This window comes from Oncorhynchus tshawytscha, linkage group LG14 (genome assembly GCF_018296145.1).
Source record: "Oncorhynchus tshawytscha isolate Ot180627B linkage group LG14, Otsh_v2.0, whole genome shotgun sequence".
NCBI lineage: Eukaryota > Metazoa > Chordata > Actinopteri > Salmoniformes > Salmonidae > Oncorhynchus > Oncorhynchus tshawytscha.
This window is the reverse complement of record NC_056442.1, coordinates 22,829,740-22,953,998: the sequence shown is the minus strand read 5'-3', so window position 1 is coordinate 22,953,998 and position 124,259 is coordinate 22,829,740. Positions and strand designations below refer to the sequence as shown.

The window sequence follows — 124,259 nt, the reverse complement described above, 5'->3', positions numbered from 1 at the left end:
CATCCAGGGAGAAGTCAATGATACATATCCCTCAAATTTGTCAAAACTATTAAATTAAATCACACTAAATAGTGGTCTAGTGCTTCTGTGGTAATAAAACTGTGGCAGAACAAACGTTTTGGTCAGTGTTTCACAAGTGACCTTAATTAGTGGTGGGCATGCAGAAATTACATGTATAAACACATAGAAAATGTCTAAATGGAATCCTTAGGATGTCTCAACTCTGACCATCACCCCACTGAAGTTGAAATGTAAATCTGTTAAAGGTCCAATGCAGCTGTTTGTGTATCAATATCAAATCCTTTCTGGGTAACAATTAAATATATTACTGTGATTTCTTTCTATTAAAATGATAAAAAATAAACAAAAACGTGTCAGAATGGGTTTCACTTAGGAGCTTCATTCCTGTTGATCCTTTATTATTGTGCGGAAAATGAAGATGAAGAAGCCAGCTGTTTGAAGCTGGTGTACAAAACCTAAAGTAAAAGAACCAAAAACTAAACTTATAAATGGATGCATTGAAATAGCGCAAGTAGAACATATCTACCGCTTGTTAGACTTGCTTTTTAATAGCAAAGAGCAATTTCTCAATAAATAATTTTGCTAGGACTGGGAGTGGTCTAAGTGAGGAGGGGAAACTGAAAACTAGCTGTTATTAGCATAAAGATTTGGAACTCTCTTTATTGGTCTATTAACTAACTTACTGACGGGTGATGTCAATAGGCAGGAGGCAGGCCACAACCCCATCCCACCAAAACAGCAGAAATTGCAGGCGTTTTTTTCAAACATCTCTTACACTATAAGGGCATTGTCATAATTTTCACAATTTTACAGTGTTATTCCAACCTCATAGTGGTATATATTAAACACTGGAAAATTCAGTTTGTGACTGCACTATGCCTTTACAGCTGAAATATGTCACTTTTTTTGGCAACCCGACCAAATTCACATAGAAATATAAGTTATAGATCTGCCATTCTCATAGAAAGCAAGTCTAACAAGCGGTAGATATGTTCTACTTGCGCTATTTCAATGCATCCATTTATAAGTTTAGTTTTTGGTTCTTTTACTTTAGGTTTTGTACACCAGCTTCAAACAGCTGAAAATACAATATTTAGACGGTACAATGAGTATCTACATAATTACTGCTTGCTCGGTCACGTAAACTGAAGTTAGGTGAACTATTAGACTTTTAGCAACCAAGAAATGGCGGGGCGATTTCTGTATACTGCACCTTTAAGTAACTGTATACTGCACCTTTAAGTAACGCTAATGTTATGGTTAAGGTTATGGTTAGGGTAAGGGTAGGGACGTCCCAGGATCCAGGATAACACTAACCGTAAAAGCACCTCTTAGATATCTTCAGGTGCAACACTCAGGTGAGCAATTGTTTGGGGTGTGGTCAAATCTGTTTAGGAGGTATGTTTGTTTCTCTATATCAGTGTTATTGACCATTTGACAAATCACAATTTTTCCTTTTCAGATACTGGCTGAGAGTTTCCGTTGAGACGGGGGAGACGTCACTATTCTTGTTTGTACATTTTCTAACATGTCTCAGAACTTAATCAAGCATCTTAATCAAGTGTCCAAGATTAATAGTCTGTGAGCACTGCAACATTTTGAAAGTGATAGAGCCATACAGTGAAAGGAACTGAGATATTTGCGTACTTGTGTCAATGTGTTTTACTGTAGCCTTAACCTGGTTCAAACAAGCAAACCTAAACGTCTAACCTTTAATAAACTAAGCTTGTTTTTTTTTCAAATATCTGAATGTTCCCTATACATGGGCCTAGAACCTGTACTTTGAATAGATCTTATAAAAAGGTAGCAGTAGTTTTAGTAGCCTAAAAGATTTAACATTAGCCAGGGGCCATGTTTGTCAGGGACTGCAACTAGATGCTGCTACATACTGTATCTAGAGTAGTTTAGCTGTAGAATAAACTGTGTCAGTTTAACCACTAGGTGGTGACATTTTATAATAATCCTAGTTCCACCTCTCTCATAGCCTACTTTTACTTTCACCAATCACAATGTGGATAGGCCTATAATGCAAAATGATGAGGGTTTGTAGATTCTAACAGTTATTTTTTGGATCAAGGATCCAAAAAAAAAATTAAATATATCTACAAAACATAACAGTAAATAACAATGCGGTTTAATAATAAAACTCTTGCATACAACTTGGACCTAATTTTCATGTAGTTGAATAATACAATTATTATTAATAATAATAATTATGATAATAAATCATAAAAGTACATAATGGAGACTTGAATAACTTAAATAACATAAATATGATCACACCAGATGTGGATATTTGACCGGCTCCTTTCATGCTGCAGGTCAGGAGGGAACAGTAGTCCCAACACCATGTAGGAGGGGGCAGATGGGGACCCCTCCAAACAATGGGATGGGGGTTATGCATGGAGAATCATCCGCTGCTGGTCTACATCAAGCTTGGCTTTAGCCTTTTACTTCTAGCACAGAAGGAGAGCCACATGGGTTTATGTGAAAGCTCATAAACCCATATTGCTGGAATGGAGGGGTTTACCCCGGGCCATCTGTCCAAAATTACCAGATGAATCCAATGCTTTGATGGGAAAATTCTGAGATTGGTGGCTTTACCTACACATACTACGTGCCAAATCGCTCTGAAAAAAATAGTTATTTTAATGGTGGCATTGGGTCTAGTTGCCATTGTTACATGAACGATCTCTATCAACCTCCTGATAGTTTACTATCGTTCTAATTGCCTTGTCCAATGTTTGCACTTGTTTTGGTATTTATGTTGTCCTCCTTGTACACAGCATTTTGCTTTTCCTTATTGTATATTTCTTATCTCTATTATTCTCCCCTTCTCAGAGGAGCCTTTGTACCAGACCATGCTATGTTAAAGATACTTCCAGTCTCATCTGCTCCTCTATTGGACCTGCTGTGCTCTCATGGCATTGTGGCCTGACACTTTTCTTTATAAGGACTTCTATTGTGACCTATGACTTAAAATGTGCGGACACATATACAATGTGATTTATTTGATTGATATTACATTATTGTTTGAAACCTGTGTGTCAAAATCAAAAGTCTACAGCATATCATTTGGATTTATTTTTGTCTAAAAAACTAAATAAAAAATCTACATGTGAAAACAATAATGAGAAAACATAACTGGTGTATATTCACAGACCAATCTTGCTTCCTCACCCTAGTTACCACATGGGGAGCCAATCGGACAGGCTCCATCTGCGATTCAGTAAGGTCATACAGGGCCGGCCCTAGCCTTTTAGGGTCCCTGGTTGGGGGGCCTCCCACCTAGCGGCCAAAATATTTTAGTGCCCTGCCGCTTTAAAGTGGAGAGATTTAATTTTGAAAGTTGATTTCCTGCTGTTCTACACATTTTGCAATGGAGCGTAGAGAAAATGTTGCCGTTTTAAAACAAGTTTCCTGCAATTCTACACATTTTGCATGGGGAGGAGTGACATTTTTGTAATTTAGCAGACGTAAAGTTAGTGCATTCATCTTAAAATAGCTAGATGGGACAACAACATATCACAGGTATAGAAAGTACATTTGCAGTGGATGAGAGCTTCGACGGGGGCCCTAAGTGACCGCTTATGTTGCCTATGCCTAGGGCAGGCCCTGGGCTCAGCTATAGTCCGTCTTACTGCCTGCCTAGACAGTCCAGAGTTTTGAATAATGCCAAAGGGTCACAGTTGTAAAGATTGCTTTTCTTTCTCCATGGTAATCAGAGAGAACTGCAGTTCCTTAGCTTGTGTGTGTGTGTATACCCCAACTCCCTCATTTTCATTGAAGCAAAATTATAATTTTCTGGCTAATAATGGGGGCCTCAAGGAGTTAAATATTCTGGTGTGGGTCCCTCAAGGGGACGAAAATGGGCCATTGTGTGGGCCTCAAGGGGGGGAAATGTTCCAGTGTGTTAGAAATGCCAGAACCGATTTCTGGTGCCAGTCCGCCCCTGCGATGAGGAACCAATTGAAACCTTGTCATATTTCACATCATACATGCATATCATATGTTGTGCTGTGCATCGCCTGAATAATCAGCCTTTCTAGCAACAGGTACAAATAGTATCCTACATTTTTTATTAAGCAATCTAGGAAACTTTACACCCAGATAGCTTCAGAATAATCTAGGCTAAAACAGCTGTTAGCTCCTATACATCCTGCCTTATAAAACCCAAAGAATGTTCTTACTATGCCTCATTGTAAAAATAGTTTATGGGCTAGGCTACTTTATATTTTCGATATTACTGTAGCAGGCAACCACTTAAAAGATAGCTGAACAGTATAGGTCCACAACATGGGCTGAAAAAAGTAGGATACTGCGCAATTGTTTCTTATCTGAACTCTGGCGGTCCAATAAAGTGTTTTTATACATCTGCCTTGGATTTGCCACGTATTTCTACACATCAAGCGGCGTATTCTCGGAGAAAACCGAGATGGCTCAAGGCTGAGAATTTCACAGCAATGTGAAATCGTGTGAGATCCCTGCTTGTGTGTAGGCCACGGTCGACGTAATGTCACCTTGACGAGAATCTAGAGGAGCACGAGGGGCGCTCAGCATCTGTCTAGGACTGGACAGGGACAGGGAGAGAGGGTGTGTGCCGGCAAGTGTGTATGTGTGTGACAGAGGCAGTAAAGCCCGGCTCGGGGTGTTCGCGCGCACGGAGGATCACCTCCATTTGGTTTCTTCCACACGGAGATGGCTGGATTCCACACAGGTAGTAGCCTACTATATACTTCCAAGTTTCCTTTCCTATAGGTAGAGCAGTTTTTGAAAAAGGTTTATTTTAGAATCTGTTAAGGGGTGTAATTATGTATAAATATTTAGTCAAGCCTGTTATGGCAATTATAGGCTGTAGGTTTACACTATAACATAGGCGAATAACATAATAATTATGCCTACCCTATTAGGCTAACGTATTATTAATGATGATAATAATAATAATAGTAATCTCTGACTAAGCCACTTCATCGTGGCTGTTTTTTATTTTCATAAAATGTGCACGATAAGAATTCCAGTGAATGAGGCACTTTGGAGCGCCGTTAGAAGTTACGGCTCCAAATCAGCCTAGATTTACATCTTCCTGTACATCTTCCTGTACATCTTCCTGTACATCTTGCTGTGCATCGACCCTTGGTTAGTTGTCCGATTTTCACTGGATGGGATACAGTTTTTCTCAGATTTGACATTTCATAGCAAGTTAGGAGAACTTACGCAGCAGGTTAGGATAATTAACGTAGCAGGTTAGGATAATTAGGTTAAGTTTAGGAAAAGAGTTAGGGTTAGCTAAAATGCAAAAAAAAAAAAAAAATCAACTTTTGACGTTAATTTGACCAAATCTGTATCCCTTCTAGCATTGACCTAGTTGTCCCCGACACCTCCTCTTTCTTTATCATGTGACATTTATTTTATACTCTGTTTGCCGGAGAAAATCAGTTCATCCAATCGCGTTTCGAGAGGGGCGGCTCGTTTTCTCAACATTTGACAGGGATGATTCTGATCCTCGTGACGTCACCCGATACCCTGCGCTCCTACAGTCAGTCAGCGAAGGGATGCTCTGAACGAACGATTGCAGCATCTTTCCTGAGAGACTACAAACAATTCGCATCTCCCTCTAGCTTTGTATCCATTCTCGGCATTCTCTTCCCTTTGGACCCTCCTGAAAACCCACCTCTTGCCCTCCAACATCGACTGCAGGGTGTCTTCATGCACGAAAGGACGACCGGATAGAACACCATATTTTTATTTCAGCACTTTTCCTTTCCCTTTATTTATTTAACCTCTTTTGTCGTCTGTATATTTTTGTTTTGATCTTTTATTTTGTTGACCATTGCCTAACCGCAATACAGAGAGGAGCGCCATCGTTCTCCATTGCCTGATAGGAATATTGCAGTGGAGTGAAATAACACAAATGAAGAAATTAATGGAAGATTAAATTAGCCTACTTTCTACAACACGTTTATAGTATCTGGAACTGGACATAATTTATCGGTTCATTGGATTTTTGTTGAGGTTACGTTCCATACGCAGCGCAAGCATCGTCTTCCTCCGTTAGAACAAATAACCCATACTCTGCGTAGCATCTCGGTGTTCTCTGAAAAGGCGAGGATAACGCGCAAGATATTTCATTCGCAAGAATATACGCATTTTCGATTTTTGAATCGCTTCGTCTATTTAAATACATTTTTTTCAATAGGCTACGTTGCATAAAGGGATAAACGCATTTTCACCCAACCTACTTTTAAAATGATGGCCGGCGGGGCAGTACAACAAAACGGGATTTTCTTGAATCCTCACCATCACAATCAACAGCCGCACATGGAGTCGGATCCCCCTGATTCGCGTAAAAGGCCACTGGAGACCCCAACCGAGGCTAGCAGCACTAAACGCACAAACACGGGAGGTAAGTAAAAGATGGGGATGCGAGGGATTATCTCGAATGTGTGAATCCATGTTATCCTTATGCGCACACTGGGGTAGCACCGAAAAAGGGAAAGGATGGCAGGTTGATTGTCTGATTATCATCTTGATGTGTAGCATGGCTCAACACAACACTAAAACTAGTGTTATTTAGTCATGTATAAAGCAACATTTGAAATATATTGCATCTTGTTGTAGTCTTTTTTTCATTGCATCTATTTACAAAATAAGGAAAATCCTTTGTGTTGATGGAATGAGTACAATGAAGGGGGTGAGTGAGAGGGTGCTGATTTGGAGGGAACCCTCAGGTCTCATGTACACTCTTAGAAAAAAAGGTGCTATCTTGAACCTAAAAGGGTTATTTCATTCATATTTTATTTCACCCATTTTGAGTTTTACGCAAAGGAAATTGTGGATGTCCAAAATAACTGAACAGTCTCGAAACTACAAATAACTGAAAAACATTCCATTGTTGACCGCGCTCACATCCCTTGCTTTGTGACGGGTAATCGTGTGATAGTCGATAATCTGTCACATAGGCTACGCTACTCTAGTCTCTTTGCGTGCAATTGCTCAAGAAGACAGTAACATTCATGCAGACACCACTATTAGTAGGCCTTAATAAAGGAGCTTACAGTATATGTCGCCATTTCAGTGCAACATTGTCATCTGCTATTATGCAGTCACTGCTTATGCATCATTGTCATTGTAGCATTAAAAATACTGCAACGCTCATTAAAAGAAAGGCTACGTTGCCATTGAATACGTTCCAATCATGATTATGTTCACTGGTTGGAGCAAACATGGATGTCACCGTAGGTAATCACCATTTGTTTTTTGTTTACATGCTATCATGCACCAAGGATTATCATCCTCTACTGGCATTATTACTATACCATTAGTATTTACTTATCCTGTCTTCGTGGACTTTTGATAGGCCTACAAAACATTTTTGAAGGTAAAAAAAAAAGTTTTAGAATAGCTATTTTAGTGTGGCACACTTACCTACCACACACATAACAATATCATGATATTTTTTACAACCAGAAATAAGCCTATAGTGACCAAAAAAGTGATTTCCCATAACCTCTTGCGATGATTAAACACTGTCAAGGAAATTAAGTGAGACAGCTTTGTTAAAAGGAATCGATGCACAGCTGCACATATCTAAAAACCATGCAGCACTCTTGGGAGACATTACCAACACACACATCTCATCCATTTGACCAAATGAAATGTCTGTGATTATGAGAACAGCTAGAGTACAGTAGCCACACTTTCCCATGGAGTATTGTAGTCAACAGACGCCCAGTCAAAATATTTACACACACACACACACATCTACTCAATGAGGTTGTTTTTGTTTACACATTGGAGTTGCTTTCTCTGAAATTATATAAAGAGCAATATCCTGGAAAGATACACGCTTGATAAGAATACATTATAAAGTCTCGTACATGCTTAAAAAGTAGTAAAGAGTTATAGCAGTCGGTTATATCGAGTTCAGTGTTACCGACCACTTCAATAGCTTGATGTTTTAATTTTTGCATCACACACAAACATTTAGAAATGGTTAACTAAAAGCTTTACTGAGACCTTTCTAAACAATACTCTCATGATCATAATACCCCAAAGTGATTGACTGTGTTCTATAGCAGAGCAACCATTGATACTATATGTAGGCTAGCTGGCGGCCTGTCCATATTGGAGCCCAATAGCTTAATCAACAGGCCTCGTGTGCAGGTTGTTTGTGGTTGAACAGAACCAGTACTTCAGGACATTGAAGCTAGTTACAGGGGTGTACAGTACCTCATAATCATTTGTGATAACATTAGTTTTGCCACACACACACAATGTGCTTCCTCTTCCTGTATAGTGGCCTTCCTGCAGCCCCTTTTTGAAACTGAAGGCATTGTATTCCCTCACCAGGAATCACACTCTGAGGCACATGGTAAGAGAGACACTTTGATTTTGTTGTTATTCTACTTTCTTTTGCTATTTGCTTACTAAATTACAACATTACTATAGCAGTTTGACAGTGATATGAATAGTTCCTAAAGAAAGGCAAAAAATAGTCTGCAGACTACAATAACCCAATCTTTTCTGAAACTATTTCTGGGAAACCTTTAAATCAGATTTCACATTTTCGGCCTACATCTTTTATTGAGCTAAAGATATCTCAATTCATAAGCATCTTATGTATATGGACTATCATGGAAGCTTGGATTATAAGCATATCATCTGCAAAACAAATGTAGCCATATGTTTTAAGTTTTATATAATTAAGTCCATAGCATCCATTTTCATGTTAAACTGCCATGCTTATTTTGCCATGCTATTCATATTTGTGGAATTTAACAAGTTATCATATTTATAATATTTGCATATCTATTGCATATATTGTGTATATTCAATTGGTTGTTTATAATTTCATAATTAACATGATCACCTTCAATCCTTTTGCATGAAATTGTTAAAAGGGGGATTGATTGGGAATGATGATAAAGTGGATTAGACATAGTTCAACCTCAATGAATGTTGTGTTCTCTAAATATTGTCTACTTTATTGAATGTTCATCTTTGTCTGATAGTGCTTTGTGCTGTAGCCTGTAGAGGCTGTAAATCATGATTATATGTTACATAAAGGTGACATTCTTATCAGGGTAAAAATCACTGACCTGGTTTGATTTATTTTACAATCCAGATGCTTGACTTGCTCCCACTGCATACCCATGGGACGCATATTAAGATAGGTCTTCAGCCCAACTCCCCTCTTATAAATAAATACATTATATTCCCCTCTGTCCACTATAATAAGATATGTTGAAGTCATTTTGTAAATGGATGGACTGGCACCAAAGTGTCTTTAGTGGATAGTGGTGAGGAAGCCTTCTAATGGCCTTGCCAAATGACGTGAGGAGACTGGGAATAAGTCCGGGGAGGGGGGACAGAGAGGGGTGCAAAGATGATGAGGACCCAGACGAGCTAATGATGGGAGGGGGGTGATGATTCCCCAACCCTCCCCCTCTGGCAGATACCATACACAGCACTGAGCCATCGGTCTATAGGACAGGGCCTTTGATGTTATCGATCGCATCGCTAGTGTTTTGTGTTGCTTTCCCCTCTGGAGCTGAGCGCCTCTCACGCATGCTTAAGTGACTTACCTTCCTGGGATCAAACCGTTGCTGCTGAGGAGAATGCGTCACACTTTCACAGAGTGAAAAACCCCAAAAGGGAGCAGAGCTGCTTTTTATAGAGGCTTTGCATAAACATTTGCAAATTGATCTGTCAATGATGTTGAAGGAGCACCATGAACAAAGAGCAAATATAAGCTTTGCCCATCGCCTACCAATCTCGTAGCCACCCAGTGTGTGTTAGCCCGGGCTGTTGTAGCCGAAACACTTCTCTGCGGCATGGCTGTTTTTCAGCTGAGCGTTTCTAGGCAGCACGGCGCTCTCTTTCTCTCCATCCATGCTAATCATTACTCTCCTTCAGCCCATCACAACTGCTCCCTCTTCTCCACCTCCACCCACCTCCTCATCATTCGCCAGCTGCCATTGACTACCTACCCCCAGCAACCGCATATGCAGCCGTGTCTGCCCATCGATTACCATGAACATGAAGGAGGAGCTGCTTCTTCTTCATCTTCAGTTTTTTTTTTTAAGCACTGCGTCAAAAAAAAAAATCCCGTTGTATAGGGCGGGGTTTGGGTTGGGGCGGGTGAAATGGTGGCTTTACAATTGGGCGCAGGAGTCGCCTGTCTCCTCCAGCGGGTTGCTGAGTGGAGGAGAGGCCTCGCGATGAATATGGATGAGAGTGATGAAAAGAGCGATGCAGAGGGGAAGATCTAGCCCCCTCTCGAAACAGCCATGCTCGACGAACAATGCACAGCGCCTTTCACACACTCACGCGCTGGAGAAGGAGCGCCACTCAGTATGGGCATTAGCATAGTTCAGATAGCCGTGTCCGGAAAGGCTCAAAAGTGGACACTAGAAGGGGTGACATTTTGAAAAAGCTACACACGGGTCAGACCAAACCGAAACACATTAAGCGCCTGGCTACATAAGAAACAGAGGACAGCAACTAGGAGGTTCATACAGATTAACTGGTGACCTTGAAAACACTCCCAGACAACAGAATGGCTACAGATGTGAAATACTTTTTTATTTTGTCTTATTCATGTTCTAGGGTTTACTCAGAGTAGCTCCCATATAGAACCAAGACAGGTGGTTGTCCACTAACTGGTTTGGAGATTTAACTTGAACAAAAGGAGTGGAGGGTGAGACCAAGGCCCGCTCCCCCACACAATCTCCCCAGTTTAAGTGAATTGCATTTTTCCAACACCCCATTGCTTTAGACTAGCCCAGAATCCCACCCAGCCGCCGACACCAGATCTCCAGATTTGAACCATCCAGGCTGATGGAGCCTATTCTGGGCTCCAGGACTCCTGGGAGCCCCTAGCAACGGATTGCTGTGTTTACAAACTAGTTTATTATGTCAGATGCCTATTCATTATTTATTGTAGCTACCCCTTACATACACACATAATGACACACACACACACACACACTTGAACGAATGACACTGATCCAACGCCAAGCATACTAGGAGTAAGACATGTGGGATGCATTCTGACCTAGCTGGCTCACTTTGTTGTTTTCCCAATAGAGCACATTGGGAGTGGTGAGTTGGAAGCATTTCTCTAAAACACACATACGCATGCATACACAAACATGCATAAAAACACACACACAGAGAATAGGTGACTGATTTTCCTCCATTAAAGGGGCACTTCCCCAGTCAGAGGAACTAATGGATACCATTTTCATCTCTCTGTGTCCAATAAGAAGGAAGCCAGAGGTAGTTTCTCAAGCCAATGCTAACTAGCATGCTAGCAGATATCCATAGGCTTCCAGTCATTGCGCTAATGCTAGTTAGCAATTGCGCTAGCACTAGTTAGCAACTTCCTTCAAACTGCTCACAGAGACATAAAAATGGTATCCACAAGTAGATAAAGGGCCTCATTGCCAACATCTTGACGTATCCCTTTGAGTCTTATACAATGACAAGTGAGGGGAAATGACTGTGTTCCGGCAGAAATTGTAACTGCTGGGATGTGTCCCTGTTTTTGTTGTGTGAGGGGAAAGAAAACAAAGACCCTTGGCAACCAGGAACCACAATCCTGATGCCTAATATCTGCTCAGGGCGGATCACATCTCTTTCAGGTCTATGCTCATTTAAATCAATCCATCCACAGTCCTCACTGGGATGCATCAGACAATTATTTAAAACCCACAACAGTTCAGCATGAAGCCTCTTCTCACAAAACATACTAATTCAATCTGAGGATCTTGTGCCCTAGCCTGACTTGGCTATTTTCTGACAGCGCCTGGGAAATATATCTGACAGGGCAAGTGGTTTTATTTTTACCTATCAGAGATCGATGTAGAATGTGTGCTTGTCTAGACAGGAGTAGCCAAGCAACTGCGCAGTCATCATGCTTGATTAGTACGGGCTGCATGCAGGTTTATCATCTGAGCAACTGGGACTAGCCATGATACAGGCAAATCTGTATAACAAATTATTAAAGACAGAGACAATTAGAAATCATTTCTATGTATAAAAGTGACCCACTGTGTATGAAAGGCATGTGTTTACTGTTTATGAGATGTTTATATGGATATACAGTATGTATGTATGTATGTATGTATGTATGTATGTATGTATGTATGTATGTATGTATGTATGTATGTATGTATGTATGTATGTATGTATGTATGTATGTATGTATGTATGTATGTATGTATGTATGTATGTATGTATGTATGTATGTATGTATGTATGTCCACCTGTCTGTGTGTGTGTATTTATTGTATTTGTGTGTGTTGTGTACTTGTATGGTGTAGTTTGTATGAGGGTTCATGTGCAGCAGCAGAACCCGTTTGTGTTTGATATTATTTATTCATTCCATTATTAATTGAGGCTGGTTAAAAGTAGACCCATCCCAATCAAAACGAGGTCAGTCTTGGCTTTATTGGGAATCTGGGTCAATGCAGAACACAGGCAGTTCTGCTGTTTCTTATACTCAGTTCAAACAGGTTTACTGTCAGACATTGCTGTGGGGGAGAAAACAATTCTGTAACTTGCTTTAAAAGGCCATCCCAGCTCTATGCATGATTTCATTGCTATGACCTTACTCCCAGTTAGAACGGAAAGTATCGTATTTCCTCCTTGTGTAAAGCGCTCTCTGTACATCACCCTTGGGTGGGTTCAACAGACCAGGTCCCAGATGGTGCCAATGGTGCAATTTTATGATTTGGAGAATGCTGAGGAGAACAGCAGTGCTGAGAAAATGATATTTCTAACAAACAGACTCTTTGCACACACACAAACACAGACACACACACACACTGCCATCCACAAACAAACAGTCACAGAAAACACAACAAATGGGGGTGCATCGATTAATGAGATTATAGCAGGACCAGTGAGTGTTTTGATGAAAGATAATGAACTCTCTTAATTAGCTGCTGATTCCCCCAGCTAGGCCAAAAACCTCTTATGTCTGCCTGCCTGCACCCCTCTCACCATCTCTCTCAACCAATGCTCTATAAGGTACTCAGTGTTCTCCCCCCCCCACCACCTTCTCCACATCTTGCACAGTGGATTGATTTCTGTTGCGTTAGTATGGAACAGGTATTATGGCATGTTCCATCCATAGCGTAGCTTGCACATCAACAGTGCATGTGTGTCGTGAAGTGACACAAAACCATGCCCTCGTAATAATAATCCTATTTATATCTGCCGCCTTGGGGGAGGCAACCTGGATTACTTGTGGTGGAATATTAAGAGAGGACGAGAGGACTGGTTGAGATACTGGGATACAATGTCACCTTAACCCTTCAAACTACCAACATATTTTATATACGCATATTACCAACTTGGGTCATTTTGACCCCAAGAAGAAACTATTGGAAAAAGCAACATTCATAGAAAAATAACAACTTTATTATTTTCAGATAGGATTTTTTTTTACCAAAACAGACTGTTATTTTAGAAAATGTACAGTTCATTAGCATCTGTAAAACTGAAGTAAAAAATGGCGTTATACACATCCACATGAACACTGAAAAGCAGATTTACCATAATTTGATTGTAGTATCATTCAGTTAAGTAAATATTAATTGTGTCATATTTGTGGTAAAAATGTCTGTCAGTACACCAAAATTTGAAATATGCTACATTTTTGGGATGAAATGGAATTCACCTATTGATCCTGAGAGACATATGGCTTAGTCTTCTTCATTTACATACCCCACAGCCAGCATTAGCATTACTGCTAGTGAAACAATGGGAGTGGTAGGGCCTCTGGCAGGATGCTTCAAAAAGCATACCCAAATCCTCAAGTCACTTCAAAATAAATGTTATAGCAACCAAAAAACCATAACAAGTTGCACAAATATAGAATATTGTAGAGTATTAAAGGAATTCTGGTATTTATATAACATTAAAAAAAAATGTTATATAACTATTTTTCAGAGAATAAACACCAATACAACACTATGTGTACTTTCAGGGGGGAGCTAGCTGGTTTCTGTGTTATAATTCTACCAAGCAGTCATACCACTGACGTACTTTTATGAGCTGTTTTGAATGCAACTAAGCATATGTCTAAGGTCATTTAGATTTTGTACACGGTCATACCTAGTTACATGTTATAACCATAGCCAAGTACATAAGGTGCTCCATTTTTGCAGGTGATCTGTCTATCAGGTTAAGATCACTCCAAAGGTCCCCCTCCACCTTCTGAGGATTTGTCTAGCTTAATATTATGTCTCTGGAGAAACCAAATAAATTGTTTTTTAGATTTGCCCTAGAACAGGGATCTCCGACCCAGTTCCTAGAGAGCTACCCTTCTGTCGGTTTTCCTTTCAATCCCTGTTGTAACTAACCTGCTTCAGTTTATCAACTAGCTCGTTATTAGAGTCAGGTGTGCTAGATTTGAATTGAAGCTAAAACCCGCAGGAGGGTAACTCTCTAGTAACAGGGTTGAAGGGATTCAGAACATATCGGATTTCTGTATTACAGTTCTATCAAGTATTTACACCATTGGCAGACTTTGTATACCATTGGCAGATTTTTATATTCACAAAAATAAGGTAATTTTGGTTTTGTACAGTGTCATACGATACGTGGTATAAAAAAAGTACAATTGTGGGTGAGTACATGGGGAGCTGTATCTCTACAGATGATCTGTCTATCTGGTCAAAATCACTGATACTGCTCCCCCTCCACCCTCTGGTGGCATGGATAACTTTAATTTTTTTAAAGTCCATATTAAACAATTATTTAGATTTATTAAGAAAAAGTTGATTGAAAATTCATAAAATTAAAAATAAGAATAGAATAAACCACATTTGGGATATGGTCAAAAGTATGCCTTTCAGGTCAAATGACCCAAGTCGGTAGTTTGAGGGTTAAAGTCCCAGCCAGGGAAGAGGCTATAGACCTTAAAGTCACAGTCAGGCAAGAGGCTATAGACCTTAAACGTCCCTGTCAGGGAAGAGGCTGTAGACCTTAAAGTCACAGTCAGGCAAGAGGCTATAGACCTTAAAGTCACAGTCGGGGAAGAGTCTATAGACCTTAAACGTCCCTGTCAGGGAAGAGGCTGTAGACCTTAAAGTCACAGTCAGGGAAGAGTCTATAGACCTTAAAGTCACAGTCAGGAAAGAGGCTATAGACCTTAAAGTCACAGTCAGGCAAGAGGGCAAGAGGCTATAGAACTTAAAGTCACAGTCAGGGAAGAGGCTATAGACCTTAAAGTCCCTGTCAGGGAAGAGGCTATAGACCTTAAAGTCCCTGTCAGGGAAGAGGCTATAGACCTTAAAGTCCCTGTCAGGGAAGAGTCTATAGACCTTAAAGTCACAGTCAGGGAAGAGGCTGTAGACCTTAAAGTCACAGTCAGGCAAGAGGCTATAGACCTTAAAGTCACAGTCAGGCAAGAGGCTATAGACCTTAAACGTCCCTGTCAGGGAAGAGGCTATAGATCTTAAAGTCCCTGTCAGGGAAGAGTCCCTGTCAGGGAAGAGGCTATAGACCTTAAAGTCCCTGTCAGGGAAGAGGCTATAGACCTTAAAGTCCCTGTCAGGGAAGAGGCTATAGACCTTAAAGTCCCTGTCAGGGAAGAGGCTATAGACCTTAAAGTCCCTGTCAGGGAAGAGGCTATAGACCTTAAAGTCCCTGTCAGGGAAGAGGCTATAGACCTTAAAGTCCCTGTCAGGGAAGTCCCTGTCAGGGAAGACGCTATAGACCTTAAAGTCCCTGTCAGGGAAGAGGCTATAGACCTTAAAGTCCCTGTCAGGGAAGAGGCTATAGACCTTAAAGTCCCTGTCAGGGAAGAGGCTATAGACCTTAAAGTCACTGTCAGGGAAGAGGCTATAGACCTTAAAGTCCCTGTCAGGGAAGAGGCTATAGACCTTAAAGTCCCTGTCAGGGAAGAGGCTGTAGACCTTAAAGTCCCTGTCAGGGAAGAGGCTGTGGCCGTTTGCTGGCATAAGGCTTCCACATGCTTCGGTTCGGCTGGCGCCTAGGTATGTGAGTGTGCTCGACCACTTGATAAACTAGAAAAAAGCAACAATATAAATGTTTCTCCATCTTGAGATGCCATAGCCAGTATACACTTCCTCAAACTAGTCATTCATTTTGGAGATCTTAGTCGCGCAATTTTACATCTAACTAGGATGTTTGGTGCAGTATTTCTCAAGTGAAAAAATGTTCATGAAGATGAGTCGTCTATCGTTGAATGGCAACAAACACTTAATTGAAGAATCCCTACTGTTGACCAATCACTGAACTGTTTTGGTTAGGAAGCATGTGGACGCTTCAGCAGGCAGGTAGCCATCGCCATACAGAACAAAGGCACTTTTGTTTCCGAAAGGGGGTGGGTAGCTTTGTTTCCTCTCTGGCTGCTAAACCCCCCATTTGCCCACTTTGAAGCAACGCCTTCATGTCTTCAAGCTTTTGATGTTTCAGTTGTGTTCCTACTACAGTAGCCTGTGTGTCTTCTTGTTTTGTCCTATATCCAAGGAGGGTGGGCGGAAGAACAGGAGCTGAGAGCAGTGTACAAGTTTTCCCTGTTATGTGTACAGTAGTTTTGAAACTGGCCAAAGTGTAAAAGGGACATTTATGGAAACCAGACTGTAGGGGGTAGATGGTATAAATATGGGAGTATGGTTATGCAATGTGTGAGTGTGTTTCCAAAAGCATTACATCTATTTGATTAGATTTAACAAATCCCATCCCTTTATTAATAACGGTCTGCCAAGATGATGACAAAGAGCAGATACTTCTGTGAAACGCTAAAATGAGATTAAATCAATTTGTGAAATGATTTACGGCTGTAAATGCATAGAAAGAGGATAGTTGTTGTGGATTGTCGTCATAATCTAATCATGCACTAAGATGATTTTCTGTAGAGTTTAAGGATGCCTGAAAGATGAATGGATAGGTTGAGGGGGAGAAGGGGGGATGGGGGTGGGGGACTGTGCAAAACAGAGATGGATGATAGTGGCTGTGCGATTTTAGTATAGGTAGATTGATCAACTACCTGAGTGTAGTACATTCTCACTTTCTTTTTCCGTTTCCTGCCTGCAGAGGAAGGTGAGTACTTCCTGAAGGTGCTGATCCCCAGCTATGCGGCCGGCTCTATCATTGGCAAGGGAGGGCAGACCATCGTCCAGCTGCAGAAAGAGACCGGCGCCACCATCAAACTGTCCAAATCCAAAGACTTCTACCCTGGTGAGTGCTCGTTGACCACTGCTATATTTCAATCAATGACGTCATATTTTAGAGATCTTTCAATATAAATGAGCTTATTTCAGGAGTCTCCTATATGTATTTATTTATTGACCTCTGCCCCTCAAAGAGGCTTCCCCTTTCCCAGACGTGTTGTGTCTGGAAGAGGATTCCACTGGGTATCAGACATGGCCTCTGTCAGGGCTCATGCAGCCGTGGATCACATAGGGACATGCGCGTGAACACAGAGTCAAGTTCGCCACAGATACAGGATTAAAGGGTTAGTTAAAGGTGAAATTGTATTTGCCTAAACTCTTAATTCCCTCATGACATGACGTTTTTGCACGGCTAGACACATGAGATGCGCCTCAGCTGTCAGTGAAGCAGCTTGTGTGCTCGATGAGAATTTGCTCTGAACTTCACAGGCAGGAAGGGATACATTGAAATTATGAGACGAACCAATCGCTGTACATGTTATATCTCTATCGCACTCAATGGGATTCTTGTCTGGACATGTGAAATGGGAGAAGGTGCAATCTGTTTCAGATGTTGGGCTCCTTGTTAGAAGAGCATTGTAATTCCCTGTACATCCTTCTACTGCTAGCCCTGTCAACAGAACAGGCCATCTCTGTTGTATCTCCTCTCCCTGGGACTGAAGACCCCATACTCCAGCCAGCTAGAGCAGATGCAAGGTGCGAGAGCCCCACCACCCTCGACTCCCCAAAACATCCCAAACCCTCCTCCCTTATTGGAATTGGCAGTAACCAGTGATCTGATGTTGAGAACGGCCTTGTTGAGATAGAGATTGAAAAGGACCACAGAAAGAGGGAGGGAAAGAGTGAAAGGGAAAGAAAATAAAGAAAATGAAAGAGATGGCTGTAAAGGCCCTTGTGGGGGTATAGAGGAACTGTGTAGGGGGGGGTGTCCTTCCTCTGCACTGAAGGAGGCATCTGTATGCAAATGAGCACCGGCACTGCTCTTCCTGGCTGACAAATCAAAAGGTCCACCTGCTGCGATGTCCCGTCTGGGGTTTCACCAGGGGGGCACGGAGGTAGGCGCTGGGCAAGGTGGGTGCCGTGGGGAATGATGGGGGGAAAAGTAGAGTCAAGCCAGAAGGAATGGCTGTGTAGTGCTTGAGACTCTGTCCCACAGCACAAGACGTGCTCCTTCAATTCATCCTGGGATAGTGCCTCACCAGCATTTCATTGCCAACCAATTAGTTGGCCACAGTAGTATTGGGCCAAGACAGGCAACCATTCATTATTATAGGAGCCAAGATTTATTAGATACAGCACCTTGGAAATACAGGCCCCTGCGACATTTACTGGAAAGTAGCGACCATATTTTACTGCGAACTTGCGTCGGCAGAGTGGAGGCCCGCTGCTCTATTTTACAAGGGCTGAAAAAAAGTCTCTGTATGACAGCATCATTGCTCATACCTGCAGGTGTCTGGGCCTATAGGGAGAAAAGGTAAAGGATGCTGCAGCCACTCGTGTCATCCATTACTCTTTCTTTGGGGATCACAAGTGGAGTAAAGATATTAAGACATTAGCTATCGCACCCAGAGTGCAATTGGAAATGATCAGGCTTTTCTTTCTCATGCTCTATGTGATATTGAAGTTTGAGAAATGCCAGAAACGGATTAAGTCAACATCAACATTTCTAATTTCATGCCCTCAGATGGCAATTAGGCTCAAGGCGCTATGTGCTCGTTCACTTTCATATTTTAGCTACTGGCTAAGGAATACAAGAAGATAGCTAGGTGTTTTCCAGTCCAATTATCATCCAGGTGATGAGCTTACTTGTTCTGGGTCACCTCTCCAGTCTTTGGAAGCTGTCTACTGTCTCCAGAGACTGTAAGTAGGTCAAGAGAACGGTGGTGGCGTCTCTTCCCACCTTTAATATGAGGACCATTTTGCTTCAAATTTGGGAGATACAAATGCTTATGAACACATGGTTCATAAAGACCACAGCCTTAACATGTCTTTGACCCTTGAACCCACCTACAGGTTACCACCTACAAATGTTTGCCCCTGTGACACCCCATCCCTTAGGATGCCCTCCCAGTATGACATCACCACAGGGACGGTTTAATGGGGCTCAAAGGTGATGGTGGAAGAATAAAGAACTCTCCTTTTAAGTGAGAGACAGTCTTGTCATTTGTTCCTAAACGTGGACTCCCTCCACGTTTAGTTTGTCCTGACCAACCGCTCACTGATCTTCCCCTGTCCCTCCGTATCGCTGGAGCGTGGCACCATATTGAAGCTTTGTCTTAATCCTCTGTCATGATTGCAGTTTTCAGGATTTAATACCTAGCCAACCCCCTCCCCCTCCCCCTCCACCAAAGCATTATCAACATCACTGATTTTTCCCTTCCGAGCCGCTTAGGCTATAAGCTTTTTGACTGAAAGATGAAAAGCCGCAATATTGCATATCCAACTCGTCTGGCTGAAATGAGTTTCCTGTTTGTTTTCATTTACGGTCTATTTTCTAGATTGAATCATTATTACCGTCTGTGGTTTAATTCAGTTATTCAGTTAATTCAGTATATCATCTAAATACAATTATTATTATGTTGATTCTGACTGAATTTCAGAAATATTGTGATGAATGTATAGTTTGATGTGCTGTGCTGCCTAACCAAGACCTTCACTATTAATATGAAGTTGTGTTGTCATTATCTAGACTGCACTCTCCCTTTTCATTTCCGGTCAGCCATGTTCCAGGAAGTAGTTTTATTCCAGGAAGTGATGCTGTCCAGGGGAGTAGTTAGATATGGGATGGGGCATTTTAAGGCTAATGGTAGAAGGATACCACTATTTTGACTGTCTTTTGAAGTTATTCTCCGTGAACTCACACCTAGAGACAGGCCAGTTTGATTGGGCTGAGATAGCTGCGCCATGAACTTTTAATGATTTCTGTCATTGATTACTTTTAGAAAACATAGAAAATGTTCCCATATCCACCATTCCCAACATTATGCCACTGGCATACATGTACAGCTCACAGGAGGTTGGTGGCACCTTAATTGGGGAGGACGGGCTTGTGGTAATGGCTGGAGCAGAATGGTGGAATGGTATCAAATACATCAAACATATGATTTGATGCCATTCCATTTGCTCCATTCCAGCCATTATTATGAGCCGTCCTCCCCCTCAGCAGCCTCCACAAAAGCAGCAATTCTCATTTTAATACACTCCATCTCCATTTTAAAACAATATCATAAAATCCACAGCACATGGCTGATGCTAGGTCAATGCTATCTAGCTATACTCAGTGCCTGTGTGCATGTCAGCCTAGTATGTAGAGGGTCTTTGTTGAGCACCAGTAGTGACAGTGTCGCCAGCAGTAGAGGATCACAGGCTGGTGACAGGGTGTCCCGCGTCACCGTGGGGACAGATAAGGTCCCCCTGATCCCACTGGCTTTGTTTTTGTTTTCCATCATGTGTGACGTCACCGCCAAGCCAACGAATGGCCGACTGGCTGAATAATTCCTCGGTGCCAGTCAGTGCCTGAGCAATCACTGCGCAGCCTACCATGCCACCATGGGGCTGTCACGTCACAGGCAGGCAGCACACACAGGAGCACACAGGAGCACAGGGAGGATTAGAATGATGATGATTAAACTACTACTTATCAGCCTCATCATCCACATTATCTTCACCATTATTGTTTTGATTTGAATGGTTTTCTGGGATTATCAAGGTGGCCTTTATTGACTGTACGACAGCTATTTTTGTGACGTATTCAGTTTGCTGGACATTTTGTATGCTTCCCTGTCCACTCCATCACCCAGCTGACTTGTGTAACTAACCCCGAGGCTTCACTCACCTCTGCTACAGCCTGCGTCAGGCCACATCAATCACCCTGCCCAGCCAAGAAAGGCATGGCTAATCAATCTAATAGCCACATCCAGAGTGGAGTGCAGGACATTGTAGCTACCTGCAGACATGTATACCCACATGCATTTACCCCAATCTCTCTTCTTCCCTCCTACCCTTTGCAGCTATCCAATTTTGCAGCTCTCTCGCGCGCGCTCTCTCTCTCTCTCTCTTGCTTTCTCTCTCGCTCTCTCTCTCATTAGCTACCTCTCTCTCTTTCGTCTTCCAAGTCTCCTCACTGTTTTGATCTCTCATTCATCTTGTATCCTTTGTTCTCTCTCTCCCTGATCTCTTCAGTCTCTAGGGTGCTGGAGCTTTGCCGGCTCCATGTGCTCCAGCTTTTTAATCAGATAGAATAATAAAAAAGAGTAAACTGGGACCGGCCATAAATATACTTCCACCAATATATCCCACAGATCAATTGTGCCGGGAGTGGGAGCAGGGTCTGCAGTGTACTACACCATAACCGCCTGCTTCCTGCATGGTGAAATATGATTGTCATCAACCCCCTACACTCTGACTATCCCCCCCCCCGACAACCCAATCACTGCATAACCTCCGTTGATTTAACAGGCCTAAGTCTGTGTTTACTTCTGGAAATGAGAACCGTGACTAGGTGTGCAGAGAAAGGCTAAGGGAAGAGAGGCAGTCATCTTTTTCCACCCGGTGAGTTTTATCACACAGTTACTCATATCCCCCCCAGACTCCCCCTGCGCCACCACAGCCAGTTAGTCTGATAACTCACACCTAAGTTAGAGTTAAAAAAGAGCCATGTTTTCATGAAAGTGCTTGAATAAAAACCCAAACATTCCAGCTGAAATGTTATGTCATGAAACAAGTTTTTTTTTTTTTTTTTAAGTCATGCAACAAGACTTGTTTAAACCTCATTTTTCAAATATTCTCTCCGGGAAAAGAATGCAGGGGACAGTGAATCCAGTCATTATCTAATTTCTTTTAAGTATCTTTGAATAGGATCCTTTTCTGTGTCTAAATGGGGGATATCTGACCCTGTGAATCCCACTCCACAAGGCACCTGCCAATCACAACACCATCAGACCTGGCAACCAATCAGAATACACCTCTGTGGTTGCCGGTACTGTAGACAGACCAGAGCTATCTTGGGATTGGCTGTAGCCGGGCTGGCTGGCAGAGAGGGACGGGGGCTTTTGTTACAGGCCGATTATGTACGAGGGGAGTCGAAAATAGCCCGCCTCAATCATTCCTTTGTGCTGGCATGACAAAGCTCTGCCCCAGCTGTGCTGTCTCCTCTCTGGGACTATGCAACAACTGCTACTGCCTGGCCTAAAGAGGCCCAGACCTACATAGGATTAATCTGCACTAGAGTCTGTTTGTTGGAGGGTGTTGATGTAGGTATATTCATATCTATGGTTGAAGGCACAAGGAAAGATATGGCTCTGGGTTTTTTGTTTTTGAGGAAGTAGCTGTATGAATGGATGAGGTTTCTGAGAGAGAAGCTGTATGAATGGATGAGGTTTCTGAGAGAGAAGCTGTATGAATGGATAAGGTTTCTGAGAGAGAAGCTGTATGAATGGATGAGGTTTCTGAGAGAGAAGCTGTATGAATGGATGAGGTTTCTGAGAGAGAAGCTGTAAGGGATGAAGTGAAAGTGGAAGGAGAGAGGTGTGCGTTAATTAGAGGTGGAAATGTATATGTGACAGATTGGGGGAACAGAGAGAATGGGAGGGAGAAAGGGAATGAGAGAGTGAAAGAGAGAGCGATGAAGGAAAGCAATATCCAGTAGATTGAATATGCAGTGATTTGAATATCCAGTGGACTGAATATCCAGTGGTTTGAATGGTCAATGATGGCTATTAATGACAATAGAGTCTTTGACATTGTGACCGCTCAGCCCCTCAAGGGTGGGGGAAGGGGTGAGCGAGTTGGTCTCCCATCTGCCTCAAGAGGGTCATGTCACACCGTGTGTGGTGTGTGTGGTGTGTGTGGTGTGGTGTAGCGTGCGTGGTGTGTGGTGTGTGATGTAGTGTGTGTGGTGTGGTGTAGCGTGCGTGGTGTGTGGTGTGTGATGTAGTGTGTGTGGTGTGGTGTGTGGTGTGTGATGTAGTGTGTGTGGTGTGGTGTGTGGTGTAGCGTGCGTGGTGTGTGTGGTGTGTGTGGTGTGGTGTAGCGTGCGTGCGTGGTGTGTGGTGTGATGTAGCGTGTGTGGTGTGGTGTAGCGTGCGTGGTGTGTGTGGTGTGTGATGTAGTGTGTGTGGTGTGGTGTAGGGTGTGTGGTGTGTGATGTAGTGTGTGTGGTGTGGTGTGTGGTGTAGCGTGCGTGGTGTGTGTGGTGTGTGATGTAGTGTGTGTGGTGTGGTGTGTGGTGTAGCGTGCGTGGTGTGTGTGGTGTGTGATGTAGTGTGTGTGGTGTGGTGTGTGGTGTAGCGTGCGTGGTGTGTGTGGTGTGTGATGTAGTGTGTGTGGTGTGGTGTAGCGTGCGTGGTGTGTGTGCAGGCAGGCCTTTAGAACTGGACTACAGTTGTATCAGTTTTTGAATGTAATGCATTTGTTTGGTTGCTAGCTTGAGCTCATGTTTGGTTGTGTCGTATAAGTTTGATAGCTACAGTAATTCTACCAGTGGAGGCTGGTGGGAGGAGCTATAGGAGGACAGGCTCATTGTAACGGCTGGAATGGAATACATGGAACCGTATCAAACAGATCAAACATATGGAAACCACGTTTGACTCCGTTCCACCGATTCCACTCCAGTCATTACAATGAGCCTGGCCTGCTATTGCTCCTCCCACCAGCCTCCACTGAAATCTATTATCTAAGGAGATACAAATCCAGGCTTTCTAACTCATTGTACTATCCTAGCATTTAATCAAATAATGCAACTCACTCTCCATGTCTTGTCAATGCCATGAGTATGATTTGATATAATCACAATATATGTTGTTGTTGTGTACAACCCTGCTAAAGTCAGCAGAATATAGTTGATGGACAACAGACAACCGCTTGCCTATCTCTTCTCATCTTGTCATCGGCTGCATATTTTCTGTGAGTTTATCAGAAAAGTCAGTGGTCTTTATTTAGGTTTGCTTGGCTAAGCAACAAGGTTTGCCTCTTCAGACAAAAAGAGGGGGGGGGGTGTTACTGTGGAACACGCCATGAGTGACAGTATAGGAGACAACAAACATTCTGGCTTCAATAACAGAGTCAAGTTAGGGAGAGGAGAGAGGACTTGACATGTTCTCTCCTGAAACATGTTGTCACAAAGCTCAGCCCCACCCACTGAGATGTCTGAATCACCACCACAATTGACTTGATTTGTGATCTGAATTGAGCGGATGGGATGATATTGGAAGAATTGTGATATATTAGAGAGCTGAAAGGGAGACAGAGAGCGACTGCCTGTGTTCGATCACAGGAGGTTGGTGGCGCCTTCATTTGGGAGGACAGGCTTCTGGTAATGGCTGGTGCGGAATTAGTCAAATGGTATCAAATACATGGTTTCATGTGTTTGATGCCATTCCATATGCTCCGTTTCAGCCATTATTATGAGCCGTCCTCCCCTCAGAAGCCTCCACTGGTTCGCATGCATGCTTGGGTGTGTATAAGTGTGTACGGTGTTCTCGAGGTACAAAGCAGGAGACAACACGCCCCTCGTACTCCAACTCCCAAAACAAAGCGGGTTTTGTGGGACTGCGCTGCACACCCGGTTGCCTTGGTGATCGGAATGAAAGTGACAGTTCCCCAAGCAACAGAGCCCCCCTCCTCCTCGCCCTCTCCCTCCTCCCCCTCCTCTTCCCTACCCGCCCCAGCAGGTGTAGCAGGAAGAGGAAGATGTCTGTCACTTCTGGCCTTGTGTCTCTGCTAGAGGAGAGGAGAGTGAAGTGGGAATGCGGCTGCGCAGCTCATCTGCAACTCTCCGTTGTTCGACTCACATCGAGGGCCCACAGATTCAGGGAACCAATGGGTAGCGAACAGTCGTTTCTGTGCGCTTGGGAAAGGATGGGAAGTAAAAACACAACACCATTTATTCAAGTACTTCCTTGAGAACAGAACTGGATTGTTTCGATGCCTTTTTGGATTCGACAACATTGGGCCCCGAGCAGAGTCTCCTGTGATTGCACACTCACAACTAGAGGTCGACCGATTAATCAGAATGGCCGATTAATTAGGGCCAATTTCAAGTTTTCATAACAACTGGAAATCGGTATTTTTGGGCGCCGATTTGTCTATTTATTTAGGTAAGTTTAGCTAGCATTAAACTTATCTTATAAAAAACAATCAATCCTAATCACTAGTTGACTACTCATGGTTGATGATATTACTAGATATTATCTAGCGTATCCTGCGTTGCATATAATCTGACTGAGCATACAAGCATACAAGTATCTAAGTATCTGACTGAGCGGTGGTCGGCAGAAGCAGGCGCGTAAACATGAATTCAAACAGCACTTTCGTGTGTTTTGCCAGCAGCTCTTCGTTGTGCGTCAAGCATTGCGCAGTTTATGACTTCAAGCCTATCAACTCCCGAGATGAGGCTGGGGTAACCGAAGTGAAATGGCTAGCTAGTTAGCGCGCGCTAATAGCGTTTCAAATGTCACTTGCTCTGAACCTTCGAGTAGTTGTTCCCCTTGCTCTGCATGGGTAACGCTGCTTCGATGGTGGCTGTTGTCGTTGTGTTGCTGGTTCGAGCCCAGGGAGGAGCGAGGAGAGGGACGGAAGCTATACTGCTACACTGGCAATACTAAAGTGCCTATAAGAACATCTAATAGTCAAAGGTTAATGAAATACAAATGGTATGGAGGGAAATAGTCCTATAATTCCTATAATAACTACAACCTAAAACTTCTTATCTGGGAATATTGAAGACCCATGTTAAAAGGAACCACCAGCTTTCATATGTTCTCATGTTCTGAGCAAGGAACTGAAACGTTAGCTTTCTTACATAGCACAAATTGCACTTTTACTTTCTTCTCCAACACTTTGTTTTTGCATTATTTAAACCAAATTGAACATGTTTCATTATATACGTGAAGCTAAATTGATTTTATTGATGTATTATATTAAGTTAAAATAAGTGTTCATTCAGTATTGTTGTAATTGTCATTATTACAAATAAATAAATACAAATCTGCAGATTAATCGGTATCGCCTTTTTTTGGTCCTCCAATAATCGGTATCGGCGTTGAAAAATCATAATCAGTCGACCTCTACTCACAACAATGACACTTAGCGTTTATGGTTGCCATGGAGATATCCCCTGTTGCAGTATGGGGGATGGTTAGAAGCAAGGGTCTGAATCTCCTAGTGTCCTTGCCGTGGGTGGAGACTCTGTCTGAGAAAAAGAGAATGTATACCGCAACTCTCAGGACGAAGAAGTGGAAGGTCATAAAGGAGCATGCTGCACTTTTACTGCCTGACAATGGAGCGCTGCTTTGTGTGGAGGTTGCATTCCCTTTAAAATGGAAGGTGAGCGCTGACAAAGAAGTTCATTGAAAAAGAGAGCTGGCCCGGTAGAGGATTTTTCCTCCTTCTTTACAGACCTAATCTCTTACATGGGGACAAAGCTCCCCCTGTGCCCCTTCCTACTTGCCCCCCATACCCCCCATCTCCCCCCTAGAAAAAGACGAGGTTCCACAGCTGCCTCTAGCTCCGCCCCCTGGCCCTCCATTATCTCTAATCTCCAGTGAAAAGCTCCCCCTTCACACCCCGGGTCCGCCCCGCCCCAACCCCCTATATCCTCACCCCCTCTCTGTGATTAATTTCCCCTCCTGTTGGTCGGTCCCCAAAGCCATTAGTTGTTGGAACGGCCCCTTCAACACACAATCTGTACTCTCGCTTTAATTGCGGCAGAACGGGGAGCGCTAATTAACTGTGACCCTACAGAGGATTCTCGTTAGGGGGCAACGGGGCAGGGGAGCAGGGCTGTGGGTGTGTTGGCTGGGGTCAGTACAGTTGGTGTCCAGCCACGTCATGAGACAGCCGTAACCATTGTCACATGGCTGCTGGAGCCCTGAGAGGGCTTGTGATGAGAGCTTGATGGGTTTTATAACCCTTGACCTGCGTCTGATGATGGGTGGCGTCTACATTCTGGGGTTCTCTTGACATGACACACTCTAGACACACTCTCATTTTAGACCGTTTTTATCAACTCTAACCAGAAATACACTATATGATGATTTATGATGTTGGGGGAGATATATGGAAACAGTGTTTGCAGTGCATGTTTGCAGTGCATGAATTGGTGAGGCTGTTTATGAAACACCTCATTTTTTTGGAAAGTTGAAATCATAGCCATCCAACGCCATATGGTTTTGATGAATGATAATGACATCATGGATGGATGAGGATGCTTTACTGTGAGTGAGTTTTTCGTGTCACTCCTAGAGCAACAGCCTCAGCTCCACTGCATAAGTAAAGACGTGTGAAACCTTGATCCCGTTAGTCACTAAAGACATTGCTAATTGTTGTTTTGCTGATAGCTAATTGCTATTTTCTCACTCCGCTGTTGGAACCACACAAACATCCCCCAAAAAGACAGACTGAAAGGGGATGCTGCTCCCATAAATCAGACAGGGAGAGAGAGAGAGAGAGAGAGAGAGAGAGAAAAAGAGAGTAAAAGAGATCCGTAGAAAGAGGTAGAGTTGAAAGGAGAGAGAAGGGGAATGAACGAAGTAGGAATGGTGTCCTCCTATGCATTTTGTTAGTTGAGTCAGACGCTCTCCTCTGCATAATTATAGTCCTGCCGATTATGTCTTTAGTCTAAACACAGAGAGACCTACGAGAGGTAGCTCAGGCCAGGGTCGCCCATGGGCCGCACGTGCAATCCCAGCCTTCAGCCCCCCCCCACCCCTCCTCTTCCTGGCAGGTGGGAGAGGAGAGGAGAAGGCTGCTTTTCAGAGCCTCTTTCTAGAGCCGCGCGCTATAGCGCCTTACACCTCTACCCGGGATGTGAGGGGACAGGGAATCGTCTGTCCGTCTGCCAACAGGCAAAGAGAGAGAAAGGGGGGAGAGAGGTAGGAAGGCAGCATTTTAACCATGACAAACCCCCACAGTTCCTGGGAAAAGCCCCTATGACTCTCCTTGAACCATAAACCCAAGTCTTTTATTTTTTTTCCTTTTTTTGGGGGGTGGATCAGCTTAATATTGCGGAAAGAATGTTGCTTCCAATGTAATTGTCTGCATCATATCCAATCCCCCATATTTTTTTGGTAAATATATATATCCATACACGCATGCATATATATACACATATATACATACACATACCTATATAGACATACATACTTTTTTAAAGAATATACCTTTATTATTATTCCCCGCAAACCCATCCGCCGATCCCCCAATTGGAGTAAACTAATAAACACTTCCGCTTCTACCTTCAATTCATACATCTTATACACATTTTACAGACACAGTCTACTTTACAATAGTTCTCTCTTGTTTGTTCTTAGTCCTTCCTCTATTTCTGATGTCCATCCAGTTTGATTTCTATTTCTAACTATGCTATTTCACAAAAGCTCCGAACCTATATACATTCTACAGATCCCTTATGCCCTACATTGTTTATCTTTGTATTAGTCCCAGCCTTCAGCTCCATTCAACCCCTCCCATCTATCTCTCAACATCATCCATTTTGTATTTCTATTTGCCATATATGTTTCAACTGTGCTGTGATGCTTCACAAACGGATTGAACCTTTCTATTCTCATAGCTTCTACAGATTGTAAATTCAAAATAAACATTTTTGCTAAAATAATTATTATATTATTGATTGATTTACCATGGCTTTTCAAATCACCCAGTATTGCTGTCTGTAGTGTTAGTTCTAGGCAAATGTTGCAATTCTTCAGCCATTCCTGGACCTGTGACCAAAAATGAGCTACATATGGACAATACCAAAATAAATGATCTTATGACTGCCTCCTTACAGCAGAATCTGCAGAGCTAGGAAGATTGTATCCCCCATGTATATAACATTCTATTAGTTGCAAGAATTTTGTATAGTAATTTATATTGAAAAATTTGAAGTTTTGAATCCGGCGTTGTTTTGCATATAAATTCATAAACCATGTGCCATGGAATGGGTACATCGAAAATCTCTTCCCAACTATTTTGCAATTTATATGGCAAAGCTGTCAGTTTTTTGGTCCTTAAATGAAATTGGTATATATTTTTTATTTATCACACTTTTCTTTAACTATTTATGTTCTTTAATACAGGGCCGACATACAAGTTCCTTACTTTTTTTAAACTCAAGTCTTTGGCGTTCTCATGCTGAACCACATTTGAAAGGAAACATGTCTGATCCACAGATCCACATACAGCATTCAGCTGTAGAATCTTTACTAGTAGTGTTCTCCACTTGAGAATTCTTTCCATGGTTTCTAACACATGCAGTCCTGCCTGTACCATGAGGTTGTTGAACTATTTCACAACATATTGACTGACACGTAGCTGTCTATTTGACACTCCAGTGAGTGTGACAGTCTGTGTGTTTAGGAGAGAGCGAGAGTGCATTCAAATCAAGGCAACCTTTATTTGTCACATGCGCCGAATACAACAAGTGTAGACCTTACCGTGAAATGCTTACTTACAAGCCCTTAACCAACAGTGCAGTTCAAGAATAGTTTAAGAAAGTATCTACCAAATAAACTAAAGTAAAAAAATTATTACAAAAATAATGACAAGTAACACCGGTACCGAGCCAGTGTGCAGGGGGACAGGTTAGTTGAGGTAATTTGTACATGTAGTTAGGGGTGAAGTGACTATGCATAGATAATAAACAGCGAGTAGCATCAGTGTACAAAACCAATGGAGGGGGGTTAATGTAATAGTCCAGTGGCCATTTGATTAGTTGTTCAGCAGTCTTATAGCTTGGGGGTAGAAGCTGTTACGGAGCCTTTTGGTCCAAGACTTGGCTCTCAGTACCGCTTGCCGTGCGGTAGCAGAGAAAACGGTCTATGACTTGGGTGACAGGAGTCTCTGACAATTTTATGGGCTTTCCTCTGACACCGCCTATTATATAGTTATTATATTATATATATAAATCTTTTCAGTCTCCTGAGGGGGAAAGGTTTTGTAGTGCCCTCTTCACGACTGTATTTGTGTGTTTGGACCAAGATAGTTTGTTGGTGATCGACCCGCTCCACTACAGCCCTGTTGATGTTGATGGGGGCCGGTTCGGCCCACCTTTTCCTATAGTCCACGATCAGCTCCTTTGTCTTGCTCACATTGAGGGAGAGGTTGTTGTCCTGGCACCACACGGCCAGTTCTCTGACCTCCTCCCTATAGGCTGTCTCATCGTTGTCGGTGATCAGGCCTATCACTGTTGTGTCGTCAGCAAACTTACAGTGGCTTGTAAAAGAATTCACCCACCTTAGCATTTTTCCTATTTTGTTGCCTTACAACCTATAATTAAAATTGATTTTTGGGGGGGGTTTGTGTCATTTGATTTACACAACATGCCTACCACTTTGAAGATGCAAAATATTTTTTCTTGTAAAACAAGCAAGAAATAAGACAAAAAAATGACCATTTGAGCATGCATAACTATTCACCCACCCCAAAGTCAATACTTTGTAGAGCCACCTTTTGCAGCAATTACAACTGCAAGTCTCTTGGGGTATGTCTCTGCAAGCTTGGCACATCTAGCCACTAGGATATTTGCCCATTCTTCAAGGCAAAACTGCTCCAGCTCCTTCAAGTTGGATGGGTTCCACTAGTGTACAGCAATCTTTAAGTCATACCACAGATTCTCAATTGGATTGAGGTCTAGGCTTTGACGAGACCATTTTAAGACATTTAAATGTTTTCCCTTAAACCACTCGAGTGTTGCTTTAGCAGTATGCTTAGCGTCATTGTCCTGCTGGAAGGTGAACCTCCGTCCCAGTCTCAAATCTCTGGAAGACTGAAACAGGTTTCCCTCAAGAATTTCCCTGTATTTAGCGCCATCCATCATTCCTTCAATTCTGACCAGTTTCCCAGTCCCTGCTGATGAAAAACATCCCACAGAATGATGCTGCCACCACCATACTTCCCTGTGGGAATGTTGTTCTTGGGGTGATGTGAGGTGTTGGGTTTGCACCAGACATAGCGTTTTCCTTGATGGCCAAAAAGCTCCATTTTAGTCTCATCTGACCAGAGTACCTTCTTCAATATGTTTGGGGTGTCTCCCACATGCTTGGTGTTGCCTCTTGCTTAGTGGTGTTGCAGACTCTGGGGCCTTTCAGAACAGGTGTATATACTGAGATCATGTGACAGATCATGTGACACTTAGATTGCACACAGGTCAACTTTAAATAACTAATTATGTGACTTCTGAAGGTAATTGGTTGCCCAGATCTTATTTAGGGGCTTCATAGCAAAGAGGGTGAATACATATGCACGCATCACTTTTCCATTTTTATTTAGTAGAATTTTTTGAAACAAGTAATTTTTTTCATTTAATTTCACCAATTTTTACTATTTTGTATATGTCCATTACATGAAATCCAAATAAAAATCTATTTATATTACAGATTGTAATGCAACAAAATAGGACAAACGCCAAGGGGATGAATACTTTTGCAAGGCACTGTAATGATAGTGTTGGAGTCGTGTTTGGCCACACAGTCGCGGGTGAACATGGAGTACAGGAGGGGACTAAGTACACACCCCTGAGCGGCCCCAGTTTTGAGGATCAGCGTGGCAGACGTGTTGTTGCCTACCATTTCCACCTGGAGGCGGCCCATCAGGAAGTCTAGGATCCAGTTGCAGAGGGAGGTGTTTAGTCTCAGGGTCCTTAGCTTAGTGATGAGCTTCGTGGGCACTATGGTGTTGAACACTGACATGTAGTCAATTAACAGCATTCTCACATAGGTGTTCCTATTGTCTAGGTTGGAAAGGGCAGTGTGGAGTGAGATTGCGTCATCTGTGGATCTGTTGGGGCAGTATGCGAATTGGAGTGTGACTAGGGTATCCAGGAGGATGCTGTTGATGTGAGCCATGACCAGCCTTTCAAAGCACTTCATTGCTACTGACGTGAGTGCTATGGGGCGTTAATCATTTAGGCAGGTTATATTCACTTCCTTGGGCACAGGTACTTTGGTGTTCTGCTTGGAACATGTGGGTATTACAGACTCAGGGAGAGGTTGAAAATGTCAGTGAAGACACTTGCCAGTTGGTCCGCGCATGCTTTGAGTACATGTCCTGGTAATCTGGCTTTGCGGCTTTGTGAAAGTTTACCTGTTTAAAGGTCTTGCTCACATCGGCTACCGGGAGCATTATCACACAGGCATCCAGAACAACTGGTGCTCTCGTGCATGCTTCAGTGTTGCTTGCCTCGAAGTGAGCATGAAAGGCATTTAGCTCGTCTGGTAGGGTCGCATCACTGGGCAGCTCGCGTCTGGGTTTCCTTTTGTTGTCCGTAATAGTTTTCAATCCATGCCACATCCGACGAGCGTCAGAGTAGGATTCAGTCTTAATCCTGTATTGACGCTTTGCTTGTTTGATGGTTTGTCTGAGGGCATAGCGGGATTTCTTGTAAGCGTCCAGATTAGTGTCCCACTCCTTGAAAGCGGCAGCTCTAGCCTTTAGCTCGATGCGGATGTTGCCTGTAATCCATGGCTTCTGGTTGGGATATGAACATACGGTCACTGTGAGGGACGACGTCGTCGATGCACTTATTGATGAAGCCGATGACTGAGGTGGTATACTCCACAATGCCATTGGATGAATCCCGGAACATATTCCAGTCTGGGCTAGCAAAACAGTCCTGTAGCGTAGCATCCATGTTATCTGACCACTTCCGTATTGAGCGAGTCATTAGTGCTTCTTGCTTTAGTTCCTGCTTGTAAGCAGGAATCAGGAGGATAGAATTATGGTCAGATTTTCCAAATGGAGTGCAGGGAAACTTTGAATGCATCTCTGTGTGTGAAATAAAGGTAGTCCAGCGTGTTTTTTCCTCTGGTTGCACATGTGACATACTGGTACAAATTTGGTAAAACTGATTTAAGTTTGCCTGAATTGCGTCTTCTGGATGAGCATTTTCTTGTTTGGTTATGGCCTTATAAAGTTGGTTGAGTGCAGTCTTAGTGCCAGCATCGGTCTGTGGTGGTAAATAGACGGCTTCGAATAATATAGATCAGAACTCTCTTGGTAGATAGTGTGGTCTACAGCTTATCATAAGGTACTCTACCTCAGGCGAGCAATACCTAGAGACTTATTTAATATTAGACATCACGCACCAGCTGTTATTGACAAAAAGACAAACACCTCCACCCCTCGTCTTACCAGACGTAGCATCTCTGTTCTGCCGGTGCATTGAAAATCCTTCCCAGCTCTATATTATCTGTGTCGTTGTTCAGCCACAACTCTGTGAAACATAAGATGTTACAGTTCTTAATGTCCCGTTGGTAGGATAATCTTAATCATAGGTCATCAATTTAATTTAATTTATTTTATTGTATGTTAGCAAGTAGAACGGAAGGCAGTGGGAGTTTACTCGCTCGCCTATGGATTCTCAGAAGGCAGCCCGATCTGCGTCCTCTTTTCCACCATCTTTTCTTCACGCAAATAACGGGGATCTGGGCCTGTTCCCAGGAGAGCAGTATATCCTTCTCGTCGGACTCGTTAAAGGAAAAAGCTTCTTCCAGTTCGTGGTGAGTAATCCCAGTTCGGATGTCCAGAAGTTATTTTCGGTCATAAGAGACGGTAGCAGCAACATTATGTACAAAATAAGTTTCAAACAACATGTAAAACATTAGCCATACTCTTCAGCGCCATCTTAATTCATATAGATGAGTTTTGTGTCATAGTATTTACATAGTGTAGAGTAAACACGCTTGTGAAAAGAATGTGCCAACATTGGCAAGCTTGTGTTTTATGTGTTTTTTTCCATGTGATTGTGCATTTCAGATAGCAGCCCATGTAGGGCTGAGTGCAGACTGCACAGCCTCTGTTATTTGGCTGAGGCCCGTTCACAGGCTCCATTGCCTCATTGCAGTTTGCAGCTGTATAAAATGAGGAACAGATTGTGTATGATGTAAAATGGCAAGCATCCCCGTCTCCATGGAAAAGGTTGAGTAAACGTTGTGCTGCAGATTAGTACAGTTTAGAAGGAACAACACTACTAACAACACGTGCCCATGGAAACAATGAAAAGAGTTCTGTTTCCAATCTGAGGCTCCCACTAGACTCCATCATCATGGCTGGAGAAGGTGTGGTGGAGAAGAAGTGCTGGAGAAGAAGAGGTAGAGAAAAAGAGCTGGAGAAGAAGAGCTGGAGAAGAAGAGGTGGAGAAGGTGTGGTGGAGAAGAAGAGCTGGAGATGGTGTGGTGGGGAAGAGGAGCTGGAGAAGAAGAACTGGAGAAGAAGAGCTGGAGAAGAAGTGGTGGAGAAGAAGAGCTGGAGAAGAAGAGGTGGAGAAGGTGTGGTGGAGAAGAAGAGGTGGAGACGGTGTGGTGGAAAAGAAGATTTGGAGAAGAAGAGGTAGAGAAGGTGTGGTGGGGAAGAAAAGCTGGAAAAGAAGAGGTGGAGAAGAAGGCTGGAGAAGAAGAGCTGGAGAAGAAGAGGTAGAGGAGAAGAGATGTTGTTGGCAGTCAAGGGAAGGGGCAGTGCAGTCTTGCCAGGGTGTGTGTTTCTGTGTGTGTGCGTGCATGTGTGTGGCAGTATGTGTGGCAGTGATGGGGTTACATTTAGAGGGATGGGGGAGGTGCTAGCAGGGCGATAAGGGGAGAGAAGCGGCGGCAGGATTAGAGCAGTCTATAAAGTCGTGAAAACGGAGGTAAAGTTGAGCAACCGTCCCAATAAACCCTGCAGCTCAGCAGAGGAGCCACACGACCGGGTGGAGGATAGAGGAAGGAGGAAGGAGGGTGGCATGGGAGGGTGAGTAACTGTGGGGAGGGAGGGAGGCAGCTGACATACAGGGGCAGGAGACAGTCAGAGGGACAACGGGTACAGAGATGGATTTGGGGGGTATTTTAGGGTTTAGAGATTGGGCTGGGGCAGGGTGGGGCGGTTGATGCCAGCTGACACAGTCTGGCCATCCTCCAGACCAGACCAGACCAGGGGGATGTTTAGACAACTTTGACGGATGCAGGGTGAGCGGAGACAGGTGTGCGGTAACCAGGCCTCCGCCTGGCAGTTGGGCGATACCCAATACCGTCAAAGGGGAGATGTTCTTAACGGGTGCTCAAAAGAGTTGAGGACAGGGAGCATTTGGGGTGGGAGGGTTAGAGGCTTAGGTCCCTTATCCACCGCCTTCAGCTGCCCCCACCCCATCCCCAGAGTGAAGGCTTCACCAGGCCCCCGTCTTGTTCCACTGACAGGAGCCACCATGGGCTGGTTGACCCTGGAGCCCAGGCCCACTGCAGGGAAGGTCACAGTCAACCTTAATGCTACCTAAAACCCCAGCCACTGCTGCCAGTCTAAACACAGACCTCCATTCCTGCCCTCCTCAAACACACACAGACACAGACACACCCCCCACCCCCCCACACACACACACACACACACACACACACACACACACACACACACACACCCTAGCAGGGTACTAGAGGGATAGTTAGGGTGGGAAGTCAAATAGTCAATTCAACATATTAGAATCCAAGTAGAAAAGCAGGACAGACACTTTGTCATCTATCCTCCTGTTGTGGTTGTAAAGATTCTGAGGTAATCAGCACAGTGGTTTAGCTGACTCAGATGACATGGCAGTACAGCAGGGTCCCCGTACACCTCTCAAGTGTGATCTGTGGTAGAGGAGATTTGAGGGACACCTCTGTAACCTAGCTGTGGTGAGGGGTTGAGGAGAGGGAGGGCTGGGGTGATGTTCAGTGAGGGAGGGCAGCATGCTGCCTGCTCCTTCAGTCAAGAGCCTCTCTTCTCCTCTCTCCCCCCTAACCTCATTCTTCCAAACCTCCCTCCCTCGCTTCCTCCCTCCCTCCTCCTCTCACTTCTCTCCATCACCCACGAGCCAAGAGTAGCTGCTTCATTATTCATAGTGGGGGTTGTGTGTGTGTGAGACGGGGAATGTGGGTGTATCATAATTAGGGCCGTCTGTGCAGTACAGCCCGGCCCAGGGGTTGATGAGACAGGGTTTCAGAGTGCTCCAGCGCCCCCTCCTCCTCTCATCTCATCTCCCCCTCCCTCCATTTGAGCCCAATGCGGATGGCAATCAGTCACCGTTAGACTCATCTGGGCTGACCAGGAATTTACACGAGGTTCAGTTACCACACAAGCCCTGAGACGACAAATCAGCTGCTGAAATGTGTATTTGTAACTGTGTTTCTGTGTGTTTCCAATGTGCACGGTTTAGCTGGAAGAGAGCATCTTTTCTAGCTATGTGTGTGTCAGTGTGTGTGTGTGTGGTGTGTGTGATTCCTTTCTTGCTCTGTGTGTCTGCAGGCTGGTATGTATGTGTTAAGCAGAGTGAATGTCTGGTGATTATGGCTGTATATATAGTCCTCTGTGGGTATGCTTTTGGACGTGTGAGTTTTCTCCGCATGGATAGGCGAGCAGCTTGTGTGTGCATGTGTGTGTGTGCGCTTGTCCTTGTGTCTTTGTGTATTGTGGGTCATATGTTTTAGGATGTTAGTAGTATCAGTCACTTGAAATCATCTCCATAGTAAACACGTTGCTCCTCGTTAACGCAGCCTGCTACACAGCCAAACAAGGCTGGTTCTACACATCTCCCTACTCTGGCTCTGTGGCCATGATAACATGCAGTTAGACCCGTTTGAAATTGAAAAGGAAGAAAGTGTGACAACTGTCCATAGAAACATCAACTTCCAAGAGTCCTTACAGCAACCTGGCAAAATAGATTTTTCTCTGGGTAACACCCCTCATTTCCCGACCCCTCCACGGCCCCCTCTCTCCCTCCCTATCTTCTCTCTCCCCCCTCTCTTCTGTGTACTCTCTACTAGCTGGAAGGTCTCAGAGGGGTGTGATAGAGGGCCTTGGGAGGGTGAAGGAGAGAGTGTGAGAGGAGATGAAGGGCAGACCAGCGGAGGGAGCAAACACGGCATCCTTCAGCTGTTTGCACGGCATGGGCCCCGTAACCATGACAACGCCATTCTTGCTGGCTGAAGTCGAACTGAGGAAAAGGGGGGAGAAAGCCCTGGTCCCACTCAAAAGAGTGACATCACTATAGAGGAAGTTACTGTTTCTTCCAAGTCCTTTAGTTATTCTTTTGAGACTTTCTTATACTTCCTCTGGTGCACTCAATCGTTGCAAGTCTGAGGAGAAGGAGGCTGTGAATCGTTTGCTGATTTGCTGTTACATGTACGTAATTCCTCTAGTAAGCTGCAGGCCCGTTGTCCACACCAACACTCAGTTTTCATATGGTTTCCTAAATGACCTAAATGCGTTCCTTGGCTGTACACCGGCCCAACCTGGCCCTCAGACTCAGTGGTTGCAGACTGCTGCAGATCGTTGTGTTTTTTTTCGATCGTTGTGGGTGTTTTTTTTCTCTCTCTCTCTCTCTCTCTCTCTCTCTCTCTCTCTCTCTCTCTCTCTCTCTCTCTCTCTCTCTCTCTCTAACATGGCTGACATGAGCACATTCTAAAGACCATTTGCCAAGTTTCCTTGACCCCCACCCCCTCCTCCCTTACTGTTCATGATTGCATAAGCACATGCAACGACCACATCCAGTGCAGTCTCCTCACATGCAACGTCCACATCCAGTGCAGTCTCCTCACATGCAACGTCCACATCCAGTGCAGTCTCCTCACATGCAACGTCCACATCCAGTGCAGTCTCCTCACATGCAACGTCCACATCCTGTGCAGTCTCCTCACATGCAACCTCTCCTTTTTAAATAATAACACATTACGTCACCCAACAGGCATTAGCTGCCCTGCAATATTTTCGGGGGACCTGCTGGTTGCCTGGGTGACTATGAGGAATAATCATGGGTCTGGACTGAACCAAACCCCCTTCTCTATAACAAAACACACATAAACACACTGCATAGGGTCCCTGGAGTCCCCTGTCCCTGGTGAGTAGGGCTCCGGCTCCAAGCCTATAGACAATGAGCCCCCGACTCTCAGGGGCCCCATCTGTTTCAAAAGTGCAATCAAGTGAGCCGCGATGGGCGGACAGGAAAATACGAGTCACGGAGGAAGGCTGAAGCCTGTTTTTATATTCTCCCCCCTCTCTCAGTCATCCTCGTTGACTCTCTCTCACACAATCTCTTTCTTTCTCTGTCTCTCTCTCTGATGGTCATAAAGCCAGGAAACATCTGTAACCCCTTCCACGGGTTAGAGTTCATGTTCCAAAACCTAGTCAGAACAGGCAGGCAGGCAGAGTATTCTGCTACAGTGTCCCCCTGTCTGCTGAGACAGATAGCCCTGCGTCCTTTGTCCCCGGTCGTTAACCCATTAAAACCAATTTAATTGGTTATTGAGGCGGCCATGGTCATTTCTATGGGTTCAGTGCCCTGTCAATCAATAAATCTCTCTCTGCTAGGCTGGTATTAGCTTGTGGTCAGCACTTTTCTAAATGACAGTGAGTTCTTCCCTTGGAGACTGTTGTGGTGTGACTCAGAGTTAACCTGTAATCTGTAAATAGTTTACCACCATAGTATGACCATAAGGATACTTGAGAGTATGCATTCTGTTTACCTATGAGAACAACACACTTTCAGTGTCTGAGAGAACTTTAAAAAAAAAATGTTTTAATCAGCATTAGTTTTTGTTCTTAGGCTGCATTTACACAGGCAGGGGAATTCTGGTCTTTTGCTGATTATTGGCAAAGGAGCTGATCTGATTAGTGGAAAATATTAGAATTGGGCTACCTGTGTCAACACAGCATATGTGACATTGCTGAGTGATTCTACCTCATCACATTTCCTATTTGGTGATTTTTAACCCATTGCAACCAAATGGATGAAAGTCTCACCTATCATAGGCAGATAATCCTGCTATTAGATCAAAGGTACACAGTTTACCGGGTTTACCCAGGGCCTAAGGAGCTCCCTTTAATGAGCTTACATTAAACCTACCCACCATATCTCACTGTTTAAGATTGGTATTTATCAGGCTTTCCTCTCTAAGGTTATCCCAGTGTGAATCCAACCATAATAGAATCCTGGATTGTTTTCAAGAAGTCTCCGAATTGGAATAAGGGATTAAACTGGGATGATTTCAGTGAAAGCGGTATAATTAAATACATCTTCAAGTACTTCCTGGTGATCCAGAGATGGGCTCTGCCATTGGACGTCCACCAGAACTATCTGGGAGAAGTGTGTATGTAAGAGCTGTGGAGGAGGACATGGAGGCGGAGGGTTGCCCCCTTCTGCTGCTACTGCATGTAAGGCTTGTCATGCTCTCAGGAGCAGGGGAACAGGGGAGCAGGGGAGGCCAGGGCACACATCATCTCTCAGCAGCTCCCCATCTCTGCCCATTCGTGCAGGGAATGAATGAGTCACACAATGAATGATTCCATAAAAACAACTGCTCTTGAAATGGCCCATCGCTCTCAGCATGGCAGTTGTTGCTGAGCTGAATTCTCCTAGCCAGGCCATCCCATCTACTACATGAAGGGCTTCTCAATGACTTGTGTCAGGCCAAAGGCTCCAACACGTGGTTCATCGGGCCACATTTGAAGAAGATATTTTACCCGTTCCCTATAATGCCTATGAACAGTTCAGTTGTATTCCTATTTTCATTCATTTCAGGTTCAGATTATTGTAGAAGGAAATCCTGGCCACACAGTAAATAAGAAAATACAACTTACTTTTAACCTCTTTGGGATAGGCGGGATGCAAATGTCTCAACTGGCCAATTGCCAGGGAAAATGCAGAGCACCAGATTCAAATAAAATACTATTAAAATTCAAACTTTCATTAAATCACACATGTAAGATACTCAATTAAAGCTACACTCAGTGTGGATCCAGCCAACATGTTAGATTTTTAAAATGCTTTTCGGCGAAAGCATAAGAAGCTATTATCTGATGATAGCACAACAGTAAACAAAGAGGGTAGCATATTTCAACCCTGCAGGTGCTACACAAAACGCTGAAATAAAATATAAAACATGCATTACCTTTGACGAGCTTCTTTTGTTGGCGCTCCAACATGTCCCATAAACATCACAATTGGTCCTTTTGTTCGATTAATTCCGTCCATATATATCCAAAATGTCCATTTATAAAGCCTGTTTGATCCAGAAAAAACAGCTTACAAAACAAACGCAACGTCACTACAAAATATTTCAAAAGTTGCCTATAAACTTTGCCAAAATATTTCAAACTACTTTTGTAATACAACTTTAGGTATTTTTAAACGTTAATTATCGATCAAATTGTAGACGGGTCTTTCTGTGTTCAATACAGGAATGAAAACAAACCAGCGATACCTTTTACGTCTTGCGCAACTCTCAACAATGTACCCAGTTTCTAGTTGGCCTACTTCTTCATTGCACAAAGGAATAACCTCAACCAAATTCCAAAGACTGGTGACATCCAGTGGAAGCGGTAGGAACTGAAAACAGTTTTAGAAACTTCAGAATGTTTTCTATCCAAATCTATGAACAATATGCATACCTTATATTCTTGGCATGAGTAGCAGGAAGTTGAAATTGGGCACGCTATTTATCCAAAAATGAAAATTCTGCCCCCTAGCCCCAAGAGGAAGCAGTCTTTTGTGCTTTTGATTGGGATGAAACAAGGGGATTCCCTACCATAGTAACTGACTATAGCAGTAACCAGGTAGAGGTTAGTCAGAGCAGTGGTGATGGGACTGCCAACTGAGCATGCTCTGTGAGCACTGTGGGAAATGTCAACATAGCAGAGAAAGGCTTTGTCAAACAGTGTCACTTCTCGGCCAGGGTTACCCCATGTACGCCCCCCACCACACACACTCACACACATACAAGAAGACTCAAGGCTGTAATTGCTGCCACAGGTGCTTCAACAGACACACACACACACAAACACTTTTCCCCTTTAACTACATTACAATAGTCATCGCTTTCCTAGGCCTTCATCTAACTAGTAATGTTCAACTGTGCTGCTGAATATCAAACCTCAGACAGACAGTTTATCTATAGAAATGACCTTCTGTGTACAATTGAAATACAGAAAAAGGGTTGCAAAAAAGGGTACAATTTGATAGGATGGCCTTTGCTGCTGCTTAACCAGTCTGCCCTCCCCTCCCCACCCTCCTTACCCACATCCCCATGCCAAGACAATGGCCATATCTGCCCTAATAATACACTGGCTGATTTGTTCGGGCCCAGATTACCCCTGGGATACCAGTTGTCAGAAACTCACAGAGGCTCTTCACCCCAACCCATAGTCTGAAATTCCTAAATGTCCCTGTATTAATAGCTCGCCACAACTGGTACTGCGTAGGGCCAAACTCAAGCCCATTGGCCCAAGAAAACAATGGAGGGAAAGCGTGAAGCAGGAAGCTGCGACTGGTCGGAGGCGATAAGGACAGATTTCAGTCCGGCCCTAACAGAAGAGAGAGGGAGGGAGAAAAAGAGGTAGGAAGGGAGGGAGAGAGAGGGAGACGGCTCGGTTTGGGACTGGCCTAGTTTCTGCCACGTTATGAGGGCTTTTAGGCGGTTTGTTTTCCTTTCATGGTCTAAACACACTCATGTTCAGAGAGAATCGTGATGATATATTTACACAGAGAGAAGTTGTGTTTGTCTTGGATGCGTGGCGCCAATGCACCTGATAACGGCAGTAGAGGAAGATAATTAACCAAGGTCTGTAGCCAGACTGATAGAATCTGGACCTAAAAATTAAGTGCTTACTGTATAGTGCTGGTAATGCAGAGGTCGACATTGTAAATAAACCCTTTTATTGTCCAATTCCCCTCCCGAGGGAGACTCCAATGTCAGACCAGTCAATGACTCGTGTTACTATCGAATTAGTTCCAATACGGAGTCTTTCAGTAGACTCTCTGGTCCACACTAGCCATCATGTACTGTAGCCCACGCTCCGGATAACAAGACACTCCATAGCCGTGTGGCTGTTTTTTCAGCTGCGCTCACAACTTCATCCTGTCATGGGATCACAGTACAGTGTAACACTGAACAGATGTGGCCATGTGGACGTTTTAAACATTTTTTTCTCCCTGCTAATCATGGTTGTAGACATGCAATAGTGATACCAAATGGTTGAGGATGAATGTAGCAGACGGACTCCTAGTATATATATATGAGTTGGGTATACATCACTAACAGATATGGGACTAATTAACATCACCCCCTATATATATATATATATATAGAGGACCAGTGCATATAGCTTCCTTAATCTGCTGTATTTCTGTAAGCATAGTTTGACCTGGGGTGATGTTAATTACTCAGTAGTAATCATGCTGCCTAACAGGCTTCATTAGGTATATCACCACTGTGTACATTTCAAATGACCTGACATTCCTAGCCTAGTCCCATGTCTGTTTGTGATGTATACCCAACTCCTATATGGTCAATGTGACATGACAATGACAATAGGAGTTGGCAAAACAGTACAAAACAGATCTGGGACCAGGCTGTATTCATCCTGCTGACTCTGTATGACGTTACTGATGGAATTTGACCAGGCGTTACTGATATTACTTTCACAGATGGGAGATGTGAAAGTCAGGAAACAGCAAACAATCTGCACAATAGTTTAAATAGCTACATTTAATGCTCATAGAAACAAACTACATTGAGTCATTGCATAGATACTGTAGGGAGCGTCTGCTAAGGGGAACCAACTAGAAGAGGCTGTAGTTAGAACGTACACGGTTGTATTTTATGAGATGGCAAATATTATTAACCAATTCCTATGTTGACCGCCATCTTGGGAAAGACCAGAAGTGAAACTTTTGAAATCTGGGAAAAGAGGGAGTCACTGGACATTAAAGAAATACACATACTGATTTGTATTTGTTTATTTTATTTCACCTTTATTTAACCAGGTAGGCAAGTTGAGAACAAGTTCTCATTTACAATTGTGACCTGGCCAAGATAAAGCAAAGCAGTTCGACACATACAACGACACAGAGTTACACATGGAGTAAAACAAACATACAGTCAATAATACAGTATTGTGTGTTGTGTGTTTTTTAAATGTTTGATTAGGCCTACACATACCCATAAAATGACATTCTCTCGAGATGCTTGATTGGTAATGAGAGTACATTACCATTAATTAAAGTTGCATATGTTCTGTATGTATTTGTCAACAACCTATAAACAACTTTATAGGAACCAAAAGCCTTAAGTTAGTAAGTCATGTTCTGTATGTATGAATGAGACATTGAAGTGTTTCCGTCTGTTCTCCAGGCACGACAGAGCGGGTGTGTCTGATCCAGGGGACAGTGGAGGCTCTGAATGGAGTCCATAACTTCATCGCTGAGAAGGTGCGGGAGATGCCACAAAGCACCCAGAAATCCGAACCGGTCAGCGTAATGCAGCCACAGACCACCGTCAACCCTGACCGCATCAAACAGGTGAAGCCCATTACCATGATCCCAACCCCTGCTTCTTTTCTCTCAAGACCCTCTAGTGTTGAGACCGAGACTACATTCTCTCCCTGGACTAAATGAGAGTTCAACCTGAGAGTGTATAGTGATTGTAAAAGGGATTTTTCCATGTGTTTTTGTACCTATTTTATCCCAACTGAGGCAATGAAAGTGTCTGTGTGCGTGTGCACGTGAGTGTGTGATTGTAGATGTGTGTTGGGGTAGGTAGTTTTGAATATGATTTAGCAAACTGACAATCCTGGACCGAACCGTTATGGAGGAGCATCATTGCGGTAGTTGAGCCAAAATGTTGACCCCTGAGCTAGTCATACCAAAATGGATGATTCTAATCCCAGTCATTAGTTTGTATATAGCCTCACCCCATTGCCTATGTGTTGGCAGCTACCATCCCACAACAAGGGGTGGAAGTCATGATTATTTGTCTTTCGAAGAAGGCCCAATCTAATAAATGTTTTCAGTGTAAGTTTGTGGCCAAGCTCTGATTTTGTGTCTGCACGAGGCTCGAGGGAGTGTTCCCAGCTTCCATGTAAACAGACAGAAAGAGACATCCTCCGGCTGTGATATAATCCACCCAGACAGGATATGGCGTCTGGGGTGTGGGGTTTCTTGCTCTTCCAGATAGGCCCCCTTAAACCCACACATAGGACATTAACAATGGATGGCTAGCCTCACTACCCTCAACCTGTCACCAGCTATCACACAGACCAGGGTCTGGAAGGAAGCTCCCCCAGCACCGCAAAGGAAGTGTGGCTCATAAGTGTTGTCCAGCTAAAACACATAGATGAGGTGTTAGAAGTGAAAAAGGCCATCCGCCAAAATCCACATTGTCCCACATCAGGGCTGAGACTTTCAGCTCATTTGTGCTGCAGCATTCTATCCAGATGATTTGCTCCTTCCATCACCCTCTCTCCCCTTCCACTTCCTTTAAAATCAACCATGGCAGCACTATCAAATGAAAATGACAAGACAAATTGTCACTGTATTTTATCATGTATAACTCTATTGTTTGGCCTTTCAGAGTCCACCAGTTCATACCAACACAGAACAGGCTCAGTTAGCCACGCCATTGATTCCCCCTCCCAATCTCTTTAAGTGATTATCACTTATGGTCACTTGATGATTACACCCCATTGATTGTTCGGGGAGGACCTGCATTGTTTTCATCTGCAACATTGCCCCAACATTCTATTTATCGTCCCGTTAATTCAATTACCTCTTAGGACAAAGAGCACATGTTGGGTATTCATAATTCAGAACTTTAGTTATTTTCTGGTATCTGTGCTGTGCTAATCCCTCACGGCATTGTCCCTTCCGTGCTTACTGAGCAGACTCAGTGATGGCAGGCCATAACCTAAATTCGTGGAACACAATACGAGGGCCTGCCGATGGCGGCTCCTGCTCCTTCTGCCGCGAGGCCAGCCTGATTATTAATGTGTATAATTATAGGAGTTATCAGACAAGTTACACACGTCTGCTAGGCAAAGAATACTCCACTGGGAAAAAGTTACTGCAGAGTGAACACTTTGCGGTTCTGATATAGTCAGGAATTTATGCATAATATACACTTACACGCACATTATACAGGCACGCACACGCACTCACACACGTATCCTAGGAACACACACATATAGTATACAGTTGAAGTCGGGAATTTACAAACACTTATGTTGGAGTCATTAAAACTCATTTTTCAACCACTCCACATATTTTTTTAACAAACTATAGTTTTGGCAAGTCAGTTAGGACATCTACTTTGTGCATGACACAAGTAATTTTTCCAACAATTGTTTACAGACAGATCATTTCACTTATAATTCACTGTATCACAATTCCAGTGGGTCAGAAGTTTACATACACTAATTTGACTGTCCCTTTAAACAGCTTGGAAAATTCCAGAAAATGATATCATGGCTTTAGAAGCTTCTGATAGGCTAATTGACATAATTTGAGTCAATTGGAGGTGTACATGTGGATGTATTTCAAGGCCTACCTTCAAACTCAGTGCCTTTTTGCTTGACATCATGGGAAAATCAAAAGAAATCAGCCAAGAACTCAGAAAAAAATTGTAGATCTCCACAAGTCTGGTTCATCCTTGGGAGCAATTTCCAAATGCCTGAAGGTACGACGTTCATCTGTATAAACAATAGTACACAAGTATAAACACGGAGCTGTCATACCGCTCATGAAGGAGACGTGTTCTGTCTCGTAGCGATGAAAGTACTTTGGTGCGAAAAGTGCAAATCAATCCCAGAACAACAGCAAAGGACCTTGTGAAGATTCTGGAGGAAACAGGTACAAAAGTATCTTTATCCACAGTAAAACAAGTCCTATATCGACATAACCTGAAAGGCCGCTCAGCAAGGAAGAAGCCACTGCTCCAAAACCACCATAAAAAAGCCAGACTACTGTTTGCAACTGCACATGGAGACAAAGATCGCACTTTTTGGAGAAATGTCCTCTGGTCTGATGAAACAAAAATAGAACTGTTTGGCCATAATGACCATGGTTATGTTTGGAGGAAAAAGGGGGAGGCTTGCAAGCCCGAAGAACACCATCCCAACCGTGAAGCACGGGGGTGGCATCATCATGTTGTGTGGGTGCTTTGCTGCAGGAGGGACTGGTGCACTTCACAAACTAGATGGCATCACGAGGGAGGAAAATTAGGTGGATATATTGAAGCAACATCTCCAGACATCAGTCAGGAAGTTAAAGCTTGGTCGCAAATGGGTCTTCCAAATGGGCAATGACTCCTAGCATACTTCCAACGTTGCTGCAAAATGGCTTAAGGACAACAAAGTCAAGGTATTGGAGTGGCCATCACAAAGCCTTGACCTCAAACCAATTGAAAGTTTGTGGGCAGAACTGAAAAAGCGGGTGCGAGCAAAGAGGACTACAAACCTGACTCAGCTGCACCAGCTCTGTCTGGAGGAATGTGCCAAAATTCAGCCCATTTATTGTGGGAAGCTTGTGGAAGGCTACCCAAAATATTTGACCCAAGTTAAACAATTTAAATGCAATGCTGTCAAATACTAATTGAGTGTATGTAAACTTCTGACCCACTGGGAATGTGATGTTTTTGTATTTCTTTGTTTTGTCCGGGTATGGTTCTCAATCAGGGACAACTGTCTATCGTTGTCTCTGATTGGGAACCATACTTGGGTAGCTTTTTCCCACAGGGTTTTTGTGGGTAGTTAATTTCTGTTTAATGTTTTCCACCTTTTTAGGACTGTTTCGGTTATTCCCTTTGTTATTTTGTCATAGTGTTCAGTTTTAATAAAGGAAGCATGAACACTTACCACGCTGCGCTTTGGTCCGATGATTCCTCATCTTCAGACGACGAATACCGTTACAATAAAAAATAAAGTAAATTTTATTTTACAATAGTAAAATAAAGTGGTGATCCTAACTGACCTAAAAGAGGGAAGTAGTAGGATTAAATGTCAGGAAAACTGAGTTTAAATGTATTTGGCTAAGGTGTATGTAAACTTCTGACATCAACTGTATATTGACACTAATGCACTCTTATACACAAACCAGTATTTAAAGGAAAGATTCACTCATTTTGAATGGTATGTGGTTTTTGTGCATCTCGATTCAAAAGTTGACATACCGGCTGTATTTCTGCCTGCTTGAATGGCAATAAGCTCAGATGCACATGAAAACATGAAATTACCTCGGGAATTGATAGAACATTCAAAATGGGTGATTCTTTGCTTTAAGCTTTTGAGTGAACGATGGATTGATGGAGGAGCCGGAAAAAGGAACAGCTCCTATGGCATCAGATAAAGAAAGGGCAGTTATTTTAGACAGAAATAATTCCTGTGTCTCTCTTTAACTGTTAATAATAATGAGTTTGAGAGTGTTTGGAATGATTCTGTGTTTGAGATAAACAGAGACAGACAGTATAGCCTGTTGGTTGCTGGGCTATTAGTAACGTAAGCTATTCTCCAAACTCCAAACTCTGGTCCATACCCTACTCTCTGCAGAGCATGGTCGACATTGCTCAGACAACGGTTGTAACCAAAACAACAAGTGAGAAGGGAGGTCTTCTGATGAATGGACTTCCATACTCCATACTCAACTCAAAGACAAAATGCATGCGCTTTCAGAGCCTATTTTGGTTGTGTGTGTGTGGTTATTTTTTTGTCCTGGTTGTTGTCACGAGCACGGCTGTCGTGGCATGTGTCTCATTATTGGTTTCCCCAGGGAGCAGAGTGAGTGAGAGATGTAAGATAAGATGTGAAGTCATGTTAAGCAACAGCTGCCAGCCTGGCTCTCTATAAGCTACAGCCGCTAATCTCCACCAGCCAAATGGAGATGGGACAAGTAGGAGCACAGGCAGCAAACACCTAACTCAATCAAATCCAAATCTTTCACTCAGGACAGACAGACAGGCAGGCACAAAAAGCATCCACACCCACTGACACTGAATCTCACTTAACATGGAGCAACGTTTAGTATTCAAACTGATACCTAGGCTAATGCATGACTAATTTAGCTGAAATGCTAAATAGCATTGTTGTGCTAGCTAACGTTGATCTGATCTGGCATTGCAAGGCAACAACTGCCCACTATGGCAAGACTGTGACGTCTACAATAACACAATGACAGTGAGTTGTGTCAACTTTGAGCTGTGCCCCACTGCCTTTGGTCTCAAATGTTTTCAGAATCCTCCCTCCAGATTTCCTCTGGCCAACCGCAGTTTCCTGTGACCTTTCACCCCATGCAGGAACACCTGCTTCCTACTTCCTGTTATTGCCCTGGCCACACAGAAAGTAGCTCAAAAATATATAGGAATTCGGGAGTCAGGTTAACTTCGAGTTACATGTGAGTGAGTGGAAATGTGGAATATGGAATTTCTCTCAAATGTGTGTTGTTCCGCCCTACGACACCAAAATGCATTGCAGTTGTGGCTAGCTCACCATGTGTAATTAGAGGGCTATTTGTTGTGGTACAGAAATGGTTTCATAGTTGAGTGAATCTGCACAGTATAAACAATCACTTCCCATACAACATGAACCCTCCCTCACTGCATGACCCAAACAATTCCTGAATAATGTAAAATATTCTCTGGTTTCTGTGATGATCACACCTATTTGGACACACCTACTCATTCAAGGGTTTTCCTTTATTTTGACTATTTTCTACATTGTAGAATAATAGTGAAGACATCAATACTATGAAATAACACATACAGTGCCTTGCGAAAGTATTCAGCCCCCTTGAACTTTGCGACCTTTTGCCACATTTCAGGCTTCAAACATAAAGATATAAAACTGTATTTTTTTGTGAAGAATCAACAACAAGTGGGACACAATCATGAAGTGGAACGACATTTATTGGATATTTCCAACTTTTTTAACAAATCAAAAACTGAAAAATTGGGCGTGCAAAATTATTCAGCCCCTTTACTTTCAGTGCAGCAAACTCTCTCCAGAAGTTCAGTGAGGATCTCTGAATGATCCAATGTTGACCTAAATGACTAATGATGATAAATACAATCCACCTGTGTGTAATCAAGCCTCCGTATAAATGCACCTTCAAGGGGGCCGAATACTTTCGCAAGGCACTGTATGGAATCATGTAGTAACCAAAAAAGTGTTAAACAAATCAAAATATATTTTATATTTAATATTCTGCAAAGCAGCCACCCTTTACCTTGATGACAGCTTTGCAAACTCTTGGCTTTCTCTCAACTAGCTTCATGAGCAATGCTTTTCCAAAAATCTTGAAGGAGTTCCCACATATGCTGAGCACTTGTTGGCTGCTTTTCCTTGGCTCTGCAGTTGATGTTAAGATGTGATTGTTACTTGAACTCTGTGAAGCATTTATTTGGGCTGCAATCTGAGGTGCAGTTAACTCTAATGAACCTGTCCTCTGCAGCAGGGTCTTCCTTTCCTGTGGCAATCCTCATGAGAGCCAGTTTCATCATTGTTCTTGATGGTTTTTGCAACTGCACTTGAAGAAACTTTACAAGTTCTTGGCATTTTCCACATTGACTGACCTTCATGTCAGTAATGATGGACTGTCGTTTCTCATTGCTTATTTGAGCTGTTCTTGCCATAATATGGACTTGGTATTTTACCAAATAGGGCTAACCTCTGTATATCACCCCTACCTTGTCCCAACTCAACTGATTGGCTCACCTGTTAATTGAAATGCATTCCAGGTGACTACCTCATGAAGCTGGTTGAGAGAATGCCAATAGTGTGCAAAGCTGTCATCAAGGCAAAGGGTGGCTACTTTGAAGAATCTCAAATTTCAATTTGTTTAACACTTCTTTGGTTACTACATGATTCCATATGTATTATTTCATAGTTTTGATGTCTTCACTATTATTCTATAATGTATAAAATAGTAAAAATCAACAAAAACCCTTAAATGAGTACGTTTTGACTGGTATTGTAACTGAGAGCTCCTGTGCTACCACCGAAGCATACTCCTGGGCTACAATATCCGGACCCACGACCGGTCTATCGATGTCACCGCATGAAGAGGCATAAACAGACTTAACCCCATCGCGATGTCCCCCAAAGGCTAACTTTCTAGCCCTTGCTATCTGCTTGCTTGCTAATTCGGCCTGCTAACTGCTAGCTTGTTTAGCCCTGGTCTGCTAACTGCTAGCTTGTTTAGCCCCGGCCTACTAACTGTTAGCTTGTTAGCACAGGCCTGCTAACTGTCTGAATCGCCGCGTCCCCAGCCAGCCCAACCACTCACTGGACCCATATTTACTTCCAATCTCTTTTCGACTTTTAATTCAATTATACCTTCCGGTAACCTGCCTCACCCAATGTGATACGGAATCGTATTATTTTTAGAACACATTCAAGAACCTCCAGAAGCTAACCAGCTAACTAGCTACAAGCTATTTAGTCATTGTTAGCCACTGCTAGCAGCTTTTACCTCCTGCACAGCCAGCCAGTTTTTTTAGCCTGGATAATACTCACCAGTCTAGCTTCCCTGTTGTTCAGGTTAGTTATCATTGTTTTAGTTTACAATGGAGCCCCTAGTTCCACTCTTCATACCCCTGATACCTCCTTTGTCCCACCTCCCACACATGCGGTGACCTCACCCATTACAACCAGCATGTCCAGAGATGCAACCTCTCTTATCATCACCCAGTGCCTGGGCTTACCTCCACTGTACCCGCACCCCACCATACCCCTGTCTGCGCATTATGCCCTGAATATATTCTACCATGCCCAGAAACCTGCTCCTTTTATTCTTTGTCCCCAACGCTCTGGCCGACCAGTTTTGATAGCCTTTAGCCGTACCCTCATTCTACTCCTCCTCTGTTCCGCGTGTGATGTGGAGGTAAACCCAGGCACTGCATGTCCCCAGGCACCCTCATTTGTTGACTTCTGTGATCGAAAAAGCCCTGGTTTCATGCATGTCAACATCAGAAGCCTCCTCCCTAAGTTTGTTTTACTCACTGCTTTAGCACACTCTGCTAACTCTGATGTCCTTGCCGTGTCTGAATCCTGGCTCAGGAAGGCCACCAAAAATTCTGAGATTTCCATACCCAACTATAACATTTTCCGTCAATATAGAACTGCCAAAGGGGGAGGAGTTGCAGTCTACTGCAGAGATAGCCTGCAAAGTAATGTCATACTTTCATTTGGTCCATACCCAAACAGTTCAAACTACTAATTTTAAAAATTACTCGCTCCAGAAATAAGTCTCTCACTGTTGCCGCCTGCTACCGACCCCCCTCAGCTCCCAGCTGTGCCCTGCACACCATTTGTGAATTGATCGCCCCCCATCTAGCTTCAGAGTTTGTTCTGTTAGGTGACCTAAACTGGGATATGCTTAACACCCCGGCAGTCCTACAATCTAAGCTAGATGCCCTCAATCTCACACAAATCATCAAGGAACCCACCAGGTACAACCCTAAATCTGTAAACAAGGGCACCCTCATAGACGTCATCCTGACCAACTGGCCCTCCAAATACACCTCCGCTGTCTTCAACCAGGATCTCAGCGATCACTGCCTCATTGCCTGTATCCGCTATGGATCTGCAGTCAAACAACCACCCCTCATCACTGTCAAACACTCCCTCAAACACTTCTGTGAGCAGGCCTTTCTAATCGACCTGGCCCGGGTATCCTGGAAGGATATTGACCTCATCCCGTCAGTTGAGGGTGCCTGGTCATTCTTTAAAAGTAACTTCCTCATCATTTTAGATAAGCATGCTCCGTTCAAAAAATGCAGAACTAAGAACAGATATAGCCCTTGGTTCACTCCAGACCTGACTGCCCAGCACAAAAACATCCTGTGGCGGACTGCAATAGCATCGAATAGTCTACGCGATATGCAACTGTTCAGGGAAGTCAGGAACCAATACACGCAGTCAGTCAGGAAAGCAAAGGCCAGCTTCTTCAGGCAGAAATTCGCATCCTGTAGCTCTAACTCCAAAAAGTTCTGGGACACTGTGAAGTCCATGGAGAACAAGAGCACCTCCTCCCAGCTGCCCACTGCACTGAGGCTAGGTAACACGGTCACCACCGATAAATCCATGATTATCGAAAACTTCAACAAGCATTTCTCAACGGCTGGCCATGCCTTCCTCCTGGCTACTCCAACCTCGGCCAACAGCTCCACCCCCCCCCTGCAAAACCTGGACCCGTACAAATCAGCTGGGCTTGACAATCTGGACCCTCTATTTCTGAAACTACCCGCCGCCATTGTCGCAACCCCTATTACCAGCCTGTTCAACCTCGCTTTCATATCGTCTGAGATCCCCAAGGATTGGAAAGCTGCCGCAGTCATCCCCCTCTTCAAAAGGGGAGACACCCTGGACCCAAACTGTTACAGACCTATATCCATCCTGCCCTGCCTATCTAAGGTCTTCGAAAGCCAAGTCAACAATCAGGTTACTGACCATCTCGAATCCCACCGTACCTTCTCCGCTGTGCAATCTGGTTTCCGAGCCGGTCACTGGTGCACCTCAGCCACGCTCAAGGTACTAAACGATATCATAACCGCCATCGATAAAAGACAGTACTGTGCAGCCATCTTCATCGACCTTGCCAAGGCTTTCGACTCTGTCAATCACCATATTCTTATCGGCAGACTCAGTAGCCTCGGTTTTTCTGATGACTGCCTTGCCTGGTTCACCAACTACTTTGCAGACAGAGTTCAGTGTGTCAAATCGGAGGGCATGCTGTCCGGTCCTCTGGCCGTCTCTATGGGGGTGCCACAGGGTTCAATTCTCGGGCCGACTCTTTTCTCTGTATATATCAATGATGTTGCTCTTGCTGCGGGCGATTCCCTGATCCACCTCTACGCAGACGACACCATTCTGTATACTTCCGGCCCGTCCTTGGACACTGTGCTATCTAACCTCCAAACGAGCTTCAATGCCATACAACACTCCTTCCGTGGCCTCCAACTGCTCTTAAACGCTAGTAAAACCAAATGCATGCTTTTCAACCGTTCGCTGCCTGCACCCACATGCCCGACTAGCATCACCACCCTGGATGGTTCCGACCTAGAATATGTGGACATCTATAAGTACCTAGGTGTCTGGCTAGACTGTAAACTCTCCTTCCAGACTCATATCAAACATCTCCAATCTAAAATCAAATCTAGAATCGGCTTTCTAATCCGCAACAAAGCCTCCTTCACTCACGCCGCCAAACTTACCCTAGTAAAACTGACTATCCTACCGATCCTCGACTTCGGCGATGTCATCTACAAAATAGCTTCCAATACTCTACTCAGCAAACTGGATGCAGTTTATCACAGTGCCATCTGTTTTGTTACTAAAGCACCTTATACCACCCACCACTGCGACCTGTATGCTCTAGTCGGCTGGCCCTCGCTACATATTCGTCGCCAGACCCACTGGCTCCAGGTCATCTACAAGTCCATGCTATGTAAAAGCTCTGCCTTATCTCAGTTCACTGGTCACGATGGCAACACCCACCCGTAGCACGCGCTCCAGCAGGTGTATCTCACTTGATCATCCCTAAAGCCAACACCTCATTTGGCCGCCTTTCGTTCCAGTTCTCTGCTGCCTGTGACTGGAAAGAATTGCAAAAATCGCTGAAGTTGGAGACTTTTATCTCCCTCACCAACTTCAAACATCTGCTATCTGAGCAGCTAACCGATCGCTGCAGCTGTACATAGTCTATCGGTAAATAGCCCACCCAATTTTATCTACCTCATCCTCATACTGTTTATATTTATTTACTTTTCTGCTCTTTTGCACACCAATATCTCTACCTGTACATGACCATCTGATCATTTATCACTCCAGTGTTAATCTGCAAAATTGTAATTATTCGCCTACCTCCTCATGCCTTTTGCACACAATGTATATAGACTCTTTTTTTTCTACTGTGTTATTGACTAATTGTTTACTCCATGTGTAACTCTGTGTTGTCTGTTCACACTGCTATGCTTTATCTTGGCCAGGTCGCAGTTGCAGATGAGAACTTGTTCTCAACTAGCTTACCTGGTTAAATAAAGGTGAAATAAAAAAAAATTTTAAAAAAAGGTTGGGTGGTCAATTACAAGGAATTGTGTTTTAGGGATTTAGTTCTTTAGGGATTGAAAGTTAGATCTTACTCTTGTGGGTCAGAAACAGTAACATTTCTATTCTTAACGGTTCAGAAAATTAACATTTAAGCGACCATGAAGATGCTACGCAGTAAACTATCTTTTCTTTGGCCTAATCTCTCAAAAGCTTTAGTGAGCCATAAACCTCAACTCTTAAAATGCTCCCTCGCTCTGTGGTGACGCAGAGGTTCTCTTTCATTGTAATGACATCACTGTAAGTGATTGCTTCGCCGTTTCAGCCCAACCTCCCCTCCGCAACACCACCAAGCCCAGTCTATTTCATTAACCGTCATCCTGTATCTAATAACTGTTCTCATTGGAACAGCACACAGCGCCGGCTAATCCATACAACCGGGCCTAGCGCAAGCAGAGTGAACCGTTCGTCTCCTAAATTAAAAGCTACATCAGGGAAAATCGCTGTAACGTATGAAAAAAGAAAACAGAGCAGTGCAACCTGTCCAACAACCCTCCACCCTCCCCCCTCTCCAGCCTTGTCTCAGGAGGACCGATGGCCAGCAGAAAAATAGTTTAATGCTGTTTTTTAACCTTCAGATGCATCAGCTGGCTCAGGAAAAGGTCACTTCCTCCGCCAAGTATCGATCCCATTCGTAGGAAAGCCGGCGGAGAGAGGCACTACAATATATTTGTTGTTTGACAAGGATGTGCACCCGTTAATGTTGGGTTAAATCTCTTAGGAAGGAAGGACGCATTTGCCACTGTGTATGGATGTGTGTGTGAAGCGTGCTTCCATGCGTGTGTGTAGTTGGGAGGGAGAGGTCCTTTGAAGGAGAGTGTTTTATGTTTATGAATTACACGTTTATCCATCTGCTGCTTTACAGTATGTGTGGAGAGGAATATTAGATCAGGTTTAGATCAGGCTTTTGTGGAAGCGACACTAACATCTGGTGTTAATTTTGTATTTGTATGTGTGTGTATGTGATATGTCCAGCATTTTAAATGTATAGCCTAAACGTATACTTAAAAACAGGAAATTAACCAATCCTCAATCGTTAACACAATGGAAAGGTCAAATGCTTTATTTATTATCTAAATGTTGAAAGTACGTGGGCGTGGAGAGAAACAAAATGGTGCAGTTTGAGGCCATGTGGTGGAGAGTGATGCGGGTGCTGGGGATGGGGGTGTGAGCAGGTGGGTCTGGGCAGGTGTGATGTCATTGATGTTTGTGTGCGTCTGTATGCTGTTTGTATGTGTATATTTTGTATTGTCATTTTTTAAAAATTAATAAATGTGTAGCCACAATTTAATGTCTGTCTGCAAGGCTTGGACTGGGAATGGGACCAAGATGGAGGATGGAGGTCAGCAGTTGCCATGGATACTAGAACAATTCATTACAAATCCCCTTTTATTAAATATGTGTGAGAAAAGAGCAACTTTCCTTCCCAGTGGCACACCAGGGTTCTGAGTTATTGTAATCCACTGTGAGAAGAGATGTCTGTACAAACAATCTGATAAGATTGTGGTCGCCAACATTTCTGAACGTGTCATCCATCGCCTCCACTGGTTAGCTAGTGTTTGACATGGGCTTCCCAGCCCAGCCTCAAAACACGCTGCCATTCCCTAGTGACTTAAAATTCTCTATCAGCTGTGCTGCAGCTCAGGATTCTTCTGTTAATGAAAGCCTTGAGGGGGCTAAGTGGACAGTGGTGTTGTATTACTTAAGGCTGAATGGTACTTCCAAGGCTAAAAGCCTGAACACAGCATCAGCCCTGTTTCCGTTGGAACTGGAAGGAGAAGGTCTTCCTCTGAGTCCTCTCTCTCTCTCTTAACCGCTCCATGTTGTCACAGCGTGTTAGGGTCTGTGAGTGAACATGTCCTGGTGGAGCAGCCCATCGGCCCGGCTCAGCAGCACACTGAGGCTCCTCTCGGTTGGACGGACGTGGCCCCACCTCAGCCCCACAAGGACAGGCTATTTTTGCCCTCATCAGCACTTGTTAGATGGCAGGGCCTCATGAGGTCACTTAATGCATGATCGAGGGCCCAGGTTTGGGGTCGGAGCCAGCCACGAATCTGAGCAAAGTTGGTGTGCAACACACATGCATATGTTCATGTATTGTACATTAGAGTATATGTGAATATACTGATCCAAATAATGTTATTAAGATCCTATTTTAGATCACAATCCAAATCAAATTCACTGCTTTCTTAATACAGTTAAAGTGGAACTTTTAGCAACATGAAATCTTATTAAAATCTGTTCATATACACCCCCATGAAGAATATATATATTTTTTTTTTACATTTTCTGACACGCGAGCACTTAGATATGGTCATTTCAGCGGTTTTATAAATGCATAGAATGTCTGGGAATGACGTCTAGTATGGCATTTGTGAAATTTCTATAGCAATATAGAGTGGGAGAGCGGTCGTGCGTTTGGACAATTAATAGACACTGCATTAAATAACCCCCCAAAAAAAAAAAAAAACCTCTGTCCTGTTCTGGACCGAAGTCTACGCAGACCAGTGCGCCACAGCCAATCATAGCTACAGTAGGCCTATATGCAAATAAGCCATTTGCCACACGGCCTGCCCTTTTGAACTGAATTGTGTGTTTACAGGCAGTAGCAACAGCGTGACATTAGATCACATTAACACATTCACCAAAAGCCACAAAATACACCTGAATGGATTTCTGCAAATATGTTAATAGCAAGGTAGTCCTCTTACATTTGGGATCTTCAAAGCCCCATTTATCAGATAACCATGAAAAGGTAGGCTATCTATCCCTCAGTCTCTTATGCACATCAACAACAACACGATCAACAACTAATGCTAGCCAGAGCGAGATGAGCAAACAATCTAACAAGGGATCTTTAGATAAACCTTCTCAGACTGTTTCAGCTAGTTAGCTGTCAAAATTGCACTGATAAACGACGGCGAACAGCAGACTGCTCGTCCTTCTGCAGCTTGGCTGCCAATGCATGCTTGTCCTAACCCACGTTTTGACAACTGAATGGGAACTTGCCTGCCTGCCCGTCTATTTGATCAATGCCAAATCTTCTTCTTCTATGATGGGGGTTTAACTGCGGTTGGCATCCAATGTTAATGGTGCACTACCGCCACCGGCTGGACGGGGTATTGAATAAGAAACAAAAAAATAACATTTTGGGAAAGGGGGAAAACGACGTCGTACAAAATAAAACACGTCAACTAACAAAACACATCACACTTCTTCAATCACATATCCACTCCAAAATACATCCCGACATATCCACTCCAAAATATATCCCTACACAGGATCAGGGACTTGTGATGGGGCTACATTCACCGACAGGATTTCTTGCACTTCCTCGGCTGTGAAATCATGAAGACCCAAAGAAATGTTCAGATGCATTCACAATGATTCCAATCTTCTTAGACGTCTTCTCTTCTCAGTTTATGACCATTGCAATAAATAATACAAAGTCGACCTTTTTAACATGTAGCATTTCACTATCCCTCATTTGATAAGAGACCTTCACTGGTTGTGGTGGCTTTACTACCATTGCTTCTTCCCCACCACTCGTTCCTTCCAATTTTCTCACTGCCTTCAGATAGGAGGCACGCTGGACACTCCTTACCCTTGCCACCTCGTTCTCCTTCACCCTAACAGGGCACTCCTTACCCTTGCCACCTCATTCTCCTTCACCCTAACAGGGCACCCTAAGAATTCAGGCACATGTTCACCTCCACAGTTGCAGCATTTCCTTTCATCTGGCATATGATATTCTTCCCTTCTGCACACAATTGACACATGACCAAATATTTTACATTCATGACACTGAAGAGGCTTGTGCACAAAAGCTCTTACAGGGTATTGCATGAATCCTAACTTTATATGAGAAGGGAGAAACTCTTCATCAAAGAACAGTAGCATGGATGAAGTGATTTCTTTTTTCTCCGTCCACCATACAGGTCAGTCGATGTGCATCAACCACTCCATTGATGTCTTCAGTTATATCCTCTGCCTTTATTTCTTGTGCCACCTCAGAAATAACCCCCTTGATAGGCACCATGCTACGACATTCCACTCCGATATCTTTTTGAGTCTTAAAACATGCTTCTTCTGCACCGCAGACACACAAAAAAAGTAAACAAGACCACTTCTTGTGACTCACCGACTCCAGACATTACAGATTTTTTTCCTGGAGACATTAAACGTATTTCCCAAGTAGCATTGACCCAAAACCCTGACTTCGACCGTTTCCTATTTTCCAACACTTGTCTTGTCTCCCTTTCTCTTCTCCGCTGTCACCCACTCATTCTCCCTTTCTGTGCTATTAGCTTCACTCGACTCACTAGCCGTTTCAAACAAAACCTTGGTTTCCGCCATCTTCCGTCCTACCCAGTTCTCAAACCCGGCAAATCCCTTGATGCCAAATCTATTTGACAACTAAGGGATATGCTAACTGTGGATAACAGTCGATCAAGTTCAGCATAGCTAGCTAGCTAGTAAAGCGATTCACATTTCTTTGGTAGCCAACCGAATGACACCTGAATCTTTAGCTGTCGCCACTGACAATAACATGAAGGGGAAAAGTCAGTCACTAACCCACTCCTCCCAGCAGCTAGCTGGCAAACGTTAGGCTCCATGTTTTTAGCTCGCTAAAATAGCTCGCAAAATAAATAGATACGCTAGCCCAGGGGCGCACTGGCCGTTTTGAAAAACAACGAATTCGCGGGCCAATGTTTTATTCGAAAAGATATGGCCCTTTATAATGTCCACATGTATATAGCATTTTAACATATTTAAACAAAAGAGAGAAATAGTATTTGTCCAGCCTTTGCTGCTATGCTTGCAGATGTGCATAATATGCTGCGACCCTAATCGAAAAGTATTTAATAACTCCAAATAACAAAAACGTAGCTATAGGTTGTTGTAACATTTAAACGACATGTTTAAACATGTAACATGTTTTTTTATTTTTTATTTAAATGAGCTGCATGTATCACCGGTGATGTTGAATGCAGCATTGGTGTATGGTGCACTCAAATGTATTGTAGTTGAGTAGCCAGCCGAGGCTACTGCTCAAATGTTGCTGTAATAGGCCAACATGTTTCTCCTTTGCATGGTGTTTTGTTGCATGTTTTGTTTTTTTGGTTATTCATTGTCAAGCGTTAAAAAACGATGCCAGACTGCAACATTTTAGTAGCCTAGCTAGGACTGTGTCTGCACATTTCCCTCTGCTGCATGCTGTAAACAGGACACACGAAACCAGCGCAATTGAAGTCGAATTCACCTATGCGAGCGCACGCACCAGGCTGTAAATACTTCATGACTCAACGGTTGACTCATTTATAATCGCTTGTGTATCATATTTGGCCCGAGGGCCTTGACACATGTGCGCTAGCCTATTAGCCATGTTACGACTGACTTGGGATCATTGCCTTTGCTAGTTTGATTGTATTAATATTCCCAGTCTGTATTTGTTCAAAATATTGACTAGTTGAAACTAAAACAGTGCATCCTGAATGGGTGGAGGCAGCAAACAATGTATCAGGCCAGCTGTGATTTACAACCTGATAGCAATATTTTTTGGACTACCAAGAAATATATTGGTGAATTACAGTGCCTTTGGAAAGTATTCAGACCCCTTGACTTTTTCCACATTTTGTTAGGTTACAGCCTAATTCTAAAATTGATTAAATCCTTTTCCCCCCCTCATCAATCTACACACAATTCCCCATAGTGACAAAGCAAAAACAGGTTTTAGGACATTTTTGCTAATTTATTATAAATTTAAAAAACGGAAATATGACATTTACATAAGTATTCAGGCCCTTTACTCAGTACTTTGTTGAAGCACCTTTGGCAGAATTTACAGTCTCGAGTCTTCTTGGGTATGATAAGACAAACTTGGCAAACCTGTGTTCGGGGAGTTTCTCCGATTCTTCTCTGCAGATCTTCTGAAGCTCTCTCTGGTTGGATGGGGAATATTGCTGCACAGCTATTTTTAGGTCTCTCCAAATATGTTTGAACAGGTTCAAGTCCGGGGCCACTCAAGGACATTCAGAGACTTGTCCAGGAGCCACTCCTGCGTTGTCTTGACTGTGTGCTTAGGGTTGTTGTCCTGTTCAAAGGTGAACCTTCACCCTAGTCTGACATCCTGAGTGTTCTGGAGCAGGTTTTCAACAAGGATCTCTGTACTTTGCTCCATTCATATTTGCCTCGATCCTGACTAGTCTCCCAGTCCCTGCTGCTGAAAACATCCCCACAGCATGATGAGACACCATACTTTACCGTAGGGATGGTACCAGGTTTCCTCCAGACGTGAAGCTGAGCATTCAGGCCAAATTCTCTGGTTTCATCAGACCAGCGAATCTTGTTTTTCATGGCCTGAGGGTCTTTAGGTGCCTTTTGGCAAAATCCACGAGGGCTGTCTTTTGCCTTTTACGAAGGAGTGGCTTCCGTCTGGCCACTCTACCATAAAAGTCTGATTGGTGGAGTGCTGCAGAGATGTTTGTGCTTCTGGAAGGTTCTCCCATCTCCACAGAGGAACAACAGAGCTCTTGATTCTTGGTTACCTCTCTGACCAAGGCCCTTCTTCCCCGATTGCTCAGTTTGGCTGAGCGGCCAGATCTAGGAAGAGTCTTCGTGGTTCCAAACTTCTTCCATTTAAGAAAGATGGAGGCCAGTGTATTCTTGGGGACCTTCAATGATGCAGACATTTTTTGGTGTCCTGTGGGACCTTATATAGACAGGTGTTTGCCTTTCCAAATAATGTCCAATCAATTGAATTTACCACAGGTGGACTCCATCTCAAGGATGATCAATGGAAACAGGATGCATCTGAGCTCAATTTCAAGTCTCATTGCAAAGGGTCTGAATACTTATGTAAATAATGTATTTCTGTTTTTTATTATTAATATATTTGCAAAATTTTCTAAAAACCTGGTTACGCTTTGTCATTGTGGCATATTCTGTGTAGATTGCTGAGATTGATTTTTTTATATATTTAATCCATTTTAGAATAACGCTGTAAGGTAACAAAATGTGGAAAATGTCAAGGGATCTGAATACTGTCTGAAGGCACTAAATCATGCATTGAACTGCATCCATCTATTCTCTTAACCTCCTATGAAGTTGGTTTTGTAGCATAAACTGGGAATTTGATCTTTTTGACTAATATTATGAATGTCTGTTTGTTTCATATCTGCAAAGTAGCTTAAACACTGTCTGTTCCACTTTAAGTCCTCCCCTCAAATACTGTATCTCTCTGTTTAGATATCAGTTCCACCCTATTGTGTTTGTCTATGTCATCAGAAAGAAAGAAAAGTCACACACTCCCTTCATATCACCAGCGTGTCTAAATTCAGCTTTCTTAGTGTGATAGGCAGTGAAATGGAGGGAGAATGAGCGGATTAACATTACTGGCACAGGGATGGGTTGAGATGACCACCAGGGATAATCCTTACGGCCACAAAAAAAAAAAAAAAGACAATTTTTACATCAGGCTAGCAGCCCAGAGTTCATGCCACAGTGCTCGTTCCAGGCACGCATTCTTTTTTAAATTTCAGCATTTGATTTGGATTGTGCGTGAGCGGCGGGCGGAAGAAGGTCCATCACCCGGGACCGTTCTTGTCAACCTTTGGAGCGGAGCGGCCAGTCGGCTGCAGTGTGATGCTTCTGTGTTATTTTTAACCAGGTTTTTTTTTCCAGCCTCGGAGAGAGAGCCACACACTGAAAGGCAGACGAGGCAGAGAAGAGCGGCTAAGCCCGGGGATCAGGAGACAGGCGATTAACCTAAAGTCTGGTGCTTAGAACTTCAAAGTACAAATAGCCCTCTGCTCACGGATCAGGTCCCATCTAAAGGATGGACAGAGGGAGCAGGGGGAAACAGTTGCTCCGTGTCCCCACACGTACGTAGCTGGGGGGCTGGGGAGGGCAGAGGAGGGTGGGGTGTGGTTCTGGCATCCACAGACAATAACACCCTTTGGGCTCCTTGCTGAAACAGTAGTATGGGGGGTTTAGGTTTAGCCGTAGCCCTTGACATAGGGATGACATGAGCTGAGACTCTCAGTATCCCTGAGCATTGCGAGAGAAACCAGGAGAGGGGGGTGATGAACAGTGGGTGTGTAGTACTGCTACAGCAATACATTCTGTCAAGCTATGGACGTGATGGAAACCTGGAACCGAAAAAGAAGTGGTTTCTATATCGGGGACGGCGGCAGCCTAGCAAATGACGCTGTTTTATCTCTTTGATGGCTACGGGCCTTGTTAACTTCTGTGGTTTGTTTGTTTGTTTGTTTTCATGTTTGTTATCTCCGAAAGCTGGTTCAAACATATTTCCATGGCTCAGCACCCTCCATGGCTATTATGGTCCCCATCCCTGGTCCCCATGAGCGCAGCCCCAACCTCCTTCCTCACCCCTATTCCCGTCCCACACCCCAACCCACAGTACCTAATGAACGACTAGCCACGGCTGATGAAACAGCAGCAGGTCTCTCTCATCTTCGCTTTCTCTCTCGCCTCTCCCCATACCCTCTCCCAATCCTCCTTCACAACCCCCCCCCCTCTCTCTCTCTCTCTTGCTCTCTGTCTTTGAAGGAAGAGGTAGGAGGCTTCATTCTCAGTCTGCCTGCATTAAGACACATTCAGCAAAATTAGCCTGGCGTATCCGCCGACGTTGCTCTATTCTTACCACACTCTAAAGAGCCTACATTTTAATCAGCTTGCTCCGACGCACAGGCCAAATGTTCTCCCCTTCATAAAAAAAAACACACACAAAAAATCTGATTGTCAGCTATAACTCTTGGGGATGAGGACGATTACTTTAGATTAAAATGGCCAAACATGACATAGCGAGGGAAACTCAACGGCGACCAGGAACAAAAAAATGAATGCTTTCGAAACAGTGTATGTGGGGTAAAGGACTTATGAGAGAAAGACAATTACAATTTTGAACACCTATTAAATATTAAAGAGCTGAATGTGGTCCTAGAGACTCATCATTAGCTGTAATGGGTTTTATACATCGCACTATTCAGCTATTTATTCCACTGCTTCTAATCTTTAGGAGGCAAGTCCCAACTGAATCATTACACATCCAATCCAACATCATGCAAAAGCTGTGTGTGTGTGTGTGTGTGTGTGTGTGTGTGTGTGTGTGTGTGTGTGTGTGTGTGTGTGTGTGTGTGTGCGTGCGTGCGTGCGTGCGTGCGTGCGTGCGTGCGTGCGTGTGTGCGTGTGTGTGCGTGCGTGAGTGCGTATGTGCAATGCAGAAGATGAAAAGAATTCTTAGGAGAATCTTCACCTCTTTCTCCCCCACTCAGGTGTTTTGATCCTCAAACCCATCTCTAATGCGTGCTTGAGTGAAAAAGAGGGAAATATTCTTGCCTCAACATTGAACCACACACATTTGTATGAAAATTAGGGGGAATGTGGTGAAAATTGGTTGTGAGAAACTGGATGAGAAATTGCACTGAGCCAAGACCAATTTAGATGGCACTTATCCATATGGGGACTAAACCAAAACAATTCCTCAATTCCAATGCATGATTATTCTCCGTCACTGTCACAAATAAATATGTGAATAAAATATTTTACTACAAATACTCAAAAATAATATTTTATATTTAATAGTTTGAAGTCAAGTCTTGATCTCTCTCTGTCCCTGCCTTCTGTTAATTTCCCATTTCTATGTAAATTCACTGCAGTGTACCACGGCCAGCAAGGCTACAGAATCAAGGTCACAGCAGCTCCTCTGTAAAGAAATGTTGATGTCTTTAGAAGGACTGCAGCAAACATTGAGAAAGTGTAAAGATCAAATCCAGCCACCCAGTGCGAAAAACATGGAGGCCATGCTAATTACTAGCCCCATACTTCCCCTGTACACACACACACTCTCTCTCCCTCTTTGTTCCTTACTTTCTTTGCCTTTGTCCTCCGACCAACACTCACTTGCTTTTCTTCTTCCACCATTCAAGATGGATTTTCAAATATTCAAATAAAAAGAAGAGTTTTGTAACTGTTTCCACATCGCACGACATGGACAGATATGTAGGTAACCATTAGCATCCCTGTGAGACTCCTCTCATTGATCATCCTCGCGTAGTAGGTTCATTTGTAACATTGTGTGACTGGCTTTGGTGCAAAACTACCCTTGTTCAAAATACCACTACAGCACACTTAATGCGTCATAAATTCTTTGTGGCCCTTATCAAGTACATACTTATTAAGAAAGAAAAAGAATGCGCCTCCTCACTCTCCCCAGCTGGCACCTTTTTTCTAATGTTGAATGACAAAGGACAGTGAAGGCGTGCATATGTTTTAATATCGGTGTTTATGTGAGTGTGTATACTGTGTATACAGTACGTGTATATACATAGTTGTATCGAGAATTATTTAAGGTGTATATGTGTGTGTGGGCACGCTTGTGTGAATTTGGGTGGAGGTGGGGTGGGGGGGGGTCTAGTTGCTACGCGTCGCTTCGACATTCAGTACCCATTCAGTACCCCTTGAATGCTGGAGCTGTTTCCATGGTAACACTGACCCCTGGGAGTAGATGTTTTTCACCAGGAGCCTCTTTATAATGGATTCACAGCTCGGAAACAAAGGGGGAAAAATACACTCTTTCTCTCTCCCTATTTTTTTTGTCCAGAAACTACTCTCTCTCTGTCAATGTTACAATGTTTGTCGAAGGAGTAAAAACAGCTCACTCTTATTTCTCCCCTATGCTACAGCATTGGAAAAAGATCTGGAGAAAATAACAATTTTTATACTTCTATTCCCTTTTTCTAGCCCCCTTTATTTCAAGCTCGATTCACTCTCTTTTTCTCTGTCTGCCAGTTATTTCTAACATACTCCCTATTCACACTCTTTGTTTGTTATCTTACGCCCTTCTCTATTGTTCTGGGTTGTTTCAAGTTATTATCTTGGTTATCTCTTTTATTCCGTTCCCTCGCCCAGTCCCTTCCTCTATTCAATTGATATCACACTTCTGTCATGTAGAGATACAATGTTAAAATCAGTGCAGTAACCATCTCTATGTCCTCTCTCTCTGCTCCTCTCCCCAGGCCAAGCTGATAGTACCAAACAGCACAGCAGGTCTGATCATTGGTAAAGGTGGAGCCACAGTCAAGGCCGTCATGGAGCAGTCAGGCGCCTGGGTGCAGCTCTCCCAAAAACCAGAGGGCATCAACCTGCAGGAGCGCGTGGTCACCATTAGCGGAGAGCCCGAGCAGAACCGTAAAGCCGTGGAGATCATTGTTCAGAAGATCCAGGAGGACCCCCAGAGCAGCAGCTGCCTCAACATCAGCTACTCCAACATCTCTGGCCCTGTGGCCAACTCCAACCCCACCGGCTCCCCCTACGCCAACTCAGCCGAGGTGAACCCCGCTGCTGCTGCTGCCGCCGCTGCCACAGCCTCCAGCCTCCTGGGTCAGGCCACCATGCAGAGTATGGGCGGCTTCCCCACCACCATGGGTCCCAGCTTCTCAGGCAACGACCTCCTGACCATCACCTCGGCCCTCAACACGTTAGCCAGCTACGGCTACAACACCAACTCCCTGGGCCTGGGGCTCAACCCCGCGGCAGCCTCAGGAGTCCTGGCCGCCGTAGCGGCTAGCGCTAACCCCGCCGCGGCTGCCGCTGCAAACCTCCTGGCATCCTACGCCAGCGATGCCTCCACCAGCGCAGGCCACCAGGCCGCCTCCCTGGGAGGCTTCACCCTGGGCTCGCTGGCCGCGGCCACTGGGGCCACCAACGGCTACCTGAGCGCCTCATCCCCGCTGATGGCACAATCCCTGATGGCCACTGAGAAGCAGATGCAGGAGGGGGCCAAGGACGTGGTGGAGATCGCTGTTCCCGAAAACCTGGTAGGAGCCATCTTGGGGAAAGGAGGGAAAACGCTAGTGGAGTACCAGGAGCTGACTGGAGCCCGGATCCAGATCTCCAAAAAGGGAGAGTTCATTCCCGGCACCCGGAACCGTAAAGTTACCATAACCGGCTCTCCGGCGTCAACGCAGGCAGCTCAGTATTTGATCAGCCAACGGATCACGTATGAGCAGGGTGTGCGCGCCACCAACCCACAGAAGGTGGGTTAGAAAAAGGGAATGGAATGGAGGAAAACGAGTGGGGGCTTGGGGAGTAATGCAAAGTGAGAGAGAAAGGGAGAGGAGAGCAAGAATGTTGGAAGGAATCGTTCACACGTTTTTTCGTGTTTCAGTATTGTAAAAATGATGTGAAGCAAAAAATTTGCTCGGAGAGAGGAGAAAGTGTAATGCGGAATACAAATGAAAATAAGGTGTAAAATGTAAATACGGTTTTATTACTTAAGTCTTGATCTTTCGGGATTTTTTATTGTTTTGTTTTTTTGTTCTTTTGTTTGTTTGGGTATTCTCCGGACAGTGGTAAATGCGATTTTAAACTGGCATGCTGCCGCGCTGCAGTTTGGAAAAGGGGGGCGGTGGGGGTACTGGGGGCCGACCCCCATGGAATCAGCCCCTTCCCCACCCCCACCCCCATTCCTGTGTAGCTCACAGATTTTTTTTTTTCAGATTTGCCTTCAGTTTCAATTTGCCCCTTACCCTGCCCCCCCCACACACTTTTCACCCTCCCCTACAAGGGTCTGAGAAGACTGCAAACAAGTGCTTGGTTTGAGATCTAAGGAAAATCCCTGTAGTTGATGACATCCCCCTCCTTTCCCCCATCCCTCGCCCCTCTCACAGCCCCCTGTTTTGGGCAAAGGAGGTTGAGAGATGTGCCCTCCTATCCCTATTGCCTCGCGCCTTAGGTTCTGATTTAGCCAGATGCATGCTATGCCACGCTCCGTATTTATATATGGGATGCTCGTGTTTCGTATGTAGGACGAAGGCAGAGACTTGTGGTGCATCTCATTGGGTCAGAATTCTAGCGTAGCGCAAGAGTACATATAGAGGTTGGGGCATTTTTCTCAACAAGGTTTGCAGTCTGATATTATGATTATTATTAAGATTATTATAGATATCATCATCATTATTTATTCATATGATTTCACCCATAAAGTTCGGTATTTTCCTTGTTTTTTTTAAATCTGTGAATTCAGGTTGACATGAATGTAAAGACTATTTTTGATTTGATTTGTTTAATTTAAGTGGATTTAATAGTATGTCACGTAGTGTAATATACAGTATGTCTTATTTAAGACCAGTAAAAACTGCACCGTAGGGACCACTACAGTGATGACGAAGAGGAAGGGTTAGCTTTGATATCCAGCAAAGAGCAGGACAGTAAATATTCACATTAAAACACACACACACACACACACAAACCCTCTGATGCCATCAGTGCTAAAAAGGATTATAACATATCTACATGGCAGATTACAGTGAAATCAAGCAGACTAGTCTCTATATACATACATAGCTGCACAATGAAAAATGCCACTTGCACAACAGGCCCAAGAGCAGCGTTCACATTCTTGCAGGAACGAAGTTCTCTAATAACGTCAACCCCCGAAGTTGTTTCAATGTTGTGTGAGCTCAGATTTATCTCCTCTCTCTCCAGCTTAGCCTGTGTCCCTCAACATTGTGAAAATCCAAAGTGTTGTTGGGACTGGAGGGCCAGAGCCGTCTCCACTGAGATATCCAGCGAGCGCTGCTCTTCTGCCTGTGGCACTCGAACTCTAACTGTCTAGACAGGCCAGACGAGACACTAGGAACAAGAGCACTTAGAACCTAGAGGTGGTGGCCCCGCCAGGATACGTACATACTACTGAAAAATACAAACACTGAAGATGAGAAAGTTGATAGTTGGAACGATCTCACTAGGGTCCAACCAGATTGCCAGGCCCCGTCTCATTGCAAACAGATCTATTTCAAGGTAGTTCATATTTAGAAGTAGTTTTCCCTAATACTTGCTCTTATCAAGCAGTGTTCTTCTGTCCACGATGAATGGGGGGAATGTAAGGTGCCACGGTCTGTTGGGCGTTAACTACAAGTCTAATGGTTGTGGGTTATTCTGATTTTGGAAAACTGTAGGGACCTCCCACTACACACTCCCTGCAATGGATACTACCCACTAACCTATAAGCTGCTAAAGATGTTTTGGTTTGTTTTATCTTGTTTTTTTTTTTTTTTGCAATCGGAGTACACTGAAGTCCATCTTAATGCACTGTGAAGTGTGGGTATCTTTTTCTCTGCCCATGAGGTCAGGGCTGTGTGCTGTAGGAGCTTGGTCACAGGCATATGCGTTGTTATTATTATGTCAGGGAAATGTACACATGAAAATACCAGGCAACTACGGTAATCATATCTCATGAACAAAACTCTACTTGCATACAATATCAGTTCTCAGTTAGATATGCAAGATGAGGAAAGAGTATTCATGTTTCTAAACACTACGTTGAAACCGTGATCCTGGATTGAGGCTTTGGATGCGCTTTGACTCAGTTTGGCATTGAAAGTAATGTGGTTGTAGAAACGGTCTCTATTTGGAGGATGGGATTGGGGGGGGGGGGTGGCAGGTGTGCATGTTCAGCTTTTGCTATTCAAAGACAACAGTTGGAGGTACGTGGAGTTTTATCCCAATTTTGACCGGGTTGCTCTTTTTTTTAAGATACTCTAATCGTCCGACTTCCCTTTTCATATTTGCTGTTTTCATAAACAGTTGAAATTGATGTATTCTGTTAGCTAACTGAAAATGGCGGGCTAACCTAAATGTGATTACTTCTAAGATGCCAAAGGAGGCAGGGGGGGGGTCACATTTTGCTTGACACTAAACAATCTAACTTGGTCTGGTAAGGGAACCTATCTCCCCAATTGGACATTTAGACACTGTAATGTAAAGGAAATCTATCCAATGGTGAGCGCTCACTAGTATTCGCCATTGGAATGTTTTCTCTATTGTCTATTGGAGCGACAGTGAAGCGCGTATCTCGACAGATTGGTAAGGAGGCTTCTTTATTTCCATCTAATACCATCCACTTTCCTCACCCCCCCCAACCCTTGTACCTCCGTGCACCCCATTCTTACACATCAACCCAGAGCCCCCCTCTCACATCTCTCCATGGGTGATAGTGTCTGGTGTTGCGATGCATGTCTGCTTGCCCTTCCAGACCACAACTACTCCAAAACAATGACTGTCTGAGTCTCTTAATGCTATGAGGGTAGAGAGGACAGAGTTCCCTTGGTTGTAGAGCTGAGCATTAGAGTCTAGTTAGTGACCATTTTACCAGCAGCAGTGAGAACAAATTAGTAGGTGGCAGAGGAAGTAAGAAAGAGAACCTGCAACCAGGCAAGTAAGAGAGAGAGAGCTACTATCTGACTTCATTCTGTCAATCCCCTGGCCAGTGGTTTGAAACCATATTTTATTCTGTATGTTAGTGATAGGAGTGAAAACATTATGCTACATTTGGTACACATGCCCAGATACATACAGTACATTCATAAACACATTTACATAGATTGCGAGTAGAATAAGGGAAATACCGCTTGTTGAAATCATTAAGAAATGACAGAAATTACTGGATATAAGCGATACTACAACTGTGACAAATCAATGTGAATGATATCAAATAGAACAATATCAAATACCTGTAGTTGGAGATCACGGGAAGGTGCCAACAAAGTTTGTCAAAGCACGGCTTTGTTATCTTTTTATCTAATTCAGCAAAAGTACCCCATGTTGATGGGGTTTTAGGGTGTCCATTTTTGGCTGGTTTGTAATTTAGGGGATCTAGATAAAATGTGATGAGTACTGGAAGCAATATACGTAGTAGCATGTTGTCCTTGTATTGTCTTTTCGTTCTGTCCGTTGTAAAAGCTTAGGATTTACCTAGATGTTGAATAGATTTACATAATTACGTTTTTTTTTTAATTTGTGAAATTGCTGCTATTTAATAAGTGATGTACTAAAAATAAAGTTAAAACTTATCTGATTGGTCGTTTAGCAGGATGTTGTAGTTCCCAGAGGTGTACTAAATGCTATACATGCTGATAAGATAATAATTACTGTAAAAACAAACTCAACAAATAAACCTGTGCCAAAATAGATCTTTAAAGACTGAAACTGAAAATACGCGTGATTTAAAAAACATTACATTGAAAGGAATCATACTTTTATAAGAAAGAAATGTGATAAGTGCCAAACGAACCATATTTATAATTGTAAATAGAAGGAAATGGTACAAGTGACTTTTTTGTTGTTGTGTAAAAATCAATGAAAAAAAAAAGGTTTTAGTTCAACTTTTAATTCCCCCTTTACTTACCATATGACATGAAATAAGGGATTGTGGAGGAAGGGAGCCATCTTGTTAGCTAGTAATCCAGAATTCCTTGAATATTACAGTACAGGACTCCGGGGCCAGAAGAATCAACGTAGAGATAGATTAGCATGGTTAATGATACACATGATATTAACATTCTTAATACAGCCTTTTATAGTTCTGAAAATGTATTTTGTGGAGATAGATGTTATCTTTTTTGCACGTCTATATTGCATGATATCAAAGTGAAGCGTGGACAACAAAAACATGTTAGAAAAAAATATCGTACAACATTTTTTGGCCCGGTGTGTATTCTTCATTTTGAAGACAAATCGTTGCATGCCAACAATGGAAAAGCCTTTTCATTTTCAGTGACACAATTTCAAACCTGTGTTGTTTTCACTAAGAACATGCAGGGACATCGTCCAGTAGAGCAAGGCCACAGTATAATTAGATTGTATGACTGGATGAGTATTTTGTGAGAACTTTGTCTAGGCATTAAAACATTCTTAGAGAGATAGGAACAAACTTTTAATCAAACATGAAGCAATTTGGGTTTTTTGCTGGTTGTGCTTCTTTTACTAAAACTCTAAAACAGAGTTATTTAATCCTGAATGAATTTGAATGCTTTTTTACATAGATATGGAGATATTGTCCAGGAGTGTACTCACCTCTGCATAAGTTTGCATATCACTCTTCGATCATGACTTCAGGGCTTGAGTGTCCATGTGTTTTGTGTGAATAACTAACATCAGGTAAGGCCAGATCTGGCCCTAGTGTCATTCTAACCATCTGTTTACCCTTTCGGCTCCCTCTGAGCTTGAGCTCTTGTCTTGATGTAAATATGCACTTTATATTTCTCATTTAGACAGCTTTCTCATTTAAACCCCCATCTCCTGAAAGGAAACTAGGAAGTGTTTTGATGTGCGTAGGCACCATGATTTTTCACACTCTGTTCTGTTCAGCTTGTGTGTTTCTCAAAATCCTGGGTCTCTCTCCAGAATTTGGGACAAAAGTGTGTTTGACTCTATAATCACTGAATTTGGTCTCATTGCATAATTGCACTTTCTATGACAAAAAATATATATATTGCCAATATTCCCCATGTTGTCCATTGCCCAACTGTCATTCAGTTTCACCATTAGACAACTGAATGGTGTTGGCATGCTCAAAAGGGGATTATAAATGGCAAAAGCTGGTCATCCACAAGAAAACATAGCTTTTCCTCACTTAACACAGAATTTGGACTTGTATATATTTCTGAAGCTTTTAATAACAGTGTCAAAAAGGGACACTCAGTCTAAACTTTAACCAAATTGACATCCCTGTTCCTAGTGATGCCTCAGTTGCAATACAATGTCAGCATGAGGTATACTGTACAGCCCTGTAGAGTAAGCTGAGATGGGGGTTTGTGCATTAGTGTAGTACCTTACTGTACAGCTGTGCATGTGCTATTGTCTGGCTCTCTCGTGTCTGTGTGTCTGCAGTAGGTCAGCATCGTGGTGTCGTCTCCATGTCGCTGGGTGAACAGATCTGTTTTGTGATGTGCAGAGGAATGCAAACTTATGGTTCACCTGCTGTAGGTGACATCATTGCTTTTCAGTAGGTGTGTGGCTATTAGTGCTCAACTCCAAAACCTCACAATGCCCCAACCCCCGCCCTCCTCGCTCACACCCACTCCCACCACCCGTAGCCAGACATTCACGGAACCCAGGGTCTCACTCTTGAGCTTGTACCCCATCGAAGCACCAGCAATTTTAGACTGCATTTGTCATATCACTGTTCCGTTCCTCTTTATTGTTTTCCTGTTTTTTATTTGTACTACGCTCTCTAACCTAGACCAATTATAACAAAATGCCATTCATATGTATCCTGTTTACTCCCCCTTTTCTCCTTTTTTGCACTTTCACTGCCCCCTTTTCCAACCACTCCCCCACACTTCTGCTCCGATCCCGCCACACCACCAAACCCCCCTCCTCCTCCTCCTCCTCCTCCTCCTCGAGTTTCTCCCGAGTGCCAAACAAAAACAGTACCATTCCAAACTTTTTGAGTTTTCTTGTATGTTGGACATCCATTGGACGCACCCATGAAGCCAGCATGTTCCTCCATAACATGATGTCAGTCATGACGCCTCAACATTACCCAAAAGAAACAGATCAAAAAACCCCTGAGCTAAAAGCAGACCTGGATTAACCCGGTAAAGGCTGGCTACCTCTCATAAACTGCTTTTCCTAATTCTCTACCATCTCTTCAACCTCCAGGACATCATTGATTGTGTGCCATAGTGTTGGGGGCACTTGTCACTCTCCTCACTCCCCAAGTCTCTCCATTTGATTTTCGATGGGAAAAAATAAAAAAATCCATTTCTAATGACGATTCTTTTTCTTTAACATTAAACCACACTCAGAATGGTGTGAGGAGTGTAATCGTCAGCTGCGCAGCCATCCTCTGTCTTCTGAACTTTGAACTTTTCACCCCTCATGAACTTTATTGACCTTCTTCCTCCCCTTCTATGTTCATCAAACTGTTTGGACTTAAATCTCCATTCCATCACCAAAACTATTTGAGACTGTGCAATTCTAGTTGAAATGATTGGATTTTTTTTGCTTGTTTCTCATCACTGGGGCAATTCTCAGAGATAAAGAATGAAAAATCATCCACACAAAAAATGCAGACAAACAACAACAAAAAAACTAAACAACTGTTTCTCCACAATTTTATTTTTCTCTCATTGTAAATATTTTTGTCAGATTTTGTTGAGCTGTAAAGAGAGGCGTGTTCAACAGAATGGGGCCGGCAGCATAAAACCCACCTAGTGGAAAGAGGAAAAGAAAGACGCACCCCATACATCTACTCATTTGTTCTGCTACAGTAGCTTGTTGTATTGACATTGGTGTGACCTGCTGTATTTGTTGTTGTTTATTTCCATGCTAGCTCCACTTAGATAAAAGGATGTAAAAACGCAAAAGAGAATTCAGTTCTGGAGCTGAAAATCATCCTCATGATAGAATTGTTTACATTTGCTACCGTAGCTGTATTCGTTGGTGGTTTCGTTTTGCTTAGTGTGAGTCGTAGTTATTGTAAATGCTTGGTAGTTGGAAGAACATATCAATGTGGAGAACTTGCTAGACTCAGCACCTTACACTAGATGTGGGGCACACAAGACTAGGGAAAATCTGTGTCGCTCTCAAACCACAAAAAGGAAGTTGAGCCCTCTTTAGTGCAATAGAGTAAAAGTGATATTGTTTATAACTACGATTATGTTAATTGGGCATATTGTAGGTGGGCGTTGTTGAATGTAAATGCCAACATGACAAAGGTGCCCGTAGTGCCAACTGAGACATATCTCGGTCAGTGTGTTTAGTAGATCGAAGAAGACTGAAAGTGTTCATTTGACACAGCTAGACTGGACTGACCATATCATTGCTTAGCTTTGGGCTCCACTCACAATGCTTTATGCTGCCAGCCTCATTTTCTGATAACACTTCATGAGCTATTTATTTTCAACCTATAATATACTATTAATAAATGACAACACAACAAGAAAAAGGGAATGACTGGAAAGGTGAATTATTGTTTTGTTTTTTAGCGTTTTAGTGGTTGCTTTTAACACCATTCATTAACTGACTTAAAGAGTATTGAATATTTAATGTAATTGTAGCATTGTGTTTGTAAAAAAAAAAGTAAAAAAAAGTAGTGAGTTGTGTTTATTGACTTGTGGATTACCAGTGAAGTCGGCAATCTAGTGCTAATATATATTTCATCTTTTTTTAAGGATTATTCTTTTCCGACAGCAACAACAGTCATTATAAATGTTCATTTTAGCATCACCTGTCTTCTGTTGTCTTATTCTTCACCTCCCACTACACTCAGTCATCCAAGTAACACATTGCAAGTTTGTGCCTGAAACCATGTGCTTGGTCTGGGGGCGGGGCCATATGGTATGAGTGGCGTGTGTGTATGTGAGTGCGTGTGTGTGTGTGTGTGTATGAGGGAGAGAGTGTGTGAATGGAAAGGCTGCTGTCTGAGCCTTGGTGGGTGGGTGTTCTGTCCAATGTCCACCAAAGCTAAAACCTGGAGGGCTTCCATTCACCAATGGAATCCCCTGACGTTATAGCTGGAACTTCATCATGTGACCTGAGCCGACTCTATCGTTCATAACCCTCCCACCCAACCACTCTCCACCACTACCCTATCCCTGAGTCATCCCTTACCACACGTCATCACCATGTGATGTTCTCCATCGATAACATACTACTCGACCAGATCCACATTAACATGTCTCCTCCATGTTTCCAAAAGGAGCGCGTTGCCAGTCAACCTGCTTCCCACATGATACTCAACCATCCTCTCTAGCTGCCGGGGCCAGGCCCATTCGTCTAAAAACAAGAGGATAGACAGACAGAGAAATAGTGATTCTCAGGGTGTCTTCTTGATCTCCTTTTATATCCTGCCTTCTGCAGTTGTCCCACTTGATTCTGCCCTAATGATTTCTATGGAGCCCAAAGACGACGATGATTTCCAATGCTCATGTAATGGTTGCTTAGCAATTATTCTGAGGGATGATGTGCACCCACTTAAAGAAGCAAGCAAATGCTGTATTGTTTACAACCTAAATGAGACCAACGCTGTTGAAAAGGAATGTGTAGGACAAAAACAAATTATACGTATTGCAAAATGATGACATTTCAACAACAATTTGTGTGACATGAGTTAATGTAAATTATGAGTCATTGCATGTTACTATTTTTTTGCAATGAAAACATCTTTTTTTGAACTGTTAGAATGGATGGTACATTGTCAAATTAGTGCAACATTTAGACGCTAATAATAAAACAAACGTTGGTGTCCGTGTTAATGTCACCATCGGTTTGGACCAAGGTCCAAGAGGTCCAGAGGTTTTGGACCAATGAATGCAAAATGTTGTAACGGTTTTGTTCATTTGTACATGGTAATAATGGGTTAAATAAACCATTGAAGCTAATTGTCAGGTAGACATCATTAGTCTTACTAATTAATTCATCAAGGCCCACACATTGGTTTACCATGTTAATACTCAAAGAGGTGCTTGAAAAACAGTTTATATTGGACAGAATACAGTTCTTACTATAACCAAACCCCAAAAGAGGTAAGTTAAACACCCCTTGTCCTGTAATACAACGTTGCACATGATATTGTGGTGTTTCACAAACACACATGTTTACCCGAGGCAGAAAGAATATTTCAAGCGGGTTTAGGTATTTAAGGAGGACATGAATGACAATGTTGGACATTACCATGCTTTTGCTGAACAAGCAGCATAGCAATCAGAGGTTATGAGACGATCGGAAAGGTTGGGACTCGTCTCACCTCATCCAGTACACCCAATACAATAGAAATGACACAATCAAGATGGAGGCTATGTTGCTCTTTGACATTTTCATCCTCCCACTATCACTGTGCACCAACCAGTTCATCCAACCAGCAAACACCACCCCCTGCATTCACCATGTCTCCACAGCCAACCTATCAGGATCTGTGGATGTAGGCAGATCCAAGCAACTTCTGGCCAATGGGCTTAGACCTCTCCATGCATTGGCTATTGGTTTATTGACCTGCAGCACAGCAGAGTCCCCAGGTTTATCAACATTCACAGCATGGTCTGAAAACCAAACCTGTCTCACAAACCTTCCATACATTAAAGAAGTACCTCCAAGGTTCAGAATGAAGCAGAGTTTATGGTTTACTGCACACACCTCCCAAGTCATTAAATCAAGGCAATTTGTAAGGCAGCTAAAATAACGTTATGGTACAATATGAGGCCAAAAGTTGTAATGAGCCCCTGAGCTTTCGTAATAGAGCAATGTCAGAACCTTGATGCGCCTTTTGTTAGGCACTACAGTAGATGTGTTTGTTTTGTGTCCTTGATAGCTTTGTAGTCATTCCAGAACGTCAATGAACTGAAAGGAGGTAAGTTATGAGATTAATGGAGAATACCTGAACCTAAAAGGGATAGTTCACCCAAATTACAACATTACACATTGGTTTCCTTACCCTGTATGCAGTCTATGGACAAAGTATGACAGCAATCCATGCTTTACGTTTTAGCATTTGTGGCACATATCCCATTCCAGTCATGGGACCAGTATTAGCATTTTTCACTCATCATGTCCAAATCATCCAAGGTCTTTAAAATTGATTGTGAAGCTCAACAAAGTCACATATACACCACCGTTCAAAAGTTTGGGGTCACTTAGAAATGTCCTTGTTTTTGAAAGATTTTTTATGGAATATCTACATAGGCATACAGGGACCTGTTATCAGCAACCATCACTCCTGTGTTCCAATGGCACATTGTGTTAACTAATCCAAGTGTATCATTTTCAAAGGCTAATTGATCATTAGAAAACACTTTTGCAATTATGTTAGCACAGCTGAAAACTGTTGTTCTGATCAAAGAAGCAATAAAACTAGCCTTTTATAGACTAGTTGAGTATCTGGAGAATCAGCATTTGTGGGTTCGATTACAGGCTCAAAATGGCCAGAAAGGTAGTTTCGAAAAGGATGCGCAAAAAATGACTTGAATGGGATTTGTGCTACAAATTCAAAAACGTTAGCGTGTTGAAACAGTGCTAGAGAAGCCAAACCAAAGCATTGATTGTCATACCTTGTCCATAGACTGCTTACAGGGTAAGGAAACCAACGGTTCATTTTTGGAATTTGGGTGAACTATCCCTTTAAAGGGTGCGTTTGCACTGTATTATTCACTCTACGGAATACTACTCAATCCCTGTAAGCCCCGTTTGTGGCTTGTGTTTTCCGTGAAACCTCTGGGCATCTGGTGAAGCCGCTACAATGACAGATTAGGCCCCTCCATATACCTCCCATCTATCTCTCCTGCCAATTGGACTGGATTGGTGGTAGGACAGCTTGTGTTTCATCTTCGCCAATGCTGCCAATCCTGCTAATTGTGCATCTCTCCTGCCTGAGGCGACATTGATTTTCCTTCTCCTCCTAGCTGCTCTTTTTCCATTCCCTTGTTCATCCCAAGAATCCCTGTAAATCCCAGACCGGCTGTTCCATGGAATTCCCTAGTCCCATTCGGAAAGTTAGATAGGAGAGGTAGGATAGACGTAATGCCTTGTTGCTGAGATCTCTGTGCTTCTCCTCACTGCTTCTCAGCTGATGCTAGTGTTGGCTAACATCCTAGTTCTAGAGGACAGAGAGTGAGAGACAAAGAGTTTGCCCTAATACAGTATGCTTGAGGCTGGAGCGACTAGATTGTGCACCTAGTTCTTCTACTTGCTCCCTCACCTAAGAACAAGGACATCAAAGACAACTCCCATTAATAATGTCATAATAACAGCCCAGTCAGGACTTGACCCTATGGAGTTCACAGGATAGATTACACATATAGTAATTGATGTGTACAAAAATGTGTTGCTAATAATTCTTTTTTATCTGCGTTTTGCACAATCAGACTGTAAACCGGACCTGCTTTGACTGTGGCTACAGTACAGTAGCATTAGTCCCATCACCAGACCTACTCTATGTAGCTGTTCAGATTCCTGTCTGCAACAGCACACCCGTGTCCACCCACACCCTACTGCTCTGTTACCTAGGTCGCTGGTAAGGGGGCTATGCATTTGCCAGAATAAACAGCAGATGTTTTGAATTTGAAAAATACACAAGCACCTAATCCTTGGCAAATCACAGTGCTATACTGCCTAATTGAATTCCATGGAAGCTCATTTCTATTCTCTTGTGCTTGGCTATTCCAGGCACAGGTTGATACAGAGGATAAGAATAATAATGCAAACAGCCAATGTTTGAGATTTGTTCCCTTATGAGATATTTTGACCAAGAGTTAAGAGAAAGTTCTGACCAAGAATTAAAGATACAATTTTGACTAAAAAATGAACATGGCTACAGAGACATTGAATGACAATTACACCCTACCTCTGCTTGAATCAATAGATAAATGTATTTTTAATGCAATATTTTGTATAAAAATTAGGGAAGACAAATGTTTAATTATAGACTACATCAGATTTTAAAGTATTGGCTGATAAAGGAGATTATTTGTAATTTAATTACATTTGAAATTGGAATGTATATTTTTGACAAACAGAATGCAATTTGTATTTCGACTGCCAGCGTAAGACCAAGTTTGTGTTCTAACAGTTATAACGAAATTTTCGCATTTTTACAAGGACTCAGGTCAATGTTTGGGTTATTTCTTGAATGTTTTCATCTACTTATTGCATGTTTGTCTAGGAAACTAATACTTTGTCTTTGATTGAGGAAGATACAAATTGTAGACTGTCATAAGACTGAAATCTTGTAACTAAATCCACACTTGTTTTTCAGCATTCAATTGTTGCTGTCTAGCATTTGCATGTACCTTCTATGCATTTAACAAGTATCCATCATTAAGAAAGTGATATCAAATTCCTGGACCTGGAAATGAGCTTAAAACCACTGAGCTACAACAAACCCCAAGGTTGAAGAAAACCTCAACGGACCTCTCCCACTTAAACTTGCCATCTGCACTGGTACAAGAGCTGTCCATATTTGACTAGCAACAATGCAAAAATGATTCCAACATCCTAAGCAACTAAAGTGGAAACTGCCTATTGTCCTTTGGCAACACTTTACATTACATAGGCATTGAACTTACTAGCCTGTTAGTGTAATAGGCTGTTCCACAGGTAGTTAAATGTGTATGAGGGCGGGGCCTATGCAATGACAGGTGTAGCCAATGATCTTATAATTATGGTACTTTGCTTCACGGCCAGTTTATAGATTATATTTCAGAACATTTATTATACAGACCAAAATCTGTATTTATTCCATCTGGTTTATCATTCTCTTTAAATCAAATTGATTTAATAATTTATGCCAGTCAGATAAGCAAAATACTGAATAATGATTGTACGTTTTTGTATGTTTATTTTTGTTGTTGTTGCTGTTGCTGTTGTGATATTTCTAACCAACATTACAGACTATGTTTAAAATAAGAAACACATTACATTCTTAACTATTCCAAAAAGTACTTTAAATGTAATTAATGTTTGATTATTATGTGTATACATACAAGTTAGAATAATGACGTTTAAATTGCGATGCAAAAGCTGTGATTTTAAAACACTGTAGCGTGTACAGTGATTCCTTTATCAATTTTATGGTACATGATATGTTCTGCAATCTTGCAGTTGTTGTTTTCAGTTCTCGAGCATATGCTTTAATAAATACATTTTCTACGGTATACAAGGGAAGCCTAAGCAGTTCCTGCTGTATTATTCCAATATCCTATATGTGAACTGTCTCTGTGTGGTTAGTATCAACATGATCCTACAGGGAAATGAAGTGGGTGACAGTACAGCATACCAATAGAATTCTGAGCCTGGGTGGGTTGTGGGTGGGTTTGCATAAATGTTTTTTGGGTGGGGGGGGGCAACTAAAACATTTTAATTTGTTAGAGGGATGCGACAATGCCATCATTCATTTCCGTCTTTACAATAGCTTTTCAATAGTTAATGTTTGTATGGTCCTGAACTGTCTTTGTAAATGATACTTCACTTCATTACATTATCCCAAGGGAACTGCATACTGTACTCTTACTAAATGCTCACATAATTGATTATCAACCATAGCTGTGCCATGTATAGTCATTGTCCCAGCAATTTGTGTTATACAGCTCATTTGAACAATTACAAAACAAGGCAGACAGGTATATTAAACGTACACTGACTCACCCATTTGCTTATGGTTAATGAGTTCCAGCCAGGGCTTGCTAATCGATCACAGAGGTGCAACACTGTGATTTCCTTACAGAGACATCAGGGTACTCGTAGGTACTCTACACTGGTCGATACAGACTGCATGGTGAAATTCAAAGTCCTTTGACACCAACCGACCACTCATCACCTGACGCCTGACTTCCTGTCTTGCTACAGACTTATACTGTACACCCGCCACCCAGAGACATTCCAAGGATGGCTTTAACCCTAAAGGCACACATTAGTCTTTTTCAGGCCGCGGGAAACACAAACATATTTGACCTTTCTAAGGAGCCCTGGCCTGACACTTAGGCGGCCGGAGATGGAAGATTCTGCAACATGCCAACGAACCATAAGGGAGAAGCCAGGGGAGATCCAAATAACTTGGCCCAGTTTGAGACAGACGGAGGCAGTTGTGGATTTTACCCCGTGAGCTGATGGGTAAGGAGCTGCTACTTTAGCCTTGAGCAGGCACACAGGGGAAGAACAGGGGTTAGGAGTCCGAGAATGGTTATACAGAGGAACACAGGGGACAAGAAGGTAAAGGTTGAAGAAAGTACAAAAGGTAAGACATTATCCAACTGGGGAAGGTCGTAGACTAGACACATTAAGTAGTACACAATGAATAGTGGATTAATGACCTTGATACTATCCCTTTTGGACTGAACCCCTCCGAGTTATTACAGGCTTTATGGCCATTCAGTAAGTCAGACTAATCTAATCAGATAAAATGGGCAGGAAAACGAAACGTCTGCTATTTATTCCTCCCAAAGACCAAGACAACACATAACGGTTAGACAATCGACATCTGGCAGAAAAATCACTTATCAAAATAGATAAATTGTCAACTAAACTGACTTTTAAGGCTGAGGATTGAAGGGTCACCTTTGTATTACAAAATAATGGATGAACACCACACAGATAATTTAGAATGACAGGGGTATTTATGCAATACTTGCAGTAGACATAATCCTGTTTTACATAACTCAGATTATTGAGCCTGCTTTCTGAGAACTCATAATGGGAGGAAGTCCAGTTTCAGCCTAGATACATTTTTTTCTACTATCATACTAACATGCATGGAGTACTCTCTGATTGTAGGACCACTAATGTGTTAATATCCAGGACTAATCAGTGATTATTTAAGGAAGGAAATTAGCCTACTGCAATCTTGACCCACTTAACTCTAATTTGATACTATTCTGAACCAAAAACTCTGGCTCAAGCTGCATGCATACTGTAATACTGAAAATGGCAGGGGGGAAAAAGCCTCTGCCATATTTGTAATTGGATCACACGTCAGGATTTCCACTTTGAGTCATATAAAATGCCTGTCCACAGTTCCAGCGACAGCAGCAAGTACTTGAAGGTTAAACCATACACATGGAGGAGGTATACAAAGCACCCGTGACCCATTTTCCTCCGCTGCATCCCCATTTATCTAGTTCACCCCTAAAAAAAAAATGGAGACGGTGGGTGAAGACATGTAAGTGTGTGGGGGGGGTACTGGACAGATGGAGCCGTGTGGGCATATTGCTGCCCAGCGGCAGATGGGTGCACAGCAGGGTTGGCAGGGTCAGCGGTGGCCCTCTTCGACAGGTTACGTGCTCCTCATCCAGCGCCCTGGCCCCTGAAACCTGGCCTCTGACAAAACGACGGTCCCCCAGGCCACACAGAGAGACAAAACTGTCCACAGCACACACACACAAACAAATCTCATCCACTACTAAAACACATTGTGTTGGTATGACAATTTATACAAGGTTGAATTAGCTACACTGCTAAAAATAAGGATGTTGTGCAAAATAGACAATCCTTTTGTAGGGCTATATACAGTTGAAGTCGGAAGTTTACATACACTTAGGTTGGAGTCAGACTCGTTTTTCAACCACTCCACAAATGTCTTCTTAACAAACTATAGTTTTGGCAAGTCGGTTAGGACATCTACTTTGTGCATGACACAAGTCATTTTTTCAACAATTGTTTACAGACAGATTATTTCATTTATAATTCACTGTATCACAATTCCAGTGGGTCAGAAGTTTACATACACTAAATTCACTATGCCTTTAAAGAGCTGGGAAAATTCCTGAAAATTATGTCATGACTTTAGAAGCTTCTGATAGGCTAATTGACATAATTTGAGTCAATTGGAGGTGTACCTGTGGATGTATTTCAAGGCCTACCTTCAAGCTCAGTGCCTCTTTGCTTGGCATCATGGGAAAATCAAAAGAAATCATCCAAGACCTCAGAAAAAATTCTAGACCTCCACAAGTCTGGTTCATCAATGGGAGCAATTTACAAATGCCTGAAGATACCACGTTCATCTGTACAAACAATAGTACGAAAGTATAAACACCATGGGACCACGCAGGCGTCATACCGCTCGGGAAGGAGATGCGTTCTGTCTCCTAGAGATTAATGTACTTTGGTGCGAAAAGTGCAAATCAATCCCAGAACAACAGCAAAGGACCTTGTGAAGATGCTGGAGGAAACAGGTAAAGTATCTATATCCACAGTAAAACGAGTCCTATATCGACATAACCTGAAAGGCTGCTCAGCAAGGAAGAAGCCACTGCTCCAAACCGCCATAAAAAAGCGAGACCACGGTTTGTAATTGCACATGGGGACAAAGATCATACTATTTGGAGAAATGTTCTATGGTCTGATGAAACAAAAATCAAACTGTTTGGCCATAGTGACCATCGTTATGTTCGGAGGAAAAAGGGGGAGGCTTGCAAGCCGAAGAACACCATCCCAACCGTGAAGCACGTGGGTGGCAGCATCATGTTGTGGGGGTGCTTTGCTGCAGGAGGGACTGGTGCACTTCACAAAATAGATTGCATCATGAGCAAGGAAAATTATATGTATATATTGAAGCAACATCTCAAGACATCAGTTAAAGTTAAAGCTTGGTCGCAAATGGGTCTTCCAAATGGACAATGACCCCAAGCATACTTCCAAAGTTATGGCAAAATGGCTTAAGGACAGCGAAGTCAAGGTATTGGAGTGGCCATCACAAAGCCCTGACCTCAACCATATAGAATATTTGTGGGCAGAACTGAAAATCGTGTGCGAGCAAGGAGGCCTACAAACCTGACTCAGTTACACCAGTTCTGTCAGGAGGAATTGGCAAAAATTCACCCAAATTATTGTGGGAAGCTTGTGGAAGGCTACCCGAAACATTTGACCCAAGTTAAACAATTTAAAAGCAATGCTACCAAATACTAATTGAGTGTACGTAAACTTCTGAACCACTGGGAATGTAATGAAAGAAATAACAGCTGAAATAAATCATTCTCTCTACTATTATTCTGACATTTCACATTCTTAAAATAAAGTGGTGATCCTAACTGGCCTAAAACAGGGAATATTTACTTGGATTAAATGCCAGGAATTGTGAAAAACTGAGTTTACATGTATTTGGCTAAGGTGTATGTAAACTTTCGACTTCAACTGTATGAAGTGGTACATTAAATAGTATTGCACACATTTCTGCTAACAATGTTTGTTTGATTCCTTCTGTTAAATGAGATACTATGAAGTCTTGAAAGATCGCAAATGATGCCAGTCAGACTGCATTTAGAGACAGTGAGTTGATACATTATTAAGGACTCACTAAGGTATGGTGTCATCTGGTCCTTGTGAAGTCCCAGGAGGAGATAGTGCTGCTCTGCCCTTGAGCAAAGCACTTAACCTGCACAGCTTGTCCAGCTGCACAGACAGATCAGCTGTGCAGTCCACTCTGAATTAATGAGGAATTACGGTTACAATTGACTGTAGTTATGTGATCTATTTCACTGCATTGAAGTCAATGACGTCATTCTCGAACAAAAGTAACCCGCATTACTGTCCATATTCAATATTTACTGAATGTTTTAACATCCCACCAATATTAGGTATATTCTATGCCATAATGTGTCTTAGGGTGTACAGTACATATACACATTCCATTCCATACCATACGTGTGAATACAATTAAATGACAAATGTTTAAACGCCACTGACATGGAACTAGTTGAAGTTCATATGTTGGAGTGAAGGAGGGAATGATCTTCAGTATTATATGGCTAATGCCACAGTGTTTAGTGGCACGGCACAGCATGCAGACAATGTAGTATCACCAAGGTTGATTCTTAGGAGTCTTAGTCTCCAGTGTATGGGCTACGGGGATGTTTGAACTGCTCACTGCTCCTTCTTCCCTGCTACTGTGAAGGTCAAAGCAAGGACTTGTCTCTCCCCGAGGGGACTGCTGTCTCTCTCTGCTGTCTTGTTCCTCCAAAAGTCTACACTGCCACCTGGGAATAACGACTAAGAATACATGCAAGCCCATAGAAGGACATCCAGGCTTTTACGAATTAGGGTCCAAGAAACGCTTTCAGGATGTCTAACGCTGGTCCAAGACAACAATGAGGGAAATAGCATTGAGGTTGTCATGGAGACTGGCTGCAAAGACAGCTCGGGCTGCTTTCATAGCATATGTCTGACTTGACTTAGTGCATAGCAACAGATTTTCCTCAGTGCAGACCATTCCCCATTGAAGTTTTGTTCATTTGAATGGCTAATATCAAAAGTAAATACATTGCTTTTCAATCACTTTATCTACAATCATCAATTATCTACACGCTTATCTACATTAGATAGCCATTTGTGCTGAATGCTTTTCCCTCAAGCACCAATAGGCACAGCACGTTCATGGTGTTCAGTTCTTCAAGTAACATTCAACAGAAAAGAAGTAGACAAGAGGAGCCCATTCAAATCAACATGAAGCCCAGGAGAAGAAAAGACCCCAAACATCATCAGCGACAGCTTCCCAAACCCTCGTCCACCTGATCAACGGTACAAGGTTAGTCTCCATTGACAGTACGTCTTCTCATTCTGAGCACAATGTGTATTCAACACTTTTAAAGATGACGTACTTCTGTATTGTGTTTCTTCCCAGATTGCAGAGGCGGCCTCAGCCTGTTCGGTTCAATGACATATTTCAGCTCTTTGAATGGGAGGGCTGAGTGTGCGTCATATTAAGGCATTAGTATGCAATGAAGTTGCTGGTGTGGTAGGACTTGTTTTGGAGGCGCTCTCCTGCAGCCAAAGCAATGTCAGGGAGGCACTTATTCATCCAAGGGCAAACAACGCCAGAACGCAATGCCAATTCTCATTACATTTAGCGACACAGACCAATTTCACTGTCATCCTTAAACCAATGGACCATTTCTCTCTGCATCGATCCATGCACTTTAATCCCTGTCAAATGCTGAGTGTTATGGGCTTGGAAAGAAAAGGACAGAGAGCAAAGCAGAGGGGGACTGCAGCTTTCCGAGACACCAATCTTAGCATGCCCAAAGTGGTGGAGCTCACGTATAATACATTGATGAGCCGAACCCCTCTCCCGCTTTCTCTCTCTCTCTCTCCATTGCCACAGAGCAGAGCACCATGGTCCTTGGCAGGTCTGCGTTGCCATGGAAACCCTCACATTGCAGCAGGCTGGCTAGAGAGCGCTGGTTGAAAAGGAGAGCACTACAGAGGGAGACGGAGAGGGGGAGAGGGAATCGCTGCAGTGATGGGGAGGGACGAGGGAAGAGGGGGGAAGAGAAGGAGGGGGTGGGTACAGCCGGCGAGATTGGTTCTCCAATGCATTACCCCCACTAGTCGCTCCCCTCTCCCTCCCCTCAAATCTTATCATTTGCATCGGTTGGGGCGCACAAGGCCCAATCCTGCTCTGCAGTCTGGACACGTTGTATCTTAACTTCAGACTGCATTCAATTATTAATCTGCTTCACCAGACAGCAATTACTGTTCAAGCTACCTGCAGCGCATATAGCAAAACCATCCCCATGAAACAATACATCAACGCATAGAGATAGAGGGGAACATACTAAGAATTCTACTAGAATTCTGTTTCACGTTCAGGTGCTTCACTTGAGGGCCTCATTGTCCCAGCTGTGACTTGACCTGGTGACCCTATGGCTAATCCACTGAACACTAATGACCGTGTGCACAATGTGGAGGAAGACACAAGCACCAGAATGGTTTGTTGCTGGAGGACAACGACTGCTCTCCTCAAGTGGATCAAATGGAAACGGACAAATAACCAGTCATGGTTAAATCTGTTAGCCAGTGAGACAGCAAAGGTGGGCAGTGGTGGTGTAAGAGGCACCCACAGAACAGGAGTCAATGTTCTGCTGTTGACCTGTTGTGTAACCCACTAGCTAGGAGCCAAGTTATCTGCAGCACCATACCTGAAGCAGATCCCTAACACACACACACACAGACACACATTGCACGTGTCTGTGAGACGTGCAATGTGTGAATACATAGAAATATCGCATAAGATCCAACATCAAAGTTCTATTCTCTCCATACCAGAGCTACAAAATTGCAGCTGTTGTCTTCGAGATACTCTCTGAGCAGCAAGAATGAAAAAATAATTCTGATTAGAATTTCCATGCAAGTTTTTTAGTTATTCAGGAACAAAATAGTTTTTAAAAGTTTTTAAAAAACATAACCTTTTATACCATTTTTAAAAATGTGTTTTATGTTTTATGGATATTCAACAATATTTTGTTCACAATGCGTAATTTACTCACAACATCAAACCAACCAAATGCAACCTTCAAAAATACAATAATGTGTCTGAAAAGAGAGGGAAAAGCGGCTCTGCCACAGCCTTGCAGTGAGTAAGTGATGCATACATGTAGTGTAGTGGGAGGAAAGTACAGACATTGAGTCAGATAGCACAAGAGGTGTCTCTGAACTCATTAGAAAACAGGACCACACTCCAGTGCAGAGTGAGAGCCGGCAGAGAGGCAACCCACTGAATCTGTGTCCGGTAACCAGGGAAGAACCACTGTACCACAGCGCTATCTGCCTGTGGAGCCAGAGTACTGCAGGACTGCAGCAGAATCAATAGTTAATGGTAGCATTGAGGATAAATTAACTACACTGAACAAAGATATAAATGCAACATTCAACAATTTCAAAGATTTGACTGAGTTACAGTTCATATAAGGAAATCAGTGAATTTAAATAAATTCCTTAGGCCCTAATCTATGTATTTCATATGACTGGGAATACAGATATGCATCTGTTGGTAACAGATAACTTAAAACAAAAGGTAGGGGCGTGGATCAGAAAACCAGTCAGTATCTGGTGTGACCAACATTTGCCTCATGCAGAGCGACACATCTTCTTCGCATAGAGTTGATCAGGCGGTTAATTGTGGCCTGTGGAATGTTGTCCCACTCCTATTCAATGGCTGTGCGAAGTAGCTGGATATTGGCGTGAACTGGAGCACGCTGTTGAACATGTTGATCCAGAGCATCCCAAACATGCTTAATGGGTGACATGCCTGGTGAGTATATAGGCCAAGGAAGAACTAGGACATTTTCAGCTTCCAGGAATTGTGTACATACCCTTGCAACATGGGGCCATGCAATATCATGCTGAAACATGAGGTGATGGTGGCGGATGAATGCCACGACAATGGGCCTCAGGTTCTAGTCACGGTATCTCTGTGCATTCAAATTGCCATTGATAAAAGGCAACTGTGTTCATCTTCCTTAATTTACACCTTCCCATACCATAACCCCACCGCCACTATGGGGCACTCTGTTCACAACGTTGACATCAGCAAACCGCTTGCTCACATAACGCCATACAAGCCATCTGCCCGGTACAGTCGAAACAGTGAATCATCCGTGAAGGGCACACTTCTCCAGCGGCCATTGAAAGTGAGCATTTGTCCATTGAAGTCGGTTATAACTCCTAACTACAGTTATGTCAAGACCCTAGTGAGGACGATGAGCAAGCAGATGAGCTTCCCTGAGACGGTTTATGACAGTTTGTGCAGAAATTCTTCGGTTGTGCAAACCCAGTTTCATCAGCTGTCCGGGTGGCTTGTCTTAGATCCCGCATGTGAAGAAGCCAGATGTGGAGGTCCTGGGCTGGCGTGGTAACACATGGTGAGGCCGGTTGGACGTACTGCCAAATTCTCTAAAACAATGTTGAAGGCAGGTTATGGTAGAGAAATTAACATTCAATTCCCGCAGTTATCATGTCAATTGCACACTCCCTCAATACTTGCATTGTGTTGTGACAAAACAGCACATTTTAGAGTGGCTTTTTATTGTCCCCAGCACAAGGTGCACCCATGTAATGATCATGCTGTTTAATCAGCTTCTTGATATGCCATACCTGTCAGGTGGATGGATTATCTGGACAAAGGTGAAATGCTCACTAACAGGGATGTAAACAAAGTTGTGCACAGAATGAGAGAAATACGCTTTTTGTGAGTATGGAAAATTTCAGGGATATTTTATTTCAGCTCATGAAACCAACACTTTACATGTTGCGTTTATATTTTTGTTTCGTGTGAATAGAGGCACAAGTCTGTACACTCCAGTATGTGTTATCGTCTCGGCTTTATTAGATGATCAAATTTCCCCCCAAAAATCCAAATGACAGTACAGTAGCATAAGAATTATTTGTTGAACTGCTTAATTGAATGATACTATTATTATTATTATAACTTCACAAAGCCAGATTACCACAAAAAAACAACAGACTAGTCATCATCATGCCTGTTTTTCTTCACCTTTTTCTTCCTTTTTCCAGAATCTTCAACTTCACCATAGGAACTGTCCATTGGTTCAACTTTAACTTCCACCTCTTTTTTAATTACATTAAAAGATGAATATACAGTGTCCTCCACCTCTCCCCTGTCCTTATCCTTCTTTTTCTTCTTCTTCTTCCTCTTCTCTTCTGAGAGCTCAGCTTCCTGCCCAGGAAGTTTATATGGCTCCTCTGGGCTGTGAGTCATCTCTAGCAGCTCCTGCTTCACCCTGACCCCCTCCTCCATCTCCTCTGTCTTTATAAGTTTGTCTTTCTTCTTTTTCTTCTTGCTCTTCCTCTCCTCCCCCGGGTCCAGTGTGACCCTGAGAGGCGTCTCTGGTGTAGACGGCAGCGGAGTATCCGGTGTATCCTCCATCAGTCTGGAGAGGGTGGGGGTCCTGCTTCCGAAAGGCTGGAAGCGCTGGCGGAGCCCCGGGGGCACAGTGGGGGCTGGGGTGGCTGGGATGGCAATGGGGGTCTGGTTGGTGCTGCAGTCACCGTAGCTCTCACAGATGTTGAGGAGCCCGCTGAAGGCCGGGGCACAGACCACCAAGTCGAGCGTCTGGGGGTGACTGGTGAGGAGATGGAGGTCCGCAGCACCAGAGGGCCCACCCAGCACGCTGTAGATCTGCCTGATGTTCCCACCACTACACGACTGCTGGGCAGGGGCCTGCATGGTTTGCAGCCCAGACAGAGGCATCTTCAGACTGCTGAAACTGTGGGGGAGAGAGAGATTACAGTATGTTAAGAGGTTACGCACACCAGATATAGACCATGTGGGTGTAAAGCAATGGAAGTGGATGGTGTCTCACTTCTAATAACTGACAGAGAAATTCTGAGGACCTTGTTAGATATCTCTGTCTGTTATTAGAAGTGAATCATGACACTTCTATGATAATTCATATAAATGGAAAGAAGGATAGCCTACCTGTCCGGGTTGAAACTGCTGGGAGCTTTGATGAGCCATAATTCTGTGTTGTCCTCACAAACCCTTTCGATGAGGGTACTGGCACAGGGTTTGTGGGCAAATGCCACAAAATCAGCTGGACACTGATACCTTGAAGCTGAAGGGATAAACATAGTTATTAGCTAGATAGCTAGCTAGCGAAGTGAACGTAATCTGTGTGTTTGTTTTGGAATTCGCCATATAATACACAATGCTGTCTGCCCATTGCAGCATCCCTAATTTTGATTCCTAACAGGATTTACTAGATACCTAGCAGACAGCTTTGATGAACTTGATTGTAGTGGCTAACATTAGCTAGATAGCTAGCTAACGTTATTTAAGCTAGAAAAAACTTACCCTGCTTTCTCCGTTTTTGCGGAACCTCCTCGGTGTCACTTGCCTCATCACTTGACGAAGATACATCGTTTGACATGACCTCTGTGTACTGCTAAAATGTGAAATGTAACTTAGTCCAACTAAATGCGCATGGGTGCAAGAACATGTGTTGTTAAAAAAAAGTAACCTTTGACCTGGATACACTAGCTAGCTCGGTTCGCGAGGATCTGGGCTGCGTGAGTTGCGCATGTCGGTTCCTTTGTAAATATATATTATTTTACATACAGTGTTAATTAATATCCATATGATAACTTTTCGTAAACATTGGTCTGTGTGCAGTCTATATTCGCATTTTAGACGCAACTGATGCTATTCACAAGGCACGTACTCACGAAGGCCCTCGCAGAACGAAAACAATAAATCCCAGAATGCATCATTATCACGGAGTTGTGTAAGTTCCAGCAAAGACAGTCTTCTAGTAGAAACACTTCTTGGGCGCAGGCGACCGAAAGGGGGTAAACACTATTTTTTGTGTGTTCATTTACAAAAAAAAGTGTATCATATATATTTTTGGGGGTATTTGAGGAGTAACAGAAGCGGCGATTGTTCCTGTACTATTGAAAGCTAAATCTGTTTAACCTGGACCTCAGAAAGCCAGAAAGATAAGAGGGCCTATCAAATATGTCCTCCTCCCAGTCGTCTTCAAGGCGGCAGTGGTGCTGTTACCTTTGCGATTTGCCTAAGATGCCATGGGCTATGATCTGGGACTTTAGCGAGACTGTCTGCCGAGGCTGTGTGAATTATGAAGGGGCAGACCGTATTGAATTCCTCATAGAGACGGCCAGGCATTTGAAAATAACTCATGGTATGCAGGGTGACAGATCCCCGGGTCCACAGCCCACCAAACATGGCCCAGGTGGAAGAGATGGACCTATGGAGGGTGGTAGGCCACCTCCTGAACGCTTTGAAAGGGGTAGAGGGGACTACGGAGCCCCAGCACGGCTCCCCAATGGTCTGCACAGAATCGATGACGGGGGCCCACAACATGATGTCAGTGGACAGAGCCCTAACAACGCCAGACGACCCATGGTGTGTACCGTTCCACCCAATTTAATGACACAAGGCCTTGTGGGGGCTCCGCACGGGTTGCTAGCAGCTGTGCCCGGTTTAAATACCAGAGTCGGGGGAACCCCCCTCACCCTCTCTGCCCCCATGCTGAACGAGATCACCAAGAGGCAGCTGAGCATGGGCATGGGTGTGGCCTCCTTCCTGAGCCCTGAGTTTGAGAAGGAGCTGAGGGAGAAGCAGAGGAACGCAGAGGCTCTGGCCGAGCTGTCAGAGAGTGTACGGAACCGAGCAGATGACTGGGCCGGCCGACCCAAGGCTGTACGAGGGGCCCTGCTCACCCTCTCCGGCTGCACCCCCTTCAACGTGCGCTTCAAGAAGGACCACAGCCTGCTGGGGCGGATCTTTGCCTTCGATGCCAAGCTGACGCTGGACTTTGAGCTGAAAATCTTTGCAGAGTACCCGTGCGGCTCGGGGTATATGTTCTCCAGCTTGGCGGCGCTGGTCAAGCAGATGTTCCACGACAGCCAGAAAGACTCTGGGAACAAGGTGATCAACTTGGGCCTGAAGTATGTGGAGTACGAGAAAAGGCATGGCGCGGGGGACTGGCGACTGCTCTCTGAGCTACTGAGTGATTCGGTACGGGCCTTTAAGGACACCCCCGGCCCTGACGTTCTCCCCCAGCCCTACCTGGACACCAGCTGCTCCATGCTGCCCACAGCGCTGTGTCACATGGCCCGCTCGGCACCACCAGCCCGCCTGCGCCGGAGGAAGGCTTCCCCAGAGCTCCAGGGTGGAGAGGTAGTGACCACAGAGGAGCAGCTCCGGCAGCACTGGCCCATGGGGATGTACCCGGGCATGGCTATCCACCTAGCTGCCTCCTCCCTACCCAGCACTAGCCAGCCACCTCCTCACCAGGAGGGCTCGGCCTCCCACTCCCACAGCAGCGACCCCTCCCCCATCACAGCACTGATGAGCGTGGCTGACAACGCGGGTGCAGCCGCTGGTCAGTCACCCAGAGAAGCCCCTAGCAGCAGCAGCAGTAGTGGTGGTGGAGGCCTGGGCCACTCCTCCTTGGCAGTGAGACAAAGCAGCAGCAGCCCCATGGCAGCCTGCCCTGCAGGGCAGCAGCGCCACCTGGCCTCCAGGAACGGGGAACCCCAGGGAGCTAGCAACTCTACAGGGGGCACCACGGCAGCTCTCCCCCTGGCTGGGGCCTCGGACCAGGGAGCAGGGGACCCCTCCGGCTCCTCTGGTCCCCCTCTCTGCTGCACCATCTGCCACGAGCGCTTGGAGGATACTCACTTTGTCCAGTGCCCGTCTGTTGCGGCCCATAAATTCTGCTTCCCTTGCACCAGAGACTTTATCCGGAGCCAGGGGGCCGGCAGCGAGATGTTTTGCCCCAGTGGAGAGAGGTGTCCCCTGGTAGGCTCCAACGTGCCCTGGGCCTTCATGCAGGGAGAGGTCACTACCATCCTGGCTGGAGACGTCAAGGTGAAGAAGGAGCGCGACCCCTAAATCCTCTGGGACACCTGACTGTAAGATGCAATTTCACTACATCTTGATTTCCTTTGAATTTGTTGTCTTGGAATCAGTCTTTTTAGGCCAAAGTATTCTCTATGTAGCTAGGCCATAGGCTAATTTAGTGTTTGTGACGTGCTTTATGATAGAGTATAATATATGATATGTAGTATAATTGTCACCGAATATGATTAGCCACCGAATATGGTTAATCTGTTTGTTTATGTGATGTCTGTCTGGACAGAAGGCTGTTGACGCCTGAGTGGAGCAGCAGCTTGGTGCCTGCAGATAACGACAATCTCAACAGGTTCTCGCCACTTCACAGCCAACCACCACGACAATCCACCAGGTTTCCCCACCCCACAGCCAATCACCACGACAATCCACCAGGTTTCCCCACCCCACAGCCAATCACCACGGCAATCCACCAGGTTTGCCCACCCCACAGCCAATCACCACGGCAATCCACCAGGTTTCCCCACCCCACAGCCAATCACCACGGCAATCCACCAGGTTTCCCCACCCCACAGCCAATCACCACGACAATCCACCAGATTCTCCCCACCTCGCAGCCAATCATGATACACCTCTACCTCCATGGGGCAGGCCTTACACTACCACACCACTGTCTGGTTGGATAGAGGGTGACCATACCCCCAGCCCTTGCTCACCTCTAATACCTAATTCACCCCTTTGTCCCTCAAACATCAACTTATTAGTATTAGTCACTGACTTTATAAACCAGTGGATCATGGTTGGGAAGTATGCACTTCATCTAGGGCTTCCGAGTGGCGCAGCGGTCTAAGGGGCGTCACTACAAACCCTGGTTCGATCCCAGGCTGTATCACAACCGGCCGATTGGGAGTCCCATAGGGCAGCGCGCAATTGGCCCAGCGTCGTCCGGGTTTGGCCAGGGTAGGCCGTCATTGTAAAATAAGAATTTGTTCTTAACTGACTTGCCTAGTTCAATAAAGGTTAAATAAAATAAATCTGTCCTGTTTATAGTTGATTTTAGGTCTTTTCTGTTTCGTGGAACATCTTTCTAATAGATCTCTGAGTGGCATTGAGAAAGACTGATGACTTCCCTAAACCTTCCAGCAACGTATAGACTTGGACTGTTCCTCTTGTGACCATTTTTTGGGGAGTTTGTTCTGCGTCACATTTGCCCTTTACATAAAACTGACTTTTTACTGTTACGGAGCTAATTGTTTGCTCTTTGCTGAAACCTCAAACCAGCAGTTAATGTATGTCGCCATCGATTTATAAGACAGAAACGGGGACTTTCAGTGCTACACGATACAATAAGATGGCTTTCATAGTGCCCAACAAAGATGCTTTATCCAGCATGTAAGAAGTGGGATGGATACCTCTCTATTTTATACTGAATGTAAGACAATCTCTCTCGATGGTAATAGATGTGCAATCTATAGTTTTGATACAATACTGCTTGTGTAGCCTATACACGTGCGTAGAAACCAAAGATAGATTCATGTTAAAGTAGATTTACAGTGCCTATAGAAATTCTACACCCCCTTGAACTTTCTTCACATTTTGTTGTGTTACAAAGTAGGATTGCAATAGATTTCATTGTAAAAATGGATCAACACAAAATACTCCGTAATGTCAAAGTGAAAAGAACATTGTGAAAATGTTTTACAAATGAAATAACAAAAATAATTATTCACTGTTATTCAATGTTGCATAATTATTCACCTCCTTTATTTAGGCGAGTCTAAATTAGTTCAGAAGCTTGACATAGGCAAAGACTGGGGAGGTTTTCAGGATGAAAAGAAACGGGATGGAGCTAAGCACAGGCAAAATCTTGAGGAAAACCTGCTTCAGTCTGCTTGTACACCAGACACTGGGAGAGAAATTCACCTTTCAGAAGGACAATAACCTACAACACAAAGTCAAATCTAAACTGGAGTTGTTAACCAAGAAGACAGTGAATGTTCCTGAGTGGCCAATTTGCAGTTTTGACTTAAATCTGCTTGAAAATCTATGGCAAGACTTGAAAATGGCTGTCTAGCCATGATCCCAAACACCTTGACAGAGCTTGAAGAATTTTGAAAAGAATAATGGGCAAATATTCCACAATACATGTGTGGAAAGCTCTTTTGAGACTTACTCAAGAGACTCATAATCGCTGCCAAAGGTGATTCTAACATGCATTGACTCAGGGGGTGAATACTTAACCAATCAAGGTATATTAGTGTTTGATTTTGAATTTGTCTTAAAAATAATAATAATGTACTTTGACATTATATTACAGTATTTTTTGTAGATTGTTGAAAAAAAAAAGTGAATCCAACTTTGTAATGTAACAAAATGTGAAAAAAAAGTTCAAGGGGGTTGTAGACTTTCTGTAATCTTACTATTTTTGTGTTAAATGACTTTATTATTTCAATATGTGCCAGGGAAATAGTGGGTGAAATGGTTCTTGTTAGGATAGTTATAGGTTCTGTTAACTGAAGTTGTAGAGATTAAACTAATATTGTGTACTTTATGATGTTTAATTTAAAGGAATTTACTCTGTAAAGTCAAAGGTTTTTTTCTATATTGACTGCGATTCAAGTTTTTCATGTGATCCTCTTGATTATTTTTTTAAAAGTTCTATAAAATCCCTGTTTTATGCTCTGTTTTACCAATGAACTTAACTCTTTGAATTGTTTAAAATATAATATATACATGTATATCAAAATACTTCTCTGTCAGGTTTTCCGTAACCTTGATGTTCGTCACCAAAATTAATATATTCATTTAATTATCAATTTGCAAAGCTGGTGCCAATCAATACCTTACCATGTGCATGTGTAAATATGAAATTGAATGAGGACAAGACATCAAGCCATTGCTGATCACATTGGCATGAATGTATACTGTACACTAGTAGCTGTATCTGAAAGTGTATGTAGTACTAAAATTAGGCCTCTTAGTTATCTAAAATACGGTAAGTCAAATGTAGCCCTCACAACAAAAAAATGAATTTCCTACAAAAGCACTATGTTCATCCAACTTTCCTCAAGAGATTGGGAATCCCATAGGGCAGCGCACAATTGGCCCAGTGTTGGCCCGAGGTAGGCCGTCATTGTAAATAAGAATTTGTTCATAACTGACTTGCCTAGCTAAATTAAAAAATACATTTTAAAAAGGTGCATTTAATGGCTTCCTCTGTCTGAAAGCACTTGTAAAAAAAATAAAAATAAATAAATAATCATACAAAATAGGAGTATTTTGTATTTGGCCCCTAAATTAGTAAAGATTGTCTTGGATTGATTGTCTTGCCTTTCTATTATTATGGTCCTGTCTGCCATGGACTCCCGTTGAGTTGCTTATCTCAACACAGTTCAAGGTTAAAGCTTGTATATTCCAACTCTATTTCTACTTGACACTAGCCTATTTCTGCCCTTATTTTTTTGTTATTTAAAAATGGAAACCTACTCTGGGCGGCAGGTAGCCTAGTGGTTAGAGCGTTGGGCCAGTAACTGCAGGTTGCTAGATCGAATCCCTGAACTGACAAGGTAAAAATCTGTCGTTCTGCCCCTGAACGAGGCAGTTAACGCACTGTTCCTAGGCTGTCATTGTAAATGAGAATTTGTTCTTAACTGACTTGTATAGTTAAATAAAATAAAATAAAACCGTGAATGTCGGCTATAGGACTGGGTGTCCCTTTTTAATTGTTCATGCAACTTTCAATTTCATTTCATATACAGTACTAGTCAAAAGTTTGGACAGACCTGCTCATTCATGGTTTTTCCTTTATTTGACTATTTTCTACATTGTAGACAGTGAAGACATCCAAACTATGAAATAACACATGGAATCATGTAGTAACCAAAAAAGTGTTAAACGAATCAAAATATATTTGAGATACTTCAAAGTAGTCACCCTTTGCCTTGACAGCTTTGCACACTTGGCATTCTTTCATTCAGCTTCATGGGGTAATCTCTTGGAATGCATTTAAATTAACAGGTGTGCCTTGTTAAAAGTTAATTTGTGGAATTTCTTTACTTCTTAATGTGTTTGAGCCCATCAGTTGTGTTGTGAGGATAAGTTCATTAGAGTTACCATCCTCTCAACATCAACTGTTCAGAGGAGACTGGGTGAATCAGGCCTTCATGGTCAAATTGCTGCTCAAGGACACCAATAAGAAGAGACTTGCTAGGGCCAAGAAACACGAGCAATGGACATTCGACCAGTGTAAATCTGTCCTTTGGTCTAAATTTGCAATTTTTGGTTCCAACCGCCATGTCTTTGTGAGACGCAGAGTAGTTGAACAGATGATCTCCGCATGTGTGGTTCCCACTGTGAAGCATGAAGGAGGAGATGAGATGGTGTCGAGGTGCTTTGCTGGTGACACTGTCTGTGATTTATTTAGAATTCTAGGCACACTTAGCTAGCATGGCTACCAGAGCATTCTGCAGTGATACGCCATCCCATCTGGTTTGCGCTTAGTGGGACTATCATTTGTTTTTCAACAGGACAATGACCCAAAACACACCTCCAGGCTGTGTAAGGGCTATTTGACCAAGAAGGAGAGTGATGGAGAGCTGCATCAGATTACCTGGTTTCCACCCAACCTCAACCCAATTGAGATGGTTTGGTATGAGTTGGACTGCAGCGTGAAGGAAAAGCAGCTAACAAGTGCTCAGCATATGTGGGAACTCCAAGACTGTTGGAAAAGCATTCCAGGTGACTACCTCATACAGCTGGTTGAGAGAATGCCAAGAGTGTGTAAAGCTGTCAAGGCAAAGGGTAGCTACATTGAAAAATCTCAATTTTTATTTGTTTAACACTTTTTTTGGTTACTAAATGATTCCATGTGTTCATAGTTTTGATGTCTTCACTATTATTCTACAATTTAGAAAACAGTTTTTTTAAATAAAGAGAAACCCTTGAATGAGTAGGTGTGTCAACTTTTGACTGGTACTGTATATATTGTTTTTCTTCATTGGGTGTAAATGTCACTTTTGATTCGTTATTTTTCATGAAGCTTCTACGTAATTGACGACAAATTTGAAGCATAAATAAAATTAAAATATAAATACTGCCACGGTTTTATACTGTGTTGCAAAGGTACGCTCGATGTTCATTGTCTTGCTATGTCCAGTAGATGGCGGACTTTAACCTGTGCAGATCTTGACTTTAAAAATGTGTTGTGAACTACTGCCCACTTTTCTTGTAGTCTACCAGGAGGGCACTTCATTTTCCAATGTTTAGATTTCCCTATATTGGAGGGAAATGGCCAGTTACCGGTTTATCAATTAGATGGCGTCGTATTTGACATCAGCCATAATTTCACTTAGATAATAGGTTCTGTTATGTAATGATGGGAACCTTTGTTTCTCTATGTATTTTACTGTCGGCCTACACTTCTTAAAACCCACCCACATAAAGGTTAGCCTAATTGAAAAACGCCGCCTACCAAGATATTGTAGAGGGCGAATCTCAAGTCACATCTTCCCCCCACTAGAAAGCATATTGAAATCTCTGTCTTCTTCTATTAATGTCAACTCAGCTATTGCTAGCTAATTATTACGGTGTTAATGAACGATCTACTGTCACATTGGCATTAGAAGCGGCCGACCTGCAGGAGGATGTAGGGATGTGTGTTGGGGGAATAGACCTTGTAAAGTCAAAGGATTAATGAGGAAGTAGTTTTGTCTACTCATTACTCAAATGCAGTACAGCCCGCACAGCATCTTCCTCCAAAGCTCTCCATAATGTAGTAGAATCATTGGACGGGTTATCTATATCTATCGAAATAGCTGGCCTTCGATTCAAAACAATATCGCATAGCTATTTATTTGGCCTTGGGAAACAATTAAATAAAATGTTGGCCCATGCCTAAATATACTTGTTCAAAGCAGTGCTCAAACTTGTTTCTTCTTATAGCCGACTTTAATCATATACTTGGTCAGGAAATAATTGTTCTGTATAGCTTAATTACTATCATTACAGACCGCCATGTGACATCGCCTGATGTAAAAAGGGCTTTATAAATACGTTTGATTGATCTCATTGAATGTGTTAATCGACCTGACAACATTTTGCAAACGGGCGCAAATCGTTGGAAGTGTTAAGACCAATAGGCCTAATAGAGATCATGCATTCCTTAGTCCTCATGATCTTAATGTTGAATCAAAAATATGTATTAATGAACGAATTCGGTTGTATTAAAACTATTGATTAATTGTGTTGTTTTTCATACATTCAATTATTTTTTTAAACCAAAGTGTCCCGGAGTAAGCTATTTCTGCCTATTGCGCTAAACACGACGTGTCCTTCCTGCGTGTTTCCTTAGCACTTTCCTCAGCTAATCCTGTCGACCACCTATGCGCATCAATTACAGCTCCATTCATTGGCAATTAGGAAATGCATTGACATTCAGATTTTACTGTCTGCGCCTGACAACGAGATGTGTATTCTGAATCAGGCCAAGGATAGGCCTACACACATTGGATTAGGGCTACATTATTTATTGTTTTTCGTTATTTTGGTTTGCCAATATTTTCATCACTTAATTTTACCTTCAAATGTAACCCTCTTATTGCAGACAACAGCTTGTATTCTACATGAATAATTCAATGTTTCGTTCATTGTAATGTTCAATTGGACTTAAACTGTGCAGGCCTACAACGAGGAAGAGCATTAGGCTACGGGAGTTGGGGACCAAAGTGCTTCTGAGAAGTCAATTTCCCCAGCAACTAATCATTCTCCATATAGCCGATAGAGCTCCAGAGAAATGTTTAGTCGGGGGTATTAAAACAGCTCTCCCACTGGTCATTCACCTCGGGCTCCCCTAATCAGACCTCCCACTGATTAATTTAACCCGTGAGGTTATACCCTCTGACTACATCAAGACCTCATCCAGGCCTGGAATAAATCCTTTGAGTTGTCGTCTTCATTTCAGATCTTGACCTATTGAGCTGATCTTTTCAATGGTCAAGTGTATTAAAATGAGAGACAAATAAAATAATTTAATTTCCATTGAGCTACAGATTGACTTCAATTGGCGACTCAGAAGACGACTCAGTTTGAAGCAATACTTTATAAATGCATATTCTAATAATTGAAAGCCATACATTTAGTTTTGATTTTATAATTGTGGTGTAAAATAAATTATGAAAATAGCCTACAATCAGACACATTTGAGGTTTAAGCAGCAGTTTGTCGTCAAGAAGTGGAGGATGCATGCTGCAATTGAGATGGATGTGTCTGTCCCGGGCCAATATACACCCTCACCAGGGGGCAAGAGAGGTCTTTTTACGATATTCAAATAGCCTTGGACGATATTCAAATGCCCTTATGGGGCGGGACCTTACCTGCGTTTTTAAGAAGGCACGTCCAACTTTTACTGTACTTGCCCATAGCACATTGACTCGCACGGATCGGGGGTTGCACCGGAGCATTCTGCGGACTTCATACGGATCTAGCGTTCCCCAAAGAGAACGTCAGCTTAATATAAATAACCTGTTACTCTTGATTATGAAACGATGGATGATTGATAAATCAACGAATAAATATTGACATTTAACTGAAGACCTACTCATAGACCGAAGAAGCATTGTTTTTTATTTTTTTTATTCTAGCCTTCTATCTAGTCAGTGGAACTCTTTCGTTATCTTGGATTTAAATTGTACTATTTTTTGCCGGTGTCCTGAATTTTGAGCAGACTCAAAGCTATTATAAACTCAAACAAGGATTTGCAGTCTCATTCGCTCAAATATAGTTTCTTACTATAAAAAGTTGTATTTGGGATGTTGAGCTCGGTGAAGATGGAGTCTCATGAACTGCCAGAGTGGAATGCCTTCTACAGCGAAGCCAGTGAGGTAAGAACATTTTTTCTATATAAGTTTACCATATGGGCTATGTGTGTGTGGATGCTGGATATATGTTTATTTAAAGTCTATTCTAGAGTTTCTTAAAATTAAGTTATTGAATCGAAAGCTCAGTATTTTACGAACACAACTGGATTTATTTTTATATTTTTCACTCCATTTTCACGTGTGGCTGCAATTTCTTATCTTTAATATAGTAATGTTAGAATTTTACAATTCAACATACAACACTGATGTGATATACTTTGGCTCAATTTGTCTATTGTGTGACCTGTTGAAATTGTAAATGTGACATTTAGAAGCCTGTTTACATAAAATCTATCATCTTTTTTTTTGTGCAATTCCCTAGTCTGTTTACTAACACGTATTGGCCAAACTATTTAAATATGCAAATTGTGAATGTTAACGCATCTCGGAAATTAAATTAGCAGTTCATTTTGTTAACGTTGGCTACCTCCGAAAGTTTAAATAAGCTATACATTTCCTCAAGAAATTCGTGATTAAATGAAAGGCAACTGAAATCCTGTCTTTAATCAACATTATATGCTCTCAAATAAATATTAGGTTACTTAGATGATTGTGTATTTTACGGCTCTGTGATCCTTTTTTACGCGTATTATATCACCGATAGCCTATGGTCAGATATTTTGGAACGTTTCATTAAAAGTTCGTTTTATTTGCTGTTGTTTTGTAGTACTTAGTAGTAGGATAACTACGAAATGAAATGGAACGAATCCAGGACGCGCATTTTCAGTTTATTATGTTGAGTCGTATTTTTTTTCTCTCCCCATTTTCAGGTTTATCAATGCTTTGTGAAATCAATGTCCCTTTCTCAGCAGTTGTATCATTGTCCGTTTATGCTTTCCATTAGTACAGGCTTTTGGACAAAAAATACAATTACACTGTTTGTTGTCTAAACCTATATATCTCTATTTTTTTGTTTCCAAATGACTAAATCAACTCTTTTCTGTTTTGTTTTCAGATGTATTCCTCTCCCAGTGTCATGAATTCAATGAGCTCAATGAGCACCATCAACAGCTACATCAACCTGAACCCAGCTTGTTCTCCAGCCACCATGAACATGGGCTATGGCAGCTCTGGGCTCAACAGTCAACTGGCCTCCATGGGCGGAGGGGCCAACCATATGAACATGTCCCCGGTGACTTCATCCCTCAACCCCAACTCTCTCTCCCAGCTGGGCTCCCCAGCCCCTTCCCTGGGCTCCCTCTCCCACTATCAGAACATGGGCCAGCCCATGAGCCAATTGAGCTACCCCTCTCCCACCTCCCTCAACCGGGCCAAGGAGGTGCCCAAGCCATACCGCCGCTCACTGACCCACGCCAAGCCACCATACTCCTATATCTCCCTCATCACCATGGCCATCCAGCAATCCGGCAGCAAGATGCTCACCCTCAACGAGATCTACCAGTGGATCATGGACCTGTTCCCCTACTACCGCGAGAACCAACAGCGCTGGCAGAACTCCATCCGCCACTCGCTGTCCTTCAATGACTGCTTCGTCAAGGTGGCCCGCTCGCCCGACAAGCCCGGCAAGGGCTCCTACTGGGCCCTGCACCCCAACTCAGGCAACATGTTTGAGAACGGCTGCTACCTGCGCCGCCAGAAGCGCTTCAAGATCGATCAAGAGAAGGCTGCGAAGAAGTCTGGCAAGGCCCAGGAGGGAGGCTCTGGAAAGGGGAGCCATGGAGACAGCCTGATGGAGGAGCACAGCCCAGCGGGGGGCTCGGAGGGGGCTGACTCGGCCCACTCTGACAACTCCCACCCTGGTTCCTCCTCAGAGGAGCAACAGCAGAGGAGCATGGTCCAGCTGGACTGCGCCCCACAGCCCCAGTCCCACGTCCAGAGCACCCCGGTGGAAATCCCCTCTTCCGTGCCCTCCTCCATCTCCCCCTCCGTCCCTCTCCTCCACTCCCAGATCATGGGAGGCAGCCCCCACCTCCTTCCCAGCACCATGCATAATCTGGACCTGCAGAATGACCCTCTCAAGGCCATGGATCCCCACTACAACTTCAATCACCCCTTCTCCATCACCAACCTCATGTCCAATGAGCAGAAGATGGATCTGAAGACGTACCAGGACCAGGTGATGGCCTACAATTGCTACGCCTCCTCCTCTCCGATAGCAGCCAAGCAGATCTACGACAGCGCGGGACCCTCGGCCATGGACTCTGGGGCCTACTACCAAACCCTCTACAGCCGGTCGGTCCTCAATGCCTCCTAACATGGAGGCCTTCTGGACCACAGCCAAGTGGTGCTGACAAGGACTTTTAGCAGCCTTGAAATCCCAAAATGTAAGATGGCTGCCATTGAAGGGCTACTCAATAGGGACCAAAGAACATTTAGCAGTGCTGATACACAGTTCAAAAGGGGAACCCTGCAGTTACATGAAGTCGAAGACAAAGGTAAAACCCAGTGCTGGATTGACACCTATTCATCAGAAGGTCTTTAAAACTGATACATTCATAAATTCACACAGAAGTCATGTCTCCCCTTTGCCATTTTTTTTTGCTTTTCTCTTTTTTTAGACTACTTCAAACTGGGTTTTGGTTTGTTCAACAGACAAGCAGGACTACTTGGGTTGTACAAATTGTAAATAGATGGAGCGGGGGAAAGGAGTTGTGCATTTATTTATGAAGGGAAGAAAATTAATATATCTTGTACAGTGCTGTATTGACAAGTTACAAAACAAATGTGACATGAAACAATTTGAGGGATTGTGGGAGTGAGAAAAGGTTCAGGTTACTGCTTCGAGGCAGTTGTTACTGCATTACAGGGAATTCTTGTTGTGTTTTACAACATATTGCTTCATTCCCATTTTTAATATGCTGTTTTAATCTCTTCAAATACCCATCCATAAACACAAATGTAGCTGCCACGGTTCATTTTTACAAGAGATGGAAGGCTGTTGTTTTTACTGATAAGAGAGCCATTTCTTGTATTCTTTTACCGGGTATCCTTTTAAAGAAAAAAGATGGCGTCTGTTTAAAAATGGAAGAAACTGTGGTAAATCTAATTTCAGCTTTGTTTGTCTGTTTTTTAAAACATTTTCAGAGACCCCTTTTAATATCAATAATGAGAGCCTGCTGTTCCCCAGCTCTTCAGGGCATAGGATATTTTGGAATTGCTTCACATTATATTACACAACATACCAATGGTTAGGAGGGAGAGGAGCTATGGTATGTCCGTTACTAAGATAGGAGTTGAATGGAAATGCACTAATAGGACCATTTACATACAGTACTTTGCACGAGATTTCCCACCATTTTACACAGCTGGGGAGGCCCAGTGTGTGTTACAACAATGGTATATAATAACCCCTTTTTTTTAACTGCAAATGGCAAACTAGAATTGGATCACTGTAACGATGTCAATGCAACATTGAGCTTTATGTCGCAACCCTCATCCTCAAAGTGCCTTTCAAGATGTTTTGATAATGGAGGACCGATAACTGAATTTTCACTGAAGGAACACTTTTTCAAAGATAAACCATGAGTTTCAGGTCAGAAATGCTGTTTTTTTATTTCTTGTATTTTAGTTTCAAAAATACTATTTAAACAATTTTGCTTTTCAGACTTATATATTGTATATATTGTCAGGTTGTTGTTTATGGTTTGAATGTTGTGATTTGAACTATTCATGTTTTTCTTATTAAAAAGCTAAACTTTGGGGGAGAAACACGATTGTTGCCTGTTCCGTTGAAATAAATATATACATGAAATTATCTATAGACTTGATGAAATGGGTGTATATGTTATTTGACAAAATCCTTATATGTCATTTCCATGTTCATTTTGTTTATATTTACAATTGGATGGTAACACAGAGGCTCTGTGATGTAGGTCTTGCTGCAGGATGGACAGGTTCAGCTGAATTGTATAGGGTTGTTGAAACAGCTCCCTACCAAATGACTCTTGTATGTGACTTTTGGGTGGGTTAGACTAAACAGTGTTGAACTCACGCTGGCCCTCTGGCCCCAACACAAACTGGGCCAGGCTTCTAGACACTACTTTACTGTGATGGCCAGTGAATCATCTCACAGTGTTTTAATTGGGATTGGGTGCCTTCACATTTGAACAAAAAGTATAATTCTAGTCATTAAAAAAGCTCTAACTGCAGTTGGTTTTGTCCTGCTGTTTCAGGATATCCTAGTTTTACTGCAAATACTCCTAACTCATGAACTTCCCTTTATGTATTTGGACAGTGAAGCAAACTTTTTTTATATTTATTTTTTCTATATTTCAGCATATCAAATTTTAGATTTGAGATAGAACGTTTCGTGTTAGGAGACAGTACAGTATGTCAGCTTTTATTTGAAGGTATTTTCATACTTATCTGTTTTACAAGATAGAAATGAAAGCGCTTTAGTGTACGTTTAGTATTTGGTCCCATATTCATTGCACACAATGACTGCATCAAGCTTGTGAGATGCATTTGCAGTTTGTTTTGGTTGTGTATCGGATTATGTTTTGCCCAATTAATAACATGGGTGTCAATGAGATGTAGATGTTAAAAATTATACTAACCATTCAAGCTAGAAACACCAAAACAACTTCAGGAAGATAGAATCACTTCATGGATTCATATTATTATATTAGATTTGCAACTTCAAAACATCGAGTCTAGTGTAAATTACGTTGCTTCTGTTCAGATTTTTTAAATATTATTTATAATTTAGAAATGACAACCATTAAATATTTGCATAATTAACATGGGGGTCAAGGGTGACCATGAGAGCTAGATATTCAAAGTGCCACTGCTTTCATAACCATTCATGCTAGAAACACCAAACCAACTTTGGGATGATGGAAACACCACGACATGACTTAATTACAGTAAACGTTAACATTTGCATACATGGAAAGTATTTTACAATGATTACACATCACACCATATTAAAGTGGCAAATAGCCTACGTATAATGATACTGAAGATAGGTCATGCACTGTAAGATAAGACACTCAACAGAACAGACCATTCCGACTTACAATAAACCTAGACTTTATTCGATTATTTGAATTTGCTTGAGTTTGCATTGGTTGGACAAATTCCAGAAAGGATGGAATTGAGAATAAGATGATACATACATCAGTGCAGCATAAATACATGTTTTTCTTAGAAACGACATTCCTTCAAGTGACCAGTGATTGTCTTTGTGATGTAGCTCTTTAGTTCTTTAAAAAGTATCATTCATGTTATGTATCAGTCAACTGAGCTCTTTGTCATTGTCTGTGTCGTTCATGGATAGGTTATAACGGCATGTTATTCACTTTTTACAAGAAGGAGTCATCCAGGCAGAGGAGAACTTTATGTTGAGTTTTAGTAGAGACCAGCATTCCATTGACAGTAGGACAGCCTTCCACAGCCTTCTTGCTCAACACTGCTCTGTGTTTCTGGAGTTGTCACGTAGGGGTGCAAAACCATTCTCCAGTGTCACGTCGCACTGAGGGAGCCTTTGAAGCTGACCGTAGATCCCACAAAAACACACACACACACACACACACACACACACACTGGCCTGAATCTTTTAATAGGAATCTATGGCCGTTCGTCACCTTCCACACAACATGGTGCAGTTGGTTTGATAAGATAGGCCAGTATTTAGCTGATATGGTAGCCACAGCTACACAAAGGTACATTGGGAACAAGGGACAGAGTCCTGCCCAGTTATGACTAACCTGGGACAAAATGTCACCCCCTTATATTAGCTGTGATTTGTCTTGTACTCTGTTGTGAACCATGATAACCCCATTCAAACACTTCTCAGATAGTTGTATGAACAGAGCACTATTGATGATCAGAATCAGTTCACGTTTGACAACAGCATAATGAGACAAAAATGTTAGCCACAATTTGAGACATTTTTGCCAATTCAACCAACTACAGTCATGTCGCTGAAGTAAGATGAAATAGCAAGTCCATTATTTTGACCCAATCCAGTTTAACCCAGAGGGTCTAGTTTTGCAAAGTATCTCAAAATGTTCTCCTCAAGAGCAACTCCACTGTCGTTTCTCTTGTTTAAAGTTTCGCCTAAGGCACAGGAACAGGTGACAGCAATTTGTGCTCTTGTCAGGAGCACACAGGAGGAAAACACAATGCAACACTTTTTGGATGTTCTGTGCGCTGACAGAAAGAACACGTTAATAATGGCTTCCGGCGAGCTGGTTGATTGTTAGGGAACATGGGTGGATATACGACAAGGACACTGATAGAACAGATGTATTGTTCATCCAGACCACGTATCTAATGAACTATTATTTGCCCCCTCAATTAAATTGTTGCTTAATGCACTTTGGATTTCCTGGCTTGTCAGCCATCATTCATCATTTGGGAAGTTAAAAGCTGTCATAGAAGGCGGTTAATGTCGGATACGTATAGCCTGGCTGTGTTTTTCTCTAGTCGTATGTGCAGGTAACTGCCAAAATAAAGGAAACACCAACATAGAGTCTCTAAATAGGTAGTTGGGCCAGAATAGCTTTAATGCAGCTCGGCATATATTCTACAAGTCTCTGGAACTCTTTTGGAGGGATGCAACAACATTCTTCCCAAAGAAATTAAATACATTGGTGTTTTGTTGATGGTGGTGGAAAACGCTGTCGCAGTCGCCTCTCCAGAATCTCCCATAAGTGTTCAATTTGGTCGCGATCTGGGTAACTGAGACGGCCACGGCATATGGTTTACATCGTTTTCAGACCATTCAGTGACCACTCGTGCCCTGAGGATGGGTGCATTATCATCCCATTGGGGCATAGCCATGGAGGCCAAAATAATGTCCGGCCCAGACTTATGATACATAACCCTAAGCATGAAGGGATGTTAATTGCTTATTTAACTCAGGAACCACACCTGTGTGGAAGTGCCTGCTTTTCAAAATACTTTTGTATCCCTCGTTGACTGAAGTGTTTCCTTTATTTTGGCATTCACCTGTAGATGTGACAGATAAAACGAGAGGGACGGGGTGGCTCCTGGCTCATCCCTTGAAGATGTACTATGTAAATGAGAGCTGCATCCTGGATGCAACACTGCATCCTGTTGGATCGTATGTTGACATTTCCCAAGCAGTGAAAGAAAAGATAGAACATGCTGAGGCCTACAGTTCAACCCTCAGGCTATATACTCTCATGTTGGATTGTTGGAGGAAAAAATAGTGGAATAATGGAAGACTTGTTGCGCAGGTGGGATGACTGCACTTTTAAATGTAGCTGCCCTTTGAAGCATATACTGAAATATTACCAATTTGAGCCCTGTGAAATATACAATTGCGATAATACATGTTTTTAAGTTATAATAGATAGTATACATTCATCATTTAATCTCTTGTATGATAATTACATTAGATACGAGACTACAAAAACATGCCTTGTTATATATTTAATGTAGATAGTGTACATTAGGTATTGTGTTTATATCGTTGTACACTCTTAGAAAAAAAGGGTTCCAAAAGGGTTCTCTGGCTGTCCCCATAGGAGCACCCTTTTTGGTCCCAGGTAGAACTCTTTTGGGTTCCATGTAGAACCCTCCATGGAACGGGTTCTACATGGAACCCAAAAGGGTTCTACCTGGAAAAAGGGTTAATCAAATGGTTCACCTATGGGGACAGCCAAAGAACCCTTTTAGGTTCTAGATAGAACCTTTTTTTCTAAGAGTGTAGTAACGGGACACATATATAAACATTTTATTTTAGACTTCATATCCTGCTCTAGCTCTCTCCAGCCTGTTGTATGTTGTGCTGTGCGGAGGAGACCAGTCAGTGAGTGCACATGGAAGAGACAGAGGCAGAGGCAGAGATAATACGCTGGACTTTGCTCTTTGGGTTGTGGGTGTTGTTAAAGTGGCTCCTGATAAAGCAGGACTGGGAGACAACGAGACAGAGAAGGGGACTGATTACATTTCCCTGTGAGAAAGAAAGAACGAAAACTATTGGATTGATCAGGGTCTGAGTGTTGAGTCAACAATGCAGAGAGAAAAGCTCCATGGCCAGCCCAGTGCCACAGTCACACCTCTGGCTTTAACTCGGCACGTAGGAGCTTATGTCTGCTCTTATGTCTTGGCTGATGTCCAACTAACACATACTGTTGTTATGGCCTGTAATAGTTGCCCTCTGTACGTCTGATACAGCTTTTGTCGCTCAAAACGTCCATTAACCCTCATTTGCCTCTTGGTACTAACACTGCGACAGAGCTGACACATTTTGAAGAGGACATTCAGACAGAGGGAGGAATGCTTGTTTCTTCCTTTCCAAAAACACTCCACTCTCCGAGTCCAAACAGAGCAGTGTCTCGCTGCAGGGAGAGAGAGACAGTGTGTGATAGTGTAGCCGGTGATTTACGAGGCAGTGGACAGTGGCTGTCAGACCTGGCTGTGTTGTCTTAAGGTCTAGCCGGGGCTGACACGCTCTTCCTCTACTCCCGCCGGGCCAGGTCCTGGGCCTGCCACCTCGTCCACATGGACCCCAGATGGCGGAGGACATTCCAGAGGCGTTCATCACCCACCCAGCCACTCCTGGGTGAAGCCACCACCACCACCTCCAACACCTCCACCACCACACTTAAGCTTCTGTTTCTGGTCCTGGAGAGTAAGAACCTGAGCAGCCACAACACATGGCCCCTACACATTGCACAATACATGGTCGTTTTAAAAGTTTTTTTTAATCATCCTTACAAAAAAGGATGGACGGGTGGATTTGAATATATGATAGACCACATCAGGTTATCTGCTCATGCACTAACACTGATGCATTCTGGGAAACGTAATGTGCTCAACTGTAGACAAGATAGGATCTAACTAGGATCTCACAGGCTTCAGGCCAAGTTTAATGATCTGATGAAATTTAGATGAGGAAACCTAGAGATCCTCTTCCTGTTCTTCAAGCATGTTGCCAGAGATCACTGGTAGATAACGGATGTAGGTAACAACACTTCAGGAACCCAACAAGGACTTCTGGACTTTTGACACACCCAACCTACGCAATGCCTCCAAGCGGTTATGTGAGTGACATCCGCCCCAGGTGTGTGAGTGACATCCGCCCCGCCCCTTTGCCGTTGCAGCATGTGACCTCGTTACTCAGTCCAATCAGATAAGCTTTTCTCTGTCTTGTCCTGTATCTGATACACACTAGTTTCCCCTGACCCACTGACAGATGTAGTAAAGGAGTAGTAAGGCTATTATGACAGACCTGGACTTTTGACCAGAGGGTTAGAGGTTGTCACACGGGTGTGAGAACTTGAGCCAGACACTTAAAGTGAATGACCTTAGTGTCTATTCAGCTGTACATATGGATAATACCGGAGCTCTGTGAGTGGTGACTATATTACCCTGGAAATGGCAATCCTCCAGAATCGACTTATCATCAATAACACTGGCTGTATTTACTCATCGCAATCATGATCATTATGACCATCATTAGCATCATCCTCACTTACCTGGCAAAAGTCTAGCTAAAAGTACTGACACTTCATCTACCACCCACGGTTATTACACGATCTTAAAAATCTCACTTGAGGGGACAGTTATGGCTGTATAATGATGTTAGACATGTCAAGAGCTAAAGGCAGAAGGATAACTCTAAATTGAGTCACTCCACAAAAAGCCTCTCCCCGTGTCTTGACATCTATAAGAGCCTGTGGAGTATCTGGTTGGTCCATGGTTGGAGTCCCTGTGCGCTCCCCACCCCTGGGTCCTGGCTGAGTGAGAGGTCACAGTTTGGTGGAAGCAGCCCCTGTGGCCTGGTTCCCCGCCCTGTCACGAGCCTGTTACTGGGGGTTTTTGTTTTCATGGCCCCGCAATCCCAGGTCCCCCTCGTTTGCACCAATTAGCAACGACAGGAACCCAGCTGGGCCAGATTACCGACGTCCCGCCTGCCTCTCGGGTGACCGGTGTGAGGGGCTAAAAACAACATGAAGGCGTGAGAGAAATGGGAGAGAGGGCTGCCAGCAACAATCACATCATTCACCGGAGGAGCACAGGACAAATCCGGCATGCCTATCACACTCTCTCAGACACACACTCCGAATGTCGCAAATTCATACACATACAGTGGCAAGAAAAAGTATGTGAACCCTTTGGAATTACCTGGATTTCTGCATAAATTGGTCATCCAATTTGATCTGATCTTCATCTTCAAGTCACAACAATAGACCAACCCAGTGTGCTTAACCTAATAACACACAAATGATTGTATTTTTCTTGTCTATATTGAATACATCATTGAACCATTCACAGTGTAGGTTGGAAAAAGTATGTGAACCCCTAGGCTAATGATTTCTCCAAAAGCTAATTGGAGTCAGGAGTCAGCTAACCTGGAGTCCAACCAAGGAGACGAGATTGGAGATGTTGGTTAGAGCTGCCTTGCCCTATAAAAAACACTCACACAATGTGAGTTTGCTACTCACAAGAAGCATTGCCTGATATGAGCCATGCCTCAAACAAAAGAGATCTCAGAAGACCTAAGATTAAGAATTGTTGACTTGCATAAAGCTGGAAAGGGTTACAAAAGTATCTCTAAAAGCCTTGATGTTGATCAGTCCACAGTAAGACAAATTGTCTATAAATGGAGAAAGTTCAGCACTGTTGCTACTCTCCCTAAGAGTGGCCGTCCTGCAAAGACGACTGCAAGAGCACAGAGCAGAATGCTCAATGAGGTTAAGAAGAATCCTAGAGTGTCAGCTAAAGACTTACAGAAATCTCTGGAACATGCTAACATCTCCGTTGATGAGTCTGTAATATGTAAAACACTAAACAAGAATCGTGGGAGGACACCACGGAGGAAGCCACTGCTGTCCAAAAAAACCATTGCTACACGTCTGAAGATTGCAAAAGTGCACCTGGATGTTCCACAGCGCTACTGGCAAAATATCCTGTGGACAGATGAAACTACAGTTGAGTTGTTTGGAAGGAACACACAACACTATGTGTGGAGAAAAAAAAGGCACAGCACACCAACATCAAAAGCTCATCCCAACTGTAAAGTATGGTGGAGGGAGCATCATGGGTTTGGGGCTGCATTGCTGCCTTAGGGCCTGGACAGCTTGCTATCATCGACGAAAAAATGAATTTCCAAGTTTATCAAGACATTTTGCAGGAGAATGTTAGGCTATTTTTTATTTTACCTTTATTTAACTAGGCAAGTCAGTTAAGAACAAATTCTTATTTTCAATGACGGCCTAGGAACAGTGGGTTAACTGCCTGTTCAGGGGCAGAACGACAGATTTGTCAGCTCGGGGGTTTGAACTTGCAACCTTCCGGTTACTAGTTCAATGCTCGAACCACTAGGCTACCCTGCCGCCCCTTCCACCAATTGAAGCTCAACAGAAGTTAGGTGATGCAACAGGACATCGACCCAAAACACAGAAGTAAATCAACAACAGAATGGCTTCAACAGAAGAAAATACGCCTTCTGGAGTGGCCCAGTCAGAGTCCTGACCTCAACCCGACTGAGATGCTGTGGCATGACCTCAAGAGAGCAGTTCACACCAGACATCCCAAGAATATTGCTGAACTGAAACAGTCCAAAATTCCTCCTGACCGTTGTGCAGCTTTGATCTGCAACTACAGAAAATGTTTGGTCGAGGTTATTGCTGCCAAAGGAGGGTCAACCAGTTATAAATCCAAGGGTTCACATACTTTCCCCACCCAGCACTGTGAAAGTTTACAAGGTGTGTTCAATAAAGACATGAAAATGTATAACTGTTTGTGTGTTATTAGTTTAAGCAGACTGTTTTGTCTATTGTTGTGACCTGGATGAAGATCAGATCAAACTTTATGACCAATTTATGCAGAAATCCAGGTATTTCCAAACGGTTCACATACTTTTTGTTGCCACTTTATGTACCGAGCCTACACCATCATTCACACTCACTCTCATTGGACCTATGTAGACACACTCCTACTCCTTCTGAGTTTGTTTCTCTCTTTCTCTTTCTCTCTCTCCCCTCTCTCTCTCTCTCTCTCTCTCTCTCTCTCTCTCTCTCTCTCTCTCTCTCTCTCTCTCTCAATCTCACATAGATGTTGACTCACATTTGCCTTACTATTGTACACAACGACATCCCACCAACACATACGGTATCCCCTTCTACATGGCAGGATGCAGCTTTAACAGTGGAGCAGCAGTTTACGTTGGATACCACTACTGGTTTGAACACCATGTGTTTGTCCCGGATGTGACCACCACGCATCCCCTGCCCTGTTCCGTCCCGCACACCTCTCCCTCCAGTCTGTTTTCGGGCTGTCGGGCACCATAAACGGCAGCGGTTGGGTGAGGGGGAGGAAGAGGAGGATGGGGGACCAAAAAAAAGCAGGGGAGGGAGCTGGGCCTTAAAGGGATGAATGAGACCTACTGTATGTCCACGGGCTCCTGAGTCGACGGCTCTCTCACAAACAGGACTTCACGAAAGCCCAGAAACGTCTCATGCACCATAGACAAACTCAAGGTTTTCTCCACAGCACTGGTAGAACGGGCCCATTCTCACATCAACAACATCAAGTGTCCGTGAGATTTGCTTAGAACACCTGTTCCACACCCCACAATTTCCTGAATCTGTAGCTGGGACACAACGTTCAGTACAATTCCTTTCTGGAACTGCCATGATTCTCTATACTGTCTTCTGTATGTTTTTTGTCTTCTTAAAATGGCATTTCTGTCAAATAAGATTTACATTTCTATATGAAATATACTGAACATTGGCCAATTCTCCCTGAACTGGCTTGATCTCAAAGGGGCATGGGCTGGTACAGTGATATAAACCTTACAGGGCCTTCTGAGTTAGTGGAAGAGAAGGGTCCCAGGCTTTCATTATATTGAGACACCTTGGCTCCCAGTCCACCCTCCACATTCCCTCAGGCTCTGATATTTGCATTCTAACATTTACGAAGTGCCTGAAAACATGTCTGCCATGTTGTCCATCTCAACAGATACTCAATGGAATGTTATTTTCAAAGAAGTGGAATGTCCTACCCCGAAATATCTCTCTTCCCTCCTTCTTTTCTCTCCTTCTAACCCCCCTCTCTCAGTCCTCTCTGTCAAAACAAACAGATTGAGACCTCTTTTTTATTTATATGGTCCGAACACACGGTGCATGCTGCTCACTTTGCAGCAGGCATTTATAAACAGCTCAAAAGGTATTTTTCTTGAAAGGTATCTGACATAACTAGTGCTGGTTCTCTCTCTGCGTCCTCTCTCTCGCTCTGCGTTCCTGGCAGATAGGATCCTAACCGCTGCTGGGGGAACTTTCCTGGCTCCGTGGGACCCGGGACAATCAATCCTTTCATAGTGGGCAAAAAATTCGGCCCCTGGCTCCATCCTAGCAGTTAGGCCGCAGGGAGAAGTTCTCTAACTCTCACTTTCACTCTCTCAAGCCACCTTGGTTTACAAAGCTACCTTTTTACAGGTTTATATTTAGAACAACTTATTTTTCACCGCTGACCATTTTTTTTAGCTACTGGGGTTGTCGTGGAGGAGGATTTTTTTTTTGAAAGACATCTCTAAATGGCTTGCTTCGTGCAAACCAATTTGGAAAAGGTTTGGAAGCATGAGGGGGCTGGGTGTGATGGTGCCCTGTGTGTTTCCCGTAAATGAGCTGTGTGCCTTATTCAAAGAGTTGCGGTAAACGCCAAATGAAGATTAGATCAACAAAGACGCTCAGATTCAGGGGGATTTGAGATGAGTGTCGGTATTCAGTATATCTGAGGACGACCTTGCCGTGCCAAATTCAGACTGGAAACAGGAAACATCATTGATCATCAAAACATACATCACTGCTTCACATCCTGAATGAAAGACATACTGTCGGTAATGAAAGTGATCATTGCTTCCCATGTCTTCGCATAGGTAGGACACAGACCTATCAAGTCAATGATAAGCAAGGCTGGATTCACTTAGGAATAAACCACAGCATAAAACCTTTTGGGTTGCTAGAAATTCACTTCATACAACCCACCCTCCTTTTGTTTTTGCTTTAAATAGCCTTCTGTCTTACGCGACCACGCCAAACGTAACGTATCACACAAATTTGAGGGTTTTGGATTTATGTTTACTATGTTACGTCCAGTCGGACCTTTGCGCTACTATCTTTTGAGTGGCTCTCAATCTCAACATTATAAAATGAAATATCAGACATCTGATCAAAACATTGAATCAAGGAGTTTGACATGGAAAACAAATGTCAAAAACAAAAAGCCGTCCTATAGCAGTCCAGTCTGTAGGCTAATGAGAATCCCTCTGTCGACCGTAGAGGAGGTAGAAGGCCTGGGGCAGCTAGCTGGATGCCTGGCTGCAGGCTGCGAGGAGGGGTGGGTGATCCTGTTCTCAGGAGCTGTCTTGCATCCTGGTGTCACGTAATACTTTTTTTTCTTCCAGGAACCTGCGAGGATTTTCACTGCGCTAACAATGTGTACTCATTCATGACTCACCGTCACTTATCCCTCACACAACCCACTAGCTTTCTCTCTCTCTCTCTCTCTCTCTCTCTCTCTCTCTCTCTCTCTCTCTCTCTCTCTCTCTCTCTCTCTCTCTCTCTCTCTCTCTCAACAGTAATGTGTGCTGTTAAAAAGAACTCTCTGTGTGCAGGCCTTTTTTCAAACTCACCATTATATCTCCTTATGAAGGTGTGCCTATGGTGTAGCATACTCATACTCTCAAAATGAAACCCCAGATGATTCTTTGATGTTACATGCACAAATCGGGTGATGCTGTTGTTCTCCTCTGTCTCTTTGGCTTTACTCTATCAATATGGGGGCCATTTTCCTTGCTGTTTGTGGCTGGCTGATGTCAATTGTTGTGTGTAACAAATGTATTATGACCTGTGGTTCAATTTTGCACTTGTCCTTCTTGAATCTGACGTTGGCCAAATGGCGGTATCCACGTGTAAGACCAAAAATGTGTGGCCACATCAGATTCAGGCCACTCCATCAGAAGAGGGCAGTAGTCAGGGGCAAAAATGTTGGTTTTGCACATGGCTGCCGAAATCCTTCATGTCCGGCAGGGCAGGGCACACAGGCTGGTTCTGTTCAGAGTTTCTTTCAGGGGTCTTTTAATTCCACAGGCAGCCGGAGGAGACAGAATTAGTGATACAGTGGGTGATTTTTCACTGCTAAAGGTTCAGGGCTCCAAACCAAATAAATAACACAGATGAATTTACTGTTTTTTTTCCTCTGGTCCACGCTGAAAAAAAACCTTCCCCACATTCGACATAAATAGAAGAATAAATAGGAAAGCATAGAGTGGCATAGAGTGGCAATTTAAAGGTTATGGTTGAACTTCCACAGGTCAGACAAGTTCTCAGACTTTACCCAGCGCAAACACCTCAATTGGCCCAATGTAATATTTCTACCTTAAATAGTTTTTTTGTATTGTCAGGAAGGAAATGACCCTTTATTTGAATGTAATAAATGGAGGGTAGTGAATTTTACTTCTCTCGCAAATTACATATACCAGCTGAATGGCCTTTGGACACAGGCTTCACAAGTCTATCAATGGGTGAATTATGTGTCCAGTTTAAGGCCATGCTTTCTAGTCCATTTAAAGAGGAGAAATAACACGTCTCACCACAGTTATACTTCAGGAACCTGGGAAGGAGACGGGCACAGAAACAGCCACTGGAAGGTACAGTTGGTGCAGCGACGTCCTTAGACAGTTTCCTTCAAAACATCCGCTCCATGAATTAGACATCTTATTTGCAGAGCCCCTCCCCCCCACACCGTCTTGACCACCTCCCTCTTCTCTCCAACTCTCTCTGGAATAAATACCCTGGTGTGTTTCCCTACTCGAAGCTGGGTAGAGAGACACCAACACTAAGCTCTTTGTACACTATACATGTGAAATGAAAATATAATTACATTCCTTTAATTGCATCGTATATTCCTTTGTATGGGCAGGGGGGGCAGGTGAGATGTACTGTGGACATTGATACGGTAACTCATAGGGGTGTAGATATAGTTATAGGCCTTATTACAGAGCACCTCCACAGTCTGCCTTTACAGGGCTGTGATCTGAACATTGGGATGAAAAAAAAAAATTAATATGCAAGTTCTTTGATATATCATCATGAATACAAGCATCAGATTCAAAGTCATTACTTGGTTTTGCCACAAAATAGTCCAATATCCATTTAGAATTGAATAAGCACTTGGTAACATTGTTGGTAAGCATGACTTACTGTTATGTAACTTGGCTTTGGAATAATAGTTTTGATTCAGTTTCTACTACTCCCCCAACAGGTGCAGGGTGATTAGTAATGTGATGTCATGAGAATCTTGTTTTTCCCTCTCTCTCTCTCACCTCATGTTGTCTCTCACTTCTTCTTCAACTACTTCCATTACACACTTTCCTCTTCACCTCTACCTCAATCTCTCCCTCACTCTTTCTTGCTCTCTCACTCTTTCTGTCTCTCTCCATTTCCTCCTTCCTCCCTCTCTCCCTCTTTCTCTTTCTCTCTCTCTCTCTCTCTCTCTCTCTCTCCTTCTCTCTCCATTGTTGTAGGTACATTCAGGTGTCCCTGCGATAGAGCACTCAGTCTGTGGTTAATGGATAACTCACCGGGCCAAGGCAGCCATGATGAAACGTTGACATTTCCCTCCGATTATTCATCCCCCTTTGTTCTGCAGGCTGGAGTGTTTGCTCACGTCCTGGGCGCTGGGCGGAGGCAGGGGGACCTATCTGAGGCACTCCCCGCTGTTTGTTCGTCCTGTTTGCTCAATATGGGCAGCAGGGCCATGGGGCTGGGGATGGGGCGACCACTGGTTGGGGAGAGAGAGGGGAGACAGCCTGAGACAGTGTCAGAACAGATCCCAAGGTATAAAACTTAAAGAACCAGCAGTGCAGCAGGTTAACGGATCAGTTCCACAATAACAGAGATTTTTAGGCACAAGTTGATAGATTATTGAATGGATATAGCTAGATACTTTGGGCTCCCGAGTGGCGCAGCGGTCCAAGACACTGCATCTCAGTTCAAGAGGCATCACTACAGTCCCTGGTTCAAATCCAGGCTGTATCACATCCGGCTGTGATTGGGAGTCCCATAGGGAAGCGCACAATTGGCCCAGGTTTGGCTGGGGTAGGCCGTCATTGTAAATTAGAATTTGTCCTTAACTGACTTGCCTGGTTAAAAAAATATGGTAATAGAATAGTACACATTTATTCAGCATTATAATGTCAGCTGGAGGTTTGTATCTATGATATATACTTTTGCCATTTTGGGATGTACAGTACCTCAACATTTTATGTAATTCTACAGTAAACAATGCACAAACTTACAATATATTCACTAAATTACAGTTCATACAATATTGGCATATGATTCACATTGACGCACTTTAATTCAACGTTTCAATGAGCGCACATTTTCTCTTGGGCCTAGATAAGGTCTTTATGACTCTTATTGAGGCGGTGCATGTAAAACAAGCCAACAGCTGACCCTCAAAATACCCATCTGCCATAAGGAGAAGCTTCCTCTCACTCCCTCAACACAGTACGTGAAGCCGGTTGTTTTCAGACACATGTTCTAGATGTCATAAAACGGCTCTATAATCGTTTATAGTCGGCCGGCTGCTAAGAGAGGAATTAGCCTCTGGTCTGTGTGAGCCTAGCCCTCCCTTGTGTTATCGCCTCTGTGAGGGGGCGGCTCCATAGTTCCAGATAGCCAGTGGGAGACTCTGCAGATAATTGAACCACCTGGGTGAGGGATAAGGGGGCAGGGAGTGGGGGGCAGCAGGGGGACAAGCTCAGGTAGATCACTCACATCCAGAGCCGGGGCCAAAACAATGCCTGGCTGCTCAGAGTAAGAGGAGAGTGGATGATCGGGTTGACTGGTATTGTGTCCACTATTTGCTCATTTACTCACCTGGCAGATAGCTCTATCTGTGAATGGATGGCTGGGATGAGGATTTCAGCCCACTCACAATGCCTGGCTCAGGGATTAGGCAGCAGCAGGGCTAGGATGCATAGTGTTAGGAGATGAAAAGGTTATCAAATGGTATGAATAATATGGAGTATATGGAATTTATTGAATATACTATTAATGGCACAGTCTTTATATTCTGTGTGGGCTGTTATTGTACAGTTCAGTGAGAAGATGTTCTCAAAATCGGTTGTAGATGCTTCCCTGAACCAGTTGTAGATGTATCCATTCACAATGGGCTTTCCCATTTAACAGCATCAGTTACACTTGACAACTTTGTGATTGAACCTAAAAGTTTCTACACTCTGAGAAATAAAGGTGCTATCTAGATCCTAAAATATTTATTCGGCTGTCCCCATAGGATAACCCTTTGAAGAACCCTTTTGGGTTCCATGTAAAACCCTTTCCATAGAGGGTTCTACATGGAACCCAAAAGAGTTCTACTTAGAACCAAAAAGGGTTCTACCTGGTTCCCCTATGGGGACAGCCGAAGAACCCTTTTGGAACCCTCTTTTTCTAGGAATGTAGGGCAAATTCAACAGTGCTGCTCATATTATCACCTGATGATGGAAGTTTCCCGCCTGCCGAGACAACCAGTGCATCCTAGAGTTTGAGAGAAGGCTGTTTGTGTACACCTGATTCTGAGAGAAGCTGAGGGAGAGACACTTGGGGAAGGGTCCACTGTGGCTTTTACAACTGAGTCAACACACTGCTAATTGCTTTTAATGGGATCAGCGAGAAGCCTCTGTGTGAACCTGCCCCGGTCCAGCCCTTGTTTGGTCGTGAGGGCATCGGGTGATTGTCTTCTAGTGCAGGAGTTCTCAAACAGAGGTACTGCAGGGGGTCCCTGGCCAGATCTCCCCCGCACCCAAATTAGTTTTTCTTAAAACAAATCTTTAAAAAATGCTAGCAACATCAGATTAAATTAATTTGGCCAAGGGGTCTGTTAAACAAGTTTAGAGGGTGCATTACAATACCATGTAATATTATTCATCTACATTATAAGCTACCCTTAGATGCACAACATTGCCTGGGAGGGTCACAGGGATCCACAGTACTCTATCAATGATTCAACCTTCAACTCAATACTGTATTGCACTGTAATTTAAGCCTTAAAACGGCAAAAGTGGCTCTCTGCCCCATGGGATAATGTGTATAATTGCAGGACATTTGCTCTAAAACAGCAAAATGTTCTTTCTGTCCCATGGCAAATGTGTAAAATTGCAGGAAATTACCTTGGAAACTGCTAAATGTTATCTCCGATGCGAAGAGGGGGGAGCATTAAAAATGTTATTATCCAGGGCCCGAGACTTGGTTAGTCCGACAATGCACTGCAGAAGTTATAGTAAAACTCATACTTTAATGCACTCTAAAGTCAGAGTTGTGCTCTGATTTTAAGGGGCCGTTGATGAATTTGCTATCTTTGTTCAGTTTGTCAATCTGGACAGGGAAGGCACACACACACACATGCACTTGCACGCACATGAGCACACACACACACAGGCACAGGCACACACACACACACACACACACACACACACACACACACACACACACACACACACACACACACACACACACACACACACACACACACAGGTATGTATGCCTCTCTGACATAATGTGTAGGCTGTCAAGATTGTGAAGGGTGCAGTGTAACGAGACAATGACTCAGCAAGAAACAACATGCATTGTGGGAAGGATGCACCTAGAGATTAAATAAGTTCACCGTGACGTCAACCGCGTGATCCCGCAATCTCCACATCTGGGTTACCCCAGATATATAGGTTATGTATTTTGGAAGTTTTCGATATACAGTATAAGCGTGAACCAGTGGTGTAAAGTACTTAAGTAAAATCACTTGAAAATACTACTTAAGTAGTTTTTTTGGGTATCTGTATTTTACTTCACTATTTATATTTTTGGCAACTTTTACTTTTACTTCACTACATTCCTAAAGGAAATGATGTACTTTTTTTCTCCATACATTTTCCCTGATACCCAAAAGTACTCATTACATTTTGAATGTTTAGCAGTAAAATAAAATGGTCTAATTCACACACTTATCAAAAGAACATCCCTGGTCATCCCTACAGCCTCTTATCTGGTGGACTCACTAAACACATGTTTCGTTTGTAAATTATGTCTGAATGTTGGAGCGTGCCCATGGCTATCCGTAAAAAAATGTTTTAAAAAATAAAAAATAATGCTGTCCTGTTTGCTTAATATAAGCACTTTGAAATGATTTATACTTTTACTTTTGATCCTTAAGTATATTTGATCAATTACATTTACTTTTGATACTTAAGTACATTTAAAAATCAAATAATTTTGGACTTCAACTCAAGTAGTATTTTACTGGGTGACTTTCATTTTTACTTGAGTCATTTTCTATTAAGGTATCTCTACTTTTACTCAAGTATGGTGTGAACCCAAAAAGGGGAAGACGTTATTCATTCAGACTTTTCCTCCTCTTCTGCATTGCATTGGAATAGTATTGTGAGGAGTACTCAGGAGGGTCTGACTGCTCTCTGGAAATATTGAATGTGCTCTTCATTGTATTTGAACCCAGTTTACCGTTGTGAGACTGTTTTGACAGGTGATGTGTGATATATAACCACTTCATCTATAAACAGTGGTGAGAGTTGGAGGTTATACTAGACCAAGATGTTTGCCAAGCAAATAATAGCACAAACAATAAAGACATTATGATTACCATCACCATTAATGATAGCGGGTTCAATCAGAGAGTACACACATGCACTGTTGAATGTGTAATTGTTTGGGTTTATCAGTATGATTTCCACCCCTTGTCATGGTGTCTTAATTAGAATAAACAGGAAAGCAATCCAGTCAGTGTTTGGTCTCCAATAATGTCAACAATAATGTGAGATCTGAAACTGAAGAGGGTAGACGCAGGTATTGTAACATAAATGAAACGCCCATTCACTGTTTACTGCAGTGGGCTAAATCAGGGTCACACAGAGTGTTTCTTGGTCGTCTTAAACAAAACTACATTGGAACAAAAGTAAACATACACTTCAAGCACATGGTTATGGGTAAGAAGCAGGTTTGATTTGATTTGATATGATATGGGCTTAACAAAAAATTGGACACCTCTACCAAGTCAGATACAGAGTTGAAATGTATTCAATTTTGAGTTTGCATTCCAATATTCCACTTTATATATATATCCCAGAAGACTGAAATATAACAAAACTGTTTGACACAGGAACACCGGATTTGCAGCCTTTTCAAAATGTTATTATTAATTGTGAAAAATATTAATGACAATCCACCCATGAGACCACTAGGTCATTTGAGGAAAGGTGGGTCACTGCAGGAAAGGGCTACGATCCATGAACTCAGCTCTGTAGATTATGTAAACCTCCATATTCAGACATAATAATTAATTGCGCCGTAAATTACATTACAGCTCACTACAGATCCACGGACTGTTCATTTTCCTAGGCCGAATCAAAAACTCCAATGTAGTGGTTATGACCTGACACTGGGAAAAGGTCTGTAACAACAGTTAATGTAATAACAGTAGTCCATTTAATAACTGTAATATCTCTAATAAAATTGGTTATAATAGCGGGCTCCTGACTGATTCTGCTAGTGTGTCCGTTTTTTTTTTCCTTCACTGATCTGAACTTTTTTCGTACGTAATGTTTTCGCCATTGTTTCCTATGACCGAATAGAGCTTCTGGACATCAGAAAATCGATCACTAACCTCTTTTGGATAAAGATTTCTACTTCAACGAGTCGGCGGAGCTAGACATACTGCTCACCCCAGACAAAGCCCTAATCCCGACGCTCGGAATAGAAAGAGACGGTGATATAGAGGCCACCCTGATGAAACTACGGTGGTGAGTAAATAAACCTCCTCTACCTTCTGTTCTAATGGCGAATATACAATCACCCGGAGAACAAACTTGACAACCTCAGTTTGAGACTATCCTGTCAACGGGACCTGAAGAGCTGTAATGTCTTACGCTTCTCTGAGTCGTGGCTGAACAAGGACATAGATTATATACATCTAGCTGGTTTTTCTATGCGTTGGCAGGACCGACCGGCAGCATCGAGTAAGCTCGAAGGGGTGGTGTGTGTCTCTTTGTTAACACCAGCTGGTGCGCAATCCCTAATGTCAAGGAAGTCTCAAGGTTCTGCTCGCCTGAGTTAGAATACCTCATGATAAGCTGTAGACCATACTATTTACCAAAGAAAGTTTTTTAATCTATATTTTTTTTGTAGCTGTCTATTTACCACCACTAACTGACGCTGGCACTAAGACCTCACTCAACAAGCTGTATAGGGCTATAAGCAAAGAAGAAAATTCTCATCCAAAGGCTGCGTTCCTAGTGGCCGGTGATTTAAATGCAGAAAACTGAAATCTGTTTTACCTAATTTGCCGTGCACGACTCCAACACCATCACTAACGGTGGTAGGCCTGATCACCGACGACGATGAGAGAGCCTATAGGGAGGAGGTCAGGGACCTGGCAGTGTGGTGCACGGACAACAACTTCTCCCTCAACATCAGGAAGACAAAGCTGCTGATCGTGGACTATAGGAAACGGAGAGCCGAGCACGGCCCCATTCACATTGACAAAGCTGTAGTGGACCCAGTCGAGAGCTTCAAGTTCCTCTGTGTCCACACTACTAAGGCTCTATAATGGTTCAAACACACCAACACAGTCGTGAAGAGTGCACGACAACACCTCTTCCCCATCAGGAGGCTGAAAAGATTTGTCATGGGCCATCAGATCATAAAAAAGTTATATAGCTGCACCATTGAGAGCATCTTGACTGCTTGCATCACCGCTTGGTATAGCAACTGTTGGTATCTGACCGCAAGGCACTACAGAATTTAATGCATGTGGTCCAGTACATTGTCAAAGACTCAAACCACCCAATTCATAGACTGTTCTCTATGCTACCGCACGGCAAGCAGCACGGCAAGCAGCACCGATGCACCAAATCTGGAACCAACAGGACCCTAAACAGCTTCTACCCACAAGCCATAAGACTGCTAAACAGTGAGTCCTTGTGTATCTATTATTACTTGTATTATTATGTGTTTTACTTTTCTAGTACTTCTCTATTTTCTCTCTCTCTGCGTTGTTGGGAAGGGCCTGTAGTAAGTAATCATTTCACTGCTAGTCCACCCCTGTTGTTTATGAAGCATTTGACGAATAAAATGTGATTTGATTTGATAATGTAATAACTTGCCGGTTAAAGGGTCAATCAGCAGTTGAAACGATCACAAAGCTCACTGCACACCCCTTTTTTGGTTAAAAAAAACACCTCAGGGATGGGGCTAAAGAAATGTAACCTCGCTCAAAGGCATAGACAGAGCTATAGATGCAAGGACTGATCATCCATAATATTCAAATGATAGTTTTAACCATGTTTTGAGGCTATACAGTGTTTGTTTACATTTATTTTGTTTACAAAAATTGGGTTATTACATTAACCGGTATGTAATCATTTTTGGGATGAATAATGTAATAACTTTAACCGATCATACAGTATAATAGCATAACAAAATCAATGTTTTTATGTAATAACTCCCTCAATTTGATGCACATGCCACCACCCACAGCCAATTATAACACAAACAAACTCATGCACATCATACAGGAATACTCATACATAGAGACACTCACAAGCACACTTTGAAATGCACACACATGCATAGTCATAGTCACACACACACACACACCAAAGTAACACATTGAAATGTATTGACCCCAGAAAAAAATTGTAGACCTCCAGAAGTCTGGTTCATCCTTGGGAGCAATTTCCAAAAGCCTGAAGGTACCACGTTCATCTGTACAAACAATAGTACACAAGTATAAACACCATGGAACCACACAGCCATCATACCGCTCGAGAGGAGACGCGTTCTGTCTCCTAGAGATGAACATACTTTGGTGCGAAAAGTGCAAATCAATCCCAGAACAAAA

The 124,259-nt window shown here is 43.1% G+C and overlaps 4 protein-coding genes across 6 annotated transcripts; 3 read left to right on the top strand and 1 right to left on the bottom strand.

Annotated features, from left to right (window-relative positions):
- The first annotated feature begins 5,543 nt into the window (after positions 1-5,543).
- LOC112266781 (RNA-binding protein Nova-1-like) lies at positions 5,544-66,783 on the top strand. Of its 2 annotated transcripts, XM_042297154.1 has the most exons (5): positions 5,544-6,424; positions 8,318-8,392; positions 17,095-17,238; positions 43,355-43,521; positions 65,132-66,783. In XM_042297154.1, the coding sequence occupies exons 1-5, from the start codon at positions 6,268-6,270 to the stop codon at positions 66,158-66,160; spliced, it is 1,572 nt and encodes a 523-aa protein (XP_042153088.1). In that variant the 5' UTR covers positions 5,544-6,267; the 3' UTR covers positions 66,161-66,783. The 2 variants fall into 2 exon arrangements, with proteins under 2 accessions (XP_042153088.1, XP_042153089.1); XM_042297155.1 differs by lacking the exon at positions 8,318-8,392.
- Positions 66,784-88,461: 21,678 nt separating this feature from the next.
- LOC112266780 (DNA-directed RNA polymerase I subunit RPA34) lies at positions 88,462-90,185 on the bottom strand. Its single transcript, XM_024444571.2, has 3 exons — positions 89,974-90,185; positions 89,599-89,734; positions 88,462-89,386 (listed from the first exon to the last, which is right to left on the bottom strand). The coding sequence occupies exons 1-3, from the start codon at positions 90,047-90,049 to the stop codon at positions 88,624-88,626; spliced, it is 975 nt and encodes a 324-aa protein (XP_024300339.1). The 5' UTR covers positions 90,050-90,185; the 3' UTR covers positions 88,462-88,623.
- Positions 90,186-90,392: 207 nt separating this feature from the next.
- On the top strand, positions 90,393-92,996 carry LOC112266779 (interferon regulatory factor 2-binding protein 1). Of its 2 annotated transcripts, none has more exons than XM_024444570.2 (2): positions 90,393-92,555; positions 92,786-92,996. In XM_024444570.2, the coding sequence occupies exon 1, from the start codon at positions 90,634-90,636 to the stop codon at positions 92,533-92,535; it is 1,902 nt and encodes a 633-aa protein (XP_024300338.2). In that variant the 5' UTR covers positions 90,393-90,633; the 3' UTR covers positions 92,536-92,555; positions 92,786-92,996. The 2 variants fall into 2 exon arrangements, with proteins under 2 accessions (XP_024300338.2, XP_024300337.2); XM_024444569.2 differs by having other exon boundaries at positions 90,396-92,555; positions 92,783-92,996.
- Positions 92,997-99,887: 6,891 nt separating this feature from the next.
- Positions 99,888-104,121, top strand: LOC112266778 (forkhead box protein A2). The gene is made up of 2 exons (XM_024444568.2): positions 99,888-100,370; positions 101,362-104,121. Exons 1-2 carry the CDS (start codon positions 100,299-100,301, stop codon positions 102,619-102,621), a joined length of 1,332 nt encoding a protein of 443 aa, XP_024300336.1. The 5' UTR covers positions 99,888-100,298; the 3' UTR covers positions 102,622-104,121.
- The last annotated feature ends 20,138 nt before the right edge of the window (positions 104,122-124,259 follow it).

Excerpts from the sequence above, each read along its gene's own strand:
- LOC112266781 (XM_042297154.1), top strand. The coding sequence starts at position 6,268 with ATGATGGCCGGCGGGGCAGTACAACAAAACGGGATTTTCTTGAATCCT. Across the intron at positions 17,239-43,354 it reads ATCCAAAGACTTCTACCCTG|GCACGACAGAGCGGGTGTGT; the intron begins GTGAGTGCTCGT and ends TCTGTTCTCCAG. Across the intron at positions 43,522-65,131 it reads ACCCTGACCGCATCAAACAG|GCCAAGCTGATAGTACCAAA; the intron begins GTGAAGCCCATT and ends TCCTCTCCCCAG.
- LOC112266780 (XM_024444571.2), bottom strand. The coding sequence starts at position 90,049 with ATGTCAAACGATGTATCTTCGTCAAGTGATGAGGCAAGTGACACCGAG. Across the intron at positions 89,735-89,973 it reads GCAAAAACGGAGAAAGCAGG|CTTCAAGGTATCAGTGTCCA; the intron begins GTAAGTTTTTTC and ends TTATCCCTTCAG. Across the intron at positions 89,387-89,598 it reads AGCAGTTTCAACCCGGACAG|TTTCAGCAGTCTGAAGATGC; the intron begins GTAGGCTATCCT and ends TCTCCCCCACAG.
- LOC112266779 (XM_024444570.2), top strand. The coding sequence starts at position 90,634 with ATGTCCTCCTCCCAGTCGTCTTCAAGGCGGCAGTGGTGCTGTTACCTT.
- LOC112266778 (XM_024444568.2), top strand. The coding sequence starts at position 100,299 with ATGTTGAGCTCGGTGAAGATGGAGTCTCATGAACTGCCAGAGTGGAAT. Across the intron at positions 100,371-101,361 it reads TCTACAGCGAAGCCAGTGAG|ATGTATTCCTCTCCCAGTGT; the intron begins GTAAGAACATTT and ends TTTTGTTTTCAG.